Source organism: Salvelinus alpinus, chromosome 20 (genome assembly GCF_045679555.1).
Source record: "Salvelinus alpinus chromosome 20, SLU_Salpinus.1, whole genome shotgun sequence".
NCBI lineage: Eukaryota > Metazoa > Chordata > Actinopteri > Salmoniformes > Salmonidae > Salvelinus > Salvelinus alpinus.
Genome location: NC_092105.1, coordinates 22,616,574 through 22,740,413, shown reverse-complemented (window position 1 = coordinate 22,740,413; position 123,840 = coordinate 22,616,574). Strand labels below are relative to the sequence as shown.

Below are 123,840 nucleotides of genomic sequence, written 5' to 3'. Positions count from 1 at the left end.
GTTTTCTGTCTTCAGGTGGTCTTCTCTCTTTAAAGAACGGCTCCTGGAATCAGTCCTTAAATTTCAACGCCAATATGGCTCTTAACAACCAACATTGATTTATTATTCTTTGTACAGTATATAATATTGTTAGATGCGAGAGTTTCGGGAAAATATTGCTCTCTTTTAAGTTGGGAACTAAGTTCTCCAAGTTAATTTGAATTCAAGAAGTGAATGCCACCACATACTACTCTGTGTGAACCCTCAGGTGCCCTGGTCCTCTCTCTCTCAGGGCTTTCCTTCTTCCCCCATCCCCTCTTCCATTCCCCCATCCATTCCCCCATCCCCTCCACTCTTTATTGACTCTGTCTTCAAAGCAGTGCTGGGAGGTGGAGGTACCAGTCGGACCTAAAGGGGGTATTTAGGAGCGACCGGAGGCCCTAATAGCCGGGGATATCACACACAGCCACATCAGAGGGCCTTCGTTCGCCAGGGCACTAATCACACTGTCGCCAACCATCCCAGAGCCTGTCAGTCATAAACAGGTATTACTCCCCCCGCCCCCTCTGATCGGGGACAATTGCCTTTGAAACAGTGGCCTTTTGAATGGTACTGTGCCGGAGGGTGGGGCTTTAGAGGTGGGGGTATATTTGAGTGGTAAGCCCTAAGCTGTCTGGGTAAATCACAGTGTGACAATTATCTCACTTTGCTGCACTTTCAGAATGCTTGACCTGCTTCTCAGCATTGATACACATTCTCAGGGCGAGGCGGGGGTCGTCACTGAGGGTTCCAGTGTGTGTGAAGGAGTGAGTGTGTTTCAGTGTGTTTGTGAATGAGTGATATAGAGAGAGAGACAGAGACAGAGCGAGAATGTATGTGTATGTGTTTTATCTGAAGGTCTCCATTCACTATAAGTACTGTATGAAACACAAACTTTCGTCAAACAGTGGTATTTTTGAATATTTTTGTTCGTCTTTGTAATATCTTTGATTTCATTCTCAGGCCTTGTTATGCATAACTCACTAGTCACTACATCAATATTATGACAAGTATTTATTTAGAAAACTTGGAAGAGGCAGATATATTGTAACAAACATCAAAACTCTTCATGTGTACCAGTAATTGTGGTCCAGAAATATAGTTTGACACAGAACATGATTTGGTTTTCACACCACAGTGTGTTATTGATGATGACTCACTACTTGAACATTTGGCCTACATGTCTCTCCTCCACATAATAATAGCTGGAATAGAGTGAATGGAATGGTATCAAACACATGGAAACCAGGTGTTTGATACCATTCCATTTACTCCGTAAACATCTGGAAAGTTAACTCCATCCCACAACATCTCACTCATCATTATTCATGATTCATTCATGATTTCTCTTAATCATGGCATTATCGGGATTCATTAATATTTATTTATTTTTTATTTAACCTTTATTTAACCAGGAAGGGCTCATTGAGATTTAAAATCTCTTTTTCAAGAGCGTCCTGGCCAAGATAGGCAGCACCAAGTCATTACAAAAATTACAGACAGACATGAAAAACTACAAGTAATCTAGTAAAAACCATTGAATTCACAAGAGTATAACAATATCAAAAACAGCAAATTAAAAACATTGACAGGTCAGGGAATCAGCCTCAAAATCCTTCATCAGTGATTTAAAAACACCAATCGGGACAAGTTCTTCCAGTTTAAAATTATTTTGTAAGGCGTTCCAAGACGATGGCGCAGAGTACATAAAAGACCTTTTACCAAATTCAGTTCGGATATTTGGAACAGTTAGCAGGATAAAGTCTAGCGAACGAAGAGAGTACCCACCACATTTCTGAACAATAAAAATGCCCAAATAAAAAGGTAGTAAACCCAAAATGGCTTTGTAAATAAAAGTATACCAGTGACTGAGCCTACGAGTGACTAGAGAAGGCCAGCCAACCCTGGTATATAAAGTACAGTGGTGCGTAAGGGTTTTGCAGTTTAAAATAAATCTCAAAGTGCCATGGTAAAGAGTGTCAATTGATCTCAAACACTGAGCGGAAGCATTCATATATAAAATATCCCCATAGTCTAGTAAAGGCATAAATGTAGCTGATACTAGCCTCCTTCTGGCTTCAAAAGAAAAACAGGCCTTATTCCTAAAATAAAATCCCAATTTCAGCTTCAATTTTTTTGTAAGTTGTTGAATATGCAATTTAAAAGAGAGGCCGTCATCAATTAGAATTCCAAGATATTTATATGAGGTTACAACCTCAACCTCAAAAACCTCAAATAAGGGTTCAGAAACATCTTATATCCACTCACTTAGAAATAAAATGACTCCAGTCATCATTCACCATTCAGTTCAGGATTGGGCAAAACATAATCTGAAACACGACTAAAACAAACTGAGATTTATCCAATACATTTGTAGAGTCACAAGCTTGATGTAGTCATTGTGTGCAAAAAATATGGGACCAAATATTTAACTTTAGACAACTTAAATACAAAATAAGTGAATTTGTTCAAATACTTATGACACCTTCAAATGGGGGGGACTAGATACATAACAGTAAAACAGATATTTATGAAAATACCCTCAAATAAAAAATGACATTCTGTACTGTCGCCTAATAGCTTCACTGTCCAAATACATATGCAGGGGAGTGTAAATAAAATAAAAAAATGAATATAGCAATCGCAGATTGGCACTTTAATCTGTACTTAAACCTTCTCTTACTGTCTACTAAAGCTCCCAGCTCTGCTCTAGTATAAACCAAAGTGGATTGGAGTCCATATAACTTAGACCACTGTTTATTATGACTCTTCATAGAGGGGTGTAGTGTGCTGTCTTGTGCCTTGTGACTCAGGCTTACACCTGGTCTGGTGACCCAGCCAAACTAGATGAGACAAATGAATGGAATATCCGCTGGATATGAAGAGAATGGATATAGGCTCAAGTGGGATATGTGTTCTCTGGCTCACTGTTAGGCCTGTGAGGTAAAATGGTCCAGTGGAATATTGGAAAAGGCTTCTCTGCTGTGATAGTAGAAGCTCTGGACCTCTTCACATGGCTCTGGGAAGATGTTGCCTTCAGGCAGAGATGTAGGATCAACATATCTTCTCCAAATCATAATCTTAACCTGGATTAATCCAATTTAATCCAACTTAATCACTTGGCATTACTGGCACAACATTATTACTGTTAGTCAATAATGTACAGTATAGATGTGGTCAGAGTGTGAGACAGATCTGTTATGTGGTCTGCTGTGTTCCAGGGATATCATAGTGTCCCTACTCCTTTGGCCACCTTTCCTTGCAGTTCTCTGCTGCCATTGACTGGAACAAACTGCAAAAATCACTGAAGTTGGAGACTTATATCTCCCTCACTAACTTTAAGCATCAGCTGTCATAGCAGCTTACCGATCGCTGCAGCTGTACACAGCCCATCTGTAAATAGCCCATCCAACCAACTACCTACCTCATCCCCATATTTGTTTTTGTTTTTCTGCTCTTTTCCACACCAGTATTTCTACTTGCACATCCTCATCTGCACATCTATCACTCCAGTGTTAATTGCTAAATTGTAATAACTTCGCCACTATGCCTGACCTCCTTACTTCATTTGGACACACTGTATACAGAGTTTTCTATTGTGTTATTGACTGTACGTTTGTTTATCCCATGTGTAACTCTGTGTTGTTGTTTTTGTCGCACTGCTTTGCTTTATCTTGGCCAGGTCGCAGTTGTAAATGAGAACTTGTTCTCAACTGGCCTACCTGGTTAATTAAAGGTTAAATAAAAAAAAATAAAAAAATAGTGTGAATGGTTAGACCTTACTGTACACTGTATCTCTGTCATTGAATGAAGAGAGATGGGATGTCTGTACACTTTTGAGAAATGATGCAACAGATGCTGTCAGTGTCTCTAGGAAGAAGGCCACACACACACACACACACACACACACACACACACACACACACACACACACACACACACACACACACACACACACACACACACACACACACACACACACACACACACACACACACACACACACACACACACACACACACACACACACACACTAAACTAAGGATCCTGGGACTAAACACCTCCCTCTGCAACTGGGTCCTGGACTTCCTGACGGGCCGCACCCAGGTGATGAAGGTAGGAAACAACACCTCCACTTCGCTGATCCTCAACACTGGGGCCCCACAAGGGTGCGTGCTCAGCCCCCTCCTGTACTCCCTGTTCACCCAGGACTGCGTGGCCAAGCGCGCCTTCAACTCAATCATCAAGTTTGCAGATGACACAACAGTAGTAGGCTTGATTACCAACAATGACGAGACAGCCTACAGGGAGGAGGGGAGGGCTCTGGGAGTGTGGTGCCAGAAAAATAATCTCTCACTCAACGTCAACAAAATAAAGGAGATGATCATGGACTTCAGGAAACAGCAGAGGGAGCACCCCCCTGTCCACATTGACGGGACCGTAGTGGAGAAGGTGGAAAGCTTTAAGTTCCTTGGCATACACATCACTGACAAACTGAAATGGTCCACCCACAGTGGAAGGCGCAACAGTGCCTCTTCAACCTCAGGAGGCTGAAGAAATTTGGCTTGTCACCTAAAACCCTCACAAACTTTTACAGATGCACAATTAAGAGCATCTTGTCGGGCTGTATCATATATCCACTCACTTAGCCCCCACAGTTCCCAATGGTGGAACAAACTCCCTCACGACGCCAGGTCAGCGGAGTCAATCACCACCTTCCGGAGACACCTGAAACCCCACCTCTTTAAGGAATACCTAGGATAGGATAAAGTAATCCTTCTAACCCCCCCCCCCCTTAAAAGAGTTAGATGCACTATTGTAAAGTGGTTGTTCCACTGGATATCATAAGGTGAATGCACCAATTTGTAAGTCGCTCTGGATAAGAGCGTCTGCTAAATGACTTAAATGTAATGTAAATGTATCACCGCCTGGTATGGCAACTGCATTGCCCGCAACCGCAGGGCTCTCCAGAGGGTGGTGTGGTCTGCCCAATGCACCACCGGGGGCAAACTACCTGCCCTCCAGGACACCTACAGCCCCCGATGTCACAGGAAGGCCAAAAATATAATCAAGGACAACAACAACAACCCGAGCCACTGCCTGTTCACCCCGCTACCATCCAGAAGGTGAGGTCAGTACAGGTGCATCAAAGCTGGGACCGAGAGACTGAAAACAGCTTCTATCTCAAGGCCATCAGACTGTTAAATAACCATCACTAACACATTAGATGCTGCTGCCTATATACATAGACTTGAAATCACTGGCCACTTTAATAAATGTAACACTAGTCACTTTAATAATATTTACATATTTTGCATTACTCATCTCATATGTACAGTATATACTGTATTCTATTCTACAGTATCTTAGTCTGTGCCGCTCTGATATTGCTCGTCCATATATTTATATATTCTTCATTCCATTCCTTTACTTTGATTTGTGTGTATTGGGTATATGTTGTGAAATTGTTAGATATTACTTGTTAGATATTACTGCACTGTCGGAGGTAGAAACACAAGCATTTCACTACACCCACAATAACATCTGCTAAACACGTGTATGTGACCAATAAAATGTAATTTGATTTGACAGAAAAGGAGATGAGACCCTCCTCCTGTCAATCACAAACACAACACATGATAAAAACAACTGAGTACTCTGTTGCAAAAACACTTGTTCCAAGCATTTTGCTACACCCGCAATAACATCTGCTAAATATGTGTAGGTGAACAATACAAGGTGATTTGATTTGATTTAGGTGATGGAAAAAAACACAATACGCTTGTTGGTTAGCTGGGAAAGTGCCATGCAAGCACTATAACCTATTTATAAACAGAAATCCCACTGCATCTTGATAGTTCTTGAAGCATGTCAAATTCAAGGAAGGCATTGGTTCTATACATTTCTCCATCATCACAGTCATTCTGATTGGACATTTGAAGGTAGAGCCCTGGCCTACTTTCTCTAGTCTGTTTCAGGATAGAGAGAAATCTTATCTACAGGGAAGAGGTTCCATGCCCTCTCTAATGAAGAGCTTCCTGAGATATGCTGTAAGTCACTTCAGCTCTAGTTAGGGAGAATCTTTGGCTCCAGTTTAAGAGAAATCTTACACCCTGTCTTGAGCTACAAAGGCATGCCATGTTTGTATATAAAACCAACCATGAGGAATTCTGTGGAAATAAATATTAGATAACATACTTTTTATTAATGTCACGTTGTGTGAAGGATCGGGAGACAGGCGCAGGAATGCGTAATAGTTTTTTAAAAATCCACCCAAATTACAGCGTGCCATGTAAAGGCACGAGGACAAAGACCGAACAAACACGTATACAAAACACAGGGTTGAACCCACACAAAAGAGCGAGGTGTACCTTGAATACATACATGGGACGAGACCCGAAACACAAGCGCACAATGATACACCACGGGAGGTGACCCGTAATCATATATGCACATCCTAATTCGGCACGAAAGCCAAAACAACACAGCACAGGTACTCACAGGCACAACGGACATTGAAACAATAATCGAAAACCCAATGGGAACCAAAGGGCACATTTACACAATTACTAATCAGTGGAGAATATGGGGACCAGGTGTGCATAATGACACAGTTCAGGCCGGTGACGTAGACCTCCGATACTGGTGCACAGAATGAGCAACTTTACCGGGGGACTCCATGACAATTAAGACAAATTTAAGTTCTCTTTCAAAACTCAAAACTGTAGTGGATGTGTATTCTCACATGACCAGCGCTCCGTTCATTTCGCCACGGGCCTCAAATCGAATCAAAGTTTATTTGTCACGTGCGCCGAATACAACAGGTGTAGGTAGACCTTACAGTGAAATGCTTACTTACAGGCTCTAACCAATAGTGCAAAAAAGGTATTAGGTGAACAATAGATAAGTAAAGAAATAAAAACAACAGTAAAAAGACAGGCTATATACAGTAGCCAGGCTACATACAGACACCGGTTAGTCAGGCTGATTGAGGTAGTATGTACATGTACATATGCTGTTCTCAAATGCATGGAGAGCACAAGGCACAGCACTTGTAGCCTAACAGTTTGGATGCTTGGTAGTCTTGTGTTTGTAGATGTTCTAATGAATGACAATGTTTGGTAGACGTATCTAATTGAGGTCATGGGTTCAACCAATCGATGGTTTGACTGGCAGATATCTGGAGGTGCACGTATGGACACACACACAAACAGACAAACACACACACTCCTTTGCCCGTTGTGTCACCCCCTCACCCTGCCGTGGTTTCCGGTGCCCTCTGCAGGCACTCCCTCTAGTCTTTGATGTTCTCTCTCCTCCCTCCCTTTTCCGCTTCTCTCTCCAGGCTTGCCCTCTCTGTCCCTATCTTGCCTTCTGTCTCTCTCTTCACTGTTGTCGATCGCTCGTCCCTAGTCACATTTCATATGGTGCCTTAAATGGCCCTTTGGCTTCCTGGCATTAGCATAACCACTAACCTAGCTAACACTCTCATGACCATAGACGTCCCCTCATGTTAATCCACTGAGAGTTAGCGCCCATCACTCAGCTCTAGGCTCCACACTACTTCTTAATGAGAGAAGACACTGCTCTAGGTGACGCAGCGCTGCATTAGCACTCAACCAAACAGGGAGACACACACACAGGCATGCGCATATGAACACACACACACACACACACACACAGGCACACTAGTACTGACTCTGGGATGGATGTCACTGTAATGAAAAGATCAACACTAACACACTTTGATAGCTAGACACAGTTCTCTGTGTGTACTGACTGATGAAGTGCTTGTCATACCAGGCGCTCTCTTGAGGGGTGGTCATGATGACAATACCTCTAAGTGAGGCTGTTAGGACACTTTTTGCCTCTTGTAATGTCTCCCTCTACCCCTGCACCCTGATGTCGTGTGCTTGGGATTTTACTGCACTATATTAGCCAGATGCGAGCATAGACCATCAGCTTGGGACTACACCCCTTTGTTTATGCGATATAGGGCTGATGATATCTCTCCATCCAACTGGGTTTGAGTCATTTACATGTGGAACTAATCTGCCCACACCAAAGACCTCGCCCGTTGGATACCGCCACCATCTTGTAAAACAATGAGTTGCCATGGCGATATATCGTGTTGAGGTATTCCCAGTTTATTGGGGAACAGGATTTGATTAACACTTTCTGAATGTAATCTGGAAATATAATTTTATTTCATTGGTGTCGTGCAGCGGCTCAATCTGTGACATCCATTAAGACTTTAATGTAATGGTTCTCATGCTGAGGCAGAGTCTGCTCAATATTTAGGATAATAACAAGACAGGTTTTCATTGACGTTTGGGTCTACGCACAACAACATAACTGTGAACTGTGTTTTCGGACTGTTTTAAGATATTGCACAAGTGCCATAGTCGGCTCGGAGTGAGAGATGAGAGGAATTAATATGTTTGTGTTCTATATGCTCTACCTGTCAAACAGACAATGTCGCACAAGTGGATCAGATTTACACAGTAAAAACAGTGGAGGAAAAAAACCTGTCCAATCAGAAAATTTGCAGTCACAGCTCTTAAGCTTGAGTGAGACTAAATATTTGAGTGTTGTGCGTTTTTGTGTTTCTTTGCTTTGTTTTACAGTGTGGATGGAGTGAGGGCCACATTGGAATCCAGCCATACCTCATTCGCCTGGCCCCAGCACTGTCGGTCTCTCCTCTGTGAAAATAGGTCAATAGGACTGAAGGTTGAGCAGAACATGTTTTCAGACCGACCATAATGTCAACATATTGCCCCATTCACTTGATTCCTGTACGACCACATTCCAATGCTCAAGTTTTCTTAATCCCCTCATTTCAACTTCAAGATTGGAATAAAACTATCTGTAAATTCAAGTAGCATGCCCAGAAATATGTGGAATGTGCTTTCAACAAAAGAGGAAGTGGCAACGTGATTTTTCGCCCCATTGACTTAAATCCTCCATTGTACTCATGGTCTTTGTCTAGAGGTATGTATTTACAGTACTGTATGCTTCAGCAATGAAGAAATCAGGACCAGTTTATTTAGCCTTTGGGGATATTGACACACAGAGGAGTTGACTGTAGCTTTTGGTCTTTGGTTAAGAATGTACAGTGCTCTCAGTGCTCTCGTAGTCGACAAGCTATACATTGATAACCAACTGTTTCTGAGACACCAGACCACTCCATGGCTATTCTAAATCAAATGGAACATCCAACACTATTAATGGTAGGGATTGTAGTAAAATAAATAAACAGAAATAATCAAATACAACCATTAATAAAGAAACTATAAATACACTATACTATTCAAGTTAGGGAATGTTGAAAAATAATTTGTATTCAATTTTTTGGTGGGGGGGTGTAGGTCGGTCTATGGGTGGAAGGGGAGAGATGGGCAGAGGTGGGTGGGGTGAGTGAGTGAGTGAGTGAGTGTATGAATCCCACATCTGTTGACAAAAATGTAGAATTCCTACTACTGGCCGTTGTTATTGTAACGGCAGCCTTCCTCCTCCTCTTCGTCTGAAGAGGAGGTGTAGCAGGGATCGGACCAAGACGCAGCGTAGTTTGTGCTCAACATGATTTAATGACAGACGAATAACGTGAACACTTACAAAATACAAAAATGGCAAACCGAAACAGTCCTCTCTGGTGAAACGAACACAAAGACAGGAAACAACCACCCACAAAATCCCAACACAAAACAAGCCACCTAAATATGATTCCCAATCAGAGACAACACAAAACACCTGCCTCTGATTGAGAACCATATTAGGCCAAACATAGAAACAGACAAACTAGACACACAACATAGAATGCCCACCCAGCTCACGTCCTGACCAACACTAAAACAAGTAAAACACACAAGAACTATGGTCAGAACGTGACAGTTATGGGTAACAATCCTTCCTAGAGGTGCTTATATTATTATGCGTATTATTCAGCAATTGTGGGAAAGAATTAAGATATGCAAGATTTTTAAAATGTACAGTACCAGTCAAAAGTTTGGACACACCTAGTCATTCAAGGGTTTTTCTTTATTTTTACTATTTTCTACAAGACTTCAAAACTATGAAATAACACATATGGAATCATGTAGTAACCAAAAAAGTGTTAAACAAATCCAAAATATTTTATATTTGAGATTCTTCAAAGTAGCCACGCTTTGCCTTGATGACAGCTTTGCACACTCTTGTAGAGTTTTGTTGTCTGTTAGTTTACTGCAATTAGGGGAGGGGTGGTAGGTTTAGGGGAAAATAATTTAGAAGGAAAATATAAATAAAAAAATATATATTTAAAACAATATATACCGTGCCTTCCTAAAATATTCAGACCTCTTGACTTTTTCCACATTTTGTTACGTTACAGCCTTATTCTAGAATGGATTAAATAAAACAAATTCATCAGCAATCTACACACAATGACAAAGCGAAAACAGGTTTTATACATTTTTTCTGAAATATCTTATTTACAAAAGTGTTCAGACCCTTTGCTATGAGACTCGAAATTGAGCTCAGGTGCATCCTGTTTCCATTGATCATCCTTGAGATGTTTCTGCATCTAGATTGGAGTCCACCTGTGGTAAATTCAATTGATTGGACATGAATTGGAAAGGCACACACCTGTCTATAAAAGGTCCCACAGTTGACAGTGGATGTCAGAGCTAAAAACAAGCCATTAGGTCAAAGGAATTGGGGGTAGAGCTCCGAGACAGGATCGTGTCGAGGCACAGATCTGGGGAAGGGTACCAAAACATTTCTGCAGCCTTCAAGGTCCCCAAGAACATAGTGGCCTCCATCATTCTTAAATGGTTAAAGGGTTCAAAGGAAAGGAGGGGTGCTCAACAACAATGACAAAAATCATGAGAAGGGTTTACCAAGAAAAACTTCCAAAAGTACTCAACAAAAAAGGCATAGATTTATTTATTTTAGCTCACTTTAATCCATTGTACAGGATGAGAACAGGTGACTGACGTTTCGACGTCAAGCTGATGTCTTCCTCTTCCTGGTTAACTTTAGCTCTAAATGAAAATAAAGGGATGTTAGAAGTACAGTATGTGTACTGTAAGAGGGAGGGAGTTAGATACGTTAGAAGTTAGATAAGAGCTTGTTAAGGTGATGAGGTCAATTGATGGTGGAGAAACTTTAATAGAATTAACCAAGAGGAACAGAATTTGACATGGATGTCTGCGAAGCTGATATTCCTGATTCAGGCCTCATGTTCGGGCCTGGTTAGTGGACCAGGACAGATTGTTTCCGGGCCTCAGTGCCAGCCCCACAAGGTGCGGGACTATAACCTGGAAGCTTACAAGAAATCCTGCTATGCCCTGCGACGAACCATCAAACAGGCAAAGCGTCAGTACAGGGGTAAGATTGAATCATACTATACCGGCTCTGACACTCGTCTTATGTGGCAGGACTTGCAAACTATTACAGACTACAAAGGGAAGCACAGCTGCGAGCTGCCCATTGACACGAGCCTACAAGACGAGCTAAATCACTTCTATGCTCGCTTCGAGGCAAGCAACATACATGAGAGCATCAGCTGTTCCAGACGACTGTGTGATCACGCTCTCCATAGCCGACGTGAGTAAGACCTTTAAACAGGTCAACATTCAAATGGCTGCAGGGCCAGACGGATTACCAGGACGTGTGCTCCGGGCATGTGCTGACCAACTGGCAGGTGTCTTCACTGACATTTTCAACATGTCCCTGATTGAGTCTGTAATACCAACATGTTTCAAGCAGACCACCATAGTCCCTGTGCCCAAGAACACAAAGGCAACCTGCCTAAATGACTACAGACCAATAGCACTAGCTTTGACCTTTTCAATAGCTTTGAAAGGTTGGTAATGGCTCACATCAACACTATTATCCCAGAAACCCTAGACCCACTCCAATTCGCATACCGCCCAAACAGATCCACAGATGATGCAATCTCTATTGCACGCCACACTGCCCATTCCCACCGGGACAAAAGGAACACTTTTGTGAGAATGCTATTCATTGACTACAGCTCAGCGTTCAACACCATAGTACCCTCAAAGCTCATCACGAAGCTAAGGATCCTGGGACTAAACACCTCCCTCTGCAACTGGATCCTGGACTTCCTGACAGGCCGCCCCCAGGTGGTGAGGGTAGGTAGCAACACATCTGCCACGCTGATCCTCAACACTGGAGCTCCCCAGGGGTGCGTGCTCAGTCCCCTCCTGTACTCCCTGTTCACCCACGACTGCATGGCCAGGCACGACTCCAACACCATCATTAAGTTTGCAGACGACACAACAGTTGTAGGCCTGATCACCGACAACGACGAGACAGCCTATAGGGAGGAGGTCAGAGACCTGGCCGGGTGGTGCCAGAATAACAACCTATCCTTCAACGAAATCAAGTCTAAGGAGATGATTGTGGACTACAGGAAAAGGAGGACCGAGCACGCTCCCATTCTAATCCACGGGGCTGTAGTGGAGCAAGTTGAGAGCTTCAAGTTCCTTGGTGTCCACATCAACAACAAACTAGAATGGTCCAAACACACCAAGACAGTCCTGAAGAGGGCACGACAAAGCCTATTCCCCCTCAGGAAACTAAAAGGATTTGGCATGGGTCCTGAGATCCTCAAAAGGTTCTACAGCTGCAACATTGAAAGCATCCTGACTGTTTGCATCACTGCCTGGTACGGCAATTGCTCGGCCTCCGACCGTAAGGCACTACAGAGGGTAGTGCGTACGGCCCAGTACATCACTGGGGCTAAGCTGCCTGCCATCCAGGACCTCTACACCAGGCGGTGTCACAGGAAGGCCCTAAAAATGGTCAAAGACCCCAGCCACCCTAGTCATAGACTGTTCTCTCTACTACCATATGGCAAGTGGTACCGGAGTGCCAAGTCTAGGACAAAAAGGCTTCTCAACAGTTTTTACCCCCAAGCCATAAGACTCCTGAACAGGTAATCAAATGGCTACCCAGACTATTTGCATTGTGTGACCCCCCCCAACCCCTCTTTTACGCTGATGCTACTCTCTGTTTATCATATATGCATAGTCACTTTAACTATACATTCATGTACATACTACCCCAATTGGGCTAACCAACCAGTGCTCCCGCACATTGTCTAACCGGGCTATCCGCATTGTGTCCCGCCACCCACCACCTGCCAACCCCTCTTTTACGCTACTGCTACTCTCTGTTCATCATATAGGCATAGTCAATTTAACCATATCTACATGTACATACTACCTCAATCAGCCTGACTAACCGATGTCTGTATGTAGCCTCGCTAATGTATATAGCCTGTCTTTTTACTGTTGTTTTATTTCTTTACTTACCTATTGTTCACCTAATACCTTTTTTACACTATTGGTTAGAGCCTGTAAGTAAGCATTTCACTGTAAGGTCTACACCTGTTGTATTCGGCACACATGACAAATAAACTTTGATTTGATTTGATTAACCAGGATGACTGGTGCTGGAACCAGGACCACATCCAAAACATCAACCTCCCTCAGAGCTGAACAGCCCAGTCAATGTCAGGAACAATGAGGCATTAACTGATTAAGATTGCGTAAGAGTATACTTCAATCTTTAACTAAAACAGACAATGCCATGGTGGTCTGTCTTCCTGTACCAGGCTTCTCACATGGTACCATTTCCAAAATCATTTTTTAGCAGTCTCTGTGGAAATTCACTCTGCGTGTGCTGAGCAGAAGAAAAAAAACACACAGAAACGCTGTTGACCTAGCTTGACCGGTTCCAGAGCTTTATACAGGATGGTGATAATATTAACATCATGCATTGGAAATATGAGGAGGAATGGCAACCCACTTTTATTATAATTATGGGGAATGTGCCACGGATGCATAGTGATGATGCATACATACAGTATCTCTGTCATACTCTGGATAGTGGGTGTTCAGTGTAGTACTACAGTTTAGTATTCAGTTGAGAATCCAGTTTATTACTATTCTACACAGGTAATTTTAATTATTTTTCAAAATGTTCAAATATTGTGTGAAGAAGATACCTGGTCAAAGCTCATCATTACAGTTGTGTGACACACGTGCATTCCATGCCTGTTATGTAGAGATGGACATTTTTTAATGTGTATAACAGAAAGCAGGTATAGCCAGGTCCAACAGTATTGTCACCCTTGATATAAATGAACAAAAAACACCAATACTCAGCCATATTGTATGCTAAACAAATGGGGAAATTATATTATTTTATACTAATACAATTATCCCCCCCCCCCGGAGAATAACGACACTGAGCATTTTTCTAAAATGTTTTGTGAGATTGTAGAACACATTGGGAGGGATCTTAAACCATTCCCCCATACATCTCCAGAATGTTTTGTCATCCTCCCCCTCAGCGCAGTGCTCTGCCAACGCAGCATCGATCCCAGACCACACAATTGTTTTTGGTTTAGCAAAGTTGCAGTATGGTTACGGTTCCAACCAGGTCTCCCAAATGTAGCACATAAGACTCCTGTGGTCCTAAAAAATATGTTCTATTGGTGTTAACTAAAGAAGAAAATTCTGTGCTGGTCTGTCTACATTTGTGATGCCAAAACACATAAGCCATGCAAGCCTGTGGCTGAAGTGTGCTTGTTGGTGACAGGTCCCTGAAAACCAATGGCCACAGTTGCATTAACTTTGTCTTTAAACAGATGAACTGACACTATTGACTAAGGGCACTTAAAAACATGATCAAGCATGGCAACTGTGGAGTGAAAGACTAAAGTCTGAAAATAGGTGTGATGAAAGAGGGAATAGAGGAGAGGTGAAAGAGGGATGACATGTCAGGTTGACAGAAGTGGGAGAAGTGTAAAATGTGAATAAAGCGGAAATAAGAGGGAAGAAGAAACGCAGGTTGGAAAGCAGCGTTGGTGGTGTATGAGTGTGTGTGTGTTAATGAACACTGACAGCCTGTGAAACAGCCTTAATAAAGACATATGGAGCCTCCTCAGCCCTGCAGCAACGTGTGTGTGCCATACAGGATTACTCAATCGCTTAAGGAGAGCCATCGTGCATTCCCTACACACACACACACAGGTCCACTTCAGGTTCAACACAGAGTGCAGTAAACATGACACACTGATATCCCTGTGCACATCATTTCTAGATGAACTTCAAACATGAGCTGTATGAGGGGAGACATGTATGAGAAGAAGTAGAAGTGTGAAATTAGTGCAGGTTGAATCGGAGAGAGAGAGAAAAGGGAAGAAGAAAGAGAGAAAGGGAGAGCGAGTGGGGGGGAGATGGAGCTCATGTTTGAAGTTAATCTAGAAATTATGTGCACAGGGCTATACGTTCATCAGTGTGTACGTCACTCTGCACGTCACACTGCGTTGAACCTGAACTAGACCTCTGTGTGTGTGTGTGCGTGCGTGCGTGCGTGCGTGCGTGCGTGCGTGTGTGTGTGCGTGCGTGTGTGTGTCAGTTAGTTAGTTAGTTAGAGAGATAAGATGTGCTATGGACTGTGCTAGGCGTTTAGGGTTTTCTATAGAATGACCTTACATAATTCCTTGCTTAAGTTACACCTTAGATTGGTGTCAGACCATTGCAAGACACTTTGGGCTAAGGTTAGAGGAGGCAGGGGAGACCATTTGTTGTAGGAACTCCATAGAGGACTGACCACACACACACCCACACTCACACGCACACACACACACACACACACACACACACACACACACACACACACACACACACACACACACACACACACACTCACATAGACATACACACTCACACAGACACACACTTTCTGTTTGAACCAGTTCAACATTGTCTACATAATTTCAGGAATTCAAAGGTGTTCTGTTGCAGTCTAAGCTAGGTGGGCTTTTATTTTGACCCCACGCATTCAGCTAAATGGGTTATCAATATTTGCCATATCTTCAATTTAAGCCTTCTAGAAAGTGTGTGCCCTCAGGCCTGGAGGGAAGCAAAAGTAATTCCGCTACCTAAGAATAGTGAAGCCCCCTTTACTGGCTCAAGTAGCTGACCAATCAGCCTGTTACAAACCCTTAGCAAAGTTTTGGAAAAAATTGTGTTTGACTAGATACAATGCTATTTTACAGTAAACAAATTGACAACAGACTTTCAGCACGCTTATTCAACAGCATGCTTTCAGCACGACATTCAACAAGCACAGCACTTATACAAATGACTGATGATTGGCTTAGAGAAATTGATGATAAAAATATTGTGGGGGCTATTTTGTTAGACTTCAGTGCAGCTTTTGACATTGTCGATCATAGTCTGCTGCTGCAAAAACATATGTGTTATGCTATATTGTAGATTAAGAGTTACCTGTATAGCAGAACACAGAGGGTGTTCTTTAATGGAAGCCTCTCCAGCATAATCCAGGTAGAATCAGGAATTCCCCAGGGCAGCTCTCTAGGCCCCTTACTTTTTAAAATCTTTACTAATGACATGAGTCAAGCCAGTGTGTCTATGTATGCGGATGACTCAACACTATACACGTCAGCTACTACAGCAACTGAAATGACTGCAACACTTAACAGAGAGCTGCAGTTAGTTTCAGAATGGGTGGCAAGGAATAAATTAGTCCTATATATTTCAAAAACTAAAAGCATTGTATTTGTCACGCCCTGACCTTAGAGAGCCTTAGGCAGCCTTTTTTCCACCTTTAGTTTGTGGGATCTTGTTTTTGTGTGGCTGCCTGTGAGCAGCCCAGAACTTTACGTTTTGTTTGTATTTTTTTTCTTCTTTTTTTCGGGGGTTCATTTTTAATAAAGTAAGATGTACGCCTACCATGCTGCACCTTGGTCCAATCCATCTCTAAACGAACGTGACAGTATTTGGGACAAATCATTCACTAAACCTCAACTAAATCTTGTAATAAATAATGTGGAAATTGAGCAAGTTGAGGTGACTAAACTGCTTGGAGTAACCCTGGATTGTAAACTGTCATGGTCAAATATATTGATACAACTGTAGCTAAGATGGGGAGAAGTATGTCCATAATAAAGCGCTGCTCTACCTTCTTAACAGCACTATCAACAAGGCAGGTCCCACAGGCTCTAGTTTTGTCGCACCTGGACTACTGTTCAGTCGTGAGGTCAGGTGCCACAAAGAGGTACTTAGGAAAATTGCAATTGGCTCAGAACAGGGCAGCACGGCTGGCCCTTGGATGTACACAGAGAGCTAACATTAATAATATACATGTCAATCTCTCCTGGCTCAAAGTGGAGGAGAGATTGACTTCATCACTACTTGTATTTCTGAGAAGTTTTGACATGTTGAAAGCTGTCTGTTTAAATGACTAGCACACAGCTCAAACACCCATGCATACAACACAAGACATGCTACCAGAGGTCTCTTCACAGTCCTTAAGTCCAGAACAAACTATGGGAGGCTCACAGTACTACATAGAGCCATGACTACATGGAACTCTATTCCACATCAGGTAACTGATGCAAGCAGTAGAATCAGATTTAAAAAACAGATGGAACAGCGGGAACTGTGAAGCAACACAAACATAGGCACAGACACATGCGTACACATGGATTTTGTGTTGTAGATATGTGGTAGTGGAGTAGGGGCCTGAGGGCACACACTTAGTGTGTTGTGAAATCTATTATGAATGTATTGTAATGTTTTTAAAATTGTATAGCTGCCTTAACCCTGCTGCCTTGGCAGCAGCTAATGGGTATCCATAATAAATACAAATACTGTAAATGGAAAAGCCAAGCTCTGTCAATAGTAAATAAACTATAAAGAAGAGGATAGCCATACCCTGATGATAATGGTTAATTCATAACAGCAGCCATTTCCTTAATTGTTATAAGACGTGACCAGTGCTGTCATTGTGTACACCGCTGCTGACCTCCGCCCCTCAGTAAAGTAGTGTCCAGGGATTGTACTGGTAAATGCAGACGAAGCAGACGAAGACTTTTAAATATAATTTAAATTGAAGGAGGGAGATTAAATATCATCTTACAGTATATGACATGTTGCTTGATTTAAAGAAAAGATGTAGCAAAATGTAGCTCCTGCTAAAAATCCCTTGTCTATTTCGTACACTGAGTTCCACAGATCTACAGTCAACACTTTAGTTAAGTGACTAGGCCCATGCCGGCGGCATCTTTTGTGAAAATACATTATGTTGAAAGTGTGTTAAAAGTGATTGGGAGAGTTTGTTTGTGTGATTCAGTTCACTGTAAGACCTCCCCTTCCTTCAGAGCTCCCACAAGTGTTGATGTAATTTGCCTTTTTTGGATTAAAGCAAATGTGAAACATCACTGACCCAAATAGTTGCCTCATCTGCCATCTGGAAGTGACAAACAAAACTCAGAAAGAACTCAAACCACATCTCTTCACTGACAGAGAATGTGTGTGTGTGTGTGTGTGTGTGTGTGTGTGTGTGTGTGTGTGTGTGTGTGTGTGTGTGTGTGTGTGTGTGTGTGTGTGTGTGTGTGTGTGTGTGTGTGTGTGTGTGTGTGTGTGTGTGTGTGTGTGTGTGTGTGTGTGTGTGTGTGTGTGTGTGTGTGTGTGTGTGTGTGTGTGTGTGTGTGCTTGGGTGGATGGATGTTTGATACCAGTTTCGGTCAGATCATGTCCAGCTGTTTGCCTGCTCTAAATTGGAAAGGAATTTTTCTGTTTGTCATTTACTAAACCTTGTTGTTAACCAAGTGCAAAGACTGAGAATGACGACAACCCACTGGGCACACACTGGTTGAATCAACGTTGTTTCCACGTCATTTCAATGAAATTAACGTTGAACTAACGTGGAATAGATGTTGAATTGACGTATGTGCCCAGTGGGAAGCCTTCAGCTACCATACATAGCTTTAGTCACCACCATCGTCTCTGTCAAAAAAACAGAACTGTGTTGGTGTGTAAACAGTGTTGTATCTACTCTGATCTGACATACAGTATACTGTATGGTTGTTTCAAACAAAGTCTCAGGAACGCTATAGGCTATATTGTGTAAAACCGTACTGCACTGTCTCTCCACAATGCTCTCCAGCAGCCTCTGTAGTCCAAGAATGTACCTTGTTTGTCATCCAAAGGCCCATGAAACTATGTTACATAATGGAAGAAACAAATCAATCGAAACAAGGTTACATAATGGAAGAAACAAAACAATCAAAGGCCTGTATTGTAGTAGACCATAATCCTCTTGTTTCCCAGGATGCAAGGCAAACTCCTCTTTTATGAAAATATGTCAGTCCATGTGGTATGTGATGTAATTCAGTATTTTCTAACCTAATCCTTCTTTTTATGACCTAATCTTGTGAATGCAATTGAGTTTTGAGAAACAATCAACCTGGCTCAGGGTAGGAGATTACTACCCTAGAATTGGGTGGCAAGTAGCCTAGCGGCTAAGAGCATTGGGCCAGTAACGAAAAGGTTGCTGGGTCAAATCCCAGAGCTGACTAGGTAAGAAAATACAATTAGTCTGTGCCCTTGAGCAAGGCACTTCACCCTAGTCACTCTGAATAAGAGCATCTGCTAAATGACTTAATTTTAAAATGCCATCCCTAGGCCTCTCACCTTTTGACAAAGGCTATTCAAAGACAATCTGCTGTTCGTTAAATTATTCTAGCCCTGATCAATGTGTATCTACCACGTATCTACAAACAACAGTCTTACAGTACTTCATGCAGCACATGTTCCCTCTTGGGTAAATGTCATTCAGAAACGAACAACATTTCTCAACATTTAAAACCACAGAACTCCACCTTTCCACCCCTGTAACACATTTTCCACAATGTTCCTCTGACATTTATGCTTGACCAGAGGTTGCTTTTATGTAGTGGCAGCAGCCAGAGTCCCTGAGGGGATGTTGTGGAGAGGGAAGAGGAGACAGGTGGAGGTTATAGCTCTTAGTTACGCTAAGCCTCGCTAACTCCTACCCACAGGCTAGCTTCAGCCACAAAGCCTCAGCATTTAAAATTCATTTAGTTGAGGAAGGAAGCATCCCAGCTGATCTCCTTTCTCTCTCTTTCTCAATTCAATTCAATCTCTCTCTCTCTCTCTCTCTCTCTCTCTCTCTCTCTCTCTCTCTCTCTCTCTCTCTCTCTCTCTCTCTCTCTCTCTCTCTCTCTCTCTCTCTCTCTTTCTCTAACCCTCTCTCTCTGCCTCCCTGTAACAGCAGGGAGAGAGGGCAAAGGAAGGTGCACTGGCCCTTTGTTGTGTAGGCTACTGATACTTTCTTGTTGTGATGTGTTCTTTTGTCCTATATTTTTATTTAATTTGACATTTTTAATCCCAGCCCCCGTCCACGCAGAAGGCCTTTTGCCGTTTGGTAGGCCGTCATTGTAAATAAGAATTTGTTCTGAACTGACTTGCCTAGTTTTCCAAATAGGGTCAATTGAAAAGTGGGGTTGGCCCCTTCTTCTCCCAATACACGAACATGCACACACACACACACACGCGCGCGCGCACGCACGCACGCACGCACGCACGCACGCACACACACACACACACACACACACACACACACACACACACACACAGAAACAAAACTATTAACATAATAGATTTACCTAGTGTCCTTATAGTAGTGCCAAGGAGATACACCGTAGGGGGGTTAGATCGCCACATGTTTTTATACTCAGGCTGGGGGATGATGGTAAAATAACAGCATGTTTCAGCGCCCACTGTCCATCCCTTAGTGCCACTTCCTGTTGACCCATAGTACAGTTCACACACAAACACTGCTAATAATATGGAGGCAGGAATGCTGTTTACGTCATAGAGCTTCTGCCATATTTACTTAGTACACAGGAAGACATATACAGCATCTGAAACAAGTAGTTAGGGGACGGGCACAGCTCTTGTAATGTAACTGACACAGGATGTTTTGATTTAACACCAGATAAACAACATAACACCATAAGCATCATTGTTTTTCTGAAAGGTAGCGTCACACCTACATAATGTTCGTCCCTCAACCGATCAGTGCAGATGATTCTCCGTGTTACCTGACGTAAGACAATGCACCTTCGTAAGAAGTGAGCGACACTGTCATAAGCACCCAGCACCCCTAAACCTTTAGAAGTAGTGAATAACACTTTTATTTGCAAAACATGAGCATTCATCATGAACATGTTAACATGGGGTTGTGCAATCATCATTATGATGGCACACCTATATTGGACTCAGTCTCAGTCATACCACGTTTGAAATATGTGGTTGTTTGTCAGATTACACCCTTAGCGGTGTTGGCAGAAAGCAGAAGTTTCTGCTTTTCAGGGATACAGTATTTTTAAGCTAACTTCTATTTCCCTGAAAAACGGAAGTGGGATCTCCGCTCAGGTGTCTTTCTACGCTTGCTAGTCAGGCTAGTCAGATATGTCATCATCCCCCGTTGCTGTCATATAGACTCAGAGGTTTGACTCACACTGTGTCCCTTTTAGTATTAATGTATATTGGTATTTGCCCCTCGTGGTGTCTCCACAACCCATTCTGTAAAACAATACAATCAGATGGCTGAGGCCATTACTCCATGAGGAGAAAGCATCAATGTGTGTGATGTTGTTGAATGTGACTTGGATATTACATAATAGAACATGTCTTCCTTCATGCAGGCAATGTTTTGCTTGAAACCATAGTTAAGATTGTGTTTGGTCTCCATCATCATTTCTCCCCATCCACAACCGCAAGGCTCTCCAGAAGGTGGTGCGGTCTGCACAACGCATCCCCAGGGGCAAACTACCTGCCCTCCAGGACACCTACAGCACCCGATGTCACAAGAAGGCCAAAAAGATAATCAAGGACAACAACCACCCAAGCCTGTTCACCCCGCTATCATCCAGAAGGCGAGGTCAGTACAGGTGCATCAAAGCTGAGACCGAGAGACTGAAAAACAGCTTCTATCTCTAGGCCATCAGACTGTTAAAAAGCCATCACTAACACAGAGAGGCTGCTGCCTACATACAGACTTTAAATCATTGGCCACTTTAATAAATGGATCACTAGTCACTTTAATAATGCAACTTTAGTAATGTTTACATATCTTGCTTACTCATCTCATATGTATATACTGTATTCTATACCATCTATTGCATCTTGCCTATTCCGCTCTGTCATTGCTCATCCATATATTTATATATTCTTATTCCATTCCTTTACTTAGATTTGTGTGTATTAGGAAGTTGTTGTGGAATTGTTAGATATGTACATGTTAGATATCGCTACACTGTCGGAACTAAAAGCACAAGCATTTTGCTACACTCACAATAACATCTGCTAACCATGTGTATGTGACCAATAACATTTGATTTGATTTAAGCAAGGGCCTGGTGCCACACATAGCTTAGTGGTGGGTTCGCTGCAAGTCCCAGAGGCATTCCTGGGCATTGCCCAATGTGCCAGCCCATTGTTGCCAGTGAGGTTTGTCATTCATTCCTTCTAATGACCTCTAGATTGTGTAGCTATGGTTTTGATTGCCTGTGTGTGGGGTTTGGCTACTAGCAGGATAAGGTGAAGAAATCGAGGAGTATGGGGGGGGGGGGGGGCGGTGTAACATCCACAGTCAACTTGGTTTAGAGAAGACCAGAGAGAGACCAAGAGGTGTGGAAAGAGGGTTCTGGGCAGTAGCTTAGAATAGATTTATGACAATTATTCAAAATGTTGCATGGTCCATTATTTGTGAAAAGTTCATATATGCCTAAAACATGATAATTTATTGTGAATTAAGTATCTTTGAGTAGGAGCATGAGTGTGCCCCCTTGTCCTGTCACGGCTGTCATCCTCTTCTTCCTCTGAAGAGGTGTAGCAAGGATCGGACCAATACGCAGCGTGGTAGGTGTCCATGTTTTAATATAGAAAACTGAACATGAACACAAATACAAAAACAATAAACGTGAACAAACCGAAACAGTCCCGTGTGGCACAAACACTGACACAGGAAACAATCACCCACAAAATACCCAAAGAACATGGCTGCCTAAATATGGTTCCCAATCAGAGACAACGATAAACACTTGCCTCTAATTGAGAACCAATCTAGGCAACCATAGACTTACATAAACACCTAGAATGAACACAACCCCATAAATCTACCAAAAACCCCTAGACAGTACAAACACCCTAGACGAGACAAAAACACACAAACCACCCTCGTCACATCCTGACCTAACCAAAATAATACAGAGAACAAAGATAACTAAGGCCAGGGCGTGACATGTCCACATCAAAATCATCAAAGAAACTTTTGAAAAAACATTCAAATAAATCACATTATTCTCATGTCTCTACAGAGGGCAGTACATCTGTCATACAGAACAGACAGTGTTGAAGTAAGACATTACAGAATCGTTATCATATTACTTTTAGCTAGAGATGTAGGATCTTCATTTTAGGATCTTAATTCGAGCCAGTTTGCTGCAGCAGGAACATAATCCTGCAGCAACAGGAAATGTGAATTATCGTGCGGATTATAATTAATTAAATTTTTTGGGGGGGTTGATACATTTTTCATAAGGGAAAATCATGTATGTAACTTCAAAGTTGAAATGACAAACTACACTACAAGTTTTACATTTCCTGCATTGCAATAAAGTTCTCCTGCAACAGGATGATCAAATTAAGATCCTACACCATCTGTATGGCCTGCATTTCTACCGTGCATCAAGGTACGGTAAATATGATGTGATGTCAGGGAGATTTACTGTTATGGTTAGTGTGTTGACTGTCTAATATGTGCTGGCTGTCTAATATTCTCCTTAACAAAAGCTTGAAATATACTTGATATGTAGGCCTACTACTGTATCAGTAAGTGTGTTACACATGCTTTTCTTCATGAGTGAAAAGTTCATATGCTTTGAAGTATCCATCAAGATGTCAACTAGATTTAAAGTGATAGCTCAGTCAAAACGTTATGTTTTTCATTTGGTTCCAAACCCAAAAGTGGTTTAATGTTAAGATGAGCCCACGGCCAATGCCATTTGTTGTGCAGATCCATGCTGTACTTGTAGCTATGCCTCCTAAACGAATTAGCAAGATAGGCACCGCCTAATGTCACCGATTTATACGTTGCCCATCTTATCCTACCCATTAATTCGGTTTGAGGCATCTAGCTGGATCTGGGGCAGGACCCAGCCAGAGGCTAACAAACAGCACAATGTATCCAAAGTAATGAATGTGCTGCCACACTACCAATACAAACACGTTTTGTGATTTTTAGTACAATCATCTCAAAACTGTAAACAACAGTTTATTTGGTCTTCATGGCCAAGTTTACTTTAGTCAGCCTGAGTAAGTACTGCTGTATAGGGAGGAATTGCTGACCGTGTTGTTTTGAAATAGGCCACAGCACAGCTCAAACGGTATTTCCAGAGTATTGAGCCAGAGATGCAGAGTGAGAGGCCATGTGATGTGCTGGCAGGGAGTGCAGGATGAGAGGAGGATTGTAGTTGACAAAGAAGGAGTGCTGGGCGCTGGGGTGGCCCTTCAAGCAGACTTGAGTCATCATCATCATCAGCATCATGCCTGGCTGGCTGGGCTTATGTGCTCCTGTCATGGAGAAACCTCCACACACACACACACACACACACACACACACACACACACACACACACACACACACACACACACACACACACACACACACACACACACACACACACACACACACACACACACACACACACACACACACACACACACACACACACACAGGCAAGCTTCCTCAAAGGGACTGCTCCCTTCTCTTCTCCTTATCTCTCTCTATCTCTCTTCTTCATACAATGAACAAATGTGACTTTGCTTCAGCTATTTAAGGTAAATTGGGATCAATTTATTTCCCCAGTATCAGCAAAACTGGGGTGAAAAGCATATTCTGACCAATTTCATCTGACATTTACTAGATATTGTGATGACAAGCCATGTGTCTCTTTTCCACACTAAAGTGGGCTCCTCAAATGTCAATTTCATTTTGTATATGTTCAGATCGCATTTTATTTGTCACATGCGCCAAATTCAACACGTGTAGACCTTACCGTGAAATGCTTACTTACAAGCCCTTAACCAACAATGCAGTTCAAGAAACAGAGTTAAGAAAATATTTACTTAATAAACTAAAGTAAAAAATAAAAAATAAAATAACAATAATGAGGCTATATACAGGGGGTATCTGTAACGAGTCAATGTGTGGGGCTACAGGTTATTCGTGGTAATTTGTATATGTAGGTAGGGGTAAAGGGACTATGCATAGATAATAAACAGCGAGTAGAAGCAGTATAAAAACAAAGGGGGGGGGTACATTTAAATAGATGTTAAGTATTAATCTGTGCATCCTTAGACATTTGTGATGTTTTTAATGACCAATCATGCTGGGTTAGCCAGCTGATCCTCTCTCCTGATTATTGATGGCTGCCTACCTGGCTTTAGCGTGCTAGGCTATTAGCAGCCCTCATTAACGCTTTGAGCTAGCCAAGTTAGCGGAGGACGCTAATTCTCCCATTAACACAGAAGCCAGAGAGCCTCTATCACAAAGGGGGCTAATTTGTGGCATGATGATGGCTGTTATAAATTAGATCAATGAGACCCTGCATCATACTGTATATCAGCCATAGGGAGAGTTGAACCCAACAGGAATGAGTCTACGGCCTCAGAATTAGGTCAGCAACACTCTAGCAGCATGAAGCTAAGGGATAAACTGATGGTGATGACATTAGCCTGTATATAAAACACAATATGGGTCAATGGAAACTGAAGTCAGAGCAGAAGCAGGGAGTCAACTTCCAGAGGCCATGGGTGATTGGAATGATTGGATACTGGCGACATCAGGAGCTAGGGTTTATAGTCACCCTCAGATTTTTGGTAGTGCATTGCATGCTAGATCATGGAAAATAAAATGTGTTCTAATTGTAATTTTATGTGCTGGATCAGTGGTGTTCGTAACGCAGCATGAGCAGTGATAATTTAACACAAAGCAGCAGGTACTCTTCCTAGAGTACATCACGAGAGAGAGACAGAGAGACAGAGAGAGAGACAGTGCTGGTGCCGGTGCTGGAAACTGAAGCAGATAACTAGCCTGCTGCGTGCCCTGTACCAGCAATAGACACAACAGTCACAAGTCACGGCGGTTTTTGTTCGTATGTAGAACACAACTCAAGATGACTCAAAAGACTAATGGATGGGTATATTATGCACACTTTCTTTCTCGCTCTTTTCTCTACTCACCTCTTGTTTTTCAAGGTTCCCTCAGGACACTTGCCTGGTTGAAGAATGGTTAAATGAAATAAGGTTTTAAGCAGTCCCGTGTGACTTCAGCCCTAGCTCATGCCTGGTGAATGAGAGAAAGAGGTTTGTGAGTGGAAGGGGATGAAGGGGGGTGCACACATGGATTCCTCAGAGAGTGTTTGCCCTCCACTCCATGTGAGAGCAGTGTTTGCCCTCCACTTCATGTGTTTGTTCTCCACTCCATATGAGAGCAGATGTGTGGAGATTAGGTCAGAAGAGATGAGATAGAGATATCCCTAAACATACGCTAAGCCTAGCCCTCGCTAAACCACTTAGGTCTATCTCCAAGAATAATATTAACCTTTCGCTTTTCGCTTTTCTGACATTGAATCTGGGGCGATAAGGCACGTGTGATATTTATTCAACATGCTCAGGATCACACATATCTCCTTCAGTCATCACCATGTCAACACGGTCATGTGAGTGAAGGATTGATACGTACCCCTGGCCTTCCTAATCACTGAAGCACGGATTTCAACACTGACAGACCGCAACTATTGTTTTTGTGTGCTGTGGTTTTAATGTTCTCTGGGGGCCAGTTTGACCACAATTTAGAGATTAAGGATTGTTTTGTTTCATAGTTTTTTGGGAGTCACTAGCTTTACCAAAACTGTCTAACTTTTGATAGACTAATGGTATTGTCAAACCATCTTGCATATAGACAACATATAGACAACTGTTCAGTGGATTTGTTCTTTAATAAATCTATAGAGACATACTACCACTGGCCTGTAGCTCCATAAACATGTCATAACCCCACTACAGTTCCATAGCATAGCCAACTGATTGATTGCATACCTTAGGGCTCAGACCGGTAGGATTGTTGAGCGTCTGCCTGCCGAGAGTAGGACTACTTAGCACCTCTGAACAGAATGTCGGCAATCTTTTTGGTTTTCACATAGCACAGATCCTCACAGATCATCATCCGTCAGCTTTGTTAAAATACTCCCAACCAGAAATTGCCAGTAGCATTACTTTCATAAGCTTTGTTTGGCATGTCCCATTGTTGCTAGTTGTAGGTAGCCAATGTCAGCTAACCACTAAGCTGCTTGTGTTAGAAAGCCCTTGTTGATACTAGCAAGATGGCCACAGCTAGATAGCTAGCTAGCAAGATGATGAAGAAATAATTGAATCCACTCTCCATAATCCCATACTGCCAGTGCTAGCCCAACAAGGCACATTTCTAGCTAGCTAATGTTAGCTAAATGGTTATTATGTAATTCACTAGCTAGCACAACATAAAGACACTCCACTGACTCGATCAGCAGCTAACAGGCAGATGCTTCATGAAACTAATCCATTGTGATTGACTTATAATGTTACTAGTTAGAGTGGCCAGATAGCTAGCTTAGATGAGGATTTAGTGTTGTGTGCATTGTGTCTGTGTACTTAGCTAGCTATCATCCCATTCATTGCATATGAAGTGTGACTGGCTCATTTAGCAAGCTGCAAGGGGGTGGGAAAAGTGCTGGGAAAAGTACTCTATTCTTTTCGTCTTTTTTATCTTCTTTTCTGATTGGTGCAGAGTAAAATGTCTGTATCGACGGGCAAGGCGATTCTACATGTAGAAACGGGCAAAATCAGATGGTCAAACGCCATTGTTGTTGGTCCCAAAAACATACCATGCAGTGAACAAGCGGACGAACGGCAGGGGAACGGCAGGTGAACGGCAGGTGAAGGGCAGACATTCAGTGCTTTGTGTGTGGTCTATTACTGGATGACTGAACCCCTTGACTCCCTCCCCCCTCCTTCTCTCCTCCCAATCATGACTCAGGAATGTTTTCCTGCAGCGTTGTTGATGACGACCGGCCCAGGTGAGGTCAGGTCACCTGCCAAGCCTTCGCTAAAACCACTCATCTCCAAGAATAACATTAACCTTTCACTTGTTGTTTTTCTGCCATTGGATCTGGGGTGATAAGGCATGTGTGGTATTTTTTCAACATGCTCAGGATCACGCCTGTCTCTTACAGTCATCACTATGTCAACATGGTCATGTGAGTGAAGGATTGATACCCCTGGCCTGCCTAATCACTGAGATGGGAATTGCAACACTGACAGACCGCAGCTATTGTTTTTGTGTGCTGTGGTTTTAATGTGCTCTGGTGGCCAGTTTGGCCATGATTTAGAGATTAAAGGAGAAGTTTACCCAAATCCAGAGTCTCCCAAATCATTCCATACATTCAAACTACTGTAGTTCAGTCAAGTTTTCCCTCTCCCCCTCTCTCTCTTTGGAGTGCAGAACTGAGACAGCTGCAAAAACTGGTCACCTGACACATGACGTTGCTGGATGCAGGCCTCACTCTGCTCCTTTGTCAGTGAATGCATGATACACAAATCTACGAACTGTGGACAAATTCATTGTTTTATTGAAAGCATATGGAATAATTAGCTATTTTTGTCAAAAGTACTAGCAGCTTTGAGTCAGGAAATGTGTACTTTCGCACCTAAAACATTATTTTATGTAGCCGACTGCCACAGCAGCGGAGATGGGTAACAACTGCGCATGAGTGCCCTCGTATTGGAAACCTTGCTACGTTGAAACGTCAGGATATGTTCTTATATGGAGCTTGATGTCATAGTTTACAGTTATTTTGGGGGGTAGAAGTAGTGAGGATACTAAAGACAGTACAGTTCTCTTGCAAAAAAACAACCAAGAACATGTCTAACGACGAAAGAGTCGTGAGTGAGGAGGAAGAGTAGCCTACTGGAGGGGCGTTGATGTTGTCAAACCTTATTTATTTATTCTGACGAAGAATTGAGCGGATTTGAACTTCAGATGGCAGCCACTGTTTTAGACACAAAGGCTGCAGCAACAGCTGGACCAGAGCCCCAACCCATCCCCAGGATCAACAGCTGGACCAGAGCCCCAACCCATCCCCAGGATCAACAGCTGGACCAGAGCCCCAACCCATCCCCAGGATCAACACAGACTGGTGGTGCAGTTCTGGCAATTGCACTCCAATGCTGACAAATGATTAATGTTTGTGCAGCAGAGAATTTGAATATGTGACTACAATTCTTACAGACATGGAGGAACTTATCGATGATGACGAGTAGTTAGTCTGCTTTTGCAACCACATATATTTTGCTGCCCACAAAAACTAATTTTCCATATTCCTATACGGAATTGGAGACACAACCCTGTTCCAGCTGTGCCAAATGGGCAGTTATCTAACGAGTAAGTAGCTAAACTTGACTTCTGTCACGTTCGTCGTAACGAGGAGACCAAGGCGCAGCGTGATTGGAATACATTCTTCTTTTAATAAACGAAGAACACTTAAACAAACTAACAAAACGAACGTGAAGCTATAAACAACTAGTGCTGACATGCAACTACACATAGACAATAACCTACAAAACCTAAATGGAAAATGGCAACCTAAATAGGATCCCCAATCAGAGACAACGATAAACAGCTGCCTCTGATTGGGAACCAATTCAGGCCACCATAGACCTACAATAACATAGACTTACAGAAACCCCATAGATCTACAAAAAAACCTAGACAACACAAAACACGCATACCCACCCGCTAGTGGGTTTATGTTTTCACATTATCCCAAACCACTATATAGCCTATGTTTATTCACAATCTTTTTGGGATATTCTATTCTGCAATGTAAGGTGACACAACATCTATTGTTATCACACCCTGATCTGTTTCACCTGTCTTTGTGATTGTCTCCACCCCCCTCTGGTGTCGCCCATCTTCCCCATTATCCTCTGTGTATTTATACCTGTGTTCTCTGTTTGTCTATTGCCAGTTCGTCTTGTTTGTCAAGTCAACCAGCGTTTTGTTCCCCAGTCTCTCTTTTTCTCGCCCTCCTGGTTTTGACCCTTGCCTATCCTGTCTCTGAGCCCGCCTGCCTGACCACTCTGCCTGCCCCTGACCCTGAGCCTGCCTGCCGTCCTGTACCTTTGCCCCACTACTCTGGATTATCAACCCCTGCCTGCCTTGACCTGTCGTTTGCCTGCCCCTGTTGCTGTAATAAACATTATTACTTCGACACAGTCTGCATCTGGGTCTTACCTTCAAACCTGATAATTGTCGCCTCAACCCCCTGTCATAAATGCATAGGGCACATATCGTTGCTGTCTGATGAAAACCTCTTAACTCCAACTAAATGACCATATTTTCCCATTAACAAACATACAATTATGAAACTACAGAAGCTATTTTGAATACATTTCCTTGGGCATTTCCTGTGGTCCCGTGTTGCTCAGTTGGTAGAGCATGGCGCTTGCAACGCCAGGGTTGTGGGTTCATTCCCCACGGGGGGACCAGGATGAATATGTATGAACTTTCCAATTTGTAAGTCGCTCTGGATAAGAGTATCTGCTAAATGACTTAAATGTAAATGTAAATGGCATAGAGTCATGAAATGTTCAGAGTACATTGAGGGAAGTTACTGCTTTCAATAAAAACATATTTTTTTAAAGGCAAAACTTAGTTACTAGTTTATCATCAGACAGCGACGATATGCTAACCTGTAGAGCACCTAGGCCTCTACATGATGGTGCAGTGGTAATAACACAATAAGAATGCCTCGAACTTCAAGGATCAGGCTACATACCTCTGCACCCATGCTTTGTCGTTTTCTCTTCTCTTTTATTATAAACTGAGTGGTTCGAGCCCTGAATGCTGATTGGCTGAAAGCCGTGGTATATCAGACCGTAAACCATGGGTATGATAAAACATTTATTTTTACAGCTCTAAGTTGGTAACCAGTTTATAATAGCAATAGGGTGTTTGTGGTATATGGGCAATATACTGTTCCACGGCTAAGGGCTGTTCTTAGGCACAATGCAACACGGTGGGCCTTATTGTTTAAGTATCCTTCGGTTTTCTGTCCCCATAATTTCAGATCGCATTTCTCGTTGATATGCATTGTCACTGAAGGTCTTTACTCACACATGCAGGGATTATCATGACACAAGGCGAGACCCAGATGCAGACACAGGAGGCAGATGGTTGGAGTCTTACAATGTTTATTAATCTAAAAGGAGTAGGCAAGAGGATCGGGTGAGAGGTAGCCTAGAGGATCGGGCGGCAGGTTGCCAGGTAGCCTATTGGTTAGAGCGTTGGACTAGTAACTGAAAGGTTGCAAGATCGAATCCCCGAGCTGACAAGGTAAAAATCTGTCGTTCTGCCCCTGAACAAGGCAGTTAACTCACTGTTCCTAGGCCATCACTGAAAATAAGAATTTGTTCTTAACTGGCTTGCCTATATAAATAAAGAATAAAAAAATAAAATAAAAAAAGAGAATGGTCGTGGAAAAGGCAAAAAGGTCAAAACCAGATCAGAGTCCAGGAGGTAAAGAGTGGCAGACAGGCTCGTGGTCAAGGCAGGCAGGCGGTTACAGAATCCAGAAACAGGCAAGGGTCAAAACCGGGAGGACTAGAAAAAGGAGAATAGCAAAAAGCAGGAGAACGGGGAAAACATACAAGACGAACTGGCACAGAGAGACAGGAAACAGGGATAAATACACTGTGGAAAATAAGCGACACCTTATTGGAGACAATCACAGGGACAAGTGAAACAGATCAGGGCGTGACAGGGATGTAATGTTGGCGGCAGAAGTTTGTACATCGAATTTACTATTTATAATTGCTACTTACCATTTTCTGCATCTCAATGTATCTTTTACCGGAAAACTGTGAAATTTGGTGCCTTCCTCCCTTGATTTCATGTAATCAAATGAAATTGTATTGGTCACATACACATGGTTAGCAGATGTTAATGCGAGTGTAGCGAAATGCTTACGAAATGCTTACGGTTGTGGGCGGAGCAGTTGCCGTACCAGGCGGTGATACAGCCCGACAGGATGCTCTCGATTGTATATCTGCAAAAGTTTGTGAGTGTTTTCGGTGACAAGCCACATTTCTTCAGCCTCCTGAGGTTGAAGAGGGGCTGTTGCGCCTTCTTCACCACGCTGTCTGTGTGGGTGGACCATTTCAGTTTGTCTGTGATGTGTACGCTGAGGAACTTAAAACTTTCCACCTTCTCCACTACTGTCCCTTCAATGTCGATAGGGGGGTGCTCCCTCTGCTGTTTCCTGAAGTCCACGATCATCTCCTTTGTTTTTTTGACGTTGAGTGTGAGGTTGTTTTCCTGACACCACACACCGAGGGCCCTCACCTCCTCCCTGTAGGCTGCCTCGTCGTTGTTGGTAATCAAGCCTACCACTGTAGTGTCGTCTGCAAACTTGATGATTGAGTTGGAGGCGTGCATGGCCACACAGTCATGGGTGAACAGGGAGTACAGGAGAGGGCTGAGAACGCACCCTTGTGGGGCCCCAGTGTTGAGGATCAGCGGGGTGGAGATGTTGTTTCCTACCCTCACCACCTGAGGGCAGCCCGTCAGAAAGTCCAGGATCCAGTTGCACAGGGCGGGGTCGAGACCCAGGGTCTCGAGCTTAATGACGGGTTTGGAGGGTACTATGGTGTTAAATGCTGAGCTGTAGTCGATGAACAGCATTCTTACATACAGTAGGTATTCCTCTTGTCCAGATGGGTCAGGGCAGTGTGCAGTGTGCAATGTGATTACGATTGCGTCGTCTGTGGACCTATTGGGGCGGTAAGCAATGTATAAAGTATAAAGTGCAGCCAGGTACCGAACACCAGCCTGCTCTTGCTACCATTTCTTTTCCATTTTGTGTCACTAACTTTACCTGCGATAGGCCTAACTCGATCAACATTTTCACCAGCTCCTTCTCCCACCAAATAAAGCTGTGACATAAGGGCATATCGTGAGCAGGGTTTCCCCACAACGGCGCACATGCACAGTTGTTACTCATCTCCACTGCTGTGGCAGTCAGCTACATAAAATAATGATATAAAGCAATGTTTTTGATTGAAAAGTACACATCTCCTGACTCAAAACCAATAGTAATTTTGACAAAAATAGCTAATTTGGCTGTATGCTTTCAATAAAACAATGAATTTGTCCACAGTTCGCGGATTTGTAAATCATGCATTCACTGACAATGGAGCAGAGTGAGGCCTGCATCCAGAAACGTAGCAGGTCACATGACCCGTTTTTGCAGCTGTCTCAGTTCTGCAATCCCGGGAGAGAGAGGGGGAGAGGGCGAACTGCACTGAACTAGTTTCAATGTAATGCCAGGCTCTCTCCAGTGTATGTAATCATTTGGGAGTTTCTGGATTTTGGGTAAACTCTAAGAATTGTTATGTTTTGTTATTTTTTGTAAGTCACTAGCTTTACCAAAAGCTGTGTCGCTATCTTTTTTACAGACTAAAGCACTGAATCATAAGGTACTGTCAACCCATCTCTGCATATAGACAACTGTTCAGTGGACTTGTTCTTGAATCAATCTCTAGAAGCATAGTTCCTCCTGTAGCTCCATAAACATCTCATAACCCCACTACAGTTCTAAATCAAATCAAATCAAATCAAATTTTATTAGTCACATACACATGGTTAGCAGATGTTAATGCGAGTGTAGCGAAATGCTTGTGCTTCTAGTTCCGACAATGCAGTAATAACCAACAAGTAATCTAACCTAACAATTCCACAACTACTACCTTATACACACACACAAGTGTAAAGGGATAAAGAATATGTACATAAAGATATATGAATGAGTGGTGGTACAGAACGGCATGGCAAGATGCAGTAGATGGTATAGAGTACGGTATATACATATGAGATGAGTACTGTAGGGTATGTAAACATAAAGTGGCATAGTTTAAAGTGGCTAGTGGTACATGTATTACATAAAGATGGCAAGATGCAGTAGATGATATAGAGTACAGTATATACATATGAGATGGGTAATGTAGGGTATGTAAACATTATATTAAGTGGCATTGTTTAAAGTGGCTAGTGGTACATTTTTACATAATTTCCATCAATTCCCATTTTTAAAGTGGCTGGAGTTGAGTCAGTATGTTGGCAGCGGCCGCTAAATGTTAGTGGTGGCTGTTTAACAGTCTGATGGCCTTGAGATAGAAGCTGTTTTTCAGTCTCTCGGTCCCTGCTTTGATGCACCTGTACTGACCTCGCCTTCTGGATGATAGCGGGGTGAACAGGCAGTGGCTTGGGTGGTTGTTGTCCTTGATGATCTTTATGGCCTTCCTGTGACATCGGGTGGTGTAGGTGTCCTGGAGGGCAGGTAGTTTGCCCCCGGTGGTGCGTTCTGCAGACCTCACTACCCTCTGGAGAGCCTTACGGTTGTGGGCGGAGCAGTTGCCGTACCAGGCGGTGATACAGCCCGACAGGATGCTCTCGATTGTGCATCTGTAGAAGTTTGTGAGTGCTTTTGGTGACAAGCCGAATTTCTTCAGCCTCCTGAGGTTGAAGAGGCGCTGCTGCGCCTTCTTCACAACGCTGTCTGTGTGGGTGGACCAATTCAGTTTGTCCATGATGTGTACACCGAGGAACTTAAAACTTTCCACCTTCTCCACTACTGACCCGTCGATGTGGATAGGGGGGTGCTCCCTCTGCTGTTTCCTGAAGTCCACAATCATCTCCTTTGTTTTGTTGACGTTGAGTGTGAGGTTATTTTCCTGACACCACACTCCGAGGGCCCTCACCTCCTCCCTGTAGGCCGTCTCGTCGTTGTTGGTAATCAAGCCTACCACTGTAGTGTCATCCGCAAACTTGATGATTGAGTTGGAGGCGTGCATGGCCACGCAGTCGTGGGTGAACAGGGAGTACAGGAGAGGGCTCAGAACGCACCCTTGTGGGGCCCCAGTGTTGAGGATCAGCGGGGTGGAGATGTTGTTACCTACCCTCACCACCTGGGGGCGGCCCGTCAGGAAGTCCAGGACCCAGTTGCACAGGGCGGGGTCGAGACCCAGGGTCTCGAGCTTGATGACGAGTTTGGAGGGTACTATGGTGTTAAATGCTGAGCTGTAATCGATGAACACCATTCTCACATGGGTATTCCTCTTGTCCAGATGGGTTAGGGCAGTGTGCAGTGTGGTTGCGATTGCGTCGTCTGTGGACCTATTGGGTCGGTAAGCAAATTGGAGTGGGTCTAGGGTGTCCGGTAGGGTGGAGGTGATATGGTCCTTGACTAGTCTCTCAAAGCACTTCATGATGACGGAAGTGAGTGCTACGGGGCGGTAGTCGTTTAGCTCAGTTACCTTAGCTTTCTTGGGAACAGGAACAATGGTGGCCCTCTTGAAGCATAACCCCACTACAGTTCTATAGCATAGCCAACTGATTGAACGCATACCTTACTGGATGACCCTTTGGAACCCTGCCTGCTTCTCTCCTGATGTGCTAATCAGGTCGGCTAGCCTAGTGCTACACTAACAACCACCCCGTGGTCTGAGAACATGCTCTATCTAATGGCCTAGCTCTCCTGCGGGAAAATAATGAGAATATCATGAAGAGTTTTAAATGAAAACACGGTGTGGTGGGGTGACCGTGGGCCGTGGGTGGCCTAGACAGACAGATGCCTAATTGGATGTATTCTTTCCCACTCCCTTTAAACTCATTGTTAGCACGACTTGTCAGGTGGCTGCTAGGGATTAATAAAGCTTCAATGGGACATGATCCCATTCGCGAAAAAAAAACAGGAGCAAAGGTGGTTGTTTAAAATGTGATGTGAGAGAATGCTGCTGCTGCTAGATGATAAGACTGTTTAGATGGAAGTAAATCTCCACATCAGCATGTTGTGTAAATGCCAACACAGTATCACAGCTTATTGTGAAATAGACACAAAATTACTTATTCGAAATTTGTGACAGGCACAGGTTAAATGGTTATGGTCAGGGTTAGCTCAAAAGTAGTATGTAGTTGCAAAGTAGCTAATTAGCGACAATGCTAAAGTTATCCATGATGAGATTCAAACACACAATCTTTAGGTTGCTATACTTTCGAGTTATACGCCCACCCAACCTCCCTCCTATCGCATTATATGCCCACCCAACCTCCCTCCTATCGCATTACATGCCCACCCAACCTCCCTCCTATCGCAATACATGCCCACCCAACCTCCCTCCTATCGCATTACATGCCCACCCAACCTCCCTCCTATCGCAATACATGCCCACCCAACCTCCCTCCTATCGCATTACATGCCCTCCCAACCTCCCTCCTATCGCATTACATGCCCACCCAACCTCCCTCCTATCGCATTACATGCCCACCCAACCTCCCTCCTATCGCATTACATGCCCACCCAACCTCCCTCCTATTGCATTACATGCCCTCCCAACCTCCCTCCTATCGCATTACATGCCCACCCAACCTCCCTCCTATCGCATTACATGCCCACCCAACCTCCCTCCTATCGCATTACATGCCCTCCCAACCTCCCTCCTATCGCATTACATGCCCACCCAACCTCCCTCCTATCGCAATACATGCCCACCCAACCTCCCTCCAATCGCATTACATGCCCACCCAACCTCCCTCCTATCGTTTCTGTCTTAAGTAACATACAGTCTTTATTTGTGATTGAAATGCACTGTATACAAAATTGTGTACTGCACACGAAAAAATATGCTTTTTCGTGTGCCTGTCACAAAATTCCAATAAGCAATTTATGTCTATTTCACAATAATCTGTGATACTGGGTTGGTAAATGCACCAATGCGTGTGCAATGCATATGAGAGAGAAAAGATGCATGTTTTTGTGTGTGTAAGGATATTTTTTAGGCATAATTTCATGCATGTAGTGAATCTCTGTCCAAACTTAAGGCAGAGAAAATCCCCATCATAATAAATGACTATAGTACATAAACAGTTACATTTGCCTCTTAGCGTGCTGATAGGAGTGTAATTCTTACATATACACTCACATTGCTTTCATGAACCATTGAAATTGGAGAACATAAACATATGCATGTTGTGATAAGAGTTTGTTTATACTAATGGTACATTACTTAATCAACACAGTATACACAGAGCAGTCAAATGTCATCAAAATATGGCCTTCTTTACCAGCACAGATGTTTTCTCTTGCAACTCTCTCAGAAATAGGATTACTCCTAGAAAGACCGACTGGTTAAGGCCAAGTGATCTGTTATTTTTGACGAGCTTACTTTCAGTTAAATTCAAATGTACGATTCCGTATTGAGAAACGTTATGAACAGTGAATATCAGATACTCAGGTGGTCTTGGCAAACCTTCCGTCCATGTTCATTGTGCAGTGTTGTCAGGGGGACCTTGGCTCTAGGGTTAGAATCCTTGGCTTCATTACCGTATAAAGTAATGTCAGTGTGTATGTTTGCATCATGACAACACACTAACAAAAGTCTGCTATCATAAATATCTCTATTGTGTGACAGAATTATATATAGAGCCAGCCTCGTTCTCTCAACACATCTCACACTCAGGTTTGCATAAAGTGTGCACGTTTTCTTCTTCCAGCTTAGTCCTTATTAGCCCTTCAGGATTATTCTTTCACTGTTTTGGTTTTGTTTAGTTTAGTTTCTTCAGGATTATTTGCTCTATCCTGTGAGTGAGACTGAAGCCATTCTAAATGTCTCTGGCTGAGTGGTGGTATCTAATCCTCTATCTTTCACTGAAACCTCTCCACACGCCTCTTACTGGAGGCACGCCCAGGTGGGTGCAGAGCAAAGGAGGGAGAGAAGGGGTACGGAGAGAGAGAGGGTGGGTATGGTGGGAGAGAGAGAGGTTAAGGAGGAAGAGAAGGGGTACGGAGAGAGAGAGGGTGGATATGGTGGGAGAGAGAGAAAGAGAGAGAGGTTAAGGAGGGAGAGAAGGGGTACGGAGAGAGAGAGGGTGGATATGGTGGGAGAGAGAGAAAGAGAGAGAGGTTAAGGAGGGAGAGAAGGGGTACGGAGAGAGAGAGGGTGGATATGGTGGGAGAGAGAGAAAGAGAGAGAGGTTAAGGAGGGAGAGAAGGGGTACGGAGAGAGAGGGTGGATATGGTGGGAGAGAGAGAAAGAGAGAGGTTAAGGAGGGAGAGAAGGGGTACGGAGAGAGAGAAAGAGAGAGAGGTTAAGGAGGGAGAGAAGGGGTACGGAGAGAGAGAGGGTGGATATGGTGGGAGAGAGAGAAAGAGAGAGAGGTTAAGGAGGGAGAGAGTCTGCACTCTACAGGGATGCACCTCTGTGTGTTTTGGTTTCCACACTAAACCTCTGTAACCATGGCTGTCAGTCTGACATTGTGTTGGTGGCAGGCAGGCACTGGTGGGATACCCTAATCTTCCCTGCTGACAGACAGGTTTCCAGACACAGGATGTGTTTTATTACCCTGTTCCTGTGCCAGCAGACTGGCTGTCCAACCTGGCACCTGTTCTATGAGACATTGCACCATTCTGAATTGTATAGTACTGAACATGTATGTAAACACACACACAATGCACATACAGTACATGGAGACACACACACACACACACACATACATACACATAAACATAATGCCTGACAGACAAATAAACAGACACAAGCACATACTCTCAGTCAAACACGTGTGACTTGCATAAAAGAGTGGACAGTGCCAAAGCAGAAGACAAATACTGCCTGTCTTCACTTTCATTGGCGTTTTGTGCTTCTTGGGACCAAACAATGACATGTATTTATTTGAATTTGAATGGGCATTGAATCAGTGCTGGGTGTGAAGGAGCCCAACAACAGGGAGTAGTCCTGAGTGACACTGACAGACAAGTCACCGTTTGTTATTCTGACCTCAGGCTTTAGCCGTCAGTTTATCTCCCCTCCCATCTCTTCTACCTCTCCATCTCCTCCCCTCTCCTCTCCCTGATCACTCTCACCTCCAGGCATAAACGGGAGGAGGTTGAGATAAAGGAATAGAGGACACGGAGAGGCGAGATGAGTGATTGAAGAGTTGACTGGCTATAGAGGAGTTGTATGAGAAATGGCCCAGAGGTGGAGAAGAGTAACGTGTGGAATTTGGAGATAGAGGGTAATCTGTTAAGAGTGAACTAAAGGCAGGGGCGGCAGAGAGCGGGGGGTGTTGGGGATTTGCAATAATTTGCTCGCTGCTTCCCTACTTTTTAAAATATGCCTGGAGGGCACCGCAAACCCCACCCCTTACCACCTGAGCCCCTCCCCTATCCCCTCCCCCGACCTGTGTGAGCAGATCTTCCACCTGACAGAATGCTGAGCTGAGAGGGACAGACAGAGCTAGCCTGGACAGGGCAGTACACTGCCTGACTCACCCTCCCGCGGTGGGCTACTCTGGACGGATAACGTGCATGGAGCAGCCTGGAGACAGCCAGACAGGCCAAAGAGTGGAGCATTGGTTAGAGTAGCCATGCTCTCTCCATCTACTAATGGAGGACTCTAAGTAATAGGGCTCAGCTTCAGATATCCTCTCTATCTGCTTGCTACCAGGACCTGAGGCAGCACACACACCCAGACACTTGTTGATGTGAATGTGTGGGTAGTCCACGCCTGAGAGAGAGACAGAGAGAGGGAGGGAGAGAGGTGATAGGTGAAAAAGAGAAGAAGAGGAAGAAGAAGAGGAAGAAGGAAGGAATACAGAAATCAAGTTAGACCTAAATCTCAAACTTGCTGTTTCTCAACTTACCTGTGACTGAACCTGTGTCTACACACACAGACACTCAGAGATAAGCCGAGAGGAGATGTACAGAAGAAGTTAGACATGGAGCTCTTACTTGGAGACGGCAATCTTGAATACCACAAGAGGGACAGGTCTGGGAGCTGTGTAGAGTTCTACCAGGTGAAAGTGAGTGACAACCACACTACCTTATCTTACCTTACTAATGTTTTGTCTTTTCTACCCACATGGCACTCTTAATCATGTTTTGTACTAGAATATAATTCTACACTGGTGGCAGGGGCCTTGGCAATGTGGGCTCAGGCATGTGTTTGTTTTTAGATGAAGCGTGAGCAGGGGCAGACTGGCTGGTCCATTTTTAGCTTAGTGGGCCTGTCTAACAAAAAAAAGTGCACTAAATTAGCATTATCAGGTTAATAATGGAGGCCTCAAGGAAAAAAATAGTCTGCGTATTAGAAATGCCAGACCCGATTTCTGGTCCCAGTCTGCCCCTGTAAGTGAATGAGGGACACCTGTTGATTCAGTCTTGCTCACTAGCTGTGGAATTTGTAGTTTTCCTTTTGGGATAATATAGTTATCGTGTGAAGTACATTGTACATTTCGGATAGACAGCTTTGGCTATCTTCTACCTCTAAAGATTCTCAACTGAAATCTCTAAAGTGGTCAAATAATACAAACAAATAAAATTCAATATAGAGACTTGATCATTCATGACATCATGTCAGTCTCGATGAATATTCAGACATATCACTTTGCCATATGCTCTAATATGTGGGTTAGTGTTCCTTGTGATAATACGTGACCTTGTAATATACACTGAGTGTAGAGAACATTAGGAACACCTTCTTAATATTGAGATGCACCCCTTTTGTCCTCAGAAGAGCCTCAATTCGTTGGGGCATGGACTCTACAAGGGACGCCAATGCTTCCCACAGTTGTGTCAAGTTGGCTAGATGTCCTTTGGGTGGTGGACCATTCTTGATACAGGAAACTGTTAAGCATGAAAAACCCAGCAGCGTTGCAATTCTTGACACACTCAAACCATACCCCATTCAAAGGCACTTAAATGTAATTGTCTTGCCCATTCACCATCCTCTGAATGGCACACATACACAATCCATGTCTCAACTGTCTCAAGGCTCAAAAACTCTTCTTTAACCTGCCTCCCCCCCTTTATCTACACTGATTGAAGTGGATTTAATGGGTGATATCAATAAGGAGTCATAGCTTTCACCTGGATTCACCTGGTCAATGTCATGGAAAGAGCAGGTGTTCTTAATGTTTTTTACACTCAGTGTATTTGACTATATTTATGTGACCTATGTGACCGATCTGGCACCGGTACAGACATTTCCCCAGAGTCCCATGACTGTGACTGTCTTTCTGAAGGTAGTTCACAGGGTTACAGTAGAGCATCAGGTGCCTTCGTGTGAGCATGTTAGCAGCAAGTTAGGAGTGTGTGTGTGTGTGTGTGTGTGTGTGTGTGTGTGTGTGTGTGTGTGTGTGTGTGTGTGTGTGTGTGTGTGTGTGTGTGTGTGTGTGTGTGTGTGTGTGTGTGTGTGTGTGTGTGTGTGTGTGTGTGTGTGTGTGTGTGTGTGTGTGTGTGTGTGTGTGTGTGTGTGTGTGTGTGTGTATGAATGCGGTGGAATGCTTGTAATGAAACACGAGAGACCTATAAGGTCTGTGATTTATTGGATTAGCTATATATTGACTCCATATGAGTTATCACAGTATAGTAGTGATCAGGAGAGTTTGGGGGCATGAAGCAGGAATGTGCTATAGGCAGGGGTATGAACCAAAATTATTTTCCAATCATTTTGTTCTGAACAGAAGTACTCTTTTTTTTGTTATGTTCCGCTGTTCGCAAGATGCAGCTGAAATTTTACGGGTGGGGAGAAAGCGAGAGAGGGTTGAGGAGGAGGCTTGAAGCGCTGGGCATCTTATTATGACATGCATTATCTGAGGTCCACAGAGTTATACCTCGGAGGAGCGGCTTCTTTGGAAGAACTTTGAATGTCCTTTGAGCTAGCTGGCTAACAAGCTTGTGTGTGCATAGCGTCATCAGAATTAAAAACACTTCTTACCTTCTTGTAGTTAACAAATCCAACGTGAAACGTGATTACTAGGCCTATTGTATCCTTAACTATCATTATCCATTACTTTCTAGCTAATTCAAAATCTCTCTTCCTATCTTCTGAATCGCACTTGTAACGTCAGTACAGTAGCCTATGCACCAGAGGGGGGTGGGCCAGGTAGCCTAAACACTCACAGTCACACGCACAGGCAAATATTATCAACTTGCAGGCAGACACTGGAATACGTTTCTTAGTGACAGAATGAGGGCTTTGCATAGGCACCTTGTTGCGTTTTTTTGTGAGAGTATAAAAAAATGCCTGGAACATAAAATAACATTATTAAGCGGTTCCCATGCTTTTAATATAATGTTTCTGTTCCAGAACAGTATGGATCACTTCCTTGAAAATGTTTGTTCTTTTAAATTTTGGGGTTCTGTTCCCTGAACCAGTTCCAACCTCTGGCAATAGGTCTTCCAAGCGTTTTACATTTAGAGTAAATATTTACTATAGAGTAAATGTAAGTGTGGATTGCATGTGTTAATGCATGTGCCTTGACTCTATAGAGTGAGCTAGGTAGGTTGGTGAGGGGGGGATGTGGGTAGTTTTTGTGTACATAGAGGGAGTGATATGATCAGGTTTGTGTCCCCACCTCATCCCTATTATCTCACATACACATGTGTGCATGCACATACTGCAAGCAGAGTGTATGGAGAGGAGGGTCCATTTGCTGCCTAATCAACAGGTGGCTAACACTGATAAGTCTACTGTAACAAATATTTGTTCATGTATGGTCATTTTGTATCTTAACGCAGCACACCTTTTCTCAGAATCACACCTATTCCCAGAAATGTACTTACGGAAGTACCGTTCTGTAGATGCTAATAACAACCCTCAAATTGATCTGTCTCTGAAAGCTGAGGCGGTCGGATCTTAGACGTCGGGGTGGCGGTGCAAGGTATTAGACCAAATAAGAAAGATTATGTCTCAATGACCCCATGTTTTCAGGTTAGGGAGGAGGGGAACGATGGAGGAATGGAGGGATAATAGAGTTTATAATGAGATGGGCTCTGACAGCCCTAGGCTCCCTTTAGACAACGTTTGGACAACAGCTTTGAGGACTGAGGAGAGGGAGTAGAGGGAGAGAAGGGCAAGAAGCCGGAGAGGGAGAGAAGGGCGAGAAAGGGGAGGAGCTCCCTCTACTGTTCACCTTTGGTGCAAACAGCCCCTCCCCCCCAATTAGATGAAGGAGAATTAGCCGACCCCCCAGAATGAGTGCCTGGGTCAGGGAGGATTAAAGAGGGTGGGGGGTTTGTAGGGGGTAAAGGGGGTAGGTAGGGGTTAACAGGGTTTGTTTTGGTCAAAGACAACATGAGTCAACATGGCTACCTTTTAACACACAAGCCACTAGAGAAATGGAGAAAGAACTAGAATGCTCCAGGCCGTCATTCCCTATCTAGTAAATTCATGATCTAGAGATCAGATTGAACAATTAGACACTGAAGTATGAGGAAGAGAGGTAGGATGTTTGTCTCTGTGGTTTGATTTCCAGAACTCGCACAGTTCTATCTACTATATCTGTTTCTCTGGAAGTACCATTCTGTTGGTGGGATTATTTCCACATCGTAGTTGGAATGTTGTGAGCCAAGCTGCTTCAAGATGGCCAATTAGATTGGCTGGTTTGAGTTGGGCTCTCTGGGTTGCTCTGCCTCCCAAGCCATCCGTGAAGCAATTAGGTCATTAGGTTGGTTGGGCCACGGTGGTTTCTGCACAAGGGAATCCTGGCTGGGAATAATGTAGTAAAAACACAATGTTTTATTTTTTCTTATTATTCTGTTTGAAGCCTTCACCCAACCTCACTGTGTGAAACTTCCATGGAGGCATAGAAGGCTGTCCATTCACAGTGCCTGAAAAAAATATAAACAGGATAATTGACTTTCATGTGGACTTTTGCAGAATTCAGAGCGATAGAGCAGGGAATAGAGAAATACAGTTTTCCTTCAAGCACCCAATGAAGCAATGGAGCATCTGATTCATCCAGTGGGCTATACTGTTCTATTCTGGGATGTGGCAGATGATGGATGACCGACAGGACAGCTGGAAGGAGAAAATAGAGAGAGATTTTATTGAACACAGGGACATTTTCCGGGAGGGAGGGAAAATCTTGTTTCAGAGTCTGCAACCAGCCAGAGAGTAGAGAACAACAATAGTGGTTTCAAATTCCTTCAACGGTTCAATGATGAATGAATTTGAACCATACTGCTGATAGTTTTATGTTTGCTTGCTTGCGTGCTAAAATGAATTACTGTACAGTAATGAATATGTGTAACGTCCGGGGTGTAGTGGTTGAGAAGTCAGGCGCAGGAAGCAGAGACTTCAGGATAGTGCTATTACTTTTAATGCACAAAAACCGGTGAACATAAACCAACCCCACGAAACACAGGGCGCACACCAAAACAAATGCCCCAAACACGGGGGACTTAAACAGTCCAGGAAAACACATAAAAATGGGAAACCCGTAATTCACAGACACACGTACACCAAACAATCCCGCACAAATAAATAAAGCCCGACTAATCAGCCTAAAACACAAACAGGTGCAACCAATAAACATAAAGGGGAAAAAGGGATCAGTGGCAGCTAGTAGGCCGGTGACGACGACCGCCGAGCGCCACCCTAACAGGAAGGGGAGCCACCTTCGGTAGGAGTCGTGACAATATGTACATGCAGTGTGCGTTGTATCAGCATGTGTTGTGTCATGGTGTCAGTTTAATCTCTGAAAGCTAACAGATATAGGATCTTAATTTTAGCAAATGTTTCTACAGCAGGAAAATAATCCTGCAGCTACAAGAAATGTTAATTATTATGTGCATTATAATTAATGCACATTTTTGTAAGGGAAAATCAAGTCTGAAATTTCACGGTGGAAGTTACACATTTCTGAAGCCTTTTTAAAGCTCAAATACACTACAAGGTTTCTCTTGCAAAGGGGTGATCAAATTAAGATCCTACATCGGTTACAGAACACGGTGTTTCGATTTGACAGATAACCCCTGTACCGTGCTATGGTTTAATATCTTTTGGTTTTCGATTTCTTGTTACTCGTCTGATTGACACTGCAGATAAATCCTGTGGCCAATTCTTGCACTGACAGGCAGATTGAAAATGTACAGATATCATATATTGTCAGGGCAGAAGCACAGTCAGTGTCTGTCTCTGGGGAGAACTAGGGCAAAAAGCAAACCCTCGTCCTTCATCCGTCAGACACAAGATAACACACACCAAAGAGAGAGAGAATGGCATTTCTTTGGTTCATTTCTCCTCTCTCATCTCCCTCTCTCTTCTGTCTTTTAATGTCTACTGAATGTTGTGAGAGGTAGGTGGTATAAATAACTTAATCAACTCCCTCCTCTGCAATGAGGTTTCTTGTCTCTTGTCTCCTATATGTTCACTTTGATCTGATAGGAATTTGAGCACAGTGAAGTTTATCTACCGGCTGCATTTTCACTTTATCATCAATACTTGAGAACAGAGAGCAAGATAGAGGCTTTCCACAAGTCTGGCTCATCTGTTGATAGGGAGGCAGAGAGAGATGAATGAGGGAGGGAGGGAAGAGAATATAGAGAGAAACAGAGGGGCATTCGTCTGATTATTAGAGATTTTTAGCAGGTGAAGGTTAGTTATGTGATTCCATTATTTCTACTCAGGTCCAGTTTCCCTATATGGCAACAAAATATTTCATTAAATACTGATGTTTAGAACTTCTCCCTATGTGTGTGTGTGTGTGTGTGTGTGTGTGTGTGTGTGTGTGTGTGTGTGTGTGTGTGTGTGTGTGTGTGTGTGTGTGTGTGTGTGTGTGTGTGTGTGTGTGTGTGTGTGTGTGTGTGTGTGTGTGTGTGTGTGTGTGTGTGTGTGTGTGTGTGGATTCACCTGGTCGATCTATGTCATGGAAAGAGCAGGTATTCCTAAGGTTTTGTACACTCAGTGTATTTCTCTGCTCACACCTCCCTAAAATGAATCTGCAGCACCAAAGGCCACACACTCACACATTGTAAACATAAAGAAAGAGACATGTACATATTGTATTCACATTCCAAAGGTGCTCTGAGTGAATCCATCTCAAATTCCCACTCTATATTTTTTAAACTGATAAACAAAGGATACCACCACCTCATAAGTTATTATCCTCTCCATTCCAAGTGAGTGGACACACTGTCTGCCCAGTAGATGTGGCAGAGGCTCCTTTTCTGGAGCCAAACCTTCAATCCATCATTCAAGAGCATTACTAACCTTTGACCCTACTGATAGTCACTGATTACAGCGCTTGCCGCTAGGGCACAGTGCTAGGGTGAGTTGAGAAGTTTGGAAAATAACATGGCAAACGCAAGTCTTTAGATTTTTTTCTAAATCACAACACTTTTGAAGTGCGAATCACAAAGATGTAATGTTTCGACTGTCACCATGCAGCGTGCCACCACAGTACTTGAGAAAGCCTGACTCACATAAGCCGGTCACCCACTCTTCTCCCTCCACACACTCTTGTCTGTTTCAAACACTCAATACATCACGTTTTTGAACCTCTGCCCTCTCTTTGTAAACTCATGGACTTTGTAAATGCATTGACCCACTTACTATTCTCAGCCTACTGTTAATTTGTGTCCGATCGGCTTGATTCGGTCTTATGTAGCAAAATTTGAAATTGTGTTTTTACATTGGATATCATACCCTACAATTGAGGAACAATGGGAAAGTAATTCTGCTTTGAAAGTTGATTCACTTGTAACCCCACTTTTAAGAAAATGTTCCTTGAATGATTTAGTACACCTACTGGAGACCTCTTCTTTGGCTATACTCATTCAGAATCGTTCACACCCTCTTAAGCCTTAGCCCCACCCATCTCTTTAAGGATTCACATGTGAGGCCATTTGCTATACAGAGTGAGAGGTAGTGTACTAAACAACCAAAGATTTCAAGACTATAAAGGCTGGTTTATACTACGTCTATCGACATGTCTGTAGACAGTTGTCGCAGTGACATCATGAACATTCTATTGTCGTCCGACATCAAATTTGTCATTGTCGTTATGAAACAGTATAAACACAAAAACGACAGGCTGTATGACATCAGCAGCCTGGTGGTCTAAAATAGTGCAACTGGTGTATTTTAACACCAATAACCCCATCCGTTTAAAAATGAATTTAGTATATGTCAAATCTAGCAAACCAGGCAACTAAAAGCAACTTTCTAAACAATGTTTTTGTTATTTTCTAGCTTGTTGGCTTGCTAGCTAGTTCAAATAATGACCATATCATATAGCTAGTAATGAACAAGACGGCCCGCACACTCTTTAAGCTTCCAATTCACGCTTTATTCACTACGTTTCGATCCCAAACTGATTTTCCTCAGGTGACCTGACGAAGATCCCTTTCGAATCAAAACGTTGTCAATAAAATTGTGATTTGGGAGCTTATTAAAGACTGTCCGGGCCGTCTTGTTCTTTACTAGTATTCTTTATTAGCCCGGGTGCCATCGCCGAGGGAACCGGGATGCCTCAGCCAGCTCGTCGGACTTCCACACCATAGCTGGCTCGGGAGGTCTTCTTGCCTCGGTGGGCTCGGCAGGCACCAACCCCACGTCATGCTTCAGCCGGCCATCAGGCTCCCACGCCTCAGCCAAAATCATCAGGCTCCCACGCCTCAGCTGGATCGTCAGGCTCCCACGCCTGAGCCGGCTCGCCAGGCTCCCATGCTTCTGCCGATTCGTCGGGCTTCTACGCCCCAGCCGGTTTGTCCAGCACCCATGCCTCGGCCGGCCCGTCAGGCTCGCACAGGTGGGACGCCAGGTGGTGCCCCTAGAGGGGGTGTACTCAAGGGCACCAGACTGCCTTCATTACGCACACCTGACACCATTGTTACGCGCACCTGCGCTTCATCACCGGTCAACATCACGCGCAGCAGCACATCATTGGACTCACCTGGACTCCTTTAATTTGTTGATTGCCTTCCCTATTTCTGTCTGCTTCCCTGTGTGTTCCCTGTATCAGCATTGTTGTCATTTCCGTTTCCCCTGTCCAGACGCTGTCCGTATTCTGTTCCTGTTCTGTTTCATGTCCGTTATTCATTAAATGTTCACTCCCTGTACCTGCTTCTTGTCCCCGGCGTCTGTCCTTAGAGAGACAGGTGTTTTATACAACAGCCTTCTTCTATGTGTTCTCTTTTTGACTCCCTCTGAATGATTTGCAATCAAATGCTAGAATTTTCTCCAGCTTTGCTATCATACTCTGCTTCCACCGGGCATTCCACTGATATCAAAACTCAGTCCTCCAGAAAGTGGAGAGCATTAACAACACTTGTGTAGTTCTTTGTGATATCTTTCAAAATAGCCACGTTAGAAAGGATTACCTTTCCATACTGAGCAGCTGATGTTATAGACAGAAGCGTGGTACATGGCAGACCAATCCGAACTCATCTCTCGGGATGTCCAGCCCATCCATTATCTCAGCCAATCATGGATAGTGGGAAGGTTCCTGTCTTTGTATGTGGCTAAATGTAACGATCGTCTAAGGGAGGAGACCAAAACGCAGCGTGGTAAGTGTTCATGCCTTTTAATGAGAAGTGAACACTATGACAAAAATAACAAAGTGATAAACGAAAATCGAACAACACGAAACAGTTCTGTCTGGTACAGACAAAAAAACTGAAAACAACTACCCACAAAACACAGGTGGGAAAAGGCTACCGAAGTATGGTTCTCAATCAGAGACAACGATAGACAGCTGCCTCTGATTGAGAACCACACCTGGCCGAACACACAGAAATAAAAAACATAGAACACAAAACATAGAATGCCCACCCCAACTCACGCCCTGACCAAACCAAAATAGAGACATAAAAAGTATCTCTAAGGTCAGGGCGTGACACTAAACCAACTAGGCTCATAATTTAACAATTGTATTGTTATTTACTGGTGGCATACAAACAGAGTTTTCTTTTTTTTTAAGTACTTGAGTACTTGCTTCTGCGATTCCTGAATTCATGGAGTAATTTTCTAATCCAAAATTATACTTTTGTTATATGTTTGCTAGCTCAGCTGGTTAGCAAGCTCCGTCTCATTTGACCACCAAACATTGCTAAGGCTAGCTAGCTAGCCACTTAATATAACTTGTTTTCTCAAAATGAATGTTAGCTAGCTAATTTAGCAATGTTATGAATACAACTCCCATCTGCTGTCAACATCAGGATACTAGTTAGCTCCAAAAGTGGTTATAGCGTAGACTGCATGCTGACAGTGAATTCAGAGCCATTCAGTGTTTAGCTACACTACAAACATCAGTTTACCAGGTTACAGGGGTGCAATTGTAATGACAGTCCTCCACAACATACCAAAGAGTTTCCTGATTTGTATTATAAACACAGTTTGAGATCATTGTGAGGGCATTTCGCCAGTGGTTGAATGGGGAATTGGTCTCCCTGGGAAAATGTTGTCCAATGTTGCAACAGTAACCAAGGGGGGCAGGGCTTAGTGAAGGGTTAATTGGGCGGTGTCTCTATAATTAGAGGATAAGCATGTTTAGACATATTCAGTTCTGTAAGTTATAAACAGTCTACAAATATTGCTGAGGAACTGAGGGGATCTTCTGTCCAGGTGTGTGTATGTACTGTATGTGTGCGTTTGTGAGTGCGTTTGTTTTGTGCGTGCATGCGTAATTACATTGGAGAGGGTTGGTTCTGGAATTGAAAATGGAAAAACTTCAACACTGTAATTCTGCATCCAAGTTTATTTCTGTCCCTGCACAGTGAATGGGCAAGGCTAGCTGTGCACTCTCATTAAAACACACACACACCATGCCTTTTAATATCAACCAAACCACGCCTTCCCTCTCCTCCCGCTGGTTAACAAACCCACAACGGAACGGAATCCCGTAAAATTACAAATCTTCAGAACCGCTCCCTCATAATTGAACGTGATTCTTTCTGCTCCTGTCCTGTACATAGCACCATGTGTCCTGCTGTATGTATTCCTCTACCAGTGATTTCACAGCAGAGTTATGCACCGTGCCAAAACATGTCCTAAATATATGTTTTTGAGGGATGTTGATTCTGTACATATAAGTCAGTTCCGTTCACATAACTCTCACACAAGTTCACATGCTGAGATGAGGTCATTTTGTTACACAACCTCAACCATTTGAGACAGAATTTTTGACCCTCTGAACCTTCCTCTAACAGGTCACATGACTTCTGTGTCCTGGGGTGCGTTCAGTTCGCTTCAACCTTTGCTATGTCGGGTGACGGTTTGTACTGAACGAATGGTGCGCACTGTTCTTTAACAGCCTTTGCGGTGTGTTTAATCCCGTTTGGTGGGTGTGGTGAGGTGTATGTAGCCTGATCAAGATGGGCGTGACCATTGGAAATCGAAAAAGTCATGCTGCCCACCATATGGTAACTGCTTTTTGGGCCACCAAAATCATGTTTTTCAACTGGTCGTTCAGTACACTACCGTTTCCATTCAATTCAACGTTGCACCAAGTTCTGTTGTACTGAACGCAACCCTGTACTTGCCGGATGCTAATCTGACCTCTGGTGATCTTTCAACCTATGGAGGAGGTTGTGGACTCGGCAATCACTTTTGGGCAACCAAGGCAGTGTGATATGTAGCTATATGTAACATTCACTTAGATATACTGTATCCATAGTATGTGCAGGCTTTTGTTCCAGCCCAGCTGTAACACAACTGATTCAACTAATTAACTAGTCATGGTCTTCACTCATTCAGTTAGAATAAAGTTTGTTAGTTAACTAACCCTGGCGTACGTTTACCAAAAATGATGGATGCATTCAGCTAACCACTCAGCCTAATGACCACCTCACCAAACCTTCCACCGTCTGTCCTCTGGATGAAGTCAGTGGTGACCTTCATCTAATGATTCTGACCCCTTCTGGAATGCAGGGCTTGACCCTTGACCCTTAACCCCTGAGAGGACGATAAGAGGTCCCTGGCGCTGATAGCAGCTCAAACACACACATACACAGCGCGGCTCTCACAGTGTAAACATTAGCGCTGACTAACAAAGCCATTGCCAGTGATAAACCAGCCTGCAACACATAAACACTTTCCTCCACTATCCTCCTTCTTTTAAACAGTCAACATTAGCCTGCCTTTGTTGACTACTTGTCTGGACTGTCCTAACAGAGAGCAAGTGTGGTCATGCATAACTGGCTGGATGAAAACCTTTGCGGTTGCTCTGCTGTGAGTGACATGCCAGGACAGATATGTAGGGCGACAGCTCTGTTTTGTGTAGCAATAGCAATTTAGAGGGCATTTCCTGAACTTTCCAGTGCATCTCAACCCATTTACTTCCTACCCATCTCAAGCCTATAAATGTCCCAAAACCAATTATTCCATTACCTCATTAATTGGTTAATTTTGCTCTGTGGCTCAGAGGCTACTCTCTTACAGTAAACATAGGACCCCCTGGCTCACATTTAGTCAACTAAATCATCACATGCACAATGGGTCCTGGGTCTTATGAACATATCCCCTGTTCAGCTTATCCATCTCCTCTTTAACACCAGTTTGAGCCCTCTGTGAAACCAAAACCATTCCACCCCTAGGGGACAACTTAAACCGGTCCACTCTGGTCACGCACATACACACACACACATACATCGATGCTCTCTACCAACAAGTCAGCTATTAGGGTAGTCAGCACTCTGGGTAGTTTAGTTAATCAGATTAGCTGGGGGAGGGGAGTGTGTGTGTATCCACAGGAGAGCAGATGTGAAAGGCAGACAGGCTAAGACCGTCTGACTCTCCCTGTCACTGTGTTTCTGACTGTCTGTCCCTCTGTGTCAGACTGCCTGCCCGTGTCCCTCTATCTGTCCGTCTCTCTGTAGGTCTCTCTCTCTATATATGTCTGTCTATAAGATGCTAACCCATGGTAACCCATAGTTGTCTCTTTGTGTATCTCTGCCACCTCTATGGTCACTTCAATCACAAACCCTGTCTTTCAATTCTCAATTTCACCCTCTGTCTGTCTCTACAACTCTCTCTTCCAAATCTCCCATGACTAATGTTTTGAGAAACCTAAAGAGACCAAGAGAGGCGTAGCGACTGTGGCAGAGTAATGTTGAAATTTCCGCCTTTCATTTTCTTCCCGGTGTTTGTCACTGGGGATTCAGACTAGGAATGATTAAGGGAAACATTTCCTAATTTTTGGGACTGAGACAGGGAGTCAGAGCTTCCCAGAGTGGAGGATTCCCATTCCCAAAGTGGATGCTATCTGTCTATCCTCCTCTCCTTTCCTTTCCTTTCCTTTCCTTTCTCCCCTCTCTGAGAAGTGTGTGTGTGTGTGTGTGTGTGTGTGCGTGTGTGTGTGTGTGTGTGTGTGTGTGTGTGTGTGTGTGTGTGTGTGTGTGTGTGTGTGTGTGTGTGTGTGTGTGTGTGTGTGTGTGTGTGTGTGTGTGTGTGTGTGTGTGTGTGTGTGTGTGTGTGTGTGTGTGTGTCATCAGGTCTAGGGTCAAAGTTATGACCCAATTCTCTACCATCAACTTGATAGTAAGGGGGCGGGTGAAGAGGGCTACAATAGTAATTTTCAACATGAACAATGTCTACACTGTATTTCTGATCAAATTGATGTTATTTTAGTGGACAAAAAATGTGTTTTTCTTTCAAAAACACTGACATTTCTAAGTGACCCCAAACTTTTGAACTGTAGTGTATATTCACACATTCACACACTCCATTGGGTGTGCATACAGTGGGGTGGACTGTTTCATGGCTATGGAGAAAAATCAAGCGTTGGATTTTTTTTACATTATTCATGTTATTTTTGGCATGCAGAGAACATTCCTTCACCTGGTCTGCAAACTGTTTTCATGTGATTCCTGAGCTAGAGCTGTTACCACCTCAATTAGTGCTAATTTTCAGGTTAGGGACCCAGCGGCGCTAGGACCTCCTTCAGCTCAGGATGTAGAGGCACATTTACACATGGGGTGTATTCATTACGTCTTGCAATGGAAATCGTTTACCGTTTAAGAACCAAACGAAATAGCCAAAGGGACGTATCTGAATTTGTCCAATAGAAACTCTCGTTTTAGTTTCAAAACGTTTTCCGTTTGGAGTAAACTGTTTCTGTTGCAAAACGTTTTGCAACTGAATCGACGAAATGAATGCACCCCTGGGTTTGAGCGGAAACTACTACTGCGCTTCAGACCGAATGTTGACAGGGACGAGAGAGGATTGTCTATCAGTGCGTTCTGTGAGCTGTCAGTAAAGAACTAAGTCCAGGTTTATTTAACGCTATTTAATGTTTCCTTTTTTTATCCATTCTAATGGCGTGAATGGGGGATTTCCCACCAGTTTGTGTCTTTCTTCGTTTGGTCCTGTCGCTGGATAATTTTGGATGCAATGGGAATAGGAATACGTGCGCTGTGGTCTGAGGCAGCAGGCAGCAGACTCCGTGTCGATATACTGTAGTAGCCTTGATGGAAACCATGTCTCCCCAGCAGGGAACTATCGGACAGAATAGGTCTGGCTCTTTGACAGGGAACAGCAAGTTCTGCGCGCTACCAGACAGCAAAAAGGTAACTAGAGATTTGTGGATTTTTGATTTGCATTATAACGTATTATTGTGCCATTATGTAGTGAGGGGGATAGTATTGGTCTTCTTTTGGGTTTGTCATTGGGTTTTCTACTTGCTCTATATCGTCCATCGCCAGGTAGCATGCCATGCATGTTGTATTGTTGGCAAAGTATAGGCTAAATGGGAATTGATATGATAATTTGGCTTCCAGCCTAATTTAGGTTGTGTGCATTATTCACAGATGCTATTGAGCGTTACTGGTCATATTTGAAGCTGAGGGTATGTTATCATCTACATTTCCAGCTTGTTCAATCTGGGTCTTCTCTTTGTGCCACTTGATTTCAGGGATGGATTCCTGCGCTTTAACCTTTAATATTATTTCATACTTACTAGTGTTTCTTTTTTGTGTATTTCATAATATCAGACAGCTCCTGGATAATTATATGATGGTTACTAATGCGTTCTAAAAAAAAGTTAATGCAGGCGTATTTAAAATTGATTCGGCTAAATGTTATTCAGTTTGTGGAAATGCAGGTGTAAAATTACGCCTTGCCACCTACTGCATATACCTAGATAAAAAATATTAAGATAGCATATTCGGCTAAATGTTTCACATCCATTTTTTAAAATCTATATTCGATTTTCCTTTGTGACAGTTGTGAGTCTCCTTCTCAAAGTTTGATGAGATACAGATTGGTAATGTTTAAAATATGGAAGCAAATGAACTATGCAACATGCTGATAATCTGCTCTCAGATCACAAGTCAATAGGGAAGAATAGTCACCAGACAGACAACAGTCACGCTGTGCTTGAGCGGCTACAGTACGTGCGCACTGGGAGCAGAGTCAATGGATTTACCTACTGTCTGGACCATCCGTCGCGCCACTCAGCATACAATCCCATTTAGTTTTGTTAATGTTAATTTGCATAAATCATTCACGTAATTCATGAAATAAATATTGCTTTAGACTTGCAACATAGCTTCAGTTTCAGTGCAAATATCACGATGTTGCCTTCAACACAGCTACTCAGCGGCGATTTATGTACACTTATTTCCCTACAATCCTAACACATATTTGTAGTATAGTATGCTATGTCAATAAACGCGTTGCCTTACTATTGCTGATAATACATTCTGAGCCAACAACAATTAATCAATGAAATTAAGTTCTAGTAAACAGCGCCTCCATTCTACTCCTGTTTGGAATATGTAACTGCACTTTGAAGGTATGAGGTGAAAGCTTGCCTTTACAATAGTTTTACTGGAGTGCAAAGAAGCAAGTCGTTGAGCTAATTGGAAGTGGTCTTTGAAAGTCACATCCCACTAGTCACATAAGTCAATTCAACGTCTATTCCACGTTGGTTCAATATCATTTAATTAAAATTACTTGGAGACAATGTTGATTCAAACAGTGTGTGCCCAGTGGGATGATTGACACACTCAATATGCATTTTCTGTCATATACAAATATCAATCTCTAGTTCGGGGGCCGGAACATAAATTACCACGTTTGGTACTCGGGCCACCAGTTGGGGAACCCTGCTCTAGTACAGGACATTTTAAATTTGTAGTATATTTAGGGTTTAAAAAGGCTTCTGAAGTTGGTAATTTCCACTTGGAAAAAATGTATCAATCCCAACAAAAATCGCCATTAATTATAATCCACATAATAATTCACATTTACTGCTGTAGCAAACTGGCTCGAATTAAGATCCAGCATCTGTAGTAGGAAGAATCAAGCCAAACTGTTCTCTGATAACAAATATTTTTATGATTGCAATGTTCCAACATCTAGCGGAAAGCCTTCCCAGAAGAGTGGAGGCTGTTTTAGCAACTCCATATTAATGCCCATGATTTTGGAATGAGATGTTCAATGGGCAGGTGTCCACATACTTTTGTAGTGTATGTTACCCAAGACACTGGCAGAGACTGCTTCACGATTCACAAGTTTATTTTCACATACATTTCTGTGGTGGCCTACTCAATTCCTGATTTTGTGAGAGAGATGATGATTTATCTAGAAACAACAACAGTACAGAGAGAGATGGCAAACATTGTGCAACGAACCACTTCCTACTTTCTTTCTTTTTTTTTTTCTTTCTTTCTTTCTTTTTTTCTCTTTTTCTTTCTTTCTTTCTTTCTTTCTTTCTTTCTTTCTTTCTTTCTTTCTTTCTTTCTTTCTTTCTTTCCCCTCATTATCCCCCGCTAGACAGAGATGTGGTTTATGACTAGCAGGGTGTGTTCCGGTATGACCTCTGTAAGTATGACTACAGTAAATTAGGGCAAGGGGATATCTAGTCAGTTTTACAACTGAAGGCTTTCAACTGAAATGTGTCTTCTGCATTTAACCCAACCCCTCTGAATCAGAGAGGTGCGGGGGGCTGCCTTAATCGACATCCATGTCTTCGGCGCCCAGGGAACAGTGGGTTAACTGCCTTGCTCAGGGGCAGAACTTACAGTGGACTATATGAATAATGACTCACTAACTATGTGAAATATAGCCTATTCTGGACTCACTAACTATGTGAACTATAGCCTATTCTGGAGTGAACAAGGTATTCTCTCCCTCCCTCTTTTCTCTCCGTAGCAGATGAAGACCCTGGCCCACCGAAGACAGTCCGCCCCCTCCCTGGTCATCAGCAAAGCTCTTACCAAATCACGAAGCATGTCCAGGTACAGTAACAGCTTGTCAGATACCTCTATTCAACTAACTGCTACCTATCACTACATGTAGTCTCTATAGACAGTGCCCATACATAGGGTCAGGAGTCAGACCATATGATCAGGAACAAAAAGCACTGTTCCAGATGCAGCTATATTGTTTGCTCTCAACTTTTGACTTAGAAAGGGAAAGTAGGTCTGGTATCCACTCTAGGGGATTTATTCTCTTTCTAGGGCATAGTGATATCGTTCCCATCTTTCAGCACTGGCCTGACTTATGAGAAAGCACATTCCCTGCAGGCCAATGCAGAGGGAGAATTGCCTCTTTTTCACTATCCATCATTGTTAGTTCTGACAAGGGGATTATAAAGTACAGCCATCAAAAGGTTTTTAATGTCTTTAGATTGAGGTGTGTATGCTCACGTGTTTTAATGTCTTTAGATTGAGGTGTGTGTGCTGACGGGTTTTAATGTCTTTAGATTGAGGTGTGTGCTCACGTGTTTTAATGTCTTTAGATTGAGGTGTGTGTGCTCACGTGTTTTAATGTCTTTAGATTGAGGTGTGTGTGCTCACGTGTTTTAATGTCTTTAGATTGAGGTGTGTGTGTGCTGACGTGTTTTAATGTCTTTAGATTGAGGTGTGTGCTCACGTGTTTTAATGTCTTTAGATTGAGGTTTAGATTGAGGTGTGTGTGCTCACGTCTTTTAATGTCTTTAGATTGAGGTGTGTGTGCTCACGTGTTTTAATGTCTTTAGATTGAGGTGTGTGTGCTCACGTGTTTTAATGTCTTTAGATTGAGGTATGTGCTCACGTGATTTAATGTCTTTAGATTGAGGTGTATGCTCACGTGTTTTAATGTCTTCAGATTGAGGTGTGTGCTCACGTGTTTTAATGTCTTCAGATTGAGGTGTGTGTGCTCACGTGTTTTAATGTCTTTAGATTGAGGTGTGTGTGCTCACGTGTTTTAATGTCTTTAGATTGAGGTGTGTGTGCTGACGTGTTTTAATGTCTTTAGATTGAGGTGTGTGTGCTCACGTGTTTTAATGTCTTTAGATTGAGGTGTGTGTGCTCACGTGTTTTAATGTCTTTAGATTGAGGTGTGTGTGCTCACGTGTTTTAATGTCTTTAGATTGAGGTGTGTGTGCTCACGTGTTTTAATGTCTTTAGATTGAGGTATGTGCTCACGTGTTTTAATGTCTTTAGATTGAGGTGTGTGCTCACGTCTTTTAATGTCTTCAGATTGAGGTGTGTGCTCACGTGTTTTAATGTCTTTAGATTGAGGTGTGTGTGCTCACGTGTTTTAATGTCTTTAGATTGAGGTGTGTGTGCTCACGTGTTTTAATGTCTTTAGATTGAGGTGTGTGTGCTCACGTGTTTTAATTTCTTTAGATTGAGGTGTGTGTGCTCACGTGTTTTAATGTCTTTAGATTGAGGTATGTGCTCACGTGTTTTAATGTCTTTAGATTGAGGTGTGTGCTCACGTCTTTTAATGTCTTCAGATTGAGGTGTGTGCTCACGTGTTTTAATGTCTTCAGATTGAGGTGTGTGTGCTCACGTGTTTTAATGTCTTTAGATTGAGGTGTGTGTGCTGACGTGTTTTAATGTCTTTAGATTGAGGTGTGTGTGCTGACGTGTTTTAATGTCTTTAGATTGAGGTGTGTGTGCTGACGTGTTTTAATGTCTTTAGATTGAGGTGTGTGTGCTGACGTGTTTTAATGTCTTTAGATTGAGGTGTGTGTGCTCACGTGTTTTAATGTCTTTAGATTGAGGTGTGTGTGCTCGTGTGTTTTAATGTCTTTAGATTGAGGTGTGTGCTCACGTGTTTTAATGTCTTCAGATTGAGGTGTGTGCTCACGTGTTTTAATGTCTTCAGATTGAGGTGTGTGCTCAAGTGTTTTAATGTCTTTAGATTGAGGTGTGTGTGCTCACGTATTTTAATGTCTTTAGATTGAGGTGTGTGCTCACTTGTTTTAATGTCTTCAGATTGAGGTGTGTGCTCACGTGTTTTAATGTCTTTAGATTGAGGTGTGTGTGCTCACGTGTTTTAATGTCTTTAGATTGAGGTGTGTGTGCTGACGTGTTCTAATGTCTTTAGATTGAGGTGTGTGCTGACGTGTTTTAATGTCTTTAGATTGAGGTGTGTGTGCTGACGTGTTCTAATGTCTTTAGATTGAGGTGTGTGTGCTCACGTGTTTTAATGTCTTTAGATTGAGGTGTGTGTGCTGACGTGTTCTAATGTCTTTAGATTGAGGTGTGTGCTCACGTGTTTTAATGTCTTTAGATTGAGGTGTGTGTGCTGACGTGTTTTAATGTCTTTAGATTGAGGTGTGTGCTCACGTGTTTTAATGTCTTCAGATTGAGGTGTGTGCTCACGTGTTCTAATGTCTTTAGATTGAGGTGTGTGTGCTCACGTGTTTTAATGTCTTTAGATTGAGGTGTGTGTGCTGACGTGTTTTAATGTCTTTAGATTGAGGTGTGTGCTCACGTGTTTTAATGTCTTCAGATTGAGGTGTGTGTGCTCACGTGTTTTAATGTCTTTAGATTGAGGTGTGTGTGCTCACGTGTTTTAATGTCTTCAGATTGAGGTGTGTGTGCTCACGTGTTTTAATGTCTTCAGATTGAGGTGTGTGTGCTCACGTGTTTTAATGTCTTTAGATTGAGGTGTGTGCTCACGTGTTTTAATGTCTTCAGATTGAGGTGTGTGTGCTCACGTGTTTTAATGTCTTTAGATTGAGGTGTGTGTGCTCACGTGTTTTAATGTCTTTAGATTGAGGTGTGTGTGCTCACGTGTTTTAATGTCTTTAGATTGAGGTGTGTGTGCTCACGTGTTTTAATGTCTTCAGATTGAGGTGTGTGTGCTCACGTGTTTTAATGTCTTCAGATTGAGGTGTGTGTGCTCACGTGTTTTAATGTCTTTAGATTGAGGTGTGTGTGCTCACGTGTTTTAATGTCTTCAGATTGAGGTGTGTGTGCTCACGTGTTTTAATGTCTTCAGATTGAGGTGTGTGTGCTCACGTGTTTTAATGTCTTTAGATTGAGGTGTGTGTGCTCACGTGTTTTAATGTCTTTAGATTGAGGTGTGTGTGCTCACTTGTTTTAATGTCTTTAGATTGAGGTGTGTGCTGACGTGTTTTAATGTCTTTAGATTGAGGTGTGTGCTGACGTGTTTTAATGTCTTTAGATTGAGGTGTGTGTGCTCACGTGTTTTAATGTCTTTAGATTGAGGTGTGTGTGCTCACGTGTTTTAATGTCTTCAGATTGAGGTGTGTGTGCTCACGTGTTTTAATGTCTTCAGATTGAGGTGTGTGTGCTCACGTGTTTTAATGTCTTTAGATTGAGGTGTGTGTGCTCACGTGTTTTAATGTCTTTAGATTGAGGTGTGTGTGCTCACGTGTTTTAATGTCTTTAGATTGAGGTGTGTGTGCTCACGTGTTTTAATGTCTTCAGATTGAGGTGTGTGTGCTCACGTGTTTTAATGTCTTTAGATTGAGGTGTGTGCTGACGTGTTTTAATGTCTTTAGATTGAGGTGTGTGTGCTCACGTGTTTTAATGTCTTTAGATTGAGGTGTGTGCTGACGTGTTTTAATGTCTTTAGATTGAGGTGTGTGTGCTCACGTGTTTTAATGTCTTCAGATTGAGGTGTGTGTGCTCACGTGTTTTAATGTCTTTAGATTGAGGTGTGTGCTGACGTGTTTTAATGTCTTTAGATTGAGGTGTGTGTGCTCACGTGTGAGTCTCTGTGTTCATAAATTTGATTAATCAATAGAGAACAGCATGTGTCACGCTGAACACCCCACAAATCATTTAGTTCCCCAGGAGACTTGAATTATAATTACAGCACTGCTAGGAAAATGTTTACAAGTCAAACATACACATTTGTCCAGTGTTAGAGAAGCTAGAGAAACCTTGTCCTGTTCTGCTGTTGTTTGACATGTTTATGTGTGTTCTAGTGCTGACTGCTTACCCAGTGATTTTATGCTGAGTTGGAGCATATTAAGTGTGAAACTGGACCACTTAGGAGTGTTGAGCTGAACACTTTTGACACTTTAATGGGTCATTGCCCTCGTGGATGGAGGTACTATGTGTCTGCCATAGAGAGTGTGTGTGTGTGTGTGTTTGTGTGTGTGTGTGTGTGTGTGTGTGTGTGTGTGTGTGTGTGTGTGTGTGTGTGTGTGTGTGTGTGTGTGTGTGTGTGTGTGTGTGTGTGTGTGTGTGTGTGTGTGTGTGTGTGTGTGTGTGTGTGTGTGTGTGTGTGTGTGAATGAGTGTGTGTTAGCATGTGTGTGTGTGCCCAGAGTTGCTGTGTGGCCTTTCGCTCTTTCCTTTCGCTTAGGCCCTTATGTCACCCCCTCCCCCCGTCACATCATCTAAAAGTCTCCTCATCCTGCTCCAACTTTACGACTCCAGGGCTAAAGTCAGTCCCCACTGAGGAACAATATAATACAGGACACACTTCCACAGAGCACCCCGGCCTGCAGCAGTGAAATAGATATGGGAGGAGGGGTATATTAGAAACTAAATGTAGTTTTAGCAATATTCAAGAACCTGTTTTCCATGGCCACCAGGCACCATGTGTCATGCAGGAGATTTCCTGTTATGGAGAGTTTTATAACACAGAGCTTCACTTCTCTTATTATTTCTAATAGCCTGGAGTCCTCTCTACTACCTTCTACCACTGGCGTTATATGACAGCTATATACGGTACATTGACTATGGTCATTGTCCACACTAGAACTTATGTAGATACAAAACATGGCTTCTTGTCCTTCCCTATGCTACCTCATCACTCTCAACAACCATGGCACCCTTCAGCACTCCTTCTACCCTATTTATGAAAGACAAAGTGTGTTGGCATTGCTTTCCAAGAACCATGAAGTGAGTTTTGGAAAGAACACACTGGTGGTATTGTTATAAGGCCCCCATCTCGCCTGCTACAGGGGTCCACTCCATCTCCCCTGCTACAGGGGTCCACTCCATCTCGCCTGCTACAGGGGTCCACTCCATCTCGCCTGCTACAGGGGTCCACTCCATCTCGCCTGCTACAGGGGTCCACTCCATCTCGCCTGCTACAGGGGTCCACTCCATCTCCCCTGCTACAGGGGTCCACTCCATCTCGCCTGCTACAGGGGTCCACTCCATCTCGCCTGCTACAGGGGTCCACTCCATCTCGCCTGCTACAGGGGTCCACTCCATCTCCCCTGCTACAGGGGTCCACTCCATCTCGCCTGCTACAGGGGTCCACTCCATCTCGCCTGCTACAGGGGTCCACTCCATCTCGCCTGCTACAGGGGTCCACTCCATCTCGCCTGCTACAGGGGTCCACTCCATCTCGTCTGCTACAGGGGTCCACTCCATCTCGTCTGCTACAGGGGTCCACTCCATCTACCCTGCTACAGGGGTCCACTCCATCTCCCCTGCTACAGGGGTCCGTTCCATCTCGTCTGCTACAGGGGTCCACTCCATCTCGTCTGCTACAGGGGTCCACTCCATCTCGTCTGCTACAGGGGTCCACTCCATCTCGCCTGCTACAGGGGTCCACTCCATCTCCCCTGCTACAGGGGTCCACTCCATCTCCCCTGCTACAGGGGTCCACTCCATCTCGCCTGCTACAGGGGTCCACTCCATCTCGTCTGCTACAGGGGTCCACTCCATCTCCCCTGCTACAGGGGTCCACTCCATCTCGCCTGCTACAGGGGTCCACTCCATCTCGTCTGCTACAGGGGTCCACTGCATCTCCCCTGCTACAGGGGTCCACTCCATCTCCCCTGCTACAGGGGTCCACTGCATCTCCCCTGCTACAGGGGTCCACTCCATCTCGTCTGCTACAGGGGTCCACTCCATCTCCCCTGCTACAGGGGTCCACTCCATCTCCCCTGCTACAGGGGTCCACTCCATCTCCCCTGCTACAGGGGTCCACTCCATCTCGTCTGCTACAGGGGTCCACTCCATCTCGTCTGCTACAGGGGTCCAATCCATCTCGTCTGCTACAGGGGTCCAATCCATCTCCCCGGCTACAGGGGTCCACTCCATCTCGCCTGCTACAGGGGTCCACTCCATCTCCCCTGCTACAGGGGTCCACTCCATCTCCCCTGCTACAGGGGTCCACTCCATCTCCCCTGCTACAGGGGTCCACTGCATCTCCCCTACTACAGGGGTCCACTGCAGCTCGCCAGCTACAGGGGTCCGTTCCATCTCGTCTGCTACAGGGGTTCATCCATCTCCCCTACTACAGGGGTCCACTCCATCTCGCCTGCTACAGGGGTCCACTCCATCTCGTCTGCTACAGGGGTCCACTCCATCTCTTCTGCTACAGGGGTCCACTCCATCTCCCCTGCTACAGGGGTCCACTGCATCTCCCCTGCTACAGGGGTCCACTCCATCTCCCCTGCTACAGGGGTCCACTGCATCTCCCCTGCTACAGGGGTCCACTCCATCTTGTCTGCTACAGGGGGCCACTCCATCTCGTCTGCTACAGGGGGCCACTCCATCTCCCCTGCTACAGGGGTCCGTTCCATCTCGTCTGCTACAGGGGTCCACTCCATCTCCCCTACTACAGGGGTCCACTGCAGCTCGCCAGCTACAGGGGTCCGTTCCATCTCGTCTGCTACAGGGGTTCATCCATCTCCCCTACTACAGGGGTCCACTCCATCTCGCCTGCTACAGGGGTCCACTCCATCTCGTCTGCTACAGGGGTCCACTCCATCTCGTCTGCTACAGGGGTCCACTGCATCTCCCCTGCTACAGGGGTCCACTCCATCTCCCCTGCTACAGGGGTCCACTGCATCTCCCCTGCTACAGGGGTCCATTCCATCTTGTCTGCTACAGGGGTCCACTCCATCTCGTCTGCTACAGGGGTCCACTCCATCTCGTCTGCTACAGGGGTCCACTCCATCTCGTCTGCTACAGGGGTCCACTCCATCTCTCCTGCTACAGGGGTCCACTCCATCTCGTCTGCTACAGGGGTCCACTCCATCTCACCTGCTACAGGGGTCCACTCCATCTCCCCTGCTACAGGGGTCCACTCCATCTCGTCTGCTACAGGGGTCCACTCCATCTCGTCTGCTACAGGGGTCCACTCCTGCTACAGGGGTCCACTCCATCTCGTCTGCTACAGGGGTCCAATCCATCTCGTCTGCTACAGGGGTCCAATCCATCTCTCCGGCTACAGGGGTCCACTCCATCTCGCCTGCTACAGGGGTCCACTCCATCTCCCCTGCTACAGGGGTCCACTCCATCTCCCCTGCTACAGGGGTCCACTCCATCTCGTCTGCTACAGGGGTCCACTCCATCTCGCCTGCTACAGGGGTCCACTCCATCTCCCCTGCTACAGGGGTCCACTCCATCTCCCCTGCTACAGGGGTCCACTCCATCTCCCCTGCTACAGGGGTCCACTGCATCTCCCCTACTACAGGGGTCCACTGCAGCTCGCCAGCTACAGGGGTCCGTTCCATCTCGTCTGCTACAGGGGTTCATCCATCTCCCCTACTACAGGGGTCCACTCCATCTCGCCTGCTACAGGGGTCCACTCCATCTCGTCTGCTACAGGGGTCCACTCCATCTCGTCTGCTACAGGGGTCCACTCCATCTCCCCTGCTACAGGGGTCCACTGCATCTCCCCTGCTACAGGGGTCCACTCCATCTCCCCTGCTACAGGGGTCCACTGCATCTCCCCTGCTACAGGGGTCCACTCCATCTTGTCTGCTACAGGGGGCCACTCCATCTCGTCTGCTACAGGGGGCCACTCCATCTCCCCTGCTACAGGGGTCCGTTCCATCTCGTCTGCTACAGGGGTCCACTCCATCTCCCCTACTACAGGGGTCCACTGCAGCTCGCCAGCTACAGGGGTCCGTTCCATCTCGTCTGCTACAGGGGTTCATCCATCTCCCCTACTACAGGGGTCCACTCCATCTCGCCTGCTACAGGGGTCCACTCCATCTCGTCTGCTACAGGGGTCCACTCCATCTCGTCTGCTACAGGGGTCCACTGCATCTCCCCTGCTACAGGGGTCCACTCCATCTCCCCTGCTACAGGGGTCCACTGCATCTCCCCTGCTACAGGGGTCCATTCCATCTTGTCTGCTACAGGGGTCCACTCCATCTCGTCTGCTACAGGGGTCCACTCCATCTCGTCTGCTACAGGGGTCCACTCCATCTCCTCTGCTACAGGGGTCCACTCCATCTCTCCTGCTACAGGGGTCCACTCCATCTCGTCTGCTACAGGGGTCCACTCCATCTCCCCTGCTACAGGGGTCCACTCCATCTCCCCTGCTACAGGGGTCCACTCCATCTCGTCTGCTACAGGGGTCCACTCCATCTCGTCTGCTACAGGGGTCCACTCCTGCTACAGGGGTCCACTCCATCTCGTCTGCTACAGGGGTCCAATCCATCTCGTCTGCTACAGGGGTCCAATCCATCTCTCCGGCTACAGGGGTCCACTCCATCTCGCCTGCTACAGGGGTCCACTCCATCTCCCCTGCTACAGGGGTCCACTCCATCTCCCCTGCTACAGGGGTCCACTCCATCTCGTCTGCTACAGGGGTCCACTCCATCTCCCCTGCTACAGGGGTCCACTGCATCTCCCCTACTACAGGGGTCCACTCCATCTCGTGTGCTACAGGGGTCCACTGCAGCTCGCCAGCTACAGGGGTCCGTTCCATCTCGTCTGCTACAGGGGTTCATCCATCTCCCCTACTACAGGGGTCCACTCCATCTCGCCTGCTACAAGGGTCCACTCCATCTCCCTACTACAGGGGTCCACTCCATCTTGTCTGCTACAGGGGTCCACTCCATCTCCCTACTACAGGGGTCCACTCCATCTCGCCTGCTACAGGGGTCCACTCCATCTCCCCTGCTACAGGGGTCCACTCCATCTCCCCTGCTACAGGGGTCCACTCTATCTCGTCTGCTACAGGGGTCCACTCCATCTCCCCTGCTACAGGGGGCCACTCCATCTCCCCTGCTACAGGGGTCCACTCCATCTCCCCTGCTACAGGGGGCCACTCCATCTCCCCTGCTACAGGGGTCCACTCCATCTCGTCTGCTACAGGGGGCCACTCCATCTCGTCTGCTACAGGGGTCTACTCCATCTCCCCTGCTACAGGGGTCCACTCCATCTCGTCTGCTACAGGGGGCCACTCCATCTCGTCTGCTACAGGGGGCCACTCCATCTCGTCTGCTACAGGGGGCCACTCCATCTCGCCAGCTACAGGGGTCCATTCCATCTCGCCAGCTACAGGGGTCCACTCCATCTCGCCAGCTACAGGGGTCCACTCCACCTCCCCTACTACAGGGGTCCACTCCATCTCGTCTGCTACAGGGTCCACTCCATCTCCCCTGCTCCATTGGTCCACTCCATCTCCCCTGCTACAGGGGGCCACTCCATCTCGCCTGCTACAGGGGCCCACTCCACCTCCCCTACTCCAGGGGTCCACTCCATCTCCCCTGCTACAGGGGTCCACTCCATCTCCCCTGCTACAGGGGGCCACTCCATCTCCCCTGCTACAGGGGTCCACTCCATCTCGTCTGCTACAGGGGTCCACTGCATCTCGTCTGCTACAGGGGTCCACTCCATCTCGTCTGCTACAGGGGGCCACTCCATCTCGTCTGCTACAGGGGTCTACTCCATCTCCCCTGCTACAGGGGTCCACTCCATCTCGTCTGCTACAGGGGGCCACTCCATCTCGTCTGCTACAGGGGGCCACTCCATCTCCCCTGCTACAGGGGTCCACTCCATCTCGCCAGCTACAGGGGTCCATTCCATCTCTCCAGCTACAGGGGTCCACTCCATCTCGCCAGCTACAGGGGTCCACTCCACCTCCCCTACTACAGGGGTCCACTCCATCTCGTCTGCTACAGGGTCCACTCCATCTCCCCTGCTCCATTGGTCCACTCCATCTCCCCTGCTACAGGGGGCCACTCCATCTCGCCTGCTACAGGGGCCCACTCCACCTCCCCTACTCCAGGGGTCCACTCCATCTCCCCTGCTACAGGGGTCCACTCCATCTCCCCTGCTACAGGGGTCCACTCCATCTCATCTGCTACAGGGGTACACTCCATCTCGCCAGCTACAGGGGTCCACTGCATCTCCCCTGCTACAGGGGGCCACTCCATCTCCCCTGCTACAGGGGGCCACTCCATCTCGTCTGCTACAGGGGTCCACTCCATCTCCCCTGCTACAGGGGGCCACTCCATCTCCCCTGCTACAGGGGGCCACTCCATCTCGTCTGCTACAGGGGGCCACTCCATCTCCCCTGCTACAGGGGTCCACTCCATCTCGCCAGCTACAGGGGTCCATTCCATCTCGCCAGCTACAGGGGTCCACTCCATCTCGCCAGCTACAGGGGTCCACTCCACCTCCCCTACTACAGGGGTCCACTCCATCTCGTCTGCTACAGGGTCCACTCCATCTCGCCAGCTACAGGGTTCCACTCCATCTCCCCGGCTACAGGGGTCCACTCCATCTCCCTTGCTACAGGGGTCCACTCCATCTCCCCTGCTACAGGGGTCCACTCCATCTCCCTTGCTACGGGGGTCCACTCCATCTCCCCTGCTACAGGGGTCCACTCCATCTCCCTTGCTACAGGGGTCCACTCCATCTCCCCTTCTACAGGGGTCCACTCCATCTCCCTTGCTACAGGGGTCCACTTCATTTCGCCAGATGCAGGGGTCCACTCCATCTCGCCAGATACAGGGGTCCACTCCATCTCGCCAGATACAGGGGTCCACTCCATCTCGCCAGATACAGGGGTCCACTCCATCTCGCCAGATACAGGGGTCCACTCCATCTCGCCAGTTACAGGGGTCCACTCCATCTCGCCAGTTACAGGGGTCCACTCCATCTCGCCTGCTACAGGGGTCCACTCCATCTCCCCTGCTACAGGGGTCCACTCCATCTCCCCTGCTACAGGGGTCCACTCCATCTCCCCTGCTACAGGGGTCCACTCCATTTCTCCTGCTACAGGGGTCCACTCCATCTTGTCTGGATACACTGGATGACTCATGTTAGATAAGGGAACAGATTGTGAATAGAAGAGGTGTGCAGGTGTGTGTGTGAGTGTGTATATTTGACAAAGCTTGGGTGGGTGGGAAAAGAGTAAAGTGAGTGTAGTCCTCTTGGTCAGCTAAAGTTTGGATTATAAATCCAATTATCAGTAGTGACGTCTTCATTCAAGACGTAACCATGGTATATTGGCAGCAGTGTGTTGGTGCAGTGTGCACTTTGGCTTAGGTCTCTCACCATGGTTGACAAGATGGCTAACACACACACACACACACACGCATGTATACACACACACTGCACCGTTAATCACAGCACTTCACAGAGTGTCAGTGGTGTTGGTCTGGACAGTGTTTGTCTGGAGGAGAAGTCAAGCTAATGCTAACCCTTTTTGCACACACACACACACACACACACACACACACACACACACACACACACACACACACACACACACACACACACACACACACACACACACACACACACACACACACACACACACACACACACACACACACACACACATATACACACACACACACACACATATATACACACACACACACACACACACACACATATATATACACACACACACATATATATATACACACACACACACACACACATATATACACACACACACACAAACATATACACACACACACACACGATAAACACGCAAACACACACACACCGCTAGGTCCAAACACACTGTTTGACAAACTGGTCAAAGTTCAAAAGTTACATAAGCCAATGAGATTTACATAAAGTTTTCCCCCCCTTGTTTCTTACCAAGGGGTCTTGTTAAGCCACAATTTATTTACTTTTCCCTCGGATTGTCATCATAAACTGCTAAACCTTTTGTGCACCTCAGAGAAGTCAAGTGCACTACTTGGGTCTAGACAGGTGCAGACAAATTGATAATAAATTAAAAGTTATTGGACGCTGGGCCTCGACAATAAATTAGCTCAAGTTCTCAGGAGAGTTGTTGGCCATTCATTGTTGGAGTGTATATGGTAGAGAAAACACCCACACTGTAACGAAACTCTAATTCTTCCTCCTCCTCGGACGAGGAGAGGAGAGAGGGATCGGAAGACCAATTTGCAGCGAGGTATGATGACATAATGAACTTTACTAACAAGACGAAACTAAACACACGAAGAACACTTGATAATTTTACAAAACAACAAAACGAAGTAGACAGACCTGAACGAGAGAACTTACATAAAACATGAAGAACGCACGAACAGGAACAGACTACATATACTAACGACAACGAAACAGTCCTGTGTGGTGCGAACATACACTGACACGGAAGACAACCACCCACAAACAAACAGTGTGAAACAGCCAACCTATATATGGTTCTCAATCAGAGGAAAACGTCAAACACCTGTCTCTGATTGAGAACCATATAAGGCTAATTTCAAGTGACCTAAACAAGAAACACAAAACATATAATGCCCACCCCAACTCACGCCCTGACCAACTAAACACATACAAAAAATAACATAAAACAGGTCAGGAACGTGACAGAACCCCCCCCTTAAGGTGCGAACTCCGGACGCACCACAAAAAAGTCTAGGGGAGGGTCTGGGTGGGCATCTGTCCGCGGCGGCGGCTCTGGCGCAGGACGTGGATCCCATCCCACCATATTAAATCCCCGCTTCTGTGGCCTCCTCAAGGTGGCGACCCTCGCCACCGACCTTGGACTGGGAACCCTAGACATGGGTCCCGCTGGATTTAGGGGCAGCCCCGGACTGAGGGACGGCAGCTCCGGACTGAGGGACAACACCGGACTGGCTGGCGGATCCTGGCTGGCTGGCTCTGGCGGATCCTGGCTGGATGACGGCTCTGGCTGGTCATGGCTCGCTGACGGCTCTGGCTGGTCATGGCTCGCTGACGGCTCTGGCTGGTCATGGCTCGCTGACGGCTCTGGCTGGTCATGGCTCGCTGACGGCTCTGGCTGGTCATGGCTCGCTGACGGCTCTGGCTGGTCATGGCTCGCTGACGGCTCTGGCTGGTCATGGCTGGACGGCTCTGAAGGCTGGTCCTGGCTGGACGGCTCTGAAGGCTGGTCCTGGCTGGACGGCTCTGAAGGCTGGTCCTGGCTGGACGGCTCTGGCTGATCCGGTCTGGCGGAAGGCTCTGGCTGATCCGGTCTGGCGGAAGGCTCTGGCTGATCCGGTCTGGCGGAAGGCTCTAGCGGCTCCTGTCTGGCGGACGGCTCTGTAGGCTCATGGCAGACGGGCGGCTTTGCAGGCTCATGGCAGACGGGCGGCTTTGCAGGCTCATGGCAGACGGGCAGTTCAGGCGCCGTTGGGCAGACGGGCAGTTCAGGCGCCATTGGGTAGACGGGCAGTTCAGGCGCCATTGGGCAGACGGGCAGTTCAGGCGCCATTGGGCAGACGGGCAGTTCAGGCACCGCTGGGCAGACGGGCAGTTCAGGCGCCGCTGGGCAGACGGGCACACCTGTAGGGAGGAGACGGAGAGACAGCCTGGTGCGTGGGGCTGCCACAGGACCCACCAGGCTGGAGAGACCTACAGGAGGCTTGATGTTAAAAGGCACCTGAAGGACCGGGCTGTGGGGGAGCACTGGAGCTCTGGTGCGCAGCCTTGGCACCACTCCCCCAGGCTGGCATACTACTCCAGCCCGTACCCTCCAGAGTGCAGGCACAGGTTGAACCGGGCTGTGGATGAGCACTGGAGATCTAGTGCCTACTACGCGCACTTCTCCCTTAGGCTCCACTCCCACATTTGCCCTGTACGAGCGGAGTGTAGGCATAGGACGCACTGCACCCTCCCAGCGCCCCGGAGACACAGCACGCAGAGCCGGCGCAGCTAGCATACCCCTGCGACCGAAACTGCGTACCGGAGACCAGACGCGCTGAGCAGGCACAATACGCCCCGGCTGGATGCCCACACTCACTTGACACTTTCGGGGGGCTGCCCTATAGCGCACCGGGCTATGGGCACGCACTGGCGACACCGTGCGCTTAACCGCATAACACGGTGCCTGACCAGTGACGCGTTGCTTATAATAAGCACGAGGAGTGCGCTCAGGTCTGCTACCTGGCTTAGCCACACTCCTCTCTAGCCTCCCCCAAAAAGAATTCTGGGGTTGCCTCTCGTACCTGTCCCGCTGCCGTGCTGCCTCCTCATATCGCCGCCGCTCAGCTTTCGCTTCCTCCAGTTCAGCTTTGGGGCGGCGATACTCCCCAGCCTGTGCCCAGGGTCCTTCTCCGTTCAAGATCTCCTCCCATGTCCATGAATCCTGGGATTTCTGCGGTTGCTGTCGCTGCCCTTTTCCCCGCTGCTTGGTTCTGGTAATTTGGTGGGTGGTTCTGTAACGAAACTCTAATTCTTCCTCCTCCTCGGACGAGGAGAGGAGAGAGGGATCGGAAGACCAATTTGCAGCGAGGTATGATGACATAATGAACTTTATTAACAAGACGAAACTAAACACACGAAGAACACTTGATAATTTTACAAAACAACAAAACGACGTAGACAGACCTGAACGAGAGAACTTACATAAAACATGAAGAACGCACGAACAGGAACAGACTACATATACTAACGACAACGAAACAGTCCCGTGTGGTGCGAACATACACTGACACGGAAGACAACCACCCACAAACAAACAGTGTGAAACAGCCAACCTATATATGGTTCTCAATCAGAGGAAAACGTCAAACACCTGTCTCTGATTGAGAACCATATAAGGCTAATTTCAAGTGACCTAAACAATGAAACACAAAACATATAATGCCCACCCCAACTCACGCCCTGACCAACTAAACACATACAAAAAATAACATAAAACAGGTCAGGAACGTGACACACACACAGAATTTAACCAGAGCAAAGCAAAAGGACAGTGTCCTATAAGGATGTGTAATGTGTCTGTCTGGGGGATACAGAGCAGGAGGGTCACAGGGCTTAGAGAACATACATAGTGTGGAGATGAGGTAGGGTTTGTGTGTGAGTGTGGCATCTGAGGGACAGCTGTTCATCCAGCTGCTGTCCACTGGGGGGTCTCTTCTTACAGATGTTCTCATCCACACTGCGCGGGGGGTCACAACACACACATCTGGACCAGGGTGACCTCATCTCCTGGCTGCAGCCCCCGGTAACCTTGACACACCCCACCAGAGTCTAGGTGTGGGGTACATCAAGGAAAGCCAGTGTGACCATAATCAGGATAAGAGGGTGGTGCCATTCTTTAGGCATTCTGATTGGCTACTAGGTCTGATATAGTGATGGCAGGCTCATCAATATTCACAATTCTCTCTCTAAAGGTATGCTGGGACATTAGTATGCCGTGTTGTGCTGTTGTCTCACAGGGTTGGGCTTAGAGGCCTTACCCCACAGGAGCCCCCCGAGAATAAACAACCAGCATTGTGTCTGAAAAGTCAACATCTCGCTCCACAGGACTGTTCCCCAACAAAAATGGCCGTGTATGTGGTGTGTATGCAAATTACCTCTTTGTCCAATTTATCAACATTATATGACACACAATGGGGTTGTTAGCCAATCATCCATCAGCTTCAATGGAACAGGAGCTCAGCTGCCAATAAACCATTCAGGGAAAGGGATGTGGGTTGAATATGGAAGTTTGGTGTCTGTATAGAAGGAGAGATATTATGTGAATCTGTTCTGTGTGTGTGTGTGGACTCTTTGACTTAGGCACTTCCTTGATATATTATGTATTAAGAAAAGCGGTTAGAGAAGGAAGGGGTGATATGGTTTTATAATCTCCCTGAGAGCTGTTGAAGCTTGTTCTAAGTGGTCTTTTGTTATGGTGTTAGTTATGTTTATATTTCAGAATTTTTAGGGGTCCAGGGGTATGAACCTCTCCCAATTTTCCCTCCTACAAATTGCACCCTTGTTTTGAATCATGGTTTCGGCCTTTAATACTCATCCAGAAGCAATGAATCAATAGGAAACTGAAGACCTTAGTCTGTGGTTCTCGTTCACTCACTCTTTTTGGAATAGGAAGAGCTCTAAAAACACAGAAAGACCAAGGCACGTCGGAGTCACTCTGTCTTCCATTAGGTAATTACAATACATCACTGATTAATTACACAAGTCAATGACAAAAGAGATCTGTAATATGGGTGTGGAGGGATATTTGATGCCAAGCTTTTGGTTCTTCCCAGTGTTAGGAAGAAACTGTTTGAAGGGAGTTCTCTGGGGTTGGTGGTTAGGATGATTTGTGTGTGTGCGCCCGTGTGTGTACAGGGCCATTATCTCTCGAATGGGAGCTGAGAATCCGATCTTACTGCCTGCTGTAAACAGGAAAGGACAGAGCCCTGCAACTATTTCCGTTGTTCCTGGAAAAAGGCCAACTTGTTCCATCTGCTGTACTTGCCCATGGCAGATATTGACATCATTCAGAAAGAGGTATCTTTCCCTAGAACCTGATACAGACGTTATATCTGTGTGCTTCTGTGTGTCTTTGCATGTGTGATTGTATGACCAGAATTTGGAGCACAGGGTTCATCCATAAACACAACCCAGGGGACCACACCTCCTCTCATTCTGACCCCAAACAGTTATCTGCCTGACCCATTGGCCCATTGGGAGCCAACGTGAAATGACCCCTCTACCTTGTGATGACCTGGTTATTCTAACAGTGTGTGATGTGTGTGTGTGTTGACAGGGAGAACTGCCTGTCCCCAGTCAGCCCAGAGAAGTGTCCCCTGGTGCAGGCATTCCTCTCTCCATGGAGGGTGTTCCTGGCCCACGCCCACACCCAGCTGCAGACCGGTTTACAGACGCAGGAGAGACACCTCTTCCTCTTCACTGACACACTCCTTATCGCCAAGGCCAAGTGAGTTTCTCTCTCTCTGTGTGTGTGTGTGTGTTTGTGAGTGAGAGAGAGAGAGAGGGGGGAGCTAAAAACAGCATTCCATCTCTTTTCCCTGCAGCAAGTCTAAAAACACCCGTTCCAGGTCTGTGAGACATATCCCTCTCTTATCCCATCTTCCCTCCCTCCCTCTACTCCATCCCTCCATCGCTCCTATCCAGCCTATAATTACCTCTCAGCCAATCAAATCCATCTTATCCATCCCAGATCAAAGACCACTCATCAGCGCCCGAGGTGCTCCCCACCCACAACACAACCTTCAGGCAACGATCAGGGTGTTGAACCAACGTTGCTGAGATGTTGTGGCAGCAGAACTGGGCCTCTCTCTCCAACCTATATTCAACATCACGTGCCCCTGGGTGGAGCTGACCCATACAGTGGAGACAGCCATAATTACATTATGGGTGAAAAATAGTCGGCTAGGAAGTTAGGAAGAAGTAAGTGTGTGTATCAGAGGTGTGCACGTGTGCACAGACAGAGTCATGTGTACAGTATATAGGTTTATTTATGTGTATGTATTGTGGCAGACCAGGGGGTTTGATCTAGACGTTTACACAAATCAGACACGGACTAGTGTTATAACTCAGTTTCAAGGGTGTTTATTTAAACCAATAAAGAAAAGGACCGGTCGAGACCTGACACGTCCAGCAGAGGGAGCCACCGCCCTGTGATGTAGACTCCATCTGTCACCAGGCCTCGATGAGTCTCCCCCTGGTGGCTTGTCCTGTGTCGCAGGCATCCATCTGCACCAGCATCGGTACCTGGAAATCGGGCCTCAGGGGAGCACAGGGCTTCCTTCAAGCGCCTGAACGCCGCTTTGGCCTCATCTGACCGCTTCACTGTTTTCGGGAGGCGGGCCCTGGTCAGATCGGTAAGGGTAGAGGCTATAGCCGCAAAGTTGGGGATAAACCGGCTATAGTATCCCGCCAGCCCCAGGAAGGACTTGACCTGTGTCTTGGTGCGGGGAACGGGCTAGTCACAAACCGCCTGGACCTTCCTCTCCTGGAGCTTGACGTTCCCACATCCAATCAAATACCCCAGGTACTCCACCTCCTCGAACACCAGCTTGCATTTCTTGGGATTCGCTGTCAACCTGGCTTGTCTGAGCGTGTCCAGTACCGCTTGGAGGCGCATCGGGTGCTCTTCCCAGCCTTGGCTGTGGATGATGATGTCATCCAAATAGACTGCTGCGTACTGTTGGTGGGGTTGGAGGTCTCGGTCCATCAGGCGCTGGAACGTGGGTGGCGCTCCATGGAGACCAAACGGGAGGACCCGGTATTGGTATAAGCCGTTCGGTGTCGAGAATGCCATCTTCTTCCGGTAGGAGGTTACCAAGGGTACCAGCCAATATCCCTTGGTCAGCTCCAGGGTGCTGAAGGCCTTTCCCAACCGGTTGATGAGCTCGTCCAACCTCGTCATGGGGTAGTTGTCAAACAAACTGATGTCGTTCACCCCTTGGAAGTCATTGCAGTTTGAGCACCAACACGATGGGGCTGCACCATGCACTGTGGGACTCCTCGATGACTTCCATCCTCAGCATAGCCTCCACCTCCTGCTTCACGGCCTTCCTTCGTGCCTCTGGGATCCGGTATGGCCTCTTTTGTACCGTTTCTCCAGGCCGGGTGAGGACGTGGTGTTGAATGAGGGTCGTTCGGCCCGGCTTCTCGGAAAACACGTCGGTGTTCCGATCGATGAGCTCCTGGAGCGCTTGCTTCTGGGCCAGTCTGAGGTCCTCATTGCTCGGGACCAGTTGATATTCCGGGTTTTGTCCACAACACGGCCAAGGCTGTCCTTACGTGCCACCTCTTCAATTGATTCACGTGGTAAATCTGTTGGGGTTTCCGTCTCCCCGGCTGCCTTACGCAGTAATTTATGGGTCCCAGCTTCTCTTTCACCTCGTAAGGCCCGTGCCGTGTTGTCCGGAACTTACTTTCTGTGGTGGGGATTAAAACTAGCAGCTTGTCACCCACATGGAACTCTCGGGGCTGGGTACCCCGGCTTGGGCGCACTCGGCCTTCTCCATATGTTCCCTTACCAATGGCCATATGGCTGTCATCCACTCCCTCATCGTCTATACGTGTTCCACCACACAGCGTAAAGGGGTTGGCTGGGCTTCCCACACCTCCTTGCCAAGATATAGTGGGCCGCATGGTCTCCTCCCAAAAGGGGAAAACCCAGTGGAGGCTTGGGGCACTTCTCGGATCGAGAACATTAGGTGAGGTAGTAGCTGGTCCCAGTTCTTCCTGTCCCGCTCAATGACCTTCCGCAACATTTGTTTGAGAGTCTTATTTAACCGTTTGATGAGCCCATCCGTCTCCGGATGAAAGACGGAGGTCCGTATCTGCTTTATCCATAAGAGAGCACACAAATCTTTCATTAGTCGGGACATGAACTCAGTACCTTGGTCAGTCAGGATCTTGTTCGGGATGCCCACCCTGCTGAAGAGGTGGAACCTCTCCCGCCGATTCCCTTGGAGACTGCCGCCTGTAGGGGAATGGCCTCGGGATATCGGGTCGCATAATCTAATATTACCAGGATGAACCGGTGTCCTCGAGCCATTTTTTCCAGGGGCCCACTATGTCCATGGCGATGCGTTCAAATGGCACTCCGATGATCGGTAGGGGAACCAGCGTTTTCCGGAAGTGTGCTTTAGGGGTGGTGATTTGAAACTCCGGGCAGCTGCAGCAATAGTCTTCCACGGCCCACCTCATCCCTGGCTATCGTTCAGGCAAATGAGAAATAAGTGCACTCAGGATATCCGGAAGGCCAAAGTCAGTTATTTTAAGGAGCAGTTCCTTCTCTGTGGGTCTAACCCCAAGAAGTTCTGGAAAACGGTTAAAGACCTGGAGAATAAACCCTCCTCCTCACAGCTGCCCTTGATGTTGATGATGTGGTTGTTACTGAAAGAAGCACATAGCTGAGCTCTGTAATCACCACTTCATAAGTCAGGATTCCTATTTGACTCAGCCATGCCTCCCTGTCCGTCCAACATTTCCTTATCTCTCACCCCTTCTAATGCAACTATCCCCGATGCTTCTCTCTCTTTTTCCCCTGCCCCTCGACAAAGTTTCTCCCTGCAGGCAGTCACTGAGTCCGAGGTGCTAAACGAGCTACGTAAACTTGACCCCAAAAAAACATCTGGGTCAGATGGTTTAGACCCTTTCTTCTTTAACTTCTCTAGGATATGTGGGACGCTACCGTCCCACTTGGCCAATAGCCAGGGAAAATGTAGAGCGCCAAATTCAAAAAAATTATATAAAATCAAACTTTCATTAAATCACGCATGTAAGATACCAAATTAAAGCTACACTCGTTGTGATCCAGCCACCATGTCAGATTCCAAAAAGGCTTTTCGGCGAAAGCATAAGATGCTATTATCTGATGATAGCACAATGTCAACAAAGAGAGAGTAGCATATTTCAACCCTGCCGGCCCTACTCAAAACGCAGATATAAAATATAAAACATGCATTACCTTTGACGAGATTCTTTTGTTGGCACTCCAATATGTCCCATAAACATCACAAATGGTCCTTTTGTTCGATTAATTCCGTCCATATATATCCAAATTGTCCATTTATTTGGCGCGGTTGATCCAGAAAAAAACAGCTTCCAATTTGCGCAAAGTCACTACAAAATTACCTCTAAACTTTGCCAAAACATTTCAAAGTACTTTTGTAATACAACTTAAGGTATTTGTAAACGTTAATAATCGATCAAATTGAAGACGGGTCTATCTGTTTTCAATACAGGAGATCAACAAACTAACGCAACTTTTTTTAGTCTTGCGCAACTCCCAAACAGTACACATGACGTTGCACTGCTTCCTGATGGCCTTCTTCTTCATTGCACAAATTAATAACCTCAACCTATTTCCTAAGACTGGTGACATCCAGTGGAAGCAGTAGGAACTGAGAACAGAGTGATTAGAAATCTGGCTTCCCAATGAAAACTCATTGAACAGACAGTGACTTAAAAAAAATACAAAATTAATGGTTAGTCCTCGTGGTTTTGCCTGCTACATAAGTTCTGTTATACTTACAGATATGATTCAAACAGTTTTAGAAACTTCAGAGTGTTTTCCATCCAAATCTACTAATAATATGCATATCTTATATTCTGGGGATGAGTAGAAGGAAGTTGAAATTGGGCACGCTATTTATCTAATAGTGAATTTGCTGCCCCCTATCCTAGAGAAGTTAAGGTTGCTGCTCCTATCATCGCTAAGCCTATCTCCAACCTTTTTAACCTGTCTCTCCTGTGGGGAGGTTCCCATTGCTTGGAAGGCAGCCACAGTTCATCCTTTATTTAAAGGGGGAGATCAAACTGATCCTAACTGTTTTAGGCCTATTTCTATTTTGCCCTGTTTATCAAAAGTGTTGGAAAAACCTGTCAATAATCAACTGATTGGCTTTCTTGATGTCTATAGTATTCTCGCTGGTATGCAATCTGGTTTCAGCTCAGGTTATGGATGTGTCACTGCAACCTTAAAGGTCCTCAATGATATCACCATTGCCCTTGATTCTAAGCAAGACGGTGTTGCTATTTTTATTGACTTGGCCAAAGCTTTTGATACGGTAGACCATTCCATTCCTGTGGGAGTATTGGTGTCTCTGAGGGGTCTTTGGCCTGGTTTGCTAACTACCTCTCTCAAAGAGTTCAGTGTATAAAGTCAGAAAATCTGCTGTCTCAGCCACTGCCTATCACCAAGGGAGTACCCCAAGGCTCAATCCTAGGCCCCACGCTCTTCTCAATTTACATCAACAACATAGCTCAGGCAGTAGGAAGCTCTCTCATCCATTTATATGCAGATGATACAGTCTTATACTCAGCTGGTCCCTCCCCGGATTTTGAGTTAAATGCTCTACAACAAAGCTTTCTTAGTGTCCAACAAGCCTTCTCTACCATTAAGCTTGTTCTGATCACCTCCAAAACAAAGGTCATGTGGTTTGGTAAGAAGAATGCTCCTCTTCCCACAGGTGTTATTACTACCTCTGAGGGTTTAGGCTTATACAAGTACTTGGGAGTATGGCTAGATGGTGCACTGTCCTTCTCTCAGCACATATCAAAGCTGCAGGCTAAAGTTAAATCTAGACTTGGTTTCCTCTATCGTAATCGCTCCTCTTTCACCCCAGCTGCCAAACTAACCCTGATTCAGATGACCATCCTACCCATGCTAGATCACAGAGACATAATTTAAAGATCGGCAGGTAAGGGTGTTCTCGAGCGGCTAGATGTTCTTTACCATTCGGCCATCAGATTTGCCACCAATGCCCCTTATAGGACACATCACTGCACTCTATACTTCTCTGTAAACTGGTCATCTCTGTATACCCGTCACAAGATCCACTGGTTGATGCTTATTTATAAATCCCTCTTAGGCCTCACTCCCCCTATCTGAGATATCTACTGCAACCCTCATCCTCCACATACAACACCCGTTCTGCCAGTCACATTCTGTTAAAGGTCCCCAAAGTACACACACATCCCTGGGTCGCTCCTCTTTTCAGTTCGCTGTAGCTAGCGAATGGAACGAGCTGCAACAAACACTCAAACTGGACAGTTTTATCTCAATCTCTTCATTCAAAGACTCAATCAAGGACACTCTTACTGACAGTTGTGGCTGCTTTGTGTGATGTATTGTTGTCTCTACCTTCTTGCCGTTTGTGCTGTTGTCTGTGCCCAATAATGTTTGTACCATGTTTTGTGCTGCTACCATGTTGTGTTGCTCCCATGTTGTTGCTATGTTATGTTGTGTTGCTACCATGGTGTGTTGTCATGTGTTGCTGCCTTGCTATGTTGTTGTCTTAGGTTTCTCTTTATGTAGTGTTGTGTTGTCTCTCTTGTCATGATGTGTGTTTTGTCCTGTATTCATATTGGATTTTTTATTTTATTTTTTATCCCAGGCCCACGTCTCCGCAGGAGGCCTTTTGCCTTTTGGTAAGCCGTCATTGTAAATAAGAATTTGTTCTTAACTGACTTGCCTCGTTAAACAAAGGTTAAATAAATACATTTAAAATCCTGGCCAGTGGAACCGTGCGGCGATCCGTTCCCGGGTTTTCTCCATTCCCAGGTGCGCCCCCAACAAATAAGTGTGGACCAGCTGAAGAACAGTTCCGACGTACTGGCGGGGCAGCACCAACACTTTTTGAAGTTCCACCTGATACAACAGCTGGCCATCCACCGCTATCACCTGGGCCGCGGCGGCTTTTGGATCCTCCCACTGGGTGGTCCCAAACTGTACCATCAGGGGTCTCAGGGCAGGTATCTCTGCGGGTTGGTTCGTAGACCCGGGCTGGCAACCACTTGCTTCGGGGTCGCACAGGCGGCAGTCCGACCCCGCTCTCGTCGGTCGACGGCTCATACTCTTTTTCCAAGCTCGTGCCTCCACAGTTCCGTGAACAGAGGACAATCTCGTCCCACAAGGACGGGTACTGGACAATTCAGGTACGGCACCTACCACCATCTGGCAGCTCCCTTGTGGCATCACGATGGTGGCCTGCCCGGTCGAATACCGCTTGGTGTTGCCGTGAACACAGGAGACGGACATCTCCTCACCACGGTCGGTCGGATGGGCCAGCAGGCGCGCTTGTACAAGCGTTACCACACTCCCGGAATCGAACAGAGCGTGAGTGTCGTGACTGTTGACTTTCACCGGGACCATGGGTGCTGGTGGTTCGCTGTGGGCCCAACAGGATGTGACGTGGTTTACTGCATGGCCCGTCCCGTCTCCGGGGCACGCTGATGGCATCAACTCATCTCGACCCTGGCAATTCGAGAGTGGAAATCTGTCATCAAGTTAAAGGGTGGCTACTTTGAAGAATCTCAAATGTTTGGGTTACTACATTATTCCATAAGTGTTATTTCATAGTTTTGATGTCTTTACCATTATTCAACAATGTAGATTTTTTTATTTTATATATATATATATATATATATATATATATATAATGTAGGAATGTTGAGAATTCGACCATGGATATTAAATAATGTACTGTATGTGCTCAGAAATATGTGATTCAGTGTGTGTGTGTGTGCTAGTATGTTAAACTGTTTGTGACCCTCTTGTGTTTCCTGCAGGTCGTCCACACACTTCAAGCTGAAGGCTCAGGTGCGTATGTGTGAGATGTGGACAGCAGGCTGTATGGAGGATGTGTGTGAAGGCACCACCAGTCCAGAAAGGAGCTTCGTCATGGGCTGGCCCACTTTCAACTGTGTCGCCACATTCAGGTATACACACACACACACACACACACACACACACACACACACACACACACACACACACACACACACACACACGACCGCACGCAAGCATGCAGACATTCCTTCACACACACACACACACACACACACACACACACACACACACACACACACACACACACACACACACACACACACACACACACACACACACACACACACACACACACACACACACACACACACACACTTATGTATGAAAGCAGACTGGTTAGTGTATTATTACTGTATACTCTGTACTTATAGTGAGAAGGTCCCTTTAATAAATCCTAATTGAGTATGCACAGCACAGTACAGTACAGGACTTGTTATTCTGTGTCTCAGAACAAGGAACAACCTCTAGAACAGTAAATTCTCAACCCTCCACCACACCACAACCTGGGTCATATTCCTAATCGTAACCCCCCCTTACTCTGACCACAGAGAGCCAGGGATTGCAAAATATCACACACACACACTATATGCATTGACACCAGGAATTCATAGGAACTATGCAGTTTTACAGGGACACATTTTGTAAGAGAAGATGAGAAAAATAAGACGGTTATCCGACTTAATTTCCCCTTCTTATTTTCGGTCTCTTCTGTCTGCAGTTCTGTGGAGCACAAGGAGAAGTGGCTTTCTCTCATCAAAAGGTAACCAAAGTTGACGGGAGACAATATTGTTCATAACTTACTCTAGAAGTATGGCTTGTGTGAAATAAAGTGTTATTTTCTCATTCCTCCAGTCGAATAAATGAAGAGAAAGAGAAGGATGACCCCAAGACCATTCCTTTGAAAATATTTGCAAAGGACATTGGGAATTGTGCTTATGTAAGTTTACGAATGCGGTGGTGCAGGTCTGTGTGTGTGTGTGTGTGGGGGTGGGGGGGGGGGGGGGGGGTTCTTTCATGGTTGTGTGTGTGCTTGTGTTAATTTATTTCATGTTTTTGTGCTTTTCCCCAGGCTAAGACTCTAGCTGTCAGTAATTCCGACAGCACCACTGATGTAATCCGAATGGCACTACAGCTGTTTGGCATTTCGGTAAGTGTGTCCGCTTGTTTCTGAGTGTGTGTGTGTGTGTGGAAGTGTGTCCCCTGGTGCCATTCTCTCTCTCTCTCTCTCTCTCTCTCTCTCTCTCTCTCTCTCTCTCTCTCTCTCTCTCTCTCTCTCTCTCTCTCTCTCTCTCTCTCTCTCTCTCTCTCTCTCTCTCTCTCTCTCTCTCTCTCTCTCTCTCTCTCCAGGGCTGTGTGAAAGACCACCAGTTGTGGATGAGCTCCTGTAAGGATGACTCCCCCTATCCTCTGATTGGTGAGTTTACCTCCATTACCAAACCCTACTCAGCCCTTTTACACTCAGCCATATCCATCTCATTTAGTTTTTGGTTGCAGTTGACCTTAATCAGTGGTCAGGGGCAACTTCTACCTATTCCAACTCTACTCTGCGGTCAAAATTTGCTCTGCTTTGGTGTTTTTCCTTCCGTTAACGGCGAGGTAGATAAAATACTAGCTGAATACTGTAAACCTGGTCTGGTCACATCTCAGGACAGACTCACGTCCCCTGACGTCTAACCTCTGCGCCCTCTCCTCTCTTACCCCTCAGGGCACGAGTTTCCCTTCAGTATCAAGATGAGTCACATTCGTAATGTGGGAGCAGGAGGAGATGGAGGGAAGGATGCAGTTCCTCCTCCGGAGGACCAGGGGGCGATGCTGCTGGACCAGTGTCTCCCTCCAGACACCCAGTGCCAGTTCATCCTCAAGCCCAGCCGGGTGGGCCTCAGACAGGCTCCGCTCATAGGTATGAGACCCCTTACCGACAGTGATCGGATCAACAGAAAAAAAGGGTTACGTTTCCTTAAAAAATGTGTCGCCTCCCTTTTTTGCACTTGTTTACTTCATACCTCCTTCTTTTCCCTCATACGTCTTTCTCTCTGAAAGTACGGAATGAGAGCGAGAGAGAGAGAGAGAGAACATAGACAGAGTGTGTGTGGGAATGTGTTCCAGGATGCTCGTTGAGGACGCTCCACTGAATCACCCACAAGACCCTCAGATTCCTCTCTATCCCCGTCAAGTTCTTACATAAGCCTCCATTTAACCATACCGTCCCATATTCGCTACACCAGCCTAATTATTTCCATCTAACAAGTGTTTTACAATCATAGCGGAGGGTGTCACTGATGGATTCGTGTGTCAACTCTGCTATGACACCAAATATTTTGACCAATCCATCCAGAAAATGAAAGGTTTTTATTGGCTGGGAGAGAAATATGGCATCTGTTTTGCAACAAGCCCAAATGGATCCATTAAAATCCATAAAAGGATCAAAACATTGCCCATACAACCAGCCCTCTCTCTCTTTCTCTCCCCCTCGTTCCCTCTCTTTTAAATATTCCCCCTCTCCAAGATTTCTCACACTGTTGTATAGTGATGCGTGATTTACAACTTTATAAACTTTTAACGATGCTTGAGCTCGTTTAAGAATGTTGGAGCGGCTCTATAACAATGTTGTTTTTGATTTGAATTCCAAAATGTAACTGAGTGTAAAGCTGGAGTGGAGTGTTAAAGTCAGATTTGAACGTGCAGGGTCCTGGGCAGCTAGGGGTGTTGTGCCACTAATGTGGAAGGGCCTTTTATTGTCTCCCCCCCCCCCCTCATAAACACAGTATAAACTGTGCTTCACACAAATATAATGTTTTTATCCAGAAAGTCCAAGTAGACAGACAAACAGGTACCCACACGCGCAACGTAACTCAAATAAACACACAGACAGAGAGCTCATAGTCTGTCAGACATACAGTACCAGTCAAAAGTTTGGACACACCTACTCATTCATTGGTTTTTCTTTATTTTTACTATTTTCTACATTGTAAAATAATAGTGCAGACATCAAAACTATGAAATAACACATATGGAATCATGTAGTAACCAAAAAAGTGTTCAACAAATCAAAATATATTTTATATTTGAGATTCTTCAAAGTAGCCATCCTTTGCCTTGATGACTGCTTTGCACACTCTTGGCATTCTCTCAACCAGCTTCATAAGGTAGTCATCTGGAATGCATTTCAATGAACAAGTGTGCCTTGTTAATTTGTGGAATTTCTTTCCTTCTTAATGCGTTGAGCCAATCAGTTGTGTTGTGACAAGGTAAGGGGGGTATACAGAAGATAGCCCTATTTGGTAAAAGACCAAGTCCATATTATGGCAAGAACAGCTCAAATAACCAAAGAAAACCAATTACTTTAAGACATGAGAATAAGTTCATTAGAGTTACCAGCCTCAGCAATTGCAGCCCAAATAAATGCTTCACAGAGTTCAAGTAACAGACACATCTCAACATCAATTGTTCAGAGGAGACTGCGTGAATCAGGCCTTCATGGTCGAATTGCTGCAAAGAAACCACTACTGAAGGACACCAATAATAAGAAGAGACTTGCTTGGGCCAAGAAACACGAGCAAAGGACATTATTTTGATTTGTTGAATACTTTTTTGGTTACTATATGATTCCATATGTGTTATTTCATAGTTTTGATGACTTCAATATTACTCTACAATGTAGAAAATAGTAAAAATAAAGAAAAACCCTTGAATGAGTAGGTGTGTCCAAACTTTTGACTGGTACTGTTCATAGACACACACGGGATGTAACATACAGTGGCAAGAAAAAGTATGTGAACCCTTTGGAAATACCTGGATTTCTGCATAAATTGGTCATAAAATTTGATCTGACCTTCATCTAGGTCACAACAATAGACAAACGCAGTCTGCTTAAACTTGTAACACACAAACAATTATACGTTTTCATGTCTTTATTGAACACACCGTGTAAACATTCACAGTGCAGGGTGGGAAAAGTATGTGAACCCTTGGATTTAATAACTGGTTGACCCTCCTTTGGCACAATAACCTCAACCAAACGTTTTCTGTAGTTGCGGATCAGACCTGCACAACGGTCAGGAGGAATTTTGGACCATTCCTCTTTACAAAACTGTTTCAGTTCAGCAATATTCTTGGGATGTCTGGTGTGAACTGTTCTCTTGAGGTCATGCCACAGCATCTCAATAGGGTTGAGGTCAGGACTCTGACTGGGCCACTCCAGAAGGTGTATTTTCTTGTGTTGAAGCCATTCTGTTGTTGATTTACTTCTGTGTTTTGGGTCGTTGTCCTGTTGCATCACCCAACTTCTGTTGAGCTTCAATTGGCGGACAAATAGCCTAACATTCTCCTGCAAAATGTCTTGATAAACTTGGGAATTAATTTTTACGTCGAAGATAGCAAGCTGTCCAGGCCCTGAGGCAGCAAAGCCGCCCCAAACCATGATGCTCCGTCCACCGTACTTTACAGTTGGGATGAGGTTTTGATGTTGGTGTGCTATGCCTTTTTTTCTACATTGTTCCTTCCAAACAACTCAACTGGAGTTTCATCTGTCCACAGAATATTTTGGAACATCCAGGTGCACTTTTGCAAACTTCAGACGTGCAGCAATGTTTCTTTTGGACAGCAGTGGCTTCTTCCGTGGTGTCCTCCCATGAACACCATTTTTGTTTAGTGTTTTACGTATCGTAGACTCGTCAACAGAGATGTTAGCATGTTCCAGAGATTTCTGTAAGTCTTTAGCTGACACTCTAGGATTCTTCTTAACCTCATTGAGCATTCTGCACTGTGCTCTTGCCGTCATCTTTGCAGGACGGCCACTCCTAGGGAGAGTAGCTACAGTGCTGAACTTTCTCCATTTATAGACTATTTGTCTTACCATGGACTGATGAACATCAAGGCTTTTAGAGATACCTTTGTAACCCTTTCCAGCTTTGTGCAAGTCTTCTGAGATCTCTTTTGTTCAAGGCATGGATCACATCAGGCAATGCTTCTTGTGAATAGCAAACTGAAATTTTGTGAGTGTTTTTTATAGGGCAGGGCAGCTCTAACCAATTTCTCCAATCTCGTCTCATTGATTGGACTCCAGGTTAGCTGAGTCCTGACTCCAATCCTGACTCCAATTCATTAGCCTAGAGGTTCACATACTTTTCCCGACCTACACTGTGAATATTTAAGTTATGTATTCAATATAGACAAGAAAAATACAATAATTTGTGTGTTATTAGTTTAAGCACACAATGTTTGTCTATTGTTGTGACTTAGATGAAGATCAGATCAAATTTGATGACCAATTTATGCAGAAATCCAAATAATTCCAAAGGGTTCACATACTTTTTCGTGCCACTATATGAAGACTCACAGCTACTTAACATGATTTACCAAGTCTCAGAAATATGGTTTCACTAAGCACACACAAACACTCTTTCTTTCTCTGTTTCTCTCTAGCTGTCTCTTTCTCTCCAGACAGACTGCCCGACCTCCACCCCATTAGACTCAGACCCCTCTCTAGTCACGTCTCTTTCTGAATCAATGCCTCTCTCTCTCTCTCTCTCTCTCTCTCTCTCTCTCTCTCTCTCTCTCTCTCTCTCTCTCTCTCTCTCTCTCTCTCTCTCTCTCTCTCTCTCTCTCTCTCTCTCTCTCTCTCTCTCTCTCTCTCTCTCTCTCTCTCTCTCTCTCTCTCTCTCTCTCACACACTACCATTCTCTCTTTTTTTCCCTTCCTGTGCTCTCTCCAAACAACATTAAGTCTTCATCTCTCTCCCCCTCTCTCTCCCTCTCGTTGTGTTTTATTGAGCAGTATGCCCTACTTCATATCAGAATAATGTCTTTAATGTTGGACTAACCCCCCCCCCCTCTCTCCCTCTCTCTCTCCATAGAGCCAGGTCAGAAGTCTGTTAAGAGGAAGAGGTTGTTGATAAACTGGGCCTTCTGGAGGGGGTCCAGTAGCCAACTGGATGGTGTCCCCCTGTCCCCCACCTCCCAGTCCCCCACCCCGGGACGCCTGTTCGGACGGTCTCTCAGTTCCGTCTGCCCCCCTGACCACACCCTGCCCAAACCTGTCATGGACATGCTGGTGTTTCTGTACCAGGAGGGTCCCTACACCAGGGGTATATTCCGTCGCTCTGCAGGGGCCAAAGCCTGCAGAGAGCTGAGAGACAGACTGGACAATGGGACAGAGGACACACACACACTCACACACGAGTCTGTGTTCGTCACCGCCGCAGTCTTCAAGGTAGGACAGAACGCAAGCAAACACACATACACACACCACACACACACACACACCAGGGTCCTTTTGTATTAATCAGAGTTTAAAGGGTTTAGCCAGGCTTGTCAGATCAGATAAAATGGGACATGAGAGAGAGGAGGTTTGAAGGATCTGTTTCATCCTGCTTCAACACATTAGAATAATTCACAGCACAGAGCTAACACAGCTGTAGACACACATATTCACCGCCATATCGTGTGTGTGTGTGTGGTGTGTGTGGTGTGTGGTGTGTGTGTGTGTGTGTGTGTGTGTGTGTGTGTGTGTGTGTGTGTGTGTGTGTGTGTGTGTGTGTGTGTGTGTGTGTGTGTGTGTGTGTGTGTGTGTGTGTGTGTGTGTGTGTGTGTGTGTGTGTTTGAAATCATAGAAAGTCTTAGACAGACAGAAAGTAGTGAAGTGATTGGAGTGGAAGACAAAGCTTAGGTAGAAAAACACACTCAATTCAAAGCACATGTTGGGAGGCTTTACTGGAAACCTGTAGCTGTATTAGATCAGACAGAACAGGACACACACACACACACATACACAGAACACATGCTGCTGTTCAGTTAAGCATATTACTATATTACTATACCCAATCCTAGCCAACAAGCTGAAAACAACTGAGCTGACAAACAAACAATGTTGAGTGTAAAAGGATAGATTCCTTCAGTAAAAACACATCTGGCTGTGCCATCTCTCAACTACTCTATAATATTACTGCATAATAGTTGAGTTTCTTTCATAGCATTCTGTTCTACTTTACGTGCCATATTTTCAGGATTCATATCATCTCTACTGAAAAGAAGCATACAGTTGAAGTCGGAAGTTTACATACACTTACAGTTGAAGTCAAATACTATTTGAGTATATGTAAACTTCTGACCCACTGGGAATGTGATGAAAGAAATAAAAGCTGAAATAAATCATTCTCTCTACTATTATTCTGACATTTCACATTCTTAAAATAAAGTGGTGATTCTAACTGACCTAAAACAGGGAATTTTTACTAGGATTAAATGTCAGGAATTGTGAAGAACTGAGTTTAAATGTATTTGCCTAAGGTGTATGTAAACTTCCGACTTCAACTGTATGTGGTGATGTGTTCTAACCTAAATTGTGTGCCTATGGTTGTGTTCCCCAACAGGACTTCCTGCGGAACGTTCCAGGCAGTCTGCTTTGTGTGGATCTGTATGAGCAGTGGGTTAGAGTGATGGAGCGAGAGGAGGGAGAGGAGAAATGGCTAGCCATCCATAGGTACTGACACTCCCCGTATCGCACCTTCACAAACACATAGGAAAAACAAAGATCACCCTCATCATTCTCTGCCCACTATTTAAATCTTTTTCTGACACATCCAGTCTTACCAGATGTTGTCAATGTTGTGTTTTCATCACTGATTATTTTGTCATCCCCCCCCACCTCAGGTTAGTCCATCTTCTGCCCAGTGAAAACCTGTTGCTTCTCAGACACGTGGTTGCCGTGCTCCACTGTATTCAAGGAAATGCAGAAGACAACCAGATGAATGCCTTCAATCTGTCTGTGTGCATCGCTCCCAGCATGCTGTGGACACCAGCCCCCTGTAGCCCACGGGGGGAGGGGGAGGCCACCAAGAAGGTGAAAATGGACCCAAACCTCAAACTTTTTCTCAAGATTTCCCTCTCTGCTAACAAACTTTTTCATTTATTTAATTTACTTTCATATCTTATTTCAATCACATAATTCTACCACACAGTGTATGTGTGTTAGTACATCATACTCTTGCCTATATTAAGTATTAATGTCAATGGGAAATTTGGGTGAGAGTGAGTTGCTTGCGTGTACTTCCAGTTACATTTCCAGTTAAGAACAAGGGAACATATGTTCATACATACATACATACATACATACATACATACATACATACATACATACATACATACATACATACATACATACATACATACATACATACATACATACATATGTTCATACATACATACATACATACATACATACATACATACATACATACATACATACATACATACATACATATGTTCATACATACATACATACATACATACATACATACATACATACATACATACATACATACATACATACATACATACATACATACATACATACATACATACATACATACATACATACACTACAGTTCAAAAGTTTGGGGTCACTTAGAAATGTCCTTGTTTTTGAAAGAAAAGCACATTTTTTGTCCATTAAAATAACATAACATTTATCAGAAATACAGTGTAGACATTGTTAATGTTGTAAATGACTATTGTAGCTGGAAACAGCTGATTTTTTAATGGAATATCTACATAGGCGTACAGAGGCCCATTATCAGCAACCATCACTCCTGTGTTCCAATGGTACGTTCTGCTAGCTAATCCAAGTTTATCGTTTTAAAAGGCTAATTGATCATTAGAAAACCCTTTTGCAATTATGTTAGCACAGCTGAAAACTGTTATGCTGATTAAAGAATCAATAAAACGGGCCTTCTTTCGATTAATTGAGTATCTGGAGCATCAGCATTTGTGGGTTCGATTACAGGCTCAAAATAGACAGAAACAAATAACTTTCTTCTGAAACTCGTCAGTCTATTCTTGATCTGAGAAATGAAGGCTATTCCATGCGAGAAATTGCCAAGAAACTGAAGAGCTCGTACAACGCTGTGTACTACTCCCTTCACAGAACAGCGCAAACTGGCTTTAACCAGAACAGAAAGAGGAGAGGGAGGCCCCGTGCACAACTGAGCAAGAGGACAAGTACATTAGAGTGTCTAGTTTGAGAAACAGACGCCTCACACGTCCTCAACTAGCAGCTTCATTAAATAGTACCCGCAAAACACCAGTCTCAACGTCAACAGTGAAGAGGCAACTCCGGGATGCTGGCCTTCTAGGCAGAGTTGCAAAGAAAAAGCCATTTCTCAGACTGGCCAATAAAAATAAAAGATTAAGATGGGCAAACGAACACAGACACTGGACAGAGGAAGATTGGAAAAAAGTGTTATGGACAGACAAATCTAAGTTTGAGGTGTTCGGATCACAAAGAAGAACATTCGTGAGACAGAAAAAATTAAAGATGCTGTAGGAGTGCTTGACGCCATCTGTCAAGCATTGTGGAGGCAATGTGATGGTCTGGGGGTGCTTTGGTGGTGGTAAAGTGGGAGATTTGTACAGGGTAAAAGGGATATTGAAGAAGGAAGGCTATCACTCCATTTTGCAACGCCATGCCATACTCTGTGGATGGTGCTTAATTGGAGCCAATTTCCTCCTACAACAGGACAATGACCCAAAGCACAGCTCCAAACTATGCAAGAACTATTTTGGGAAGAAGCAGTCAGCTGGTATTCTGTCTAAAATGGAGTGGCCAGCACAGTCACCGGATCTCAACCCTATTGAGCTGTTGTGGGAGAAGCTTGACCGTATGGTACATAAGAAGTGCCCATCAAGCCAATCCAACTTGTGGGAGGTGCTTCAGGAAGCATGGGGTGAAATCTCTTCAGATTACCTCAAAAAATTGACAACTAGAATGCCAAAGGTCTGCAAGGCTGTAATTGCTGCAAATGGAGGATTCTTTGACGAAAGCAAAGTTTGAAGAACACAATTATTATTTCAGTGAAAAATCATTATTTATGACCTTGTCAACATCTTGACTATATTTCCTATTCATTTTGCAACTCATTTCATGTATGTTTTCATGGAAAACAAGGACATTTCTAAGTGACCACAAACTTTAGAATGGTAGTGTAATGTACGCCTAAAGGTCTGGCGGTTTGGATGGCTGAGGCTAAGGGCCAGGACAGGGTGTAAAGGAAAGTTAAACTGTTGCTGCTACTGTAGCTGTCTGACCAAGCAGGATGTCCAATGGAAGAACAAACAGCAGTGTGGAGTTAGAGAGTGTGTCAACCTCCTGCTAGGAGCCTCAGGCTGGGCTATACTATGTATGTTTCCTCTTTAAACCTGGACTGACCTACTTACACTCTCATTTTACATTGATTTAGTCACCTGTTTTCAATATCTGTACTGACACACACACAAGCACACAAGTTTGAGATGTCTATCCTTGCAGTCACGGTGACACAACACAAGTGTAAAATCTATGCACTGACAGGAAAGCTTGACATTTTACGTTTAGTTACTCACACAGAGTAAGAATTGACACACCAGTTCACAGTACTTGTAACGAGTGCGCTGGGAGTTGGCAAGCAAGTTCAGGGAGTGCATAATTGAATAAACAAATGAGGGAGCACACATGACAGTACTAACCCTACCACTAGACTGTGTCCAACACATGACAGTACTAACCCTACCACTAGACTGTGTCCAACACATGACAGTACTAACCCTAGCACTAGACTGTGTCCAACACATGACAGTACTAACCCTAGCACTAGACTGTGTCCAACACATGACAGTACTAACCCTACCACTAGACTGTGTCCAACACATGACAGTACTAACCCTAGCACTAGACTGTGTCCAACACATGACAGTACTAACCCTACCACTAGACTGTGTCCAACACATGACAGTACTAACCCTACCACTAGACTGTGTCCAACACATGACAGTACTAACCCTAGCACTAGACTGTGTCCAACACATGACAGTACTAACCCTACCACTAGACTGTGTCCAACACATGACAGTACTAACCCTACCACTAGACTGTGTCCAACACATGACAGTACTAACCCTAGCACTAGACTGTCCAACACATGACAGTACTAACCCTAGCACTAGACTGTATCCAACACATGACAGTACTAACCCTAGCACTAGACTGTGTCCAACACATGACAGTACTAACCCTACCACTAGACTGTCCAACACATGACAGTACTAACCCTACCACTAGACTGTGTCCAACACATGACAGTACTAACCCTAGCACTAGACTGTGTCCAACACATGACAGTACTAACCCTACCACTAGACTGTGTCCAACACATGACAGTACTAACCCTAGCACTAGACTGTGTCCAACACATGACAGTACTAACCCTAGCACTAGACTGTGTCCAACACATGACAGTACTAACCCTACCACTAGACTGTCCAACACATGACAGTACTAACCCTACCACTAGACTGTCCAACACATGACAGTACTAACCCTACCACTAGACTGTGTCCAACACATGACAGTACTAACCCTAGCACTAGACTGTGTCCAACACATGACAGTACTAACCCTACCACTAGACTGTCCAACACATGACAGTACTAACCCTACCACTAGACTGTGTCCAACACATGACAGTACTAATCCTACCACTAGACTGTGTCCAACACATGACAGTACTAACCCTACCACTAGACTGTCCAACACATGACAGTACTAACCCTACCACTAGACTGTGTCCAACACATGACAGTACTAACCCTACCACTAGACTGTCCAACACATGACAGTACTAATCCTACCACTAGACTGTGTCCAACACATGACAGTACTAACCCTACCACTAGACTGTGTCCAACACATGACAGTACTAACCCTAGCACTAGACTGTGTCCAACACATGACAGTACTAACCCTACCACTAGACTGTGTCCAACACATGACAGTACTAACCCTACCACTAGACTGTGTCCAACACATGACAGTACTAACCCTACCACTAGACTGTGTCCAACACATGACAGTACTAACCCTAGCACTAGACTGTGTCCAACACATGACAGTACTAACCCTAGCACTAGACTGTCCAACACATGACAGTACTAACCCTACCACTAGACTGTGTCCAACACATGACAGTACTAACCCTACCACTAGACTGTGTCCAACACATGACAGTACTAACCCTACCACTAGACTGTCCAACACATGACAGTACTAACCCTACCACTAGACTGTGTCCAACACATGACAGTACTAACCCTACCACTAGACTGTCCAACACATGACAGTACTAATCCTACCACTAGACTGTGTCCAACACATGACAGTACTAACCCTACCACTAGACTGTCCAACACATGACAGTACTAACCCTACCACTAGACTGTCCAACACATGACAGTACTAACTCTACCACTAGACTGTGTCCAACACATGACAGTACTAACCCTAGCACTAGACTGTGTCCAACACATGACAGTACTAACCCTAGCACTAGACTGTCCAACACATGACAGTACTAACCCTACCACTAGACTGTCCAACACATGACAGTACTAACCCTACCACTAGACTGTCCAACACATGACAGTACTAACTCTACCACTAGACTGTGTCCAACACATGACAGTACTAACCCTACCACTAGACTGTCCAACACATGACAGTACTAACCCTAGCACTAGACTGTGTCCAACACATGACAGTACTAACCCTACCACTATACTGTGTCCAACACATGACAGTACTAACCCTACCACTAGACTGTGTCCAACACATGACAGTACTAACCCTACCACTAGACTGTGTCCAACACATGACAGTACTAACCCTACCACTAGACTGTGTCCAACACATGACAGTACTAACCCTAGCACTAGACTGTGTCCAACACATGACAGTACTAACCCTAGCACTAGACTGTCCAACACATGACAGTACTAACCCTACCACTAGACTGTGTCCAACACATGACAGTACTAACCCTACCACTAGACTGTGTCCAACACATGACAGTACTAACCCTACCACTAGACTGTGTCCAACACATGACAGTACTAACCCTAGCACTAGACTGTGTCCAACACATGACAGTACTAACCCTAGCACTAGACTGTGTCCAACACATGACAGTACTAACCCTAGCACTAGACTGTGTCCAACACATGACAGTACTAACCCTACCACTAGACTGTGTCCAACACATGACAGTACTAACCCTAGCACTAGACTGTGTCCAACACATGACAGTACTAACCCTAGCACTAGACTGTGTCCAACACATGACAGTACTAACCCTAGCACTAGACTGTGTCCAACACATGACAGTACTAACCCTAGCACTAGACTGTGTCCAACACATGACAGTACTAACCCTAGCACTAGACTGTGTCCAACACATGACAGTACTAACCCTACCACTAGACTGTCCAACACATGACAGTACTAACCCTACCACTAGACTGTGTCCAACACATGACAGTACTAACCCTAGCACTAGACTGTGTCCAACACATGACAGTACTAACCCTACCACTAGACTGTGTCCAACACATGACAGTACTAACCCTAGCACTAGACTGTGTCCAACACATGACAGTACTAACCCTAGCACTAGACTGTGTCCAACACATGACAGTACTAACCCTAGCACTAGACTGTGTCCAACACATGACAGTACTAACCCTACCACTAGACTGTCCAACACATGACAGTACTAACCCTACCACTAGACTGTGTCCAACACATGACAGTACTAACCCTACCACTAGACTGTGTCCAACACATGACAGTACTAACCCTACCACTAGACTGTCCAACACATGACAGTACTAACCCTACCACTAGACTGTGTCCAACACATGACAGTACTAACCCTACCACTAGACTGTGTCCAACACATGACAGTACTAACCCTACCACTAGACTGTGTCCAACACATGACAGTACTAACCCTACCACTAGACTGTCCAACACATGACAGTACTAATCCTACCACTAGACTGTGTCCAACACATGACAGTACTAACCCTACCACTAGACTGTGTCCAACACATGACAGTACTAACCCTAGCACTATACTGTGTCCAACACATGACAGTACTAACCCTACCACTAGACTGTGTCCAACACATGACAGTACTAACCCTACCACTAGACTGTGTCCAACACATGACAGTACTAACCCTACCACTAGACTGTGTCCAACACATGACAGTACTAACCCTAGCACTAGACTGTGTCCAACACATGACAGTACTAACCCTAGCACTAGACTGTCCAACACATGACAGTACTAACCCTACCACTAGACTGTGTCCAACACATGACAGTACTAACCCTACCACTAGACTGTGTCCAACACATGACAGTACTAACCCTACCACTAGACTGTGTCCAACACATGACAGTACTAACCCTACCACTAGACTGTGTCCAACACATGACAGTACTAACCCTAGCACTAGACTGCGTCCAACACATGACAGTACTAATCCTACCACTAGACTGTGTCCAACACATGACAGTACTAACCCTACCACTAGACTGTCCAACACATGACAGTACTAATCCTACCACTAGACTGTGTCCAACACATGACAGTACTAACCCTACCACTAGACTGTCCAACACATGACAGTACTAACCCTACCACTAGACTGTGTCCAACACATGACAGTACTAATCCTACCACTAGACTGTGTCCAACACATGACAGTACTAACCCTACCACTAGACTGTCCAACACATGACAGTACTAACCCTACCACTAGACTGTGTCCAACACATGACAGTACTAACCCTACCACTAGACTGTCCAACACATGACAGTACTAATCCTACCACTAGACTGTGTCCAACACATGACAGTACTAACCCTACCACTAGACTGTGTCCAACACATGACAGTACTAACCCTACCACTAGACTGTCCAACACATGACAGTACTAACCCTACCACTAGACTGTGTCCAACACATGACAGTACTAACCCTAGCACTAGACTGTGTCCAACACATGACAGTACTAACCCTAGCACTAGACTGTCCAACACATGACAGTACTAACCCTACCACTAGACTGTCCAACACATGACAGTACTAACCCTACCACTAGACTGTCCAACACATGACAGTACTAACTCTACCACTAGACTGTGTCCAACACATGACAGTACTAACCCTACCACTAGACTGTCCAACACATGACAGTACTAACCCTAGCACTAGACTGTGTCCAACACATGACAGTACTAACCCTACCACTAGACTGTGTCCAACACATGACAGTACTAACCCTACCACTAGACTGTGTCCAACACATGACAGTACTAACCCTACCACTAGACTGTGTCCAACACATGACAGTACTAACCCTACCACTAGACTGTGTCCAACACATGACAGTACTAACCCTAGCACTAGACTGTGTCCAACACATGACAGTACTAACCCTAGCACTAGACTGTCCAACACATGACAGTACTAACCCTACCACTAGACTGTGTCCAACACATGACAGTACTAACCCTACCACTAGACTGTGTCCAACACATGACAGTACTAACCCTACCACTAGACTGTGTCCAACACATGACAGTACTAACCCTAGCACTAGACTGTGTCCAACACATGACAGTACTAACCCTAGCACTAGACTGTGTCCAACACATGACAGTACTAACCCTAGCACTAGACTGTGTCCAACACATGACAGTACTAACCCTACCACTAGACTGTGTCCAACACATGACAGTACTAACCCTAGCACTAGACTGTGTCCAACACATGACAGTACTAACCCTACCACTAGACTGTGTCCAACACATGACAGTACTAACCCTAGCACTAGACTGTGTCCAACACATGACAGTACTAACCCTACCACTAGACTGTGTCCAACACATGACAGTACTAACCCTAGCACTAGACTGTGTCCAACACATGACAGTACTAACCCTAGCACTAGACTGTGTCCAACACATGACAGTACTAACCCTACCACTAGACTGTGTCCAACACATGACAGTACTAACCCTACCACTAGACTGTCCAACACATGACAGTACTAACCCTACCACTAGACTGTATCCAACACATGACAGTACTAACCCTACCACTAGACTGTGTCCAACACATGACAGTACTAACCCTAGCACTAGACTGTCCAACACATGACAGTACTAACCCTACCACTAGACTGTGTCCAACACATGACAGTACTAACCCTAGCACTAGACTGTGTCCAACACATGACAGTACTAACCCTAGCACTAGACTGTGTCCAACACATGGCAGTACTAACCCTACCACTAGACTGTCCAACACATGACAGTACTAACCCTACCACTAGACTGTGTCCAACACATGACAGTACTAACCCTAGCATTAGACTGTCCAACACATGACAGTACTAACCCTACCACTAGACTGTCCAACACATGACAGTACTAACCCTACCACTAGACTGTGTCCAACACATGACAGTACTAACCCTAGCACTAGACTGTGTCCAACACATGGCAGTACTAACCCTACCACTAGACTGTCCAACACATGACAGTACTAACCCTACCACTAGACTGTGTCCAACACATGACAGTACTAACCCTAGCACTAGACTGTGTCCAACACATGACAGTACTAACCCTAGCACTAGACTGTGTCCAACACATGACAGTACTAACCCTAGCACTAGACTGTGTCCAACACATGGCAGTACTAACCCTACCACTAGACTGTCCAACACATGACAGTACTAACCCTACCACTAGACTGTGTCCAACACATGACAGTACTAACCCTAGCACTAGACTGTGTCCAACACATGGCAGTACTAACCCTACCACTAGACTGTCCAACACATGACAGTACTAACCCTACCACTAGACTGTGTCCAACACATGACAGTACTAACCCTAGCACTAGACTGTGTCCAACACATGACAGTACTAACCCTACCACTAGACTGTCCAACACATGACAGTACTAACCCTACCACTAGACTGTGTCCAACACATGACAGTACTAACCCTACCACTAGACTGTGTCCAACACATGACAGTACTAACCCTAGCACTAGACTGTGTCCAACACATGACAGTACTAACCCTACCACTAGACTGTGTCCAACACATGACAGTACTAACCCTACCACTAGACTGTCCAACACATGACAGTACTAATCCTACCACTAGACTGCGTCCAACACATGACAGTACTAACCCTAGCACTAGACTGTGTCCAACACATGACAGTACTAACCCTACCACTAGACTGTGTCCAACACATGACAGTACTAACCCTACCACTAGACTGTCCAACACATGACAGTACTAATCCTACCACTAGACTGTGTCCAACACATGACAGTACTAACCCTAGCACTAGACTGTGTCCAACACATGACAGTACTAACCCTACCACTAGACTGTGTCCAACACATGACAGTACTAACCCTACCACTAGACTGTGTCCAACACATGACAGTACTAACCCTAGCACTAGACTGTGTCCAACACATGACAGTACTAACCCTAGCACTAGACTTTGTCCAACACATGACAGTACTAACCCTACCACTAGACTGTCCAACAAATGACAGTAATAACCCTAGCACTAGACTGTATCCAACACATGACAGTACTAACCCTACCACTAGACTGTGTCCAACACATGACAGTACTAACCCTAGCACTAGACTGTGTCCAACACATGACAGTACTAACCCTAGCACTAGACTGTGTCCAACACATGACAGTACTAACCCTACCACTAGACTGTGTCCAACACATGACAGTACTAACCCTACCACTAGACTGTCCAACACATGACAGTACTAACCCTACCACTAGACTGTGTCCAACACATGACAGTACTAACCCTAGCACTAGACTGTGTCCAACACATGACAGTACTAACCCTACCACTAGACTGTGTCCAACACATGACAGTACTAACCCTACCACTAGACTGTGTCCAACACATGACAGTACTAACCCTAGCACTAGACTGTGTCCAACACATGACAGTACTAACCCTAGCACTATACTGTGTCCAACACATGACAGTACTAACCCTACCACTAGACTGTCCAACACATGACAGTACTAACCCTAGCACTAGACTGTGTCCAACACATGACAGTACTAACCCTAGCACTAGACTGTGTCCAACACATGACAGTACTAACCCTAGCACTAGACTGTGTCCAACACATGACAGTACTAACCCTACCACTAGACTGTATCCAACACATGACAGTACTAACCCTACCACTAGACTGTGTCCAACACATGACAGTACTAACCCTAGCACTGGACTGTCCAACACATGACAGTACTAACCCTACCACTAGACTGTGTCCAACACATGACAGTACTAACCCTACCACTAGACTGTGTCCAACACATGACAGTACTAACCCTACCACTAGACTGTCCAACACATGACAGTACTAACCCTACCACTAGACTGTATCCAACACATGACAGTACTAACCCTACCACTAGACTGTGTCCAACACATGACAGTACTAACCCTAGCACTAGACTGTGTCCAACACATGACAGTACTAACCCTACCACTAGACTGTGTCCAACACATGACAGTACTAACCCTAGCACTAGACTGTGTCCAACACATGACAGTACTAACCCTACCACTAGACTGTGTCCAACACATGACAGTACTAACCCTAGCACTAGACTGTCCAACACATGACAGTACTAATCCTACCACTAGACTGCGTCCAACACATGACAGTACTAACCCTACCACTAGACTGTCCAACACATGACAGTACTAATCCTACCACTAGACTGTGTCCAACACATGACAGTACTAACCCTACCACTAGACTGTCCAACACATGACAGTACTAACCCTAGCACTAGACTGTGTCCAACACATGACAGTACTAACCCTACCACTAGACTGTCCAACACATGACAGTACTAACCCTACCACTAGACTGTATCCAACACATGACAGTACTAACCCTACCACTAGACTGTGTCCAACACATGACAGTACTTACCCTACCACTAGACTGTATCCAACACATGACAGTACTAACCCTACCACTAGACTGTCCAACACATGGCAGTACTAACCCTACCACTAGACTGTGTCCAACACATGACAGTACTAACCCTACCACTAGACTGTGTCCAACACATGACAGTACTAACCCTACCACTAGACTGTCCAACACATGACAGTACTAACCCTACCACTAGACTGTATCCAACACATGACAGTACTAACCCTACCACTAGACTGTGTCCAACACATGACAGTACTAACCCTACCACTAGACTGTGTGCAACACATGCTAATCCTAAAATGATTCAATTTGCAACGAGTGGCCCCAGATGTATTGTAAGTTAATAATAAACACAAATAAGTCATCCTGTCTATAATACTCTCTGAATTACGGTCGATTTTGGACACATTGTTGTTGGAACACACTCAATCTGGTTGTTTCCAGATATTTCTCTCTCCGTGTCAAATGTGTGTTTGTTTCTGGTGAGGCTTGGGCCTGTTGAGGTTCACTGGGAAAAAATCCAAAGCATTTCCTACAGATTCCTGAGGACGAGTGTGTTTTGACAAACCCACCGCTTTCTGTCTTTACACACAGGCGCAAACTCACACGGACACACACCAGCAAACACACACACACACACACACACACACACACACACACACACACACACACACACACACACACACACACACACACACACACACACACACACACACACACACACACACACACACACACACACACACACACACACACACACACACACACACACACACACACACACACACACACACACACACACACACACACACACACACACACACACACACACACACACACACACACACACACACACACACACACACACACACACAAGCAAACACAAACACACACACACGTACACGGAGACACTCTTGCTCTCTCTAGCACACACTCTCTCCCACACACAACACACACTTCTTTCTGTTTGTTTGTATGTGTGGCCCACTGGCTCCAAAATGTGAGATTTTGACATTCCCCTGGTCGGTCGCGGTCTCACAAGGAGCCAAGTCAAAGTGGGCTGGCGTGGGTCTGGTCTCTAACGGCACTGGGCAGTCTGGAACACTCCCCTTCCCTCCGCTCCCCTCCGCTCCCAGATTTTCCCCCACTTCACTTCCGCTCCCTTCTCCATCACTCCACGGTTATCATTTAGATGTTTGTGGCTCCTACAGACATGTTAGTCTCTGAGTGGCTTGAGTAAATGTTTGTCAGAAAAGTTTGCACAATAAATACGCATGCTACCATACCTTACCTCAGAAAAAGCCCCCCTACACCAATGACAACAGGTTCTGGATTAATGATTGCGTTTCTAGATCTTATCTCAGTGAGTTTGATTGGCAGCCCCCATGATAGACAGAACCAGGATAAATACAAGGAGGGACAGAAGGAGTGTCACGCCCTGACCATAGAGAGCCTTTTTATTCTCTATTTTGGTTAGGTCGGGGTGTGGCTAGGGTGGGTGATCTAGTGCATTTATTTCTATGTTGGCCTGGTATGGTTCCCAATCAGAGGCAGCTGTTTATCGTTGTCTTTGATTGGGGATCATATTTAGGCAGCCATTTCCCCACTGGTTTTTGTGGGATCTTGTTTTCGTGTTGATGCCTATGAGCTCTACAGAACGTCACGTTTCGTTGCTCTTTATTGTTTTTGTGAGTTTCAATTAATAAACATGTGGAACTCTACGTACGCTGCGCCTCTGTCTGAGTATGATTACCACGACGATCGTGATAAGGAGAGTGAGAGAGAAGACAGTTTAGCCTTATTCCCTTGCTGGAGTTCCGTTGTGTTGGACTAGCCTGTGAAATTCAAAGCCATGCTCTATCAGTCCATTCACTCCCGTAGCCCTCTGAACAGAGGAGTGTAAAACAGGCTGACATATTGTGAAAACCATGACACAGTCCGCTTTTAAACAGTCTACCCGGGAAACTACCTGTGAAATAACCTACAGTATAAATTGCAGTCTGAGCCCTGATCTGGGACCAGTCATTAACCCCTCTAGGGTATGTGGGACGGTAGCGTCTCACCTCGTCAACAGCCAGTGAAACTGCAGGGCGCCAAATTCAAAACAACAGAAATCCCATAATTAAAATTCCTCAAACATACATGTATTGTACACCATTTTAAAGATACACTTGTTGTAAATCCAGCCACAGTGTCCGATTTAAAATAGGCTTTACGATGAAAGCAAACCAAACGATTATGTTAGGTCAGAGCCAAGTCACAGAAAAACACAGCCATTTTTCCAGCCAAAAAGAGAGTCACAAAAAGCAGAAATATAGATAAAATTAATCACTAACCTTTGATGATCTTCATCAGATGACACTCATATGACTTCATGTTACACAATACATGTATGTTTTGTTCGGTAAAGTTCATATTTATATCCAAAAATCAGAGTTTACATTGGCGCGTTATGTTCAGTAGTTCCAAAACATCCGGTGATTTTGCAGAGAGCCACATCAATTTACAGAAATAGTCATCATAAATGTTGATGAAAATACAAGTGTTATACATGTAATATTAGATCCACTTCTCCTTAACTTCTTGCAACTATAGGGGGTGCTGTTCCGCATTAGCATATTTTGGTCTCCAAATTAAACTGCCTCGTGCTAAATTCTTGATCGTACAATATGCATATTATTGTTATTATTGGATAGAAAACACCTTCTAGTTTCTATAGAAGTTGGAATTTTGTCTCTGAGTGGTACAGAACAATATCTACAGCACTTTTCATGACAGGGGTCAGATTTCAGAAATTTTTACCCCTGATCTGGAGTCTGTTTTTAAGGCGACAGTGAATGCTATGAAGAAACCGACACTGCCTACGTCTTCCTCTGGGTGTCTGTACGTCATCACGTTTTGAATGGAGTCTATTGCACAATCCCAGCCCATATAAAACCACAAAACGTGGGAAGACCTTTCTCTCTCTCCGCGCGCCACAAGCAAGATGGACATCGGACCTGCCTCATTCCAAATCGTTGTTTAACTAGTTAGATTTCTCCGGTCATGTTTTCAGTCGTTATAGTTGTTAAAAACATCATAATGTAGTTAATTTGAACCGTTTTATAGCAATTTATATCCGTTTAGTGCGATTTTGAGGAATTTCTTTGTCGTGCCCTTTTTAGCTTTGGAAACGTTTCGGGGTGTCGGTCGTTGGTGGTGGACATTTCGAAGGACAGAGGACATCTATCGACCAAAAGACGTTTATAACATAGAAAGGATACATTGCCCAAGAATCTGATGGAAGAACAGCTCAAAGTAACCAATATTTAATATGATAAATCGTTTTTCTGTCGAAATATATTAAACGCATATTTCGCCATTTTGTTTGGTATAGCTTCACTTGGCGAACCCTGTATTGAAAAGTAAGGATAATTTTAAAAATGTAAATCAGCGGTTGCATTAAGAACTAATTTGTCTTTCGATTCCTGTCAACCCTGTATTTTTTAGTCAAGTATATGATTAGCTTTCGATTAAACTAGATCACTCTGAAAGCTGACGTTCCTCATTTTGAGGCTTGAGTTGTGACTATTTCCATTGTATAACCACGGTTTTGTATGGCTAAATATGCACCTTTTCGAACAAACTGTATATGTATGTTGTAAAATGATGTTACAGGAGTGTCATCGGAAGAATTCTGAGAAGGTTAGTGAAAAAATTAATATATTTTGGCGGTGATTACGTTATAGCGCTCTTTGGCTGGAATCGATGCTCTGGTAACGTTTGCACATGTGGTATGCTAACTTATCGATTTATTGTGTTTTCGCTGAAAAACGCTTAGAAAATCTGAAATATGGTCTGAAATCACAAGAACTGGGTCTTTCCATTGCTATGCTTTGTCTATTTTTATGAAATGTTTTATGATGAGTAAATTGGTCATACACGTTGCTCTATCTAGTAATTCTAGTCGATTTGTGATGGTCGGTGCAATTGTAAACTGTGATTTCTACCTGAAATATGCACTTTTTTCTAACAAAAACTATCCTATACCATGAATATGTTATCAGACTGTCATCTGAAGAGGTTTTTTCTTGGTTAGTGGCTATCAATATCTTAGTTGAGCCGAATTGGTGATAGCACCTGAAGGAGTAAGAAACTGATGGAGTTAGAATAGTGGTGTATTTTGCTAACGTGTTTAGCTAATAGATTTACATATTTTGTCTTCCCTGTAAAACATTTTAAAAATCTGAAATGGTGGCTTTATTCACAAGATCTGTATCTTTCATCTGGTGTCTTGGACTTGTGATTTAATGATATTTAGATGCTACTATCTACTTGTGAAGCTATGCTAGCTATGCTAATCAGTGTGTGGGGGGGGTGGGGGTTGATCCCGGACCCGGGGTAGAGGCTCGTGAAAGGTTAATGCAACCGCTGTGTCAGATTTCAAAAAAACTTTACGGGAAAAGCAAACCATGCAATAATCTGAGTACGGCGCTCAGACGACAAATCAACCCAAAGAGATATCCGCCATGTTGGAGTCAACAGAAGTCAGAAATAGCATTATAAATATTCCCTTACCTTTGATGATCTTCATCAGAATGCACTCCCGGGAATCCCAGTTCCACAATTAATGTTTGTTTTGTTCGATAATGTTCATAATTTATGTCCAAATTCCTCCTTGTTCCTCCGCGCACACAATCTAAACTCACGACGCACGTGCAAGTCCAGCAGAAAGTACGGACGAAAAGTCCAAAAAGTTCCGTTACAGTCCGTAGAAACATGTCAAACGATGTATAGAATCAATCTTTAGGATGTTTTTAACATAAATCTTCAATAATGTTCCAACCGAAGAATTCCTTTGTCTTCAGAAATGCGATGGAACGCAGCTAACTCTCACATGAACACACATGGTCAGCGCATGGTCAGCTCGTGGCACTCTGGGAGAGACCTTACTCAATCTCCTCTCATTCGCCCCCACTTCACAGTAGAAGCATCAAACAAGGTTCTAAAGACTGTTGACATCTAGTGGAAGCCTTAGGAAGTAGTGCAACATGACCCCATTTCCACTGTATCTTGGATAAGCAAAGAGTTGAAAACCTACAAACCTCAGATTTCCCACTTCCTGGTTGGAGTTCTTCCTCAGGTTGTTGCCTGCCATTTGAGTTCTGTTATACTCACAGACATCATTCAAACAGTTTAAAAAACTTCAGAGTGTCTTCTATCCAAATCTACTAATAATATGCATATCCTAGTATCTGGGCCTGAGTAGCAGGCAGTTTACTCTGGGCATGCTTTTCATCCGGACCTGAAAATACTGCCCCGTACCCCAAAGAAGTTAACTTGTGTGACTGTGTAACAAGGTCTATGATCTGTTCCCAGGTCTGTGAGCTGGTACGGTTCCTGATTGAGAACTGCAGGAAGGTCCTGGGAGATGATGTCACCTCTCTGTTTGGTGCATTCCCTCAGAAGAGCAACAGCAGCGACCACGGATCAGGTAAACAAAGTCTCCATTTATTTACTGAAGAAATAACATCTAAATCCAAATTATGTTGTACAGTGCTCTAAACAAATGTTGTTAGTTTTGGTGGTAGAAAACTTCATAAGATAAAGTTGGATAGGAACAGAAAAGACAGGGAGAAAATAGATGCCTCCTGGAGGTGGAGTGAGGAAGAGAGAGGTCACAAACCAAGCAAAACTGAAACAACACAGAGGTGGTTTAATTTGACACAGCTCTTCACAAGGGTCAAAAAAGTCACGAGTGTATGTGTGTCGACAGCAAGAAAGTGGTTCTGTGTATTGGAGCCCTTATCACCGTTAAAGAGCATATTAACCCTGACTAGCTGCAGTGTGTGTGTGTGTGTGTGTGTGTGTGCGTGCGTGCGTGCGTGTGTCCGAGTTCAGTGTTCTCTCAGACGTGGCCTCTCCATAAGCCTGTGTCTCGGTGAGGTTTGCTGATTGGGGTCAGTATGTTGACCTCAGTCACTTCAGTGATTAGTACACTCTCAGTGACTCATTAACACACCAGCCAATTTCCTCCTTCTCCCCTAAACCAACCTCTTTGAATGGCAGCTGTATGCTAGGGACCATTTCAGCACTTTATGCTTAGTTTTCAAACCCTGTGTCTACCTAATGAAATGGAGGTTTGTTCAAACTCAAACTCCCCCTTCTCTCTTTCCCTCTCTCTCTCCCTCCATAGATGTGTCATCTTTCCAGATGAATGACTCATCCTACGACAGCCTGGAGAACGAGTTAAACGAAGACCCAGAGTCACCCTTCCAGGAGTCCCTCCCTCTGAGGGACAAGGCCATGCCAGACAGCCACAGCAGAGACTCTGTCATCACGCTGAGTGACTGTGACCCAGACCCTGACCCTGACCCTGACCCTGAGGATGACCTCCTACATCTCCCTCCACTGCCCAGACCCAGGAAGTTCACCTCCGTCGTACGCCAACCACAGCCACGTCAGTCCTTTGTCCAATCACATGGCCCTCGGAGGTTACGACGCAGCTCGGAGCCCGCCCTCGGACACACCCCCGGAGCTCTGATTGTCCAATCAGATAAGCACAGTTTGGCATCACGTAAAGCAAGCTACGATGCGGCGATGGAGGGAGAGGAAGAAGAGGAGGAGGAAGAGGAGGATGAAGTATTTCTGAAGCAGGGGCTCAGGGCTCTGCAGCTGAAAGACATTGTAGTCACAGGTGGAGAAAGAGGAGGGGTTGGAACTCTTGGGCGGAGGAAGCTGAGGCACGCCCCGCCCCCTCCTTTACGATTGGATGCAAGCTGCTCCAGCCTGTCGTCCCCGGCGACCTCCCCCACAGGCTCCTCCCTCAGCTCCTTAGACTCCGCCTTCTCCCAGTATTCCACGGACTATGTCACCAGCGCAGGCTTCCATTTGGCTGAGCCTTCCCCCCACTCCCCACTCTCACCCCGCTTCCCCCTCTCACACCTCTTCCCCCTCTCACCCCGCTTACCCCGCTCCCCCCAGGGCTCACCCCCCAAGAGAGACACAGTGGACTGTAGCCAAAGCCACCCCCCCCACTCCTCCCGGACCCCGTCCACCCACCACGGCCTGCACCCCAACACTTGGTTCAAGAGGGACCGACGGCTGTCGCTTCGGCAACCCGACAACGGACACCTGGAGGAGGAAGTGGGGGAGGGGGAAGGGGAAGGGGTTAGCCTCCCAAAATCCCCAGAGGTTAAAGGTGTAGAGGTGACCACCAAAAGGAGGTCCAGCAGCCCTCCATCCTACCAGCAGGCTATCCTACAGCTACAGGGGAGTAGGTCTCCTTTCTACAGAGGCACAGAGAAACCCCTCACCGTAAAGGAGCTACGGCTGCTACACAACCAGTCCTGCAAAGTCACCGACAGACCCCCCACAAGAAGTGGCGTCACCCAGCAGCCCACTGGAATAGAAAGTGAGGTCATCCAGCCCCCCCAGGGTGTGTTCTATGGACAGAGTAGCTCAACACTTACCCTCCAGAGGCATAAGTCTCATTCCCTCACCCCGGCCATGGAGGCCAGCCGCAAGGTCCTCACCATGCCTCGCAGAGCCTCAGAGCCCTCATGCGTGACAGATGCAGCCTCCAGCCTTACCCTGGAGAGGCCCAGGGTCAAGTCCCGGACCCACAGGGTCAAAGATCAGCAGCTCCCTGAGAGCGGACTTAGAGTCTCTGACGTGGAGCCACAGTGCAACGGAGCAGGCCCAAACTCAGAGCCAGGGATCTGCCTATCACCCTCCACCACGCGGGCAGTGAGGGACTACTTTTCCTCGCAGGGGCGGGTGGATGCAGACGCATGCCTGGGTAGGAGTCAAGAGGTGGCTCTGGCCCTCGTCCAGGGGAAGAGGGAGTGGCAGAGCAGGAAGTGTAGTGACCCGTGTGTCGACGACTTTGACCAAATGTTCTTTGCTGAGGAGTCCTACGTTTAATACATTCAAGAGGATTTTAAGAGTGTCTGGGTTTGTTTTATATGGCTGGTCAATGTTGTTTATAGCATATCGTTTGTATGTTTATATGGTCTTGTTGTTGGTGTTTATATTGTCATATATGTACAGTTATTTTCCCCTGGTCATAGTAGATGTTTGGTTGTGCTTGAGCTCTGTTTCCGCATGTCTGTCGTTCAACAACAGGTAGAGGTCTATATTTATGTTCATGTGATGCTTTGTTATAGTGTTGTACGACCTGTAAGAAATCATATGTGTATTTTTGTACATGATGCCAATCCTGCTGCTGTACTATAGAGTATATTTGCTACAGAACACACCGTTTGTATATCTGATGTCTAATGCTTATGAAAATTAATTATAACGATTATAATAAAACGTTGCTCTTGTGAAAGTATCTTTATGTATCAACGGAAGTATTCATTTCTCTTTATTAAAAAGGCACATTTTTAAAAATAGTTCTTCTGTTATTTTGTGCCTTCTTTTGATGTTATGGGTCTCCGTGACTTGGGTTCTGGACTACGACTCTGCAGAACTGACAAAGTAGGACAAGCTGTACTATACTAAATGCACAGTGCTGTATTAGTGATAAAATGTCAACTCTTTACACCTGTTAAGCATGAATCATCAGACTCATAGTGTGATGTAAACATAATATTACCATGAATAATTCATCTGTATGGTCTCTGGTGGCGGAGTGATGTAGGTCTAGGTCTAATAGGATAGACAGGTCTGGAAGTGGTAGAGTCAGCCAGAGAGTCTCTCTCTCTCTCTCTCTCTCTCTCTCTCTCTCTCTCTCTCTCTCTCTCTCTCTCTCTCTCTCTCTCTCTCTCTCTCTCTCTATCTCTCACACACACACACACACACACACACACACACACACACACACACACACACACACACACACACACACACACACACACACATTTACACTCACACTGAGGTGCTGCTTTTTAGACTGACAGGTCTGTTAGAGTTAGTCAGCCAGACAGGGAGACATGAGCACGGCCAATTATGTAATGGAAGCAGAGCCATGAAGCCCACGGGTTTGGCCCACCTTCCTGGACCTGTCTCAAAGTATAATATCTGCTCAAAATGTGTGTGTACAAGTTGTGTAGGGCTGGATGCTGTTGTACTTGAATCACTGGAGCATGACTCCACCAGTAATAAGTGTTACGTCTCTAGTCTAAAAGGTACTATATGCTGGCCCACATGGGTCATGTTAACATGCACTGTGGAGTTCTAAGGTCAGGGGTCTAGCTGGATGTTGAAGTGATTCTGCCTGTTTATGTCTATTTGTCGCACCTCTACAGAGGTGGGAAGCTTAGGGAGAAAGCAGTACAAGCAGGAATGGTTGGTTTAGCGAGGGAGCTTGATGGAGTCATTAGTAGTTATAATAACTAGGGTGGACAGGAAAGACTCCTGGCCCTCACAGAACATGCTTCATTAGAATTCACTGTGTAACCTTCTCACCACAAGGCTTGGATAAATCACCATGGGAATAATGGTGAAAAGGACATCTCTGTAAATTAACTTGTATGATAAGCGAGGGGAAAAACAAAAGGCTAGAGATATTACTAATATATAGACACTGAGTGTAAAAGACATTTGGAAAACCTTTCCATGATAGACTGACCAGGTGAATCCAGGTGAAAGCTATGATCCCTTATTGATGTCACTTGTTAGATCCACTTCAATCAGTAGATGAAAGGGAAGAGACAGGTTAAAGTAGGATTTTTAAGCGTTGAGACAATTGAGACATGGTTTGTGAATGTGTGCAATTCAGAGAGTAAATGGGTAAATATTTCAGTGCCTTTGAATGGGGTATGGTAGTAGGTTTGAGTGTGTCAAGAACTGCAACACTGCTGGGTTTTTCACACTCAACAGTTTCTCATATGTATCAAGAATGGTCCACCACCCAAAGGACATGCAGCCAACCTGATACAACTGTGGAACGCTTTCGAGTCCATACCCCGATGAATTGATGTTGTTCTGAGGGCAAAAGGGGGAGCAACCCAATATTAGGAGGTTGTTCCTAATGTTTTGTACACTAAGTGTATACAGGCTTAGAATACCTTTTTCAGAATGTTATCCAATGAAATAAGAATAAATGCAGTATGACTGAATGAAATAACCACCCAAGGAATACATAATATATATATATATAGTACAAGTCAAAAGTTTGGACACAACTACTCATTCAAGGGTCCAGCTTTGTTTTCACTATTTTCTACATTGTAGAAATATAGCAAATACATCAACACTATGAAATAACACATACGGAATCATGTAGTAGAAACTTTAAAAGTTCTTGAAATTTGACTGACTGATCCTCATGTCTTAAAGTAATGAGGGACTGTCGATTCTCTTTGCTTATTTGAGCTGTTCTTGCCATAATACAGACTTGGTCTTTTACCAAATATGGATATCTTCTGTATACCACCCCTACCTTGTCGAACACAATTGATTGGCTCAAACGCATTAAGAAGGAAATATATTCCACAAAATGAACTTTTAACAAGGCACACCTGTTCATTGAAATGCATTCCAGATGACTACCTCATGAAGCTGGTTTAGAGAATGCCTAGAGTGTGCAAAGCTGTCATCAAGGCAAAGGGTGGCTACTTTGAAGAATCTCAAATATAAAATATATTTGGATTTGTTTAACACTTTTTTAGTTACTACATGTGTTATTTCAGAGTTTTGATGTCTTCACTATTATTCTACAATGTAGAAAATAGTAAAAAAAATAAAGAAAAACCCTGGAATGAGTAGGTGTGTCCAAACTTTTGACTGGTACTGTATATATATTTAACCTATAATTAACTAGGCAAGTCAATTAAGAACATTCTTATTTACATTGACGGCCTACCAAGAGGGAAAGCCCTCCTGTGGAGACGGGGGCTGGGATAAAAAAATAAAAATGTAGGATAAAACACACATCACGACAAGAGACATCACAACACTACATAAAGAGAGACCTAAGACAACAACACAGCATGACAGCAACACATGAAAACACAGCATGGTAGCAACACAACATGACAACAACACGGTAGCAACACAACATGGCAGCAGCACAACATGGTAGCAGCACAAACAAGGTACAAATATTGTTAGGCACAGACAACAGCACAAAGGGCAAGAAGGTAGATACAACAATATGTCACACGAAGCAGTCACAAGTGTCAGTAAGAATGTCCATGATTGAGTCTTTGAATGTAGAGATGGAGATAAAACTGTCCAGTTTGAGTGTTTTTTGCAGCTCCTTCCAGTCGCTATCTGCAGCAAACTGAAAAGAAGAGTGACCCAGGAATGTGTTTGCATTGGGGACCTTTAACAGAATGAGACTGGTAGAATGGGTGTTGTATGTTTATTTATTTATTTTATTTCACCTTTATTTAACCAGGTAGGCAAGTTGAGAACAAGTTCTCATTTACAACTGCGACCTGGCCAAGATAAAGCAAAGCAGTTCGACACATACAACAACACAGAGTTACACATGGAGTAAAACAAACATACAGTCAATAATACAGTAGAAAAATAAGTCTATATACAATGTGAGCAAATGAGGTGAGATAAGGGAGGTAAAGGCAAAAAAAGGCCATGGTGGCGAAGTAAATACAATATAGCAAGTAAAACACTGGAATGGTAGATTTGCAGTGGAAGAATATGCAAAGTAGAAATATAAATAATGGTGTGCAAAGGAGCAAAATAAATACATACAGTAAGGGGAAGAGGTAGTTGTATGTGAAGGATAAGGGTTGCAGTAGATATCTCAGATAGGGGGAGTGAGGCCTAAGAAGGTTTTATAAATAAGCATCAACCAGTGGGTCTTGCGTCGGGAATACAAAAATGGCCAGTTTACAGAGGAGTATAGAGTGCAGTGATGTGTCCTATAAGGAGCATTGGTGGCAAATCTGATGGCCGAATGGTAAAGAACATCTAGCCACTCGAGGGCACTCTTACCGGCCAGTCTATAAATTACGTCTCCGTAATCTACTATGGGTAGGATGGTCATCTGAATCAGGGTTAGTTTGGCAGCTGGGGTGAAAGAGGAACAATTACGATAGAGGAAACCAAGTCTTCTTACCAAACCACATTGTTGTTGTGGAGGTGTTCAGAATAACGATTAGGGCAGAGAAAGCCGTAAGAAAGCTTTGTTGTAGAGCATTTAACACAAAATCCAGGGAGGGGCCAGCTGAGTATGAGACTGTATCATCTGCATATAAATGGATGAGAGAGCTTCCTACTGTCTGAGCTATGTTGTTGATGTAAATTGAGAAGAGCGTGGGGTCTAGGATCGAGCTTTGGGGTACTCCCCTGGTGACAGGCAGTGACTGAGACAGTAGGTGTTCTGACTTTACACACTTCACTCTTTGAGAGAGTTAGTTAGCAAAACCAGACCAAAGACCCATCAGAAACACCAATACTCCTTAGCCGACCCACAAGAATGGAATGGTCTACCGTATCAAAAGCTTTGGCCAAGTCAACAAAAATAGCAGCACAACATTGCTTAGAATCAAGGGCAGTGGTGACATGATTGAGGACTTTTAAGGTTGCAGTGACACATCCATAACCTGAGAGGAAATCAGATTGCATACCAGAGAGAATACTATAGACATCAAGAAAGCCAGTCAGTTGATTATTGACAAGTTTTTCCAACATGTTTGATAAACAGGGCAAAATAGAAATAGGCCTATAACAGTTAGGATCAGTTTGATCTTCCCTTTTCATTAAAGGACACATCGTGGCTGCCTCCCAAGTACTGGGAACCTCTCCAGAGGGGAGAGACAGGTTAAAAAGGTTGGAGATAGGCTTGGTGATGATAGGGGCAGCAACCTTAAAAAAGAAAGGATCTAAACCATCTGACCCAGATGTTTTTTGGGGGTCAAGTTTAAGGAGCTCCTTTCACCGCCTGCAGGGAGAAGCTGTGTAGTGGGGCAGGGGAAAAAGAGGGAGGAGCATCAGGGTTAGTTGCATTAGAAGGTCTGGGAGATGAGGAAGTGTTGGATGGGCAAGGAGGCATGTTTGAGTCAAATAGGAATCTTGACTTAATGAAGTGGAGAATAAAGAGTTAAACGATACGCTCCTTGTCAGTAACAACCACATCATCAACATTAACGGACATGGGCAGCTGTGAAGAGGAGGATTTTTTTCTCTAGGTCTTTCACCATTTTCCAGAACTTTTGGGGGTTAGAACCACAGAGAGAGAGAGAGCTGCTCCTTAAAGTAACGAACTTGACCTCCCAGATAGCCTGAGTGCACGTATTTCTCATTTGCTTGAACCGCACCTTTCGCCAATGGTGTTCTTGAGGTGGAGTAACTCTGCCAGATCACGGTCAAACCAGGGGCTGATCCTGTTTTTAATTCTCATTTTCTTCATGGGGTGTGCTTGTTACAAGTCATGAAGGAAGGCTTGCTCTCAGGTCATTTAATTTGAGCAGCCATTACGAACACGGGCAGTAAAACAGTGATCACTAAGGGCATTACAGAAAACACCAGGCTGATACCTATCAGAATTATTTGTGAAGATTTCATCAAGGAGAGTAGCCTTTTCGGTGTGTTTGGAGTGATACCTTGTGGGATTGGTAAAAATCTGAGAGAGATTTACGAAGTCCCTGTCACGACTTCCGCCGAAGTAGGTCCCTCTCCTTGTTCGGGCGGCGTTCGGCGGTCGACGTCACCGGCCTTCTAGCCATCGCCGATCCACTTTTCATTTTCCATTTGTTTTGTCTTTGTCTTACACACCTGGTTTCAATTCCCCAATTACTTGTTCATTATTTAACCCTCTGGTCCCCCATGTTTGTTTGTGAGTAATTGTTTGTATGTAATACGGTCCGTTATGTGGGCTCGCTTTATTGTATTATATTTGTCTATTTTGAGTAAATTACGTTTATTTACTCACATCTGCTGTCCTGCGCCTGACTCCTCTACACAAGCTACACACAGACCACATTACAGAACTACTCACCAAGAATGGAGTCAGCAGGAGCAGACGCCCTCCCTGTGGCGATAGAGGAGCGTGTCCAGCAGCACGTGACCATATTGCAACATCTGGGCACCGCCATGGATCGCGTGCTGCAGACGATGGATCGTTGGGAGAGAGGAGGAGGTCGTCCAGCGCCTCCACCAGCCCCACTACAGCGGGCCCCACTGTCCACCCCTCCTTCACCCGGTCCCACTACAGCCCCACTACAGCAGGCCCCACTGTCCACCCCTCCTTCACCCGGTCCCAGCGGGATTCGGCTCGCGCTCCCGAGGGAGTATGACGGGACGGCTGCCGGATGCCAGGGGTTCCTAATCCAGCTTGAGCTCTACCTGGCGACCGTCCACCCGGCTCCTTCGGGACGTGAGAGCGTGTCCGCCCTTGTCTCCTGCCTCTCAGGCAAAGCTCTGGAGTGGGCCAACGCCATATGGAGTGAAGGAGACGTGGCATTGGACCATTACGCAGAGTTCACCTGCCGCTTTGGGCAGTTTTTGACCACCCGCCTGAGGGTCGAGCGGCGGGTGAACGTCTGTTCCACCCGAGGCAGGGGACGAGGAGCGCGCAGGATTCCGCTTTGGACTTCCGGACCCTGGCTGCAAGCGCGGGATGGAACGACAGGGCCCTGATCGATCACTACCGGTGCAGTCTGCACGAGGACGTCCGTCGGGAGTTGGCCTGCCGAGACACCACCCTCACGTTGGACCAGCTGGTGGACCTGTCCACCCGGCTGGACAACCTGCTGGCTACCCGCGGACGTCCGGATCGGTGCCTGTCAGTTCCATCCCCCAGCACCTCCGCTCCGATGCCCATGGAGCTGGGAGGTGCTGCATTTAGGGCGACCGGAGGAGGGGCCATTCCCTGCACCATCTGTGGCCACAGAGGGCACACTGCTGGTCGGTGCTGGGGGGGTTCCTCAGGGAGTCGAGGCAGCAGGCAGGCCACTATCGTGTCACCCCAGGTGAGTCGGCACCAGGCTCACCCAGAGCCCCCTGTTGCTCACATGTATGTGTTTATTACATTTGTTTATTACATTTGTGTTTATTACATTAGAGTTTTCCCCGCATTTCCAGCATAAGGCGCTCGTAGATTCAGGCGCAGCTGGGAATTATTTTACCGTTCATTTGCCCATAGTTTAGGGATTCCCCTTGTTCCTGTGGATATGCCCTTCCCTGTGCACGCCCTAGATAGTCGACCATTAGGGTCAGGGCTGATTAGGGAAGCCACCGCTCCACTAAGCATGGTTACGCAGGAGGGTCACAAAGAGAGAATCTGTCTCTTCCTTATTGATTCTCCTGTTTCCCGTGGTGCTGGGCCTACCCTGGTTGGTTGCCTGTCATAACCCCACTATTTCGTGGCAGCAGAGGGCTCTCAAAGGGTGGTCATGAGAGTGCTCAGGGAGGTGTGTAGGGGTTTCCATTGGTGCGACTACGGTGGAAAGTCCAGACCAGGTCTCCACCGTGCGCATCCCCTCAGAATATGCCGATTTGGCTCTCGCCTTCTGTAAGAAGAAGGCGACTCAATTACCACCCCATCGACTGGGGGATTGTGCGATAAATCTCCTGGTAGACGCAGCACTTCCCAGGAGTCACGTGTATCCTCTGTCACAGGAGGAGACGGCGGCTATGGAAACATATGTCTCCGAATCCCTGGGGCAGTGATACATTAGGCCCTCCACTTCACCTGCCTCCTCGAGTTTCTTTTTGTGAAGAAGAAGGATGGAGATCTGTGCCCGTGTATTGACTATCGTGGTATCAATCAGATCACTGTGAGGTACAGCTATCCGCTACCTCTCATCGCCAGTGCGGTCGAGTCAATGCACGGGGCGCGCTTCTTCACAAAATTGGATCTCAGGAGCGCTTACAACCTGGTGCGTATCCGGGAGGGGGGGACGAGTGGAAGACGGCATTTAGTACCACCTCAGGGCACTATGAGTACCTAGTCATGCCGTACGGGTTGATGAATGCTCCATCAGTTTTCCAGGCCTTTGTAGACGAGGTTTTCCGGGACCTGCACGGGCAGGGTGTAGTGGTGTATATCGACGACATTCTGATATACTCCGCTACACACGCCGAGCATGTGTCCTTGGTGTGCAGGTGCTTGCGCACTGTCCCGGATGTATGACACAGAGGAGCGGTCCATGGATCACACTCCCATACTTCCGACGTTTTGCCTGGTGGCACCGGTGGTGTGGGAGCTGGACGCGGACATCGAGTGGGCGTTACACACAGAGCCCACTCCCCCCAGTGTCCAGCTGGGCGCCTGTACGTTCCGTCTGCTGTCCGCGACCGTTTGATCTATTGGGCCCACACGTCACCCTCCTCTGGTCATCCTGGCATCAGTCGGACGGTGCGTTGCCTTAGTGGGAAGTACTGGTGGTCCACCTTGGCCAAGGACGTGAGGGTTTATGTTTCCTCCTGCTCGGTGTGCACCCAGTGCAAGGCTCCCAGGCACCTGCCCAGAGGGAAGTTACAACCCCTACCCATTCCACAACGGCCGTAGTCGCACCTGTCGGTGGACTTCCTGAAGCATCTTCCTCCCTCACAGGGCAACACCACGATCCTGGTCGTTGTGGATCGGTTATCTAAGTCCTGCTGTCTCCTCCCTTTGCCCGGTCTCCCTATGGCCCTACAGACTGCGGAGGCCCTGTTCACTCACGTCTTCCGGCACTACGGGGTGCCTGAGGACATAGTATCTGATCGGGGTCCCCAGTTCATGTCCAGGTTCTGGAGAGCGTTCATGGAACATCTGGGGGTCTCGGTCAGCCTTACCTCAGGTTTTCACCCCGAAAGTAACGGGCAGGTGGAGAGAGTAAACCAGGATGTGGGTAGGTTTCTGCGGTCATATTGCCAGGACCGGCCGGGGGAGTGGGCGGCGTTCATCCCCTGGGCAGAGATGGCCCAAAACTCACTCCGCCACTCCTCCGCTCACTTTATTGTATTATATTTGTCTATTTTGAGTAAATGACGTTTATTTACTCATATCTGCTGTCCTGCACCTGACTCCTCTACACAAGCTACACACAGACCCCAATTACAGTCCCATTGTTTTAAGACTTGTTCAGGTGGTTTAAGCATGTCCCAGTTTAGGTCACCTAGCAGGACAAATTCAGACTTAGTGTATTTGTTTTTTTATGTATTAGGGATCCCCATTAGCTGCATTAGCTTGCCTAGTTAAATAAAGGTTAAATAAAACACAAATAAGGCATCAGCTACTCTTCCTGGTGTCCAAACACATTAAAGCATTTACATTACACATAAAACAAAAGATAATACAGTACATATGACATTATTACACCACTACATACAGTATCTACAATTCAAAATGTATAATACCACCATACAACAATATTACATTGCACGTGTGTTTAGAGTGTTATCGTGTGTGTGTGCGTTTGCGTATGTCTGTACCTGTGTGTCTCTTCACAGTCCACGCTGTTCCATAAGATGTTTTTTTTAGCTGATTTTACAGTTACCTGATGTGGAATAGAGTTCCATGTAGTCATGGCTCTATCTAGTACTGTACACCTCCCATAGTCTGTTCTGGACTTGGGGATTGTGAAGAGACCTCTGGTGGCATGTCTTGTGAGGTATGCATGGGTGTCCGAGCTGTGTGTTAGCAGTTTAAACACACAGCTCCACAGCTCGGTGCATTCAGCTTGTCAACACAAATTAATGTTAGCTCCCCGTGTACATTTAAGGGCCAGCCGTGCTGCCCTGTTCTTAGCCAATAGTAATTTTCCTAAGTCCCTCTTTGTGGCATCTGACCACACGACTGAACAGTAGTCCAGGTGCGACAAAACTAGGGCCTGTAGGACCTGCCTTGTTGATAGTGTTGGTAAGAAGGCAGAGCAATGCTTTATTATGGACAGACTTCTCCCCATCTGAGCTACTGTTGTATCAATATGTTTGACCATGACAGTTTACAATACAGGGTTAGTTTAAGCCATTTTGTCCCCTCAACTTGATACATTTCAACATTACTCAATACAATATTTAGTTGAGTTTTAGTGAATGATTTGCCCCAAATACAATGCTTTTAGTTTTTTTTTATATTTAGGAATAACTTCTTCCTTGCCACCCATTCTGAAACTAACTGCAGCTCTTTGTTAAGTGTTGCAGTCATTTCAGTCGCTGTAGTAGCTGACGTGTATAGTGTTGAGTCATCCGCATACATCGACACACTGGCTTCACTCAGTGGCATGTCGTTAGTAAAGATTGAGAAAAGTAAGGGCCCTAGAGAGCTGCCCTGGGGAATTCCTGATTCTACCTGGATTATGCTGGAGAGGCTTCCATTAAGGAACACCCTCTGTGTTCTGTTAGACAGGTAACTCTTTATCCACAATATAGCAGGGGGTGTAAAGCCATAACACATATGTTTTTCCAGCAGCAAACTATGATCGATAATGTCAAAAGCCACACTGAAGTCTTACAAAACAGCCCCTACAATCGTTTTATCATACATTTCTCTCAGCCAATCATCAGACATTTTTGTAAGTGCTGTGCTTGTTGAATGTCCTTCTCTATAAGCGTGTTGATAGACTGTTGTCAATTTGTTTACTGTAAAATAGCATTGTATCTGGTCAAACACAATTTTTTCCCAACAGTTTACTAAGAGTTGGTAATAGGCTGATTGGTCGGCTATTTGAGCCAGTAAATGGGCTTCAATATTTTTTTTACATTTGAATCATTTGGCGTTGCAAGCGTCATGCCACCATGCTCTACCAACTGAGCCACACTATTCTTAGGTAGCGGAATGACTTTTACTTCCCTCCAGGCTTGAGGGCACACACTTTCTAGTAGGCTTAAATTGAAGATACGGCAAATAGGAGTGGCAATATCGTCCGCTATTCTCCTCAGCAATTTTCCATCCAAGTTGTCAGACCCCGGTGGCTTGTCATTGTTGATAGACAACAATAACTTTCACACTAACTTTACTGATTTCAAATTACAATGCTTGTCTTTCATAATTAGGTCAGATATATTTGGATGTGTAGTGTCAGTGTTTGTTGCTGGCATGTCATGCCTAGGTTTGCTAATCTTGCCAATGAAAAATCTTTAAAGTAGTTGCAGCGATGGGACAAGACAGTAGCTACCAATTGGATATCACAAAAAAGGGGTAAAAGTACCACAAAAAAAGCCATCTGATTCAATGAATGATGGAGCTGAGTTTGCCTTTTTGCCCAAAATTTCATTTAAGTTGCTTCAAAGCTTTTTACTATCATTCTTTATATTATTTATCTTTGTTTCATAGTATAGTTTCTTCTTCTTTTTATTCAGTTTAGTCACATGATTTCTCAATTTGCAGTACATTTGCCAATCGGTTGTGCTGCCAGACTGATTTGCCATACCTTTCGCCTCATCCCTCTCAACCATACCATTTTTTCAATTCCTCATCAATCCAAGGGGATTTAACAGTTTTTACAGTCATTTTCTTAATGGGTGAATGCTTATTAGTAACTGAAATAAGCAATTTCAAAAATGTGTCAAGTGCAGCATCTGATTGCAGCTCATTACACACCACAGACCAGCAAATATTCTTTACCTCTTCAACATAAGAATCACTACAAAGTTATTGTATGACCTCTTATACACTATATTAGGCCCAGCCATTGGAACTTTGTTTTTTCTAGATATGGCTACTATATTGCGATCACCACATCCGATGGATTTGGATATTGCTTTAAAGTAAATATCTGCAGCATTAGTAAAGAAGTGATCAATACATGTTGATGATTTCATTCATGTGTTGTTTGTAACTACCCTTTTAGGTTGACTGATAACCTGAACCCAGTTGCAGGCACTGGTTACAGTTTTACGCTTTTTCTTGAGTGGGCAGCTTGAGGAAAGCCAGTTAATATTGAAATCACCCAGAAAATATACCTCTCTGTTGATATTACATACATTATCAAGCATTTCATGCATTTTATCCAGATACTGACTGTTAGCACTTGGTGGTCTATAGCAGCTTCCCACAAGAATGGGCTTTTGGTGAGGCAGATGAACCTGCAGCCATAATACTTCAACAGTGTTTAACATGAGATCCTCTCTAAGCTTTACAGGAATGTAGTTCTTAATATAGACCGCAACACCGCCCCCATTGGCATTTCTATATTTTCTGTAGATGTTATAACTATGCATTGCTACCACTGTATCATCAAAAGTATTATCTCAGTGAGCACAGGTGTGTGCCTTTCCAAATCATGTCCAATCAATTTAATTCACCACAGGTGGACTCCAATCAAGTTGTAGAAACATTTCAAGGATGATCAATGATCAATGATCAATAATTTCGAGTCTCATAGCAAGGGGTTTGAATACTTATGTCAATAAGGTATTTATTTTATTATTATTTATATGATTATTATTTTTTTTAAATTGTATCCCCTTTTCTCCCCAATTTTCGTGGTATCCAATCGCTAGTAATTACTATCTTGTCTCATCGCTACAACTCCCGTACGGGCTCGGGAGAGACGAAGGTCGAAAGCCACGCGTCCTCCGAAGCACAACCCAACCAAGCCACACTGCTTCTTAACACAGCGCGCCTCCAACCCGGAAGCCAGCCGCACCAATGTGTCGGAGGAAACACCGTGCACCTGGCCCCCTTGGTTAGCGCGCACTGCGCCCGGCCCGCCACAGGAGTCGCTGGAGCGCGATGAGACAAGGATATCCCTACCAGCCAAAACCCTCCCTAACCCGGTCAACGCTAGCCCAATTGTGCGTCGCCCCACGGACCTCCCGGTCGCGGCCGGCTGCGACAGAGCCTGGGAGCGAACTTTGTCATTATGGGGTATTGTGTAGATTAAAGGAAAAAAATGATTTACTCCGTTTTAGAAAAGGCTGTAACGTAACAAAATGTGGAAAGTCAAGGGGTTTGAATACTTTCCGAATGCACTGTACATTCGATTTGACTAGAATGTATTATTAGATTAAGACAAATATGGCAGACAGTGTTTATGGGGTCATGTGGGCGAGCGGTTTGCTGATGTCAATGTTGTGAACAGAGTGCCCCGTGGTGGTGTTTACGACAGCGAGTTCCAGTTCTCACCGATATCCAGAACCTTCTCACAGCTATTGAAGAGGATTGGGACAACATTCCACAGGCCACAAAAAACAGCCTGATCAAGTCTATGCGAAGAATATGTGCTGCGCTGCATGAGACAAATGGTGGTTACACCAAATACTGACTGGTTTTCTGATCCATGCTCCTACCTTTTTTTTTAAGGTATCTGTGACCAACAGATACATTTCTGTATTCCCAGTGATGTGAAATCCATAGATTAGGGCCTAATGAATTTATTTCAGTTGACTGATTTCCTTATATGAACTGTAACTCTTTGAAATGGTTGTATATTGATTTATAGTTGTGTTCATTATAGAAATTAAACAAAACCCCTGGGTATTTGCATGCACTCTTAAAACGATGTTGATGACAATGGTCGACCTAGCAAGCTTGCAAGCTAATGTTGGTGCACGTTGTGGCTCATTGAAGGTATGACGAATTATTCAGCAAATGAATGGGAAACCCTATGTTACTCATGTAGCAAACTCCCTGAAACAATAATTCCAAGGCCGATACCAATCTATAATTCATGGCGGAAAATGCCCTGCATGCAACATAAGAGAAGTCTAGTGTCACAAAAAAAAGTCCTGAGCTTGCTCGAAACCATGCAGCTCCTGATCTGACAACCTAGGCTACGATGGCTAAATTCTCCAAACAGCAGCAGGCGAAATCAAGCAAATTCGATAGATAGATGTTTAAAGCACCCAGCAGTCTTTGTAGAGTTATTTTTAAATCATCACTGTAGTGTATGTCTAAGAAATACTGTGTCTGTTTATTTAAGGAAAATAACTCCAAATGTTTTTAATCATTTATTTCCCTGAACATCCTTTGTCCCTTGAAATGCTTAGTCTGATTGTAGGATGGTCTAGAGCCCATCCCCTTACCCAGATGAACAGTCATTGGTCTGTTATAATCAGATAAAATTGTGACGTCATTACATGTTGTTTCTTTGAAGTTTGCACATGAAAGCAACACAACTAGTTTATGCAATGCAAAACAACATAGGCTCAACAGCAGAGGCTGTAGTAAAACATATTTGGTTTAACAGGGTATTACAACTGCTTGTAAAACAGTGTGTTATTTTGGAAACGCAAACTCTAAAGTTCGACTCTTGAAATTGCTATGTTGTGGATGCCTTGGAGTCGGTGAAGTTAAACTGGCATCAGAAGTCACATTTTTGAAGAGGCGAGCATTCCTAGGCTCTAACAACCTATAATACACATGAGTGATCTACTGTCCCTGACACTTTGAGCCCTTTGAGAGGACAGAATGTGCAAGAGATGACAGGACTTATGACAAGGTCCCAGTGCAGGTTTATGTGACCGCCTGGGCCCAAACCCCAGTCTCTTGCATGTCATAAGACTGTATTTTCCAGCTAAGCTAAAGCCTAAGCATTAGCTTGGGGACTGGGGAGCTAATGAAATGTTTCTCGTCATTCGAGATTGGTTACCCCATCCAAACATACACACTTATTTAGAACATCCTCTGATTGGCAGCATTGTTGAATTCCAAGGCAGTAGAATCACCTGTTGAACTCATGACCATGTAGTGATAGACTGAGACACTGAGCATCTGTCCGCTTGTATTTTGACAGCCACTCTTGCCTGTCTACACTCTTTCCACTCTGGGATTGTTATTTCTAATGGGGCACGTTGCCCATAGCACAGGTGCAGCCAACATGCCCGGGTCCTCTCTGGTTTCCTTGGCGATGGTGCGTTTGCTTTTGTTTTGATTGGGTTCAGTTGAGAGGGTGGGGGGGGGGGGTGGGGGGTGGGGGGGGGGGTGAGATAGTTTGGCAGGACCTTTCTGATGAGGTCACAGTTGATAATTTCTGGCTCTCTTACCAATCCCAGTCAAAACAGCCATTAACTGTATTTTTTTCTCGTTTTGCACTCTTGACCTGGGTGATATAACATGTTACCTCCCTACATAGAAATCCTGATATATCTCCCAGCTATCGCTTGTCTGACACACATACTGGTGTTGTTACACTGTTACAATGAGAAGCAGGAGTGAGTCCCCCCTACCTAATATGCTGTGGGACCCAGCATATGATGTTACTTTAGGGCAGAGATAATAATATCACAATATGTGTCATATTATGTCATTACAAATATCTTAGACTAATGATATTTATTATTGCAAATGTTGAGTACAATCTGGAATAGTTATCTCTCTGGCACTCATACCTTTGTCAAAATAAGGAGATACAACTAATATTTCTCATAGTTCTCAGAAAAGTTAAAAGCAACAGAGGCAATTCTTACAAGCCTGGACACTTTAGGTCCTAAAACGAAAGTTTAGGACTATATTATTAAAAACATCCACTCAAAAGCTATCTTTCAAAAAGCTAATTGTCACTTGCACATAATCATGAAGATGCTAAATGCATCATATGTTGCAAAATGCATCACAATGACGATGTAGCAAGTGACAATTTGCCTTTTGAAAGTCATATCTTGAAAACTTGATTACTGGCATGAAAAACATTTTGGGACTCCATCAACACTGGACTAATGAAGAAATACCACCCAACAATGTTGATTGGAATATTCCTTTAAGAGATAAAAATGTAATTTTCTGAAGGTGTTTTGAGATCTTTATTTCCAAATAGTCCAAATACTGGCCTTGGAAAATTACAGGCCTTGGAAAAATGTGTCTGGAAACCAAATCCCCAGCCCAGTTAGCGTAAGACATAACATCAGACTGGTCGAGTTGAGGAGTTGATTCTGAGGTGGACACTAGGCTTCGAGAGGGAAAGATGGATGCAGGCTGATGAGAATGGAAGACACCTGTCAGAGAGAGGTAGAGCGATGGGGATAGGAAGGGAAAGAAAATGCGATAGAGGAAGACAGGGACTGGCCAGAGTCTCAGAAGAGCAGCCAAGCAGTGATGGGAATTCATGTTGATCCAACGTTGCTTGAATGCTCAATGACAGTGATATCTCTGTACTCAGTGGGGTGTATTCCAAGCACCTGGCCTCGGCTGTGTTCTAAACAGATCCCCGGAAACCCCTGTCTGATCTTCAAAGACGTGTGTCCTCACATAAACGAACACACACACACACACACACACACACACACACACACACACACACACACACACACACACACACACACACACACACACACACACACACACACACACACACACACACACACACACACACACACACACACACACACACACACACCTCTGCTTTATCAGCCACCAGTCTCTCTTTTATCAAGAATTCTCTGGATGCTTTGAGGATCAGTGTGCGGAAACCTCCGGATGCATTCCCCGGCTTTAAAGCTGCCCTTTTTCCTGGCCCATGTGCATGGGTCCCTACTCCCTTTCATGTGCATGTCAGAGGGGGTGAGGAGGGCAGGGGACTGACCTTCGCTGGCATTAAAATAAAAGGATTAGGCTAACCTTCATCCAATGGCCTATTCCCACCCACCACCACCACTTCTCTGCCCCATAGCATACCTCACATGCTGTAATCTGACCCCCAACATCCCCCGGGCTTTGGACGTTTCATCTAGAAATACCTCTGTTTTTACACGACACGTATGAGTATGAGTCAGCGCTACAAATGTCATTCTTATAAATGTTTGGGGGAAAAAATGTTCCCCTCTGTCCCTACAGCACACTTAATAGTGTGTGTGTGTCTGTGCTGCCGTGCTTCCATACATGTGCGCTTATATCTATGTTGGTGAAAACTAAACCCCAATTTCTTCCTAGATTAGAAGTCTCTAATAGAGATAATGTCCAACACATGTTTCTCCACTAAAAGCCCCTGCACGGACCCCAAGGTTTAGGTGCTGTTTGACTCCTGATGTAACACTGTATTTACGGTTAGCTGTTCCAAAAGCAGAAGATGACCCTAACTCCTGACACCGTCTCCACCCTCATCCTGTGTGTGTGATTT

General features: G+C 45.1%; 1 protein-coding gene across 4 annotated transcripts; it reads left to right on the top strand.

Moving 5' to 3' along the window:
• The first annotated feature begins 38,949 nt into the window (after positions 1–38,949).
• LOC139546496 (rho GTPase-activating protein 20-like) lies at positions 38,950–107,336 on the top strand. Of its 4 annotated transcripts, none has more exons than XM_071354929.1 (14): positions 38,950–39,888; positions 55,968–56,050; positions 72,707–72,877; positions 79,993–80,142; positions 80,772–80,813; positions 80,906–80,990; positions 81,123–81,200; positions 81,401–81,467; positions 81,759–81,953; positions 85,908–86,263; positions 87,423–87,532; positions 87,703–87,892; positions 104,318–104,432; positions 105,135–107,336. In XM_071354929.1, the coding sequence occupies exons 1-14, from the start codon at positions 39,805–39,807 to the stop codon at positions 106,862–106,864; spliced, it is 3,456 nt and encodes a 1,151-aa protein (XP_071211030.1). In that variant the 5' UTR covers positions 38,950–39,804; the 3' UTR covers positions 106,865–107,336. The 4 variants fall into 4 exon arrangements, with proteins under 4 accessions (XP_071211030.1, XP_071211029.1, XP_071211028.1 ...); XM_071354928.1 differs by having other exon boundaries at positions 55,965–56,050; XM_071354927.1 differs by lacking the exon at positions 38,950–39,888 and adding an exon at positions 52,982–53,377.
• Positions 107,337–123,840: the final 16,504 nt, after the last annotated feature.

Coding starts and splice junctions, on each gene's coding strand:
- LOC139546496 (XM_071354926.1), top strand. CDS start 53,279: ATGGAAACCATGTCTCCCCAGCAGGGAACTATCGGACAGAATAGGTCT. Junction 56,051..72,706: donor AAATCACGAAGCATGTCCAG/GTACAGTAACAG, acceptor GTGTGTTGACAG/GGAGAACTGCCTGTCCCCAG. Junction 87,893..104,317: donor AGGGGGAGGCCACCAAGAAG/GTGAAAATGGAC, acceptor ATCTGTTCCCAG/GTCTGTGAGCTGGTACGGTT.